Source organism: Oncorhynchus gorbuscha, linkage group LG15, assembly GCF_021184085.1.
Source record: "Oncorhynchus gorbuscha isolate QuinsamMale2020 ecotype Even-year linkage group LG15, OgorEven_v1.0, whole genome shotgun sequence".
Taxonomy (NCBI): Eukaryota; Metazoa; Chordata; class Actinopteri; order Salmoniformes; family Salmonidae; genus Oncorhynchus; species Oncorhynchus gorbuscha.
This window is the reverse complement of record NC_060187.1, coordinates 77,511,100-77,655,278: the sequence shown is the minus strand read 5'-3', so window position 1 is coordinate 77,655,278 and position 144,179 is coordinate 77,511,100. Positions and strand designations below refer to the sequence as shown.

The window sequence follows — 144,179 nt, the reverse complement described above, 5'->3', positions numbered from 1 at the left end:
CCTTACCAAACACTACCCTAACAGTACCCTGGCCATACCAAACACTACCCTGACAGTACACTAACCCTACCAAACACTACCCTGACCGTACCAAACACTACCCTGTCAGTACCCTGACCTTACCTAAAAGTACTCTGGCCATACCAAACACTACCCTGTCAGTACCCTGACCCTACCAGACACTACCCTGACACTACCCTGACAGTACCCTGACCCTACCAAACAGTACCCTGACAGTACCCTAACACTACCCTGACCCCAACAAACAGTGCCCTGACAGTACACTGACCATACCAAACACTAGCCTGACAGTACCAAACAGTACCCTGACACTACCCTGACCGTACCAAACACTACTCTGACAGTACCCTGACAGTACCCTGACCCTACCAAACACTACCCTGACAGTACCAAACACTACCCTGACAGTATTCTGACACTACCCTGACCCGAACAAACAGTGCCCTGACAGTACCCTGACCCTACCAAACACTACCCTGACAGTACCAAACACTACCCTGTCAGTACCATGAACCTACAAAACAGTACTCTGACAGTACCCTGACAGTACCCTGACCGTACCAAACACTACCCTGACAGTACCCTGACAGTACCCTGACCATACCCTGACCCTACCAAACACTACGCTGACACTACCCTGACACTACCATGACCCTAACAAACAGTGCCCTGACAGTACCCTGACCCTACCAAACACTACCGTGACAGTACCAAACACTACCCTGATACTACCCTGACCGTACCAAACACTACCCTGACAGTACCCTGACCGTACCAAACACTACCCTGACCGTACCAAACACTACCCTGACTGTACCAAACACTACCCCGACCGTACCAAACACTACCCTGTCAGTACCCTGACCTTACCTAACACTACCCTGACAGTACCCTGACCCTACCAAACAGTACCCTAACCCTACCAAACACTACCCTGGCCGTTCCAAACACTACCCTGACCCTAACAAACAGTGCCCTGACAGTACCCTGACCCTAACAAACACTACCCTGACAGTACCAAACACTAGCCTGACAGTACCCTGACCCTAACAAACACTACCCTGACAGTACCAAACACTACCCTGACACTACCCTGACCCTAACAAACAGTGCCCTGACAGTACCAAACACTACCCTGGCATTACCCTGACCCTACCAAACACTACCCTGACAGTACCAAACACTACCCTGACACTACCCTGACCCTACCAAACAGTACCCTGACAGTACGCTGACCATACCAAACACTACCTTGACAATACCCTGACACTACCCTGACCCTACCAAACATTACCCTGACAGTACCAAACACTAGCCTGACAGTACCAAACACTACCCTGACCCTACCAAACAGTACTCTGACAGTACCCTGACCATACCAAACACTACCCTGACAGTACCCTGACCGTACCCTGACCCTACCAAACACTATGCTGACACTATCCTGACACTACCCTGACCCTAACAAACAGTGCCCTGACAGTACCCTGCCCCTACCAAACACTACCCTGACTGTACCAAACACTACCCTGACACTACCCTGACCGTACCAAACACTACCCTGTCAGTACCCTGACCTTACCTAACAGTACCCTGACACTACCCTGACAGTACCCTGACCCTACCAAACAGTACCCTGACCCTACCAAACAGTACCCTGGCCGTTCCAAACACTACCCTGACCCTAACAAACAGTGCCCTGACAGTACCCTGACCGTACCAAACACTACCCTGACAGTACCCCGACCTTACCTAACACTACCCTAACAGTACTCTGGCCATACCAAACACTACCCTAACGGTACCCTGACCCTACCAAACACTACCCTGACAGTACCCTGACAGTACCCTGACCCTACCAAACACTACCCAGACACTACCCTGACAGTAGCCTGACCCTACCAAACAGTACCCTGACAGTACCCTGACCGTACCAAACACTACCCTGACAGTACCCTGACCGTACCCTGCCCCTACCAAACATTACTCTGACAGTACCAAACACTAGCCTGACAGTACCAAACACTACCCTGACAGTACCCTGACCCTACCAAACAGTACTCTGACAGTACCCTGACCGTACCAAACACTACCCTGACAGTACTCTGACACTACCCTGACCCGAACAAACAGTGCCCTGACCGTACCCTGACCCTACCAAACACTATGCTGACACTACCCTGACACTAACAAACAGTGCCCTGACAGTACCCTGACCGTACCAAACACTACCCTGACAGTACCAAACACTAGCCTGACAGTACCCTGACCCTACCAAACACTACCCTGACCCGAACAAACAGTACCCTGACCGTACCCTGACCCTACCAAACACTATGCTGACACTACCCTGACACTAACAAACAGTGCCCTGACAGTACCCTGACCGTACCAAACACTACCCTGACAGTACCAAACACTAGCCTGACAGTACCCTGACTGTACCAAACACTACCCTGACTGTACCAAACACTACCCTGACCATACCAAACATTACCCTGACTGTACCTGACACTACCCTGACCGTACCAAACACTACCCTGTCAGTACCCTGACCTTACCTAACAGTACCCTGACACTACCCTGACAGTACCCTGACCCTACCAAACAGTACCCTGACAGTACCCTGACCCTACCAAACACTACCCTGGCCATTCCAAACACTACCCTGACCCTAATAAACAGTGCCCTGACAGTACCCTGACCCTAACAAACAGTGCCCTGACAGTACCCTAACCCAACCAAACACTTCCCTGACACTACCATGACCGTACCAAATACTACCCTGACAGTACCCTGACCATACCATCACTACCCCACAACAGGTGGGCCTAGCTTAGGAGATAAACACTCAGTAGTGGTGACAGTGACACATTTCATACCGTACATAGCCAGCTCAGAGCTCTCCAGTGAATTCTGGATTGTAAGCTTACCCACACCACAGTGGATTGTGAGCTTACCCACACCATACTGGATTGTGAGCTTACCCACACCATACTGGATTGTGAGCTTACCACGCCATACTGGAATGTGAGCTTACCTACACCATACTGGAATGTGAACTTACCTACACCATACTGGAATGTGAGCTTACCTACACCATACTGGAATGTGAGTTTACCTACACCATACTGGAATGTGAGCTTACCTACACCATACTGGATTGTGAGCTTACCTACACCATACTGGATTGTGAGTTTACCTACACCATACTGGAATGTGAGCTTACCTACACCATACTGGATTGTGAGCTTACCCACACCATACTGGATTGTGAGCTTACCCACACCATACTGGATTGTGAGCTTACCTACACCATACTGGATTGTGAGTTTACCTACACCATACTGGATTGTGAGCTTACCTACACCATACTGGATTGTGAGCTTACCCACACCATACTGGATTGTGAGCTTACCCACACCATACTGGATTGTGAGCTTACCTACACCATACTGGATTGTGAGCTTACCTACACCATACTGGATTGTGAGCTTACTTACACCATACTGGATTGTGAGCTTACCTACACCATACTGGATTGTGAGCTTACCTACACCATACTGGATTGTGAGTTTACCTACACCATACTGGATTGTGAGTTTACCTACACCATACTGGATTGTGAGTTTACCTACACCATACTGGATTGTGAGTTTACCTACACCATACTGGATTGTGAGTTTACCTACACCATAATGGATTGTGAGCTTACCTACACCATACTGGATTGTGAGCTTACCTACATGTTTGAGTGGCCGTAGCCTTGGCCAGGCAGGCACGAGAGGCCAGCGGGGAAGACGTTCTACTGTACTGTAATTAGATAAATGGATGAACCAACCAACAGTTTTTCCAACACAACGTAGGGCAGTGAGCTACCCGTGTCAAGCCAGTGCCAGACTCACACTGTGGTGTATTATACTGTACTAGAGACGGGTTACACTGTGGTGTATTATACTGTACTAGAGACTGGTTACACTGTGGTGTATTATACTGTACTAGAGACGGGTTACACTGTGGTGTATTATACTGTACTAGAGACTGGTTACACTGTGGTGTATTATACTGTACTAGAGACGGGTTACACTGTGGTGTATTATACTGTACTAGAGACTGGTTACACTGTGGTGTATTATACTGTACTAGAGACTGGTTACACTGTGGTGTATTATACTGTACTAGAGACGGGTTACACTGTGGTGTATTATACTGTACTAGAGACGGGTTACACTGTGGTGTATTATACTGTACTAGAGACTGGTTACACTGTGGTGTATTATACTGTACTAGAGACGGGTTACACTGTGGTGTATTATACTGTACTAGAGACGGGTTACACTGTGGTGTATTATACTGTACTAGAGACGGGTTACACTGTGGTGTATTATACTGTACTAGAGACAGGGGTTACACTGTGGTGTATTATACTGTACTAGAGACGGGTTACACTGTGGTGTATTATACTGTACTAGAGACGGGTTACACTGTGGTGTATTATACTGTACTAGAGACGGGTTATACTGTGGTGTATTATACTGTACTAGAGACGGGTTACACTGTGGTGTATTATACTGTACTAGAGACGGGTTACACTGTGGTGTATTATACTGTACTAGAGACGGGTTACACTGTGGTGTATTATACTGTACTAGAGACGGGTTACACTGTGGTGTATTATACTGTACTAGAGAGAGGGGTTACACTGTGGTGTATTATACTGTACTAGAGACGGGTTACACTGTGGTGTATTATACTGTACTAGAGACGGGTTACACTGTGGTGTATTATACTGTACTAGAGACAGGGGTTACACTGTGGTGTATTATACTGTACTAGAGACGGGTTACACTGTGGTGTATTATACTGTACTAGAGACGGGTTATACTGTGGTGTATTATACTGTACTAGAGACGGGTTATACTGTGGTGTATTATACTGTACTAGAGATACTGGGTTATTATACTGTACTACTGTGGTGTATTATACTGTACTAGAGACGGGTTACACTGTGGTGTATTATACTGTACTAGAGACGGGTTACACTGTGGTGTATTATACTGTACTAGAGACAGGGGTTACACTGTGGTGTATTATACTGTACTAGAGACGGGTTACACTGTGGTGTATTATACTGTACTAGAGACAGGTTACACTGTGGTGTATTATACTGTACTAGAGACAGGGGTTACACTGTGGTGTATTATACTGTACTAGAGACGGGTTACACTGTGGTGTATTATACTGTACTAGAGACGGGTTACACTGTGGTGTATTATACTGTACTAGAGACGGGTTACACTGTGGTGTATTATACTGTACTAGAGACGGGTTACACTGTGGTGTATTATACTGTACTTACACTGTGGTGTATTATACTGTACTAGAGGTTACACTGTGGTGTATTATACTGTACTAGAGACGGGTTACACTGTGGTGTATTATACTGTACTAGAGACGGGTTACACTGTGGTGTATTATACTGTACTAGAGACGGGTTACACTGTGGTGTATTATACTGTACTAGAGACGGGTTACACTGTGGTGTATTATACTGTACTAGAGACGGGTTACACTGTGGTGTATTATACTGTACTAGAGACGGGTTACACTGTGGTGTATTATACTGTACTAGAGACGGGTTACACTGTGGTGTATTATACTGTACTAGAGACGGGTTACACTGTGGTGTATTATACTGTACTAGAGACGGGTTACACTGTGGTGTATTATACTGTACTAGAGACAGGGGTTACACTGTGGTGTATTATACTGTACTAGAGACGGGTTACACTGTGGTGTATTATACTGTACTAGAGACAGGGGTTACACTGTGGTGTATTATACTGTACTAGAGACGGGTTACACTGTGGTGTATTATACTGTACTAGAGACGGGTTACACTGTGGTGTATTATACTGTACTAGAGACGGGTTACACTGTGGTGTATTATACTGTACTAGAGACGGGTTACACTGTGGTGTATTATACTGTACTAGAGACAGGGGTTACACTGTGGTGTATTATACTGTACTAGAGACAGGGGTTTGATTATACATGAGGTGGGTGCCTCGGGGGCTCATTCATTACTAGGGCCCGGAGTCTTTCCTGACCATGTCATCTGACCAGGAAGAACTCTGATCCCAATAGCCAGCTGTATAACCAGGGTGATCCCTACAGCCAGCTGTATAAGCAGGGTGAACCTTGCTGTATAACCAGGGTGATCCCTATAGCCAGCTGTATAACCAGGGTGAACCGTGCTGTATTACCAGGGTGGTCCCTATAGCCCGCTGTATAACCTGGGTGATCCCTAGAGCCAGCTGTATAACCAGGGTGAACCGTGCTGTATAACCAGGGTGATCCCTATAGGCAGCCGTATAACTAGGGTGAACTGTGCTGTATTACCAGGGTGATCCCTATAGGCAGTTGTATAACTAGGGTGAACTGTGCTGTATTACCAGGGTGATCTCTATAGGCAGCTGTATAATCAGGATGATCCCTATAGCCAGCTATATAACCAGGGTGAACCGTGCTGTATAACCAGGGTGATCCCTATAGGCAGCTGTATAACTAGGGTGAACTATGCTGCATTACCAGGGTAATCCCTAAAGGCAGCTGTATAACTAGGGTGAACTGTGCTGTATTACCAGGGTGATCCCTATAGGCAGTTGTATAACTAGGGTGAACTGTGCTGTATTACCAGGGTGATCTCCATAGGCAGCTGTATAATCAGGATGATCCCTATAGCCAGCTGTATAACCAGGGTGATCCCTATAGCCAGCTGTATAACCAGAGTGATCCCTATAGCCAGCTGTATAACCAGGGTGAACTGTGCTGTATTACCAGGGTGATCCCTATAGCCAGCTGTATAACTAGGGTGAACTGTGCTGTATTACCAAGGTGATCCCTATAGCCAGCTGTATAACCAGGGTAATCCCTATAGCCAGCTGTATAACCAGGGTGATCCCTATAGCCAGCTGTATACCCAGGGTGATCCCTATAGCCAGCTGTATAACCAGGGTGATCCCTATAGCCAGCTGTATACCCAGGGTGATCCCTATAGCCAGCTGTATAACCAGGGTGAACTGTGCTGTATTACCAAGGTGATCCCTATAGCCAGCTGTATACCCAGGGTAATCCCTATAGCCAGCTGTATACCCAGGGTGATCCCTATAGCCAGCTGTATAACCAGGGTGATCCCTATAGCCAGCTGTATACCCAGGGTGATCCCTATAGCCAGCTGTATAACCAGGGTGATCCCTATAGCCAGCTGTATAACCAGGGTGATCCCTATAGCCAGCTGTATAACCAGGGTGATCCCTATAGCCAGCTGTATACCCAGGGTGATCCCTATAGCCAGCTGTATAACCAGGGTGAACTGTGCTGTATTACCAGGGTGATCCCTATAGCCAGCTGTATAACCAGGGTGAACTGTGCTGTATTACCAGGGTGATCCCAATAGCCAGCTGTATAACCAGGGTGAACTGTGCTGTATTACCAGGGTGATCCCTATAGCCAGCTGTATTACCAGGGTGATCCCTATAGCCAGCTGTATACCCAGGGTGACCCCTATAGCCAGCTGTATACCCAGGGTGATCCCTATAGCCAGCTGTATAACCAGGGTGAACTGTGCTGTATTACCAGGGTGATCCCTATAACCAGCTGTATAACCAGGGTGAACTGTGCTGTATTACCAGGGTGATCCCTATAGGCAGCTGTATAACCAGGGTGAACTGTGCTGTATACCCAGGGTGATCCCTATAACCAGCTGTATAACCAGGGTGAACTGTGCTGTATTACCAGGGTGATCCCTATAGCCAGCTGTATAACCAGGGTGAACTGTGCTGTATTACCAGGGTGATCCCTATAGCCAGCTGTATTACCAGGGTGATCCCTATAGCCAGCTGTATACCCAGGGTGATCCCTATAGCCAGCTGTATAACCAGGGTGAACTGTGCTGTATTACCAGGGTGATCCCTATAGGCAGCTGTATAACCAGGGTGAACTGTGCTGTATTACCAGGGTGATCCCTATAGCCAGCTGTATAACCAGGGTGAACTGTGCTGTATTACCAGGGTGATCCCTATAGGCAGCTGTATAACCAGGGTGAACTGTGCTGTATTACCAGGGTGATCCCTATAGCCAGCTGTATAACCAGGGTGAACTGTGCTGTATTACCAGGGTGATCCCTATAGCCAGCTGTATAACCAGGGTGAACTGTGCTGTATTACTAGGGTGATCCCTATAGGCAGCTGTATAACCAGGGTGAACTGTGCTGTATTACCAGGGTGATCCCTATAGCCAGCTGTATAACCAGGGTGAACTGTGCTGTATTACTAGGGTGATCCCTATAGGCAGCTGTATAACCAGGGTGAACTGTGCTGTATTACCAGGGTGATCCCTATAGCCAGCTGTATAATCAGGGTCCAAAGTGTTTCCTGGTCAAGAAGAACCAGTGTCCCTACATTCTCAGAGCAGTTACACTGCTAACATTTTCTTAACTGTTTTCAGGGCATCCCTGGGAATCAGAGTGTAATTTGAACCCTGAATGGTCTGGTTGATCGAGTGGAAGTTTACAGAGTTTGGTCAGTCCGGACGATCCAAACAGGTCAAGTGATTCCTCCTCTCCTTTGTTGTCCAGTTATTTTTTTCTAATTGGTCCATTCTTTCCAGAGCGAGAGAGTACAGTAGGGCTACCTAGTCAAATGTATCGCCTCCAAAGGTTACACAAACATGCCCAATCAGCTAAATTGGACAACAGAAGGATGGAGAGACACGGGGGACGACGATGATAAACAATGGTCCCATTTTCAATATGGCTTATAGGAGCTAGGCTCATTAGGAGACAGAGGTGAGAAAGTCCACATCCACTCTCTCTCTCTCTCTCTCTCTCTCTCTCTCTCTCTCTCTCTCTCTCTCTCTCTCTCTCTCTCTCTCTCTCTCTCTCTCCCACCGAACCTCTCTCTCTTTTCCGTCTCTCTCTACCTAACCTCTCTCTCTCTCTTCCGTCTCTCTCTACCTAACCTCTCTCTCTCTGTGTGTGTGTCTCTTACACTGTGTAGCCTGCGCCAGAGAACTTTGACCCAATGTGGTTTTGAGGAGAGATGGGAATATGCACGGAACTCCAATGGCATGTGCACAGACACACACTGTACAAACTCACTTGGAGACCTTGCGGCTGGCAGGCTGGTGTTTGAACTGCAAGTTTCCATACTCTGTCTCAGCTCCCTAGAAAGGGGAGAAGAGGACAGTGAGTGCTAGACTCGATGGGTGGTATAAGGTAAGTCAATGTGCAGAGTTAAGTCATAGTCTTATTAACAATTTCCCAGAAATTTAGCAATTTCTGTTAATTTCAACCTCTCACTGTCAGTGTTCATATTTTACAAAGCAGTCTATGATAAGATATCTGTTTGGAGGACAAAAGAACATGCTCAACAACAGTGAAAAGTATATCTTGACATAGATCCCTCTGTGTCAGCTGATATCTGAGTCTCTCTCTGCTGTCTTGTTGTTGTTATTTTCTGGAATGTTGTTTTTCGACACAGTTTGTCAGTAGACACATACTGTAGCCAGTGCACTTGGGAAAGGAGAACAATATACATTTGAATCCATATTACCCATATTCCTCTCTCCCTTCTATTGCAACCTCCCCCCCTCTCCCTCACCTTGTTGTAGGTCTTGGAGGCCTCTATGTACTCAGAGACGGCCAGGTAGATGAACTTGTACTGGGCTTCAGTCTGCACCATGCCTGACCGCTGGTCTCTCACCATCTGGATGCTCTTCTGGATGTCTATGTCACAGTCCAGACCTATGGACAACCAGGAAGTTAGAATCACAATCCACAACAAAAACATTGTCATTCTACAGCGATGACAGGCATTACAAAGATCATGGGACAAAAGAGCCATAATAAGATACAGTATAATATCATGAAGATCTGAAGAAATGCAGGAACTTTGTTAATGAAAGAGACTCACCTTTCGTGTCGATGGTCTCGATGATCATGTCGATCACCACAATGGTGCCAGTTCGGCCTATTCCAGCACTGCACAGAAACACAACACAAACAGAGTGGTTGTAGGGACAACTGTCAGTACAGTACAATGTGATTGGGCTCAATGCAATTCACTAAAAAGAATGAACTGTATTGAAATAATTTCTAGAGCAGTATTGATCATCTAAGTCATTCTGTGATCGGAGGTGTAAAGTGTTCATAGACAAACGGAGAGGGATTTGTCACGTTGTCACACTAACAGATGTCTCAGCCAGGGGATGACCACTTTACACACGCGTGACTGTGACAGTTTGGTTATATTATAAAGACCAGTGGATTGGATAAGAACTTTGTCCTTATGGATGTCTTTCAGTGTAAAGAAGCAAAGGAAATAGCTTTTGTCATTAAACTGTACTGCAACAGCCTTGTAAGCACTCTATACACTATTACGCTGTACTTATGTCTGCTTACATAACAAATAGTCACAGGACCAACAACGTACAAGGATCCTCCCTATCTTTGATATCACAAGGGGAAAATTCCTATAGGATGAACTGTCAGTTGACTTAAAATGCTGAGTACTGCAACTAAGGTTGCACATTTTGGGGAATATTCAGAGGTGGGAACTTTCTGTTGGAATTAACAGGAATATATGGGAATTAACGGAAATATATACAAATTAATATGAATACCATTTAAATGTAGATGTTTTTTGAATTGGATATATTTACCATATCATATAGAGACAAAAACATAAACCTTTTACCTTATAAGCAGACATAATTGCAAATGATTAAATCCTTCCAATAGAAACAAAAAAAGCTATTTAGTTACGAATTGAACTTTAATTCAATGTGTTGGCTTTTCACATGGGATGATTTCACTGAACAACAAAATAAATATATTGAATGATCCCCAATGATCCATCACATCTCCCTAAAATGTTTTCAACATACATCTGTAAAATTATAGTCTAGAAACTAAAGCTTTGGTTGTCTTCCTCTCAGGCTTCCATGTCTTCTCCCTGGACCTCCTCAATGTCCACCTCTTGAACATCAGACTCTGAGGCCTCATCTTCACTGTCACTTTCCAACCTTGTTGAGGATGGCTCATTGTCAGGCTCAAAAAGCATCAAATTTGCTCGGATGACCACCAATTTTTCAACCCTTGTATTGGTCAGCCTGTTGCATACTTTGGTGTGTGTTTTCCCAAAAAAGGACCAGTTGCGCTCTAAGGCGGCTGATGTTGGTGGGATCTGGAGGATGATGGTGTTATGCAGGTGAGTGAGGACCCAAAAGCGATTTAACAGAAACAGAGTCTTTTAATGTCCAAACAGGGAAAACATAAATCCTCAATCTTTACAGGAGATGTCCAAACAGGGAAAACATAAATCCTCTATCTTTACAGGAGAGTCCCCCTTCTAGTAGTAGAGGAGAATTGCAGGGCTAGCGGCAACAGACTGCAGGTCACTTCGGGTAGGCGCGGGCCGTAGAGGACAGAGACACCTGCTCACACGCAGCATCTGATGAAGAGGCAGATTACGACAGGACGGAATAAGGGCAAAGCAAACAAGAATCCGACAAGGACAGAAGCAGAAACAGAGAGAGAAATAGAGACTTAATCAGAGGGCAAAAGAGGGGACAGGTGTGAGAGAGTAAACGAGTTCATTAGGAGAATGAGGAACAGCTGGGAGCAGGAACGGAACGATAGAGAGAGAGAGAGATAGAGAGAGAGAAAGTAACCTAATACGACCAGCAGGGGGAAACGAAGAGAAGAGAAAGCACAGGGACAAGACATGACAATACATGACAGATGGAGGCAACAGGGGGAAAAGCCTCAGATCCACAAAGTCCCTTCCACCAGGTGGCTGATGAGATATGTTGGCATGACTGTCATATCTCCATCCCAAAGCCCTTGCTTGGAAGTGTACTTCGCCACTCTGCCAAGAACTTTGCCCTCATCCAGGCCAAGGTGGCGAGACACAGAAGTGATGACACCATAGGCCTCGTTGATCTCTTCACCAACATGTACGCTGTGGCGTGTATGGGCTTCAGACAGAAGTCTTGATGTATTTCAGAACTGCAGTTTCCTCTGCTTGGAGCAACAGTGAAGTGGGCAGGGCGATACGGATTTCTTCTCTTACATCTGCAAGCAGAGTCTGAACATCAGACAGGATGGCATTGTCTCCCTCAATCCGTGTAATGGCTACTGCTATAGGTTTCAGGAGTTTCAGGCTGCTTACCACTCTCTCCCAAAATACATCATCCGGGAGGATCCTTTTGATGGGGCTGTCCATATCAGCAGACTATGATATGGCCATTTCTTGGAGAGACTCCTTCCCCTCCAGGAGACATCAAACATGATGACAACACCACCCCACCACCCCAACGTGAGTTGCTGGGCAGCATCAATGTGGTGCTCTTATTATTCTTACTTTGGTTGTTGAGGTAGATTGCTGCTATAACTTGAGCCTTCACATACCTAACCATTTCCTTTGCTCTTTTGTAGAGTGTATCCATTGTTTTCAGTGCCATGATGTCCTCGAGGAGCAGATTCAATGCATGAGCAGCACAGCCAATGGGAGTGATGTGAGGATAGGACTCCTCCACTTTAGACCAAGCAGCCTTCATGTTCACAGCATTGTCTGTCACTAGTGCAAATACCTTCTGTGGTCCAAGGTCCTTGATGACTGCCTTCAGCTCATCTGCAATGTAGAGATCAGTGTGTCGGTTGTCCTTTGTGTCTGTGCTCTTATAGAATAATGGTTGAGGGATGGAGATGATGCAGTTAATTATTCCTTGCCCACCAACATTCAACCACCCATCAGAGATGATTGCAATACAGTCTGCTTTCTCAATGATTTGCTTGACCTTCACTTGAACTCTGTTGAACTCTGCATCCAGCAAATTAGTAGATAGAGTCTGGTTGGAGGGGTGTATGCTGGGCGAAGAACATTCAGAAATCTCTTCAAATACACATTGCCTGTGAGCGTCAGAGGTGAACCAGTTGCATACACAGCTCGAGCAAGACATTCATCAGCATTGCTCTGACTACGTTCCTCTATTGAGTAAAAAAAAACGTCTGATTCATTCCAGGAGGACCATGAGCTGTTGCTATCGATAAGGTGTCTGATTCATCATTTTCACCTCGAATAGAAGAGGGACTTTTGTCAGAGGTTGCTTAAGCACTGAGGGAATTTTATGCACTTGGCCAGATGATTTTGCATCTTTGTTGCATTCTTCACATATGAAGGCACAGTATTTGGCACAGTATTTGCAAATGTACACAGCTTTTCCTTCTACATATATCTCCACACATCAGATAGTGGCATTTTCCTGTAAAGATTTGAAAAAAAACAATTCCATGTACAGATAAATATTTAAGCAGCTAGATTAAACAACTCCTTTGTAAGATAAATGTTTTAAAATGAAAACAGGTGAATTAGCAGGCTAAAGCAAGCTAAAAGCCACATGGTAGCAAAAACTAACTAGCAGAAATGGTTAACAAGTTAGAAATTATTTAAACACACTTTCTGTTGGCTACTATTTACTAGTTAACAAAACAATCATGTATGTCCTATGAAAGATATTCACCCCATCCATTATTGTAATCCAAATTTACTAGAAAGCATCTAGTCCTTGGCTCAGACAGTGTGGTAGTGTGGGCTCAATAGCATCTCATTAGTGTGCAATATCTTGAGGATCAGCTGTACATGTGATGGAAGAATACACTGTGCATGCAGAGGGTTGCAATTCCATTGAATTGGGTATAGTTGAACCAAAATATGCCACAAAACCTAGAATTGCCTTATGTGTATCCCACAAAAAAAGGTTCACTGTTATAAACCAACTTCTTTGATGAATTTAAGCAAAATTACCAGGCTAAATTTCCCATGGAAATGTCCGGAAAAATTATGGAAATTTACCGGAAGGTTTCCGACACTTTGCAACCCTAACCGCAGTAATCTTAACAACTACTCTTAATCCTGGAAAAACAACATAATCTGAAATTCTTATAATGTATTCTAGACAATGGAGATTGGATAGAAGTGACACTTATCTTCCTGAACACAGCTGGAATATAGTAAGAATACAGATGGAAGACAGCTAGAATATACCTGCAGTGGATGATCATTGGCCCGGCGTTGGCGAACTCGGCCTGTTTTGTGTTGACCTGAGTGAGGAAGCTGAGCACCCCTCCTGGCTCCTCGGGAACTCCATGGTCGGGCCAGCTCAGGTACTGGTAGTGCCAGATAGTACGGACTGAGTCCGACTGGGACAGACGAGGAGGGGAGAGGAACGAGACAAAGAGGTGAGACATGAGTAATACTGTAAACTCAGCTAATCTGTGACTGCAGTGATGACCGGTGTAACAGTGATGACAGTGACGATAATGATAACAGTGACGACAGAGATGATAATGATAACAGTGATGACAGAGATGACAGTGACGATAATGGTAACAGTGATGCAGTGTTGACAATGGTAACAGTGATGACAGTGATGATAATGGTAACAGTGATGCAGTGTTGACAATGGTAACAATGATGACAGTGGTAACAATGATGACTGTTATCATTATCATCACTGTCTCAGCCTCCAGTATTTATGCTGCAGTAGTTTGTGTCGGGGGGCTAGGGTCAGTTTGTTATATCTGGAGTACTTCCCCTGTCCTATTCAGTGTCCTGTGTGAATCTAAGTGTGCGTTCTCTAATTCTCTCCTTCTTTCTTTCTCTCGGAGGACCTGAGCCCTAGGACCGTGCCCCAGGACTACCTGACATGATGACTCCTTCCTGTCCCCAGTCCACCTGACTGTGCTGCTGCTCCAGTTTCAACTGTTCTGCCTTATTATTATTCGACCATGCTGGTCATTTATGAACATTTGAACATCTTGGCCATGTTCTGTTATAATCTCCACCCGGCACAGCCAGAAGAGGACTGGCCACCCCACACAGCCTGGTTCCTCTCCTGGTTTCTTCCTAGGTTTTGGCCTTTCTAGGGAGTTTTTCCTAGCCACCGTGCTTCTACACCTGCATTGCTTGCTGTTTGGGGTTTTAGGCTGGGTTTCTGTACAGCACTTTGAGATATCAGCTGATGTACGAAGGGCTATATATAATTAAAATCTGATTTGATTTGATTTGATGACAGTGGTAACAGTGATGACAGAGGTAACAATGATGACAGTGGTAACAATGATGACAGAGGTAACAATGATGACAGTGGTAACAGAGGTAAGAGAGGTGATGATGAGCGGAACCAGCAGGTGGTACCTACCTGATCCAGAGGGGAGATCTCCATAACCCTGATCTTGTAGTCAGTGGCATCTCTCTCAGAGACCCAAGTGACCACATACGGCCCCACCTCTTTGGAGCCCTGCATTTCTGGCCAGTATGGCACACATTTATTCTGCATAAAAGAACATGGAGAAATGGTTTGAGGAAAATGAGATGGGTAGTTTATACTATGTCATAATATTAAAATCATACAATGTAAAAGAAAATGCTTTCAAATTCTCAGTAACACTCTTAAAACTTCTTATGGCTGGGGGCAGTATTGAGTAGCTTGGATGAATAAGGTGCCCAGAGGTGCCCAGAGTAAACTGCCTGCTCCTCCGTCCTAGTTGCTAATATATGCATATTATCAGTATATTTGGATAGAAAACACTCTGAAGTTTCTAAAACTGTTTGAATGATGTCTGTGAGTATAACATAACTCATATGGCAGGCAAAAACCTGAGATAAAATCCAACCAGGAAGTGGGAAATCTGAGGTTGGTCGATTTTCAACTCAGCCCCTATTGAAGATACAGTGGGATATTGGTCATCTTGCACTTCCTAAGGCTTCCAATAGATGTCAACCGTCTTTAGAAACTTGTTTGAGACTTCTACTGTAAAGGGGGGCTGAATGAGAGGGGAATGAGTCAGAGGTCTGCCAGCAGTCACAAGCTGGTCACGCGCATTCACATGAGAGGTAGTTCCTGTTCCATTTGCTTTTCTGAAGACAAAGGAATTCTCCGGTTGGAATATTATTGAAGTTTAATGTTAAAAACATCCTAAAGATTGATTCTATACATCATTTGACATGATTCTATGGACTGTAACACAACTTTTTGACTTTTCATCTGCAACTAGTGAACGCGCTTCGTGATTGGTTTACCAAACGCGCTAACAAAAGTAGCTATTTGGACATCATCGAACAAATCAAACATTTATTGTGGAACTGGGATTCCTGGGAGTGCATTCTGATGAAGATCATCAAAGGTAAGTGAATATTTATAATGTTATTTCTGACTTCTGTTGACTGCACAATATGGAGGATATATTTTTGGCTTGATGGTTCTCTGAGCGTCATACTCAGATTATTGCATTGGTTTGCTTTTTTTGTAAAGCTTTTTTGAAATCTGACACAGCGGTTGCATTAAGGAGAAGTTTATCTATATTTCCATGTATAACACTTGTATTTTCATCAACATTTATAATGAGTATTTCTGTAAATTGATGTGGCTCTCTGCAAAATCACCGGATGTTTTTGGAACTACTTGAACATAACGCGCCAATGTATACTGACATTTTAAAAAATATAAATATGAACTTTACAAACCAAACATACATATATTGTGTAACATGAAGTCCTATGAGTGTCATCTGATTAAGATCATCAAAGGTTAGTGATTAATTCTATCTATATTTCTGATTTTTGTGACTACACTCTTTGGCTGGAAAAATGGCTGTGTTTTTCTGTGATATGGCTCTGACCTAACATAACCGTTTGTGGAGCTTTCGCTGTAAAGCCTATTTGAAATCGGACACTTTGGTGGGATTAACAACAAGATTACCTTTAAAATGGTATAAGATAATGTTATGTTTGAGGAATTTCAATTATGAGATTTCTGTTGTTTTCAATTTGGTGCTCTGCACTTTCACTGGCTGTTGTCATATCGATCCCGTTAACGGGATCTCATCCCTAAGAAGTTTTAAGTCACTAACCCGTCCCTTCTCGACCTCCCTGGTTGTCATGACGATGACCCTTGTCCTCTCCTGCCACACCATCTGCCAGAAATCGTTGACAGTTGTTGCAAGGCAGCCCTGACAGGCGATGTACACCTTCTGGTCACTGGGCTCCTGCAGCTTATTCTACAAAGAGATGGAGAAAGTTAGTAAAATATGTAAAATATTGTCTACATGGAGACAAAGCCCATTGCAATTATAGTCTCTGATCATATTAATTAAGACATATTAATGTTTAGACTTGTTATGGATTCCTAACAGTGGTTTATCATTTGATGTTGAGGCTACAAGGTGACATAACATGTACTTACTGTCACATAGTTGCCATTGATGTAATCTGAGCCAATGATATTGGGGTCTCCAGATGACAGAATGACCCTGGTCTCATCAACTGGGAGGAGAATAGGAAGAGTATGGAGATGGAAGGATGAGAGAGAGAGAGATGAGGGGATGTATCAGACAGAGATAATATAAATGGAAGAGAAAATGTAAAGAAAATGGGTAAAAGATAATAGGCTATATCACTGCACTTTAGAAGTAGATGCTCTTACAGGGAAGGATGTTCTTATATCGGTTTTTGCTTTTGTTTTCTGGTCTCATCCCTTCTTCTCTGCTCTTCTTCACCTTTGTCTCCTGCTTTTGAAGGGCCTGAAAAGAACAAGAAAGAGAGAGAAGGATAGTCATTGTAAGCTCAATGCAATTTTAAAAACATCAACATGCATTCAATTACTTAACCAACAGTATAGAGGGGCCTTTAAAAGGGTCACTTCTTGAAAATAAAAATAACCTCTAACAGCCATGACATTTCACAACCATGACAAAAAAAATACAAGAATATCTATGGGCTAAAAACACTCAATTAAAAAACATCTGACATGGGCTAGTTGATCTGGACATTTCTGACCAGTTATAAATAGCTCTCTAAGGTCTGCAATGACTGACACGACAAGAGGAACTGATGATGCGCTACCCAATTTTGAAATTACACCTTGTGCATTCTAGTATTACAACTTTCAAGAGTAAATTTAAAACTGGACTGAGTTCACTTTATATATATGTTTTTTTTAATGCCGACCCCACAGTTTGGGAACCACTGGACTAGAGGAAAGAGTTTTTCCCCATGGAGCTCTTGAATGTACAGGGAATAAAGTCAGTAGAGCTCCCTCTGGTGGAGTACTAGAGGGTGTCTCTAATGTGGCTGAAATAATGCATACATGTATCTGGGGACAGGCTATACAGTTTAGCAGATAAGCCCCATCTTGATCTGGGTGACTTGTTGTTTTTACCTTGAGCCATTTCAGGTCATCAAAGTGAGAGTAATGATCACAGGATGGGAGTTTGAGAGTAATCAGTAATCCTGACTACAGGATGGGAGTTTGAGAGTAATCAGTAATCCTGACTACAGGATGGGAGTTTGAGAGTTATCAGTAATCCTGACTACAGGATGGGAGTTTGAGAGTAATCAGTAATCCTGACTACAGGATGGGAGTTTGAGAGTAATCAGTAATCCTGACTACAGGATGGGAGTTTGAGAGTAACCAGTAATCCTGACTACAGGATGGGAGTTTGAGAGTAATCAGTAATCCTGACTACAGGATGGGAGTTTGAGAGTTATCAGTAATCCTGACTACAGGATGGGAGTTTGACAGGATTGTGTCGAGGTACAGATCTGGGGAAGGGTACGAAAACATTTCTGCAGCATTGAACGTCCCCAAGAACACAGTGCCCGCCATAAAAGAAGAAGTTTGGAACCACCAAAACTCTTCCTAGAACTGGCCACCCTGCAAAACTGAGCAATCAGGGATGAAGAGCCTTGGTCTGGGAGGTGACCAAGAACCAGATAGTCACTCTGACAGAGCTCCAGAGTTCCTATGTGGAGATGGGAGAACCTTCCAGAAGGACAACCATCTCTGCAGCACTCCACCAATCAGGCCTTTATGGTAGAGTGGGCAGACAGAAGCCACTCCTCAGTAAAAGACACATGATAGCCCACTTGGAGTTTGCCAAAAGACACCTAAAGACTCTCAGACTATGAATCTGATGAAAACAAGATTGAACTCTTAGGCCTGAATGCCAAGCGTCACGTCTGAAGGAAACCTGGCACCACCCCTACGGTGAAGATGTGGAGATGTTTTTCAGGGGCAGGGACTGGAGACTAGTCAGGATCGAGGGAAAGATGAACGGAGCAAAGTACAGAGAAATTCTTGATGAAAACCTGCTCCAGAGCACTCAGGACCTCAGACTGTGGTGAAGGTTCACCTTCCAACAGGACCATGACCCTAAGCACACAGCAAAGACAACGCAGAAGTGGCTTCAGGACAAGTCTGAATGTCCTTGAGTGGCCCAGCCAGAACCCTGACTGGAACCTGATCGAACATCTCTGGTGAGACTTGAAAATAGCTGTGCAGCGACGCTCCCCATCCAACCTGACAGGACTTGAGAGGATCTACAGAGAAGAATGGGAGAAACTCCCCAAATACAGGTGTGCCAAGCTTGGAGCATCATACACAAGAAGACTCGAGGCTGTAATCGCTGGCAACGGTACTTCAACAAAGTACTGAGTAAAGGGTCTGAATACTTATGTATATTATACATTTGCAAAAAAAAACTGTTTTTGCTTTGTCATTATGGGGTTTTGTGTGTAGATGAAGTAAATAAAAAATAATTTCATACATTTTAGAATAAGGATGTAACGTGACAAAATGTGGAAAAAGTCAAGGGGTCTGAATACTTTCCAAATGCACTGTATATCTTGTGTTCATCTCTATGTACACATTAGGGGATAGACGTACTTCTTATAGCTAATCCAGCTATACCGTAGTGCCTTACAACCTGTCCTGACCCATGACCCCTGGTGGGAGCTGCTGCTAGTGCTAATCCAGTCCCCTGGTTATGAGGGGAGTTTCAGTGAAGTTCCTCATCAGCCCCTCTCATCCTGCCTTTTAGCCTGTGTCAGCTCAGGTGAACCCTAATTGGTCTGAAGGATTGGGGTTACACATACATCCAGTGTTTACTATTTCACTGGGCTAAAACAAAAGCCTGCATGTGTACTCCAGGACCAGAGTAACCTAACCCCTGGCCTAACCTCACAGTCTTGAGGGAAGGTATTGACTGTAAAAATCCCAGACATAGATTCACTCAACCCAGGTGTGACAACTCAAAATCTTTGCAGGAATACCTTCGGGAGAATGAGTTATTGTTGAAAGACATGCAAATCCCCATTCCCAGTATTTGTGGAATACTGACATACTATATTACTATGAATCCATTCATGAATGCTCTATAAATATGGCATGTTTATTATGTGATCATGGATGTGTTATGTATGCTGTATGAACATACAGATAATGTACATTCGTTACCCATATTTTTCTTTACCATTTGAAAAGTTATTTTTAATGTGTTAAAGCAGTTTAGAATTAGTGTTAGACAATTTCTAATCTCTCATGGCCAGACTATGTAGCATCTGAAGCAATTGCGCAAGCTTTTAGTTGTGGGTTTCTGAGATTAGACAATTTGGGCAATTTGGCCTCTAATAGAAGTACCACCAGTACCACATGGTGGTAGTAAAAAGGTGGTCTATGGTTCTTGCAGTCTACTTCCTATGGCTGTAGTTGTGAGACCTTTAACCATTTGATTCTAGTTTTTACTTGCAACACTCTCACTTTGACTTGTCCAACGGAACATGTTTCAAAATGTTTCACCATGTTGCACAAGAGTAAAGGCACATTACATACATCGTTTATATGACCAACCAAATGGTCAAACACAGACACACTAACATTCTGACAACACCGGGCATGCGCGTGCACCATCGCCACGCATGTTGATTTTGTCCATCAACACCGGAAGCGATCAGGACACTCAGGTTGAATTATCAAAACAAACTCTGAAACAACTATATTAATTTGGTGACAGGTCGAAAACATTAAACATTCATGGCAATTTAGCTTGCTAGCTTGCCGTTGCTAGCTAATTTGTCCGAGTACATAAACATTTGGTTGTTGTTTTACCTGTAATGCACACGGTCCTCTACTCCGACAATTAATCCACAGATAAAATGGTAAACTGAGTTAGTTTCTAGTAATCTCTCCTCCTTCAGGGTTCTTCTTCTTCTTTGGACTTTAAATGGCGGTTAGCAACCAACTTGAAGGTGCATTACCACCACCAATGGACTGGAGTATGGACCTCAATTAATCTGTCAATCACCTACATGGGTATATGCTCCTAAAAACCAATGAGGAGATGGGAGAGCCGGGACTTGCAGCGCATCAAGCGTCACAAATATAACCAAGTTCTATTTTAGCGCCTGGCTACGGAGACGCTCGTTGACTCGAGCGAGCAGTTTGGATGCAATGATGTATGTGTACATTTATTTTGCAATGCTGGTGTGGTCAGCATGTAAGAAATTAGTCCTCAGCTAACCTATAGTAGAGTAAAGCATCCTGGTCTCATAGACTAGAGATAACATGGTACATTTAAATCCGAGACAATAAAATTAGTATGATATTACGTTTGGTATGGTAACATAGGATAGATGGTTACTGAAGGCAAAACAAAGTAGGTTGGTTGTTCGGGGTGGATGCATGGGTGTATAACGCTAACATCTAGCAACCCAAAGGTTGCATCTAGTTTGAATCTCATTACGGACAACTTTAGCATTTTAGCTACTTTTAAAATACTTACTACCTTTTCGCACGTTAGCTAACCCTTCCCCTAACCTTAACCCATTAACCTAACTCCTAAACTTTACCCTAACCCTAACCCCTAGACTAGCTCAAATTAACCAAGTAGTTAACGTTAGCCACCTTGCTAGAATTTGTTACATATCATACGTTTGAAAAATTCATAACATGTAGTACGTTTTGCAAATTCGTAACATATAATAATAATTGCAATTCATAATATTTCATATAAAATGGGTGATGATCATCCACAAATTAATACATACCATAAGAAACTTAGAATCTCATACTAAATGGAGTGTCTCGAATTTACATACATAATAATAGGAAATGTTCTGAGACCAGGTTGAGTAAAGAGAAGAAGAGGTTAAGAAGGGTTGTTCAAAACATCACATCTTCCTTCCATCAAAAACGTAATCGACTTACATCAAACTCCTCCCAGAATCCTGCTTTGCTCTTCTTGTCTCCCTCGTTCTCTCTCTCGGCCATCTGGTCCAGCAGCCTCACTCTGCTGTCAATGTCTGCTGCATTCACTCTGGTGGAGAAGTAGGGCTGAAGGAGAGAAGGACAGGAAAGAGAAGAAAAGGAGAAGAAGTCCAGATTTGTTCGGATATGGCTCTATCTTGTCAGTCAGGTGATCTTTAACCCATTATAAGATACAGTATCTCCGACCTGTGTAAGGTTGTAACTTGACTGCAACACTCACGGTGACCTGTATGGGGTTACAACTGTAAGTCCTGTAAGTCTTTACCTGTTTGAGGTGCACCCAGGTTCCAGACATCTCCTCGATGCCTTTGCGTTTGTAGTGCTCCATCAGGTCAGCCAGGGTGTCAAACATCTCTGTGCCTCCCACCGTGTACCGGTCATTCTATTTATATAAATATATGACGACATGGGTCCCATTATGCCTGGCGAAAACCAAACACTGCATTCCACAGTAAGAACCCTATACCAACGGTCAAGCATGGTCGTGGCAGTGTGATGGTTTGGGGATACTTTGCTGACTCAGGACCTGGACGACTTGCCTTATTAGTAGAAGGAACCATGAATTCTGCTCTGTATCGGAGAGTTCTACTGGAGAATGTCAGGCCATATGTCTGTGAGCTGAAGCACAGCTGGGTCATGCAGCAAGACAATGATCCAATACAAACAATCAAGGCATGAAAATGGCTAAAAAGCAAGAAATTTGAAGTTTTGGAATGGCCTTCTCAAAGTACAGACCTAATCTCAATTGGAATGTTGTGGCAGACCTTGAAATGAGCAGTTCATCCTTGAAAACCCACATGTTATGCGGGTGAATGAGGACCCAAAAGCGACTTGGCGAAAACAGAGTTTTTAATCCAGTAAAGTTACTTTACAAAACAAAAGGCATAATACTACTCGTAATGACGAGAACAGACTGGAGACTTGATCAAGAACTGCAGGTTGCCTCGGGAAGGCACTTGAACGTAGCAGACTCAGACACCTGCTCACCACGCAGCATCTGAGGGAAACACGACACGACAGGGCAATACATAGACACAGCACGGTGAATTATAGACAAGGATCCGACAGGGCAGGAACGGAAAACAAGGAGAGAAATAGGGACTCTAATCAGGGAAAAGGATCGGGAACAGGTGTGGGAAGACTAAATGATTGATTAGGGGAATAGGAACAGCTGGGAGCAGGAATGGAACGATAGAGAGAAGAGAGAGCGAGAGAGTGAGAGAGGGAGGGGGAGAGAGAGGGATAGAAAGAGGGAAAGAACCTAATAAGACCAGCAGAGGGAAACGAATAGAAGGGGAAGCACAGGGACAAGACATGATAATCAATGACAAAACATGACAGTACCCCCCACTCACCGAGCGCCTCCTGGCGCACTCGAGGAGGAACCCTGGCGGCAACGGAGGAAATCATCAATAAGCGAACGGTCCAGCACGTCCCGAGACGGAACCCAACTCCTCTCCTCAGGACCGTAACCCTCCCAATCCACTAAGTATTGGTGACCCCGTCCCCGAGAACGCATGTCCATGATCTTACGTACCTTGTAAATAGGTGCGCTCTCGACAAGGACGGGAGGGGGGAGGGAAGACGAACGGGGGTGCGAAGAAAGGGCTTGACACAGGAGACATGGAAGACAGGATGGACGCGACGAAGATGTCGCGGAAGAAGCAGTCGCACAGCGACAGGATTGACGACCTGGGAGACACGGAACGGACCAATGAACCGCGGAGTCAACTTACGAGAAGCTGTCGTAAGAGGAAGGTTGCGAGTGGAAAGCCACACTCTCTGGCCGCAACAATACCTTGGACTCTTAATCCTGCGTTTATTGGCGGCTCTCACAGTCTGTGCCCTGTAACGGCAAAATGCAGACCTCACCCTCCTCCAGGTGCGCTCACAACGTTGGACAAACGCTTGAGCGGAGGGAACGCTGGACTCGGCAAGCTGGGATGAGAACAGAGGAGGCTGGTAACCCAGACTACTCTGAAACGGAGATAACCCGGTAGCAGATGAAGGCAGCGAGTTGTGAGCGTATTCTGCCCAGGGGAGCTGTTCTGCCCAAGACGCAGGGTTTCTGAAAGAAAGGCTGCGTAGTATGCGACCAATCGTCTGATTGGCCCTCTCTGCTTGACCGTTAGACTGGGGATGAAACCCGGAAGAGAGACTGACGGACGCACCAATCAAACGACAGAACTCCCTCCAAAACTGTGACGTGAATTGCGGGCCTCTGTCTGAAACGGCGTCTAACGGGAGGCCATGAATTCTGAACACATTCTCGATGATGATTTGTGCCGTCTCCTTAGCGGAAGGAAGTTTAGCGAGGGGAATGAAATGTGCCGCCTTAGAGAACCTATCGACAACCGTAAGAATCACAGTCTTCCCCGCAGACAAAGGCAGACCGGTAATGAAGTCTAGGGCGATGTGAGACCATGGTCGAGAAGGAATGGGGAGCGGTCTGAGACGACCGGCAGGAGGAGAGTTACCCGACTTAGTCTGCGCGCAGTCCGAACAAGCAGCCACGAAACGGCGCGTGTCACGCTCCTGAGTCGGCCACCAAAAGCGCTGGCGAATAGACGCAAGAGTGCCTCGAACACCGGGATGACCAGCTAACTTGGCAGAGTGAGCCCACTGAAGAACAGCCAGACGAGTGGAAACAGGAACGAAAAGGAGGTTACTAGGACAAGCGCGCGGCGACGCAGTGTGCGTGAGTGCTTGCTTAACCTGTCTTTCAATTCCCCAGACTGTCAACCCGACAACACGCCCATAAGGAAGAATCCCCTCGGGATCAGTAGAAGCCACAGAAGAACTAAACAGACGGGATAAGGCATCAGGCTTGGTGTTTTTGCTACCCGGACGGTAAGAAATCACAAACTCGAAACGAGCGAAAAACAACGCCCAACGAGCTTGACGGGCATTAAGTCGTTTGGCAGAACGGATGTACTCAAGGTTCTTATGGTCTGTCCAAACGACAAAAGGAACGGTCGCCCCCTCCAACCACTGTCGCCATTCGCCTAGGGCTAAGCGGATGGCGAGCAGTTCACGGTTACCCACATCATAGTTGCGCTCAGATGGCGACAGGCGATGAGAAAAATAAGCGCAAGGATGAACCTTATCGTCAGACTGGAAGCGCTGGGATAGAATGGCTCCCACGCCTACCTCTGAAGCGTCAACCTCGACAATGAATTGTCTAGTGACGTCAGGAGTAACGAGGATAGGAGCGGACGTAAAACGTTCCTTTAGAAGATCAAAAGCTCCCTGGGCGGAACCGGACCACTTAAAACACGTCTTGACAGAAGTAAGAGCTGTGAGAGGGGCAGCAACTTGACCGAAATTACGAATGAAACGCCGATAGAAATTAGCGAAACCTAAAAAGCGCTGCAACTCGACACGTGACCTTGGAACGGGCCAATCACTGACAGCTTGGACCTTAGCGGAATCCATCTGAATGCCTTCAGCGGAAATAACGGAACCGAGAAAAGTAACGGAGGAGACATGAAAAGAGCACTTCTCAGCCTTTACGTAGAGACAATTCTCTAAAAGGCGCTGTAGAACACGTCGAACGTGCTGAACATGAATCTCGAGTGACGGTGAAAAAATCAGGATATCGTCAAGATAGACAAAAACAAAGATGTTCAGCATGTCTCTCAGAACATCATTAACTAATGCCTGAAAAACAGCTGGCGCATTGGCGAGACCAAACGGCAGAACCCGGTACTCAAAATGCCCTAACGGAGTGTTAAACGCCGTTTTCCACTCGTCCCCCTCTCTGATGCGCACGAGATGGTAAGCGTTACGAAGGTCCAACTTAGTAAAGCACCTGGCTCCCTGCAGAATCTCGAAGGCTGATGACATAAGGGGAAGCGGATAACGATTCTTAACCGTTATGTAATTCAGCCCTCGATAATCCACGCAGGGGCGCAGAGTACCGTCCTTCTTCTTAACAAAAAAGAACCCCGCCCCGGCCGGAGAGGAAGAAGGCACTATGGTACCGGCGTCAAGAGACACAGATAAATAATCCTCGAGAGCCTTACGTTCGGGAGCCGACAGAGAGTATAGTCTACCCCGAGGAGGAGTGGTCCCCGGAAGGAGATCAATACTACAATCATTGACCGGTGAGGAGGAAGGGAGTTGGCTCGGGACCGACTGAAGACCGTGCGCAGATCATGATATTCCTCCGGCACTCCTGTCAAATCGCCAGGTTCCTCCTGAGAAGTGGGGACAGAAGAAATGGGAGGGATGGCAGACATTAAACACTTCACATGACAAGAAACGTTCCAGGATAGGATAGAATTACTAGACCAATTAATAGAAGGATTATGACATACTAGCCAGGGATGACCCAAAACAACAGGTGTAAAAGGTGAACGAAAAATCAAAAAAGAAATAGTCTCACTGTGGTTACCAGATACTGTGAGAGTTAAAAGTAGTGTCTCAAATCTGATACTGGGAAGATGACTACCATCTAAGGCAAACATGGGCGTAGGCTTGTCTAACTGTCTGAAAGGAATGTCATGTTTCCGAGCCCATGCTTCGTCCATGAAACAACCCTCAGCCCCAGAGTCAATCAAGGCACTGCATGTAGCACCCGAACCGGTCCAGCGTAGATGGACCGACATAGTAGTACAGGATCTAGATGAAGAGACCTGAGTAGTAGCGCTCACCAGTAGCCCTCCGCTTACTGATGAGCTCTGGCCTTTACTGGACATGAATTGACAAAATGTCCATCAAATCCGCAATAGAGGCACAGGCGGTTGGTGATCCTCCGTTCCCTCTCCTTGGTCGAGATGCGAATACCTCCCAGCTGCATGGGCTCAGTCTCTGAGCCAGAGGGGGAGATGGTTGCGATGCGGAGCAGGGAAACACCGTTGACGCGAGCTCTCTTCCACGAGCTTGGTGACGAAGATCTACCCGTCGTTCTATGCGGATGGCGAGAGCAATCAAAGAGTCCACACTGGAAGGAACCTCCCGAGAGAGAATCTCATCTTTGACCACTGCGTGGAGTCCCTCCAGAAAACGAGCGAGCAGCGCCGGCTCGTTCCAGTCACTAGAGGCAGCAAGAGTGCGAAACTCTATAGAGTAATCCGTTATGGATCGATCACCTTGGCATAGGGAAGCCAGGGCCCTAGAAGCCTCCCTACCAAAAACTGAACGGTCAAAAACCTGAATCATCTCCTCTTTAAAGTTCTGGTAATTGTTAGAACAATCAGCCCTTGCCTCCCAGATAGCTGTGCCCCACTCTCGAGCCCGGCCAGTAAGGAGTGAAATGACGTAAGCAACCCGAGCTCTCTCGCTAGAGTATGTGTTGGGTTGGAGAGAGAACACAATATCACACTGGGTGAGAAAGGAGCGGCACTCTGTGGGCTGCCCGGAGTAGCAAGGTGGGTTATTAACCCTAGGTTCCGGAGGCTCGGCAGGCCAGGAAGTAACAGGTGGCACGAGACGAAGACTCTGGAACTGTCCAGAGAGGTCGGAAACCTGAGCGGCCAGGTTCTCCACGGCATGGCGAGCAGCAGACAATTCCTGCTCGTGTCTGCCGAGCATGGCTCCTTGAATCTCGACGGCAGTGTTACGAGAATCTGTAGTCGCTGGGTCCATTTACTGGTCGGATCCTTCTGTTATGCGGGTGAATGAGGACCCAAAAGCGACTTGGCGAAAACAGAGTTTTTAATCCAGTAAAGTTACTTTACAAAACAAAAGGCATAATACTACTCGTAATGACGAGAACAGACTGGAGACTTGATCAAGAACTGCAGGTTGCCTCGGGAAGGCACTTGAACGTAGCAGACTCAGACACCTGCTCACCACGCAGCATCTGAGGGAAACACAACACGACAGGGCAATACATAGACACAGCACGGTGAATTATAGACAAGGATCCGACAGGGCAGGAACGGAAAACAAGGAGAGAAATAGGGACTCTAATCAGGGAAAAGGATCGGGAACAGGTGTGGGAAGACTAAATGATTGATTAGGGGAATAGGAACAGCTGGGAGCAGGAACGGAACGATAGAGAGAAGAGAGAGCGAGAGAGTGAGAGAGGGAGGGGGAGAGAGAGGGATAGAAAGAGGGAAAGAACCTAATAAGACCAGCAGAGGGAAACGAATAGAAGGGGAAGCACAGGGACAAGACATGATAATCAATGACAAAACATGACACCACAAATGTTGTTGAGTTAAAGTAGTTCTGCATGCAAGAGTGGGCCAAAATTCCTCCACAGCGATGTGAGAGACTGATCAACAACTACAGGTAGCATTTGGTTGCTGCCATTGCAGCTAAAGGTGGCACAACCAGTTATTGAGTGATTATGTCAATTAAATAAATACAATAAGTATCCATTTGTTTTCTAATTTGTAAACTCAGGCTTCTTTTGTCTAATATTAGGTTTTGAGAGCCTCCCGGGTGGCGCACAGCTGTACTGCAGTGCCAGCTGTGCCACCGGAGACTCTGGGTTCGCGCCCAGGCTCTGTCGTAACCGGCTGTGCCCAGGAGGTCTGTGGGGTGACGCAAAATTTGCCCAGTGTCGTCCGGGTTAGGGAGGGTTTGGCCGGTAGGGATGTCCTTGTCTCATCGCGCACCAGCGACTCCTGTGGTGGGCTGGGCGCATTGCACACTAACCAATGTTGCCAGGTGCATGGTGTTTCCTCCGACACATTGGTGCGGCTGGCTTCCGGGTTGGATGTGCACTGTGTTAAGAAGCAGTGCGGCTTGGTTGGGTTGTGTATCGGAGGACGCATGACTTTCAACCTTCATCTCTCCCGAGCCCGTAAGGGTGTAGCGATGAGACAAGATAGTAGCTACTAAACAATTGGATACCACGAAATTGGGGAGAAAAAGGGGTAAAATCAAAAATAATAATAATATTAGGTTTTGGTTGAAAATCACACCTGTCACCATCGTCTCACAAACCTGCGCCTCATGACACTTCCATCACCTCCTTGATTATCTTCCCTATATCTGTCACTCCCCTTGGCTCTTTCCTCAGGTGTTATTGACTCTGTTTTCATGACGGTGCATTTGTGTTCCGTGGTCATAGTTGATTTTATGTATTAAAACACTCACTCCCTGAACTTGCTTCCCGACTCTCAGCACACTCGTTACATTTGTACACTCTTGGCATTCTCTCATCCAGCTTCATGAGGAAGTTACCTGGAGTGCATTTCAATTAACAGGTGTGCTTTGTTAAAAGTTAATTTGTGGAATTTATTTTGCTCTTAATGTGCTTGAGCCAATCAGTTGTGTTGTGACATGGTACCGGTGGTATACAGAAGACAGCCCTATTTGGTGAAAGACCAAGTCCATACAAGAACAACCCAAATAAACAAACAAAAATGACAGTCCATTACTTTAAGACATGAAGGTCAGTCAAATCAGGAACATTTCAAGAACTTTGAAAGTTTCTTCAAGTGCAAACGCAAAAACTATCAAGCGCTATGTTGAAACTGCCTCCCATGAGGACCGCCACAGGAAATGAAGACCCAGAGTTACCTCTGCTGCAGAGGATAAGTTCATTAGAGTTACCGGCCTCAGAAATTGCAGCCCAAAATAAAGGCTTCACAGAGTTCGAGTAACGGACGCATCTCAACATCAACTCCTCAGAGGAGACTGCGTGAATCAGGCCTTCATGGTTGAATTTCTGCAAAGAAACCACTACTAAAGAGAATTGCTTAGGCCAAGAAAAATGAGCAATGGACATTAGTCCAAATTTGAGATGTTTAGTTCCAACCACCTTGTCTTTGTGAGACTCAGGTGAATGGATGATCTCCGCATGTGTGGTTCCCACCGTGAAGCACGGAGGAGGAGGTGGATGGTGTGGGGGTGCTTTGCTGGTGACACTGTCTGTGATTTATTTAGAATTCAAGGCACACTTAACCAGCACCAACCAGAACAGCATTCTGCAGCGATACGCCATCCCATCTGGTTTGTGCTTAGTGGGACTATCATTTGTTTTTCAACAGGACAATGACCCAACACACCTCCAGGCTGTGTAAGGGCTATTTGACCAAGAAAGGGAGTGATGGAGTGCTGCATCAGATGACCTGGCCTCCTCAATCACCTGACCTTAACCCAATTGAGATGGTTTGGGGTGAGTTGGACCGCAGAGTGAAGGAAAAGCAGCCAACAAGTGCTCAGCATCTGTGGGAACTCCTTCAAGAGTGTTGGGAAAGAATTCCAGGTGAATCTGGTTGAGAGAATGCCAAAAGTGCGCAAAGCAGTCATCAAGGCAAAGGGTAATGTTCTGTTGGTAACTGTGGTTTTGGGGCTTTGGTTATGTTTAGCACGTGAAAGCAAATTTCCACACAAGAGGGAAATAAATGTTATCTAATATGATCTAATCATGCAGCTGGATGGCCGACTCACCAGACTGAGACTCAGTCATTCATTTATTACAGTCAGTGTACTTCATGGATTTAAAAGGTATGCGCCGGTACTTTGGTGACTAGTAAGTATTTTTTCAACCTCTCGCTTTGGGCTGGATGTATCTGTAGTTCACACTGTACATGCATAGTCTATGAGCAAAATTGCCGTTTTACCTCAATTGGTTACGAATTTTCTAGTTTGAAAGAGACTGTTTTCTGGAAGCTGTGCTGCACCAATTTCCCTACATTTACAACTCACGTGGGCAAACCCCCCAGCAATTCAAGTTTCAGTCAATGAGCTTCAGCCCCTTGCCATTTGAGTGACAGCTAACAAGACTCACATACACATTAGAGAGAGAGAGAGAGCAATGACATGGTGCACATACCTGCCCATTTGCGACATAGTATGCAATTTTCAGGACCACTTTTGGCTCATGGGCGCTACTTTCAGAACCGCTATTTAAAAAGTAAACAAAAGTACCGGAAAATATATTTAATGTGCTTCCTATTATCTATTAAGAAATGCACCTGATGCTTGCTCCTGGTAGGGCCTGTGCCAGGACTCAATGACCTCTGTGATAATCTTCTGAGCCTGAATTCTCCAGACTCTAGCCCTACAATGCTTCTCATTCAAATCCGCCTCATGTCTGCACTGAGATGAACCACAGCTAAAAATAACCTAACCATGATGGTGCTGCTGATAATGTTGAATCTATGAAAAGCAGGTTTGGGGATGAATGCAGTTAGTTACAGTCTAGCTCTGCACTCGGAAATAACTATGCTATTTTTATTTCTAGTGGTAGTTACTACACACGCATGAATATAAAGTATTTAAAAACAATTCTCATGTATTTTATTGGAATCGTATATGCATTTTCACACATCACCTAAGGGTCCAAATGAATACGTAACTAACTAATTAAAACATAACCGCTTGGCAGACTTGTTTTTCAAGTTAAACTTTTGTAACCAGGATGTGGTCAGTGATATCTTTCAAACTCAAACCTCCATGTTCATATTGACTGGACTTTGCATAACTGTTTCTGTGCTGAGACAGTAGTGGTGGTGTGTTTGATGGTTGTCAGGTTTTCTCCTAGATGTTGGAAGCAGGAAGGTCATTCGTTGCATAAGAATAAACATTTTGGGGAAACTGAAAATTGGTCTGGTTTCATAACTAGATGTACTCAGATATGAGAAAAACTATAGCAAAGGTTACAATGTGAATTGCAATAGTGAATGTGAGTGAATTTATGAATGTGAGTTAGAGAGAGAAAAACACAAACACTCTCACATGCTCGTACACACTTATGTGCCCACACACAGGCACACACACCTGGCACATGATCTTGATGTGTGAGACCCTCCTCCCTCCGCTGGATGCCTTGCTCTTCTCCTCAGTCAGAACAGACAGAACAAAGTCTCCAGGTTTGGACAGAGACTCCCGCACCAGGAAGGTGCCCGGCTCGTCCCGTTCCCATAGCAACTTCTCTGCGTTGGGGCCTGACAGGTGTCCATGATACCACCTGTATGGTGTATGACAGAGAAGAGGTCAATGAAGCTCTAATGGAAACATCACTATGCCCTACAACAGGGCTGGCCAACCCTCCTCCTGGAGAGCTGCTGTCAGTACAGGCTTTTGCTCCACATTGGATTCAGCTAATCATGGTTGTAATAAGCAGCTCATAAAGCAGAAGCCAGTGTGTTAGAACAGGGCTGTATAGTACTATACTGTAAAAGTACGGTTTGCAGCTTGTTCAGTGCTACCGGATAGACAGTGAACGCAACTGTAAATATAATGTACTACAACTGTTTTGCGTGGGAATGGAAAGTAGTAGAGTACTTAAATGTTTGAGGACATTTTGGTAACTAATGTGTATTTAAGGCCTGTACAGATGCACTGTATGTGGGTTTATGCAAGGTATTTCTGTCCTGCGAGTATAGTGTATGTGAGTGTGTGTTTGCGTGCATGCGTGTGTGTGTCTGGGAGAGTATACACTCGTTAGTATGGGGATCGTCTCTGAGTGCTGCCTGCTGTTTAAATTTAGGCGCAGTTCTCGATTTCTTCATCTGAACTTCCTGCTTTGCGGTCGGAAAATTCTGATGACAAGATTTCGTGGCTCAAGACAGCATGATATTAATAGCCTGAGCTCCACACAAACTACCCCCCTACCTCACCCCACATCACCACCCCCCTTTCCTCACCCCATATCACCAATCCCTCCCATTCCTCACCCCATATCACCAACCCTCCCTTCATCACCCCATATCACCCCCCATTCCTCACCCCATATCACCAAATCCCCCATTCCTCACCCCATATCACCAAACCCCCCATTCCTCACCCCATATCACCAAATCCCCCATTCCTCACCCCATATACCAAAATCCCCCATTCCTCACCCCATATCATCAAATCCCCCATTCCTCACTCCATATCACCAAATCCCCCCATTCCTCACCCCATATCACCAAATCCCCCATTCCTCACCCCATATCACCAAACCCCCCATTCCTCACCCCATATCACCAAATTCCCCCCATTCCTCACCCCATATCACCAAATCCCCCATTCCTCACCCCATACACCCAAATCCCCCCATTCCTCACCCCATATCACCAAATCCTCCCATTCCTCACCCCATATCACCAAACCCCCCATTCCTCACCCCATATCACCAAATCCCCCATTCCTCACCCCATATCACCAACCCCCCCATTCCTCACCCCATATCACCAAATCCCCCATTCCTCACCCCATATCACCAAATCCCCCCATTCCTCACCCCATATCACCAAATCCCCCCATACCTCACCCCATATCACCAAATCCCCCCATACCTCACCCCATATCACCAAATCCCCCATTCCTCACCCCATATCACCAAATCCCCCCATTCCTCACCCCATATCACCAAATCCCCCATTCCTCACCCCATATCACCAAATCCCCCCATACCTCACCCCATATCACCAAATCCCCCATTCCTCACCCCATATCACCAAATCCCCCATACCTCACCCCATATCACCAAATCCCCCATACCTCACCCCATATCACCAAATCACCCCCATTCCTCACCCCATATCACCAAATCCCCCATACCTCACCCCATATCACCAAATACCCCCATATCACCCCATATCACCAAATCCCCCATTCCTCACCCCATATCACCCCCCCCATACCTCACCCCATATCAAAATCCCCCATTCCTCACCCCATATCACCAAATCCCCCCATTCCTCACCCCATATCACCAAATCCCCCCATACCTCACCCCATATCACCAAATCCCCCATACCTCACCCCATATCACCAAATCCCCCATTCCTCACCCCATATCACCAAATCCCCCATTCCTCACCCCATATCACCAAATCCCCCCATACCTCACCCCATATCACCAAATCCCCCCATACCTCACCCCATATCAAAATCCCCCCATACCTCACCCCATATCACCACATCCCCCCATACCTCACCCCATATCACCAAATCCCCCCATACCTCACGCCATATCACCAAATCCCCCATTCCTCACCCCATATCACCAAATCCCCCCATTCCTCACCCCATATCACCAAATCCCCCATATCACCCCATATCACCAAATCCCCCATACCTCACCCCATATCACCAAATGTTGGATACCTCACCCCATATCACCAAATTGGTTCCTTATCAGATTATTTTGTGGAGTCACTTTTATTCCTCAAATAAAATATAATATCACCAAATCCCCCAACACTTCCCATGCATGAATGTGGATTCTCACCCCATATCACCAAATCATTCCTCAATGGATTATTCCTCACCCCATATCACCAAATCCCCCCATACCTCACCCCATATCACAAATCCCCCATACCTCACCCCATATCACCAAATCCCCCATACCTCACCCCATATCACCAAATCCCCCCATACCTCACCCCATATCACCAAATCCCCCTGCATTAAAATGACCCCATATCACCAAATCCCCCCATACCTCACCCCATATCACCAAATCCCCCATTCCTCACCCCATATCACCAAATCCCCCATACTGAAACAGAGCAAGAGTCCCCCCATACCTCACCCCATATCACCAAATCCCCCCATACCTGACGTCTGGTCACCAAATCCCCCATTCAAATCACCAAATCAAAACCCCATATCACCAAATCCCCCCATTCACCCCATATCACCAAATCCCCCCATAACCCCATATCACCAAATCCCCCCATACCTCACCCCATATCAGATTCCTCAATATCACCAAATCCCCCATTTCTCACCCCATATCACCAAATCCCATACCTCAGAACATATCACCAAATCCCCCATACCTCACCCCATATCACCAAATCCCCCATACCTCACCCCATATCACCAAATCCCCCATTCCTCACCCCATATCACCAAATCCCCCATTCCTCACCCCATATCACCAAATCCCCCATTCCTCACCCCATATCACCAAATCCCCCATTCCTCACCCCATATCACCAAATCACCCATACCTCACCCCATATCACCAAATCCCCCCATTCCTCACCCCATATCACCAAATCCCCCCCATACCTCACCCCATATCACCAAATCCCCCCACCTCACCCCATATCACCAAATCCCCCCCATACCTCACCCCATATCACCAAATCCCCCATACCTCACCCCATATCACCAAATCCCCCATACCTCACCCCATATCACCAAATCCCCCATACCTCACCCCATATCACCAAATCCCCCCCATACCTCACCACAAAGTGCAGAATGTGAGGGTACTTTCATCCATATCGGGTGAACGTTTAGAAATTGCAGCATCTTTTGTACATAGTCCCAACCAATATTTGGCCCCATATTCTTAGCACGCAATGGCTACATCAAGCTTGTGGCACTACTAACTTGTTGGATGCATTTTCAGTTAGTTTTGGTTGTGTTTCAGATTATTTTGTGGAGTCACTTTTATTGTAAATAAGAATATAATATGTTTCTAAACACTTCTGCATGAATGTGGATTCTACCATGATTACGGATAATCATGAATGGATTATGAATAATGATGAGTGAGAAAGTTACAGAGGCATAAATATCATAGCGTGACACCTCTGCATTAAAATGAGACCATAAAGCACACCATCACAGCAGTACCTGTGATATGGGTATCAAGAAAGAGATCAGAAAGACTGAAACAGAGCAAGAGTGAGATGGAAGTTATGAGAGAGGAAGATATTGAGCGTCTGGTCACTGTTTTCAAATGTGTCAAAACCTAAAGTTTCCAACCGCAGCAAGAAAGGGAAGTTAAACTGACAGAGAAAAGAGAGTGGGGAAAGGAGGGGCAGTGAGGGTAGAACATGAGGGATTTACACACACACACACACACACGCCACACGCCACACACACACACACACACCACACGCCACACACACACACACACACGCCACACACACACACACACACGCCACACGCCACACACACACACACACACACACACACACACACACACACACACACACACACACACACACACACACACACACACACACACACACACACACACACACACACACACACACACACGCCACACGCCACACACACACACACATACACACACACACATGCACGCCACACACACGCCACACACACACACACACACGCCACACACACACACACGCCACACACGCCACACACACACGCACACACACACACACACACACACACACACACACACACACACACACACACACACACACACACACACACACACACACACACACACACACACACACACACACACACACACACACACACACACACACACACACGCACAGACATGCCTCAAAGTAAAGGCCATAGAATTACCTTTCCTTCTGAAAGCTTTATGATCCTCAACATTAAGCATTTAGATTAAGAAAGTATGAAATGCCAAAATGGCTGGATGTCTCATGAGTATTTTATATGATCTGCCATTTGATAAATAACATTTGAAATTCAGAGGAACAGTGAAAGCAGAGCACAGGCCTCTGAATGGTGAAGTTCGGGATAGAGATTTCAGGCAAGAGTACACAGACTTGACTGACTGACTCTGGTGGAATTAAGCGTTAGGGGTAAAGGTTAGAGTGCACTGACCTCTCGGTGGTGGGGTCAGAGCAGTTGAAGGGGTATTTGAGCTCGATGATGGTGCCGTCTTTGTCCTGCAGGATCCCGTTCTCTGCAGTGTAGTGCTCCACCAGCTCGGACAGCGTGGCAAACTTCTCCCCTCCATACAGGTCGTAGAAGTCCCCTGTGTTTTGGATACGGATGTGGGTCACCAGCTCACCCACCCTGGGGTCAAAGATCAGGGGAGGGGGGACATTCGTGGGCCAGTCAGTGACAGTAGACAATTCTTCCTAAGATAGTTTTAAGTAAATAAAAACAATGTAAAGTAGCGAAAGAGAGATGCAGTGTATCTGTCCCTAAGAGAGGGCAAGAAAAGGAGAGAGGAAAGGACGAGTGAGGAGAGAGGATATACTATAAATCAAATTTAATAAAATCACATTTTCAAATCAAATGTTATTGGTCACATACACATCGAGCAGATGTTATTGCAGGTGTAGTGAAATGCTGTAGCTTAACATACAGTGCCTTCAGCAAGTATTCACACCTCTTGACTTTTCCCACATTTATTATTGTTAGGTCCTGAAATTCAAATGGATAAAATGTTGATTTTTGGGTCACTGGAATGCACACAATACCCCATAACGTCAAAGTGGAATTATGTTTTTCAAATGTTTGACAAATGAATTACAAATAAATAGCTGAAAGGTCTTGAGTCAATAAGTATTAAACTCCTTTGTTATGACAAGCCTTAATAAGTTAAGGAGTAAAATGTGCTTACCAAGTGACATAATAAGTTGCATGGACTCACTCTGTGTGCAATAATAGTGTTTAACATGATTTTTTGTAACCCACACACACAATTATCTGTAAGGTCCCTCAGTTGAGCAGTGAATTTCAAACACAGATTCAACCACAAAGACCAGGGAGGTTTTTCAATGACTCACAAAGAAGGGCACCTATTGGTAGATGGGTAAAAATAAAAAAGCAGATATTGAATATTCCTTTGAGAACTGTGAAGTTATTAATTACACTTTGGATGGTGTATCAATACCAAGAAAGATACAAGCATTCTTCCTAACTCAGTTGCCAGAGAGGAAGGAAACCGCTCAGGGATTTCACCATGAGGCCAATGGTGACTTTACAACAGTTATAGAGTTTAATGGCTGTGGTAGGAGAAAACGGAGGATGGATCAACAACATTGTAGTTATTTCACAATACTAAACTAATTGGCAGAGCGAAAACAAGGAAGCCTGTACAGAAAAACATGCACCTTGTTTGCAACAAGGCACTAAATAAAGTAACACTGCGAAAAATGTGGCAAAACAATTCACTTTATGTCCTGAAAACAAAGTGTTATGTTTGGGGCAAATCCAATACAACACATTACTGAGTAACTCCTCATATTTTCAAGCATAGTGTTGGCTGCATTATGTTATGGGTATGCTTGTAATCATTAAGGACTGGGGAGTTTTTCAGGATAAAAAAGAAACGGAATGGAGCTAAGCACAGGCACAATTCTAGAGGAATGCCTGGTTCAGTCTGCTTTCTACCAGACACTGGGAGATACATTCAGCTTTCAGAAGTACAATAACCTAAACTACAAGACCAAATCTATACTGAAAAAAAGACAGTGAATGTTCCTGAGTTACAGTTTTGACTTGAATCTGCTAGATTTTGATTTATTTACATTTTTAAATTTAATTTAACATTTATTTAAAGAACAAATTCTTATTTATAATGACAGCCTACCCTGGCCAAACCTGGACAATGCTTGACCAATTGTGTGCCACCCTAAGGGACTCCCAATCACGGCTGGATGTAATTCAGCCAGGATTCAAACCAGGGACTGTAGTAACGCCTCTTGCACTGAGATGCAGTGCCACTCGGGAGCCCAAATCTATGGCAAGACCTGAAAATGGTTGATCAACAGCCAATATGACAGAGTTTGAAGAAATTTGAAAATAATAATGGGCAAATGTTACACAACTACTTATCTAATCAAGTTACAGTATATTTGTTTTTTACTTTTCTTTTTTTCTTATTTTTTGCAAATGTTTTAATTTTTCTTCCACTTTGATATTCCAGATTATTTTGTGTTGAGCATTGACAAAAAATGACAATCCCATTTTGTATCACAACAAAATGTGGAAAAAGTCAACGGATTTGAATACTTTCCGAAGGCGCTGTAGGTTGAGAAAAGGAGAGAGAAGGAGAGACAAAGAAGGAGAGAAAGAGATGGAGTATCTCCATCTGATGGAGAGAAAGGAGGAGAAAGAGATGGAGGTTGTCCTAGCTGATGGAGAGAAAGGGGGAGAAAGAGATGGAGGATGTCCTAGCTGATGGAGAGAAAGGAGGAGAAAGAGATGGAGGATGTCCTAGCTGATGGAGAGAAAGGAGGAGAAAGAGATGGAGGATGTCCTAGCTGATGGAGAGAAAGGAGGAGAAAGAGATGGAGGTTGTCCTAGCTGATGGAGAGAAAGGAGGAGAAAGAGATGGAGTATCTCCATCTGATGGAGAGAAAGGAGGAGAAAGAGATGGAGGTTGTCCTAGCTGATGGAGGGAAAGGAGGAGAAAGAGATGGAGTATCTCCATCTGATGGAGAGAAAGGAGGAGAAAGAGATGGAGGATGTCCTAGCTGATGGAGAGAAAGGAGGGGAAAGAGATGGAGGATGTCCTAGCTGATGGAGAGAAAGGAGGAGAAAGAGATGGAGGATGTCCTAGCTGATGGAGAGAGAGGAGGAGAAAGAGATGGAGGATGTCCTAGCTGATGGAGAGAGAGGAGGAGAAAGAGATGGAATATCTCCATCTGATGGAGAGAGAGGAGGAGAAAGAGATGGAGGATGTCCTAGCTGATGGAGAGAAAGGAGGAGAAAGAGATGGAGGATGTCCTAGCTGATGGAGAGAAAGGAGGAGAAAGAGATGGAGGATGTCCTAGCTGATGGAGAGAGAGGAGGAGAAAGAGATGGAGGATGTCCTAGCTGATGGAGGGAGAGTAATAATATAATAATATATGCCATTTAGCAGACGCTTTTATCCAAAGCGACTTACAGTCATGTGTGCATACATTCTACGTATGGGTGGTCCCGGGGATCGAACCCACTACCCTGGCGTTACAAGCGCCATGCTCTACCAACTGAGCTACACAGGACCAGGAGGAGGAGAAAGAGATGGAATATCTCCATCTGATGGAGAGAGAGGAGGAGAAAGAGATGGAGGATGTCCTAGCTGATGGAGAGAAAGGAGGAGAAAGAGATGGAGGATGTCCTAGCTGATGGAGAGAGAAAGAGATGGAGGATGTCCTAGCTGATGGAGATAGAGAGATAAGGACAAAGAAAGAGATGGGGTGTATTCCTACCTGACAGAGAGAGAGAAGTCTCCCTGGTTCTTCCTGCTGGGTCGGGCCAGGAAGCTGCCATGGACGCCCCGGCTCTTCAAAACAGACTCAGCATCGAAGCCAGAGATATCCCTGTGGAACCACCTGGATACACCGAGAGAAACACATTACATACATACACTACCCATCAAAAGTTTGAGGTCACTTAGAAATGTCTTTATTTTTGAAAGAAAAGCACATTTTTTGTCCATTAAAATAACATCAAATTGATGAAGCTGCCAGTTGATGACTTGTGAGGTGTCTATTTCTCAAACTAGACGCTCTAATTTACTTGTCCTTTTGCTCAGATGTGCACCGGGGCCTCTCACTCCTCTTTGTATTCTGGTTAGAGCAGAGTTCCTCTGTCCAGTCTCTGTGTTCTTTTGCCCATCTTAATCTTTTCTTTTTTATTGGCCAGTCTGAGATATGGCTTTTTCTTTGCAACTCTGCCTAAAAGGCCAGCATCCCGGAGTCAGCTCCTCACTGCTGACGTTGAGACTGGTGTTTTGCGGGTACTATTTAATGAAGCTGCCAGTGAGGTTTCTGTTTCTCAAACTAGACACTCTAATGTACTTGTCCTCTTGCTCAGTTGTGCACCGGGGCCTCCCACTCCTCTTTCTATTCTGGTTAGAGACAGTTTGCGCTGTTCTGTAAAGGGAGTAGTACTCAGTGTTGTACGAGATCAGTTTCTTGACAATTTCTAGCATTAATAGCTTTAATTTCTCAGAATAAGAATAGACGGACGAGTTTCAGAAGAAAGTTATTTGTTTCTGGCCATTTTGAGCCTGTAATCAAACCCACAAATGCTGATGCTCCAGATACTCAACTAGTCTAAAGAAGGCCACTTGTATTGCTTCTTTAATCAAACAACAGTTTGCAAAAGGGTTTTCTAATGATCAATTGGCCTTTTAAAATGATAAACTTGGATTAGCTAACACAACATGCCATTGGAACACAGGAGTAATGGTTGCTGATAATGGGCCTCTGTACGCCTATGTAGATATTCCATAAAAAAATCAGCAGTTTCCAGCTAAAATAGTCATTTACAACATTAACAATGTCTACACTGTATGTCTGATCAATATTATGTTATTTTAGCGGACAAAAAAATGTGCTTTTCTATTAAAAACAAAGACATTTCTAAGTGACCACAAACCTTTGAACGGTAGTGTATAAATACAGTATATACAAACCACACACACACAGATCAGACCACGCACATAAGCACATGCACACACAAATGGTTGTCCTCTGGCCCTGCTGCACCTGTCCACTGAGCCACATCATCTCTTTGATACTCCGTTTCTTCCCTCGGGGGGAAATGATATGAGACGTGGTAATAAAGATGAGTTAAATCACAATGTGTCTGTTAAATCCCATTTCAAAACCCTGCATTCCATTACCAGCTCATAGATTAACACAGTACTAGGTAGAGAGCAGTCTACACAGCATTATTGCAACCTTTTTTAAGTAAACTCTAGTATACAAGTATACAATATTGTTTCAAGAAAAATAACTAGCATAACGTTTGAATGGAAAAGCCTGCATAAGGCCTAAGAGATGACAAACAGACCACAAACCCACCTCACCACAAAGCACCAACTTTTCATTCTATGGATACTATACTAGCCTATTCTACAGAACAACCTGCTGCTAATGATATCTGTTGCCAAGTGTCAGTGTAGTTGTAGCTACACAAGACATGGAAGAGATATTGATAGTCAGAATTGGGCAGAATTGGGGAACATTTCAAGAATGTGAAAAACTACTGCAAAATAGCTGGGAATTCTTACAGAGTTTAAAAACAAATCGTTACGCGTGAACTACAAACACACAAGACAGCAGAAAAGACTAAAGAACAAAGTACTGATGGTAAAGAAACAGAGAGAACAAGTCAAAGAAAGAGAGAAGTTGACATCACGCGTTAGGTAAAGGCAGATCCAGACCAGGGTTGAGCAACTGGGTGTAAGAGTCTTGAGAGGGGGGAGATCAACTCACCGAACCATTTTCACCTTCACTTCTTCTGGGCCCAAAGAGAAGGAGACAGGATAGTGAGGGTACACTTACAAATCATGTTTTACTTCCATTATCATCTCTCTCTCTAACTGCCCTCCTCGACACATTAGTCTGCTGTATTTCTTCCTCCATTTCTCTCATTCAACATCACATACGCAAAGAACACCATTCTAAACAACCTGTCTTTTCTTCCTCTTTTACTCCCACGCTCATCTGTTCATCAAACCCTCTTTCCTCCCTTACCCTTTCTCTTTCTCGATACATCTCACATTAGGTAGATAAGTAAACAATCTTACTGTTCTCAGCTCCTTCTGAAAACAAGCAACACTCTTGCTGACAGGCTCGTGTTTGTCTTACCCTTCTTCCCTCTTATTGATGTTTCTCTCTGTCGTTCTGTGACACTCTCTCTCCTTCCTTCCTTTTTGTGTCTCTTTTCACAAAACAGTGAAAGCAAGAGACAGACAGGAACAAAAAAAACCTGACAGGCCGGAATCTCTTATAGAAAGAGATACTTTATAAATGTCAACGCAATAAAAACGCTTAGAATTCATCTTTAAAATTAAACTATAATTTTTTCTCTCTCCTTGCCTCAATCTAATGTCACATCTCTCTCCTTCAGAAGGATCATAGCACCACTAGTGTTTTGCAAACAGACACAGTCCATTGAGATTACTCTGAATATGTCATACCATACACTGTTCTTCAATGAGATAGTGAACTAGAGAGAGCGAGAGAGAGAGAGGGAGAGAGGGAGAGAGATGGAGAGAGAGGGAGAGAGAGAGAGAGAGAGAGAGAGAGAGAGAGAGAGAGAGAGAGAGAGAGAGAGAGAGAGAGAGAGAGAGAGAGAGAGAGAGAGAGGGGAGTAAGGTAAAGATAAACTAAGGAACTGCACATCTGCACACCATCACTATCAGGAATGAAAAACACACTAGCCCCTTCAGTATATACTGGTTAAACTAATCATACATTTTTCTCTGTCCTTCTCATTATCTATCTTTCCTTCTAACCCACCTGTCCTCCACTCCTCCCCTCTTCTGCCTGAGTGTCTGTTCTCTTCTTTCAGCTGTGTGTGTGCAAGTGTGTGCGTCTAACCTTTGTGTGCCATTTATGTTTGATGCACAAAGGTCATGCTCGTATTACACTTCCTTATTTTCAGAGTGCGACCTTCCCCCCCGTGTGTCGCACTCAAACCATTTACAACTGTGAGGTCATGACAACAAACTTACAACAAGCAACACACACACATAACTACAGTCAGGATAGCAACTACACAACACTGTTCATGTGAGCAGCAATACAAATGACATGTGAGTATGCTACAAGAAGAGGTGGGCTACATGTATACTAAAGGCTTGTCCACAGAAGTGTTAGAGCTTGAAGAAACTGAAACTACTCTTCCCACAATGCAACAGCCAGCTGGTCTGGCTACGAAAGCGACATAGCAACCAACAAAGCAGGGCTGTATGAGTTAACAGCTTGATGTTACAGTGTGACTGCCTGTTCAAGTTAGTGTTACAAATTTCAATAGGACCAACATGCAAGGCAGCAGAGAGTTGGTGAGAGGTGCCATTTAAAGCAGCAGAGAGTTGGTGAGAGGTGCCATTTAAAGCAGCAGAGAGTTGGTGAGAGGTGCCATTTAAAGCAGCAGAGAGTTGGTGAGAGGTGCCATTTAAAGGTAATGATCTGTAGTGGCTGGGGCCGAGAGCACCATGTATCTTGTGTACCACATATGTCTGAAAGCCTGTCTGTGTGTGGTGTGAGTTATATATAATATGCATTATTATCAAATAATACCACGTAAAGGTGAAACACATTTGTTTTTTTGAACACCAAGAGAAGACCCGGAGGAAGTGAGAGACAGAGACAGGCCCACTTTCCTGGGGTTTGGGGGGACTGATTAAATCTGAGACGTAGGAGCTGAGAGAGGAACGTCAGAACCCCATTGTGTTTTTCACTGTTAAATCTACAACCTGAACACTAGAGGTGGAGGCTGATGAACCTGTGAAGTTTGTTACACTGGAAGACAGCTGTGAAATTGTCCATCTTTCTCTCTGCTTTTCAGGCTCTGATGATACATGTTCAGAGCTGAGAGCTGATGGTGAGAATGGCTTTTCCCTGTTCAGTCATGTTGCTGTTGTGTATCATTTCTAACACCCAAAAGTGATGACCACCTTCCACAAAGATTCACACACACTGACTAACACACCCATACCAAGTGATGACATCTCTTGATCCAGTCAGGGTATGTACACACTCTCACACACACTGACTAACACACACATACCAAGTGATGACATCTCTTGATCCAGTCAGGGTACACACTGACTAACACACCCATACCAAGTGATGACATCTCTTGACAGTCAGGGTATGACACACTAACACACTGACTAACACACACATACCAAGTGATGACATCTCTTGATCCAGTCAGGGTATGTACACACTCTCACACACACTGACTAACACACACATACCAAGTGATGACATCTCTTGATCCAGTCAGGGTATGTACACACTCTCACACACACTGACTAACACACACATACCAAGTGATGACATCTCTTGATCCAGTCAGGGTATGTACACACTCTCACACACACTGATTAACACACATACACAAGTGTGTTTTTCTCGCACCCAAAGTCCAAGTGATAAGGATTTAATAAGGATTTGCCTTCAATCAATCGTTTTGACAAAATTGCAATACTAGTTTTGCTATAGTAGGCTGTACTTGCACTAAAACTCCATTATTTTCCCTCCATATCTTGTTCTCCATCTTCTTTTTAAATATGGAACCAATGTGTTTTAAGCACATTTATTTCCATGACTGACCAAAACACGTTTTCTCATGGCTCTCTCTTGTCCCTCTACAGCAGACATTTGGTGAGCAATAAGTTTGGAATATCGAATCTCAATACATATAGAATCGTGAGAATCGTAAGAACCACAATACTAATTATATCGGCACCTAACTATTGTGATAATGTTTTGTACTCAGTGTATATTGAACTGTATTTTTGTCATGTGGGAAAAGTGACATGTATGTAGAAACATATCTGGGGGGGAAATGTGTAAAACAAGGTTGCTTTTGTCCTCTGAAAGGAGGGGTGGGGGACACAGGAGGTTGGTGGCACCATAATTGGGGAGGACAGGCTCGTGGTAATGGCTGGAGCAGAATCGGTGGAATGGTATCAACAACATCAAACACATGGTTTCCAACACATCCGTTCCAGTCATTATTATGAGCCGACCTCCCCTCAGCAGCCTGGCGGGGGATGGGTTTGAAATAAATACTCATAAATGACACCAAAGTAAGAGCCCTGTCTGACAGTAACTATTGTCAAAACAAGAATCTTCCAGGGCGATCACTTTGGCTTGCAAATCGTATCATCTCTCTTGCCTGGACATCTAACAGTGAGATTTAAATGTATGTAAATACACGGAGTATACAAAAGCTTTCTGTGACATAGACTGACCAGGTGAATCCAGGTGAAGCTATGATCCCTTATTGATGTCACCTGTTAATGACAAGACAAAAGATTGAAGTGCCTTTGAACTCGGTATGGTAGTAGGTGTCAGGCGCACCGGTTTGTGTCAAGAACTGCAACGCTGCTGGGTTTTTCACGTTCAACAGTTTCCTGTGTGTATCAAAAATGGTCCACCATCCAACTTGATACAACTGTGGGAAGTCAACATGGGCCAACCTCCCTGTAGAATGCTTTCGACACCTCGTAGAGTTCAAGAGTCCAATTGAGGCTTTTCTTAGGGCAAAAGCAGGTGCAACTCAAAAATAGGAAGTTGTGCACAGAATGATCAGCCGATGAGAACATAATTAGTTCTCCCACATGTGATTTTAACTACATACATTACAAAAGGCTAGAGTGTACATACACAAGCATGCGAGCGAGCACACACGCACACACGCACACACACACGCACACACACACGCACACACACACGCACACACATGCACAGACTAACAGACGTTTGTACTGCAGGTGTTAGAACAATGATTAACACCAGGAATTGCAGACACACAAACATACTGGTTAGTGAAACAAAACGCCTGCAGCAGTTTGAGTTGGGCTCTCTTCCCCTTTCACACCTGTGAGCTTCACATGCTAACTGTGTCTATAGATAGTACTTACCCACAAGACATTGAATGGACTTTTGCTCAGGTGTTCTAGACAGCAGTTCAGTCTCATAGATCCAGTCTTTACAACAGAACGAAGATGAGCTAGAGGTTAGTGCAGTGTGGTCTGTCCACTGTGTCCAGTTAACTAGCGTATACTACACTGTTCCAGCTGCTTCTCTCTTCTGTCCCTCTATCTACCTCTTCTTTCTCACTCATTTCCTCTGTCTCTCCCTGTTGTTCCCCATTTTCCTTCTTGCTCTCTACAATTCCTCTGACTGCCCTCTCTCTATCCCTCCCTATCTCTCTATTCCTCCGTCCCTCTCTCTATCCCTCCCTCCCCCTCTCACTATTCCTCCATCCCTCTCTCTATCCCTCCCTATCTCTCTATTCCTCCGTCCCTCTCTCTATCCCTCCCTCCCCCTCTCACTATTCCTCCATCCCTCTCTCTATCCCTCCCTATCTCTCTATCACTCCCTCCCTATCTCTCTATCCCTCCCTCCCCCTCTCACTATTCCTCCATCCCTCTCTCTGTCCCTCCCTATCTCTCTGTCCCTCCCTCCCTATCTCTCTATCCCTCCCTCTATTCCTCCTTCCCGGTCTCTGTCCTGATAAGTTATCAGCAGGCTCTATTACAACGCAGTATTTTGTCCCGCCCTGTAATTTCCCGCAATTTTCATAATTGCGCTTCTCTGTCTGTCTGGGAAAACAAGTCTGTTCCTGTCTCTCTCTTCTTCTCTCCCTCTAACTGTCCATGTGTTCTCCTTCCCTCTCCTGCAAAAGGAAATGAGCTTTCACCTTTCCCAGCATACATTTACAGCCACACTACCTCCTCTTCCTGTACCTGTGTTCTATGGTTGTATTACTTTATAGATGCAGTATCAGATGATGCCCTTCCACAGACACAGTAGGTCAAATTATGACACGTACCATTGGTCATTTAAGCAATAAGGCCCGAGGAGGTGTGGTATTTGGCCAATATACCATGGCCAAGGGCTGTTTTTAAGCACTATGAAATGTGGAGTGCCTGGACACAACCCTTAGTCGTGGTATATTGGCCATATACCACAAACCCCCGAGGTGCCTTATTTCTATTATAAACTGGTTACCAACGTAATTAGAGCAGTAAAAATACACGTTTTGTCAAACCCGTGGTATACGGTCTGATATACCACAGCTGTCAGCCAATCATCATTCAGGGCTCGACCCCACCCAGTTTATAATACAATGTGATGTATCCAGATAATAATGCCCTCACATAATAAAGGGCAAAGAAACAAGCATCACAAACTGTTACCCTTTTTATTGGAGTTCTCAGAAGAAACTGTAACGATAAAAACAACAAGCTGGTAACCATAATAATATTCCAAAATGTAAAAGAACAAAACATTAGACATTTAATTAATTTAGAGATTGCCATCATTCTCAATGCATTCTCATTCTCAATGCAGCCCTGTGTGTCTACACTAGTGGAGCTATTGCATGTCCTTATTTGGGCAAAAAGGGGGCGAGGCCTCCGGGAACATTTGTGATGCAATCGTTCAGGAATGTAGAGCTGCAGGACGGGGCGTGGCCGAGGAGCGGGGAGAGCCAATAACAGGCTAGTGTTATGGACCACCTGAGTGTACAGGTGAAGGGAGCAGTGAAGAGGGGAGGGGAGGGGCAGGAGTGTAACACAGAACCAATATTATTCTACTAAAGCATCCTCATCAGTTGATAGTTATTAACAGTCTCTCTGTGGGAAGTATAGAGCAGTGTGCCCACCTACACACACAGACACAGACACAGACACAGACACACACACACACACACACACACACACACACACACACACACACACACACACACACACACACACACACACACACACACACACACACACACACACACACACACACACACACACACACACACACACACACACACACACACACACACTGAGAAGAGGTACACACCCAGAAATGGAATGGGCAGAACAGACATAGTTCTAAATTCCACATGATTTCATATATACCAAATTGAATTGTACATGTTGCATATCGAATTCAATTCTGCACACCCATAGAACAACGAGTCCACATATTATAGAACCTTTAGACCATTTGACCCATTCTAATTCTATGGGACAGAGCCAGGTACACCGCTGACTATTTTAGAGACAGGCTTGGGGAAACATACAGTGAAAACAACCTCTGTGTGAAAGTTAGACACATAACAGACAAACACAGAGACAGTGCTGCAGTTCATTAGGTAGATACTGTAGAGAAGGTGTTCCCAGTGGAGAACAGAGACTGTGTTCCTCAAGGTGTCTTTGGGTGAAGAGGAAGCAGAACATTTGTAGTCTGCTGTGTCCAGAGAAGATGTATTGGTGGGTAGAGACCTTACTCTACTGTCCAGAGTGTGAGTTTTGGTTTGGGGACAGGAGAGGTGCAGAGCGGGGTGAGATGAGGGTCACTCTCCAATTCCAAAACAGGGATGGGAGAACGCCTTGAGGAGGACTGGCGGAATTGGTCAGCGTGGCACCTGCATCTGCTGCGTGGTCTGTGATTGGCTCTGGCCGGTGACCTCGGCCCCGCGGCTGGCCAATCGGCTGAGGATGTTCCTCTCCGACATCTGCAGCCTCACGGCGACGGGTGGTATACGGGCGATGGTTGCCGGGAGACGGGTGACGTCGGCCTTCATGTCACTTAGAAGCTCCTCAAGCTGTTTGAGAACTGAAGGAGAGAGACATAGTTACCACCACCAAAGTCCAACTGACAGAGTTTAGGAAACAATGACGAGAGGGAGAGAAAGAAGGAAAAGAGATGATGGAAGTGGGTAAGAACAGCAGAGACAGAAAAGAGACAATGAGAAAGAAAGAGAGCGAGTCTGTGTGTGGTCTACCTTTGTGCAGTACTGCGTTAGCAGGCTTGTTCCCTGACATGGACTCCTTGCTGAGGTGTTGGTGGGACTCAGCCAGACACTCCACCTCACTGAAGCGGGTGTTGAGGGCCATGGAGGGGTGGGCCGGGTCCTCAGACATGTTCAGGTAGGCTGCCCTGCGAAGCTGCTCCTCAATCACCAACGCCTGCTCCAACAACTAGAGACCGAGAGGGGGGGGGGTACAGAGATGAGAGAGGCAGAGAGAGGGAAGAGGTAAACAGAGTGATTAACAGAAAGAAAGAGACAGTGGGAGAGAGGGAAGAGGTAAACAGAGTGATTAACAGAAAGAAAGAGACAGTGGGAGAGAGGGAAGAGGTAAACAGAGTGATTAACAGAAAGAAAGAGACAGTAGGAGAGAGGGAAGAGGTAAACAGAGTGATTAACAGAAAGAAAGAGACAGTAGGAGAGAGGGAAGAGGTAAACAGAGTGATTAACAGAAAGAAAGAGACAGTGGGAGAGAGGGAAGAGGTAAACAGAGTGATTAACAGAAAGAAAGAGACAGTGGGAGAGAGGGAAGAGGTAAACAGAGTGATTAACAGAAAGAAAGAGACAGTGAGAGAGAGGAGAGGGGGAAAACAGAGTGATTAACAGAAAGAAAGAGACAGTGGGAGAGAGGGAAGAGGTAAACAGAGTGATTAACAGAAAGAAAGAGACAGTGGGAGAGAGGGAAGAGGTAAACAGAGTGATTAACAGAAAGAAAGAGACAGTGGGAGAGAGGGAAGAGGTAAACAGAGTGATTAACAGAAAGAAAGAGACAGTGGGAGAGAGGGAAGAGGTAAACAGAGTGATTAACAGAAAGAAAGAGACAGTGGGAGAGAGGGAAGAGGTAAACAGAGTGATTAACAGAAAGAAAGAGACAGTAGGAGAGAGGGAAGAGGTAAACAGAGTGATTAACAGAAAGAAAGAGACAGTGGGAGAGAAGAGGAAGAGGTAAACAGAGTGATTAACAGAAAGAAAGAGACAGTGGGAGAGAGGGAAGAGGTAAACAGAGTGATTAACAGAAAGAAAGAGACAGTAGGAGAGAGAGGAAGAGGTAAACAGAGTGATTAACAGAAAGAAAGAGACAGTGGGAGAGAGGGAAGAGGTAAACAGAGTGATTAACAGAAAGAAAGAGACAGTGGGAGAAGAGGTAAACAGAGTGATTAACAGAAAGAAAGAGACAGTGGGAGAGAGGGAAGAGGTAAACAGAGTGATTAACAGAAAGAAAGAGACAGTGGGAGAGAGGGAAGAGGTAAACAGAGTGATTAACAGAAAGAAAGAGACAGTGGGAGAGAGGGAAGAGGTAAACAGAGTGATTAACAGAAAGAAAGAGACAGTGGGAAAGAGACAGGGAAGAGGTAAACAGAGTGATTAACAGAAAGAAAGAGACAGTGGGAGAGAGGGAAGAGGTAAACAGAGTGATTAACAGAAAGAAAGAGACAGTGGGAGAGAGGGAAGAGGTAAACAGAGTGATTAACAGAAAGAAAGAGACAGTAGGAGAGAGGGAAGAGGTAAACAGAGTGATTAACAGAAAGAAAGAGACAGTAGGAGAGAGGGAAGAGGTAAACAGAGTGATTAACAGAAAGAAGAAAGAGACAGTGGGAGAGAGGGAAGAGGTAAACAGAGTGATTAACAGAAAGAAAGAGACAGTGGGAGAGAGGGAAGAGGTAAACAGAGTGATTAACAGAAAGAAAGAGACAGTGGGAGAGAGGGAAGAGGTAAACAGAGTGATTAACAGAAAGAAAGAGACAGTGGGAGAGAGGGAAGAGGTAAACAGAGTGATTAACAGAAAGAAAGAGACAGTAGGAGAGAGGGAAGAGGTAAACAGAGTGATTAACAGAAAGAAAGAGACAGTGGGAGAGAGGGAAGAGGTAAACAGAGTGATTAACAGAAAGAAAGAGACAGTGGGAGAGAGGGAAGAGGTAAACAGAGTGATTAACAGAAAGAAAGAGACAGTAGGAGAGAGGGAAGAGGTAAACAGAGTGATTAACAGAAAGAAAGAGACAGTGGGAGAGAGGGAAGAGGTAAACAGAGTGATTAACAGAAAGAAAGAGACAGTGGGAGAGAGGGAAGAGGTAAACAGAGTGATTAACAGAACAGAAAGAAAGAGACAGTGGGAGAGAGGGAAGAGGTAAACAGAGTGATTAACAGAAAGAAAGAGACAGTGGGAGAGAGGGAAGAGGTAAACAGAGTGATTAACAGAAAGAAAGAGACAGTGGGAGAGAGGGAAGAGGTAAACAGAGTGATTAACAGAAAGAAAGAGACAGTGGGAGAGAGGGAAGAGGTAAACAGAGTGATTAACAGAAAGAAAGAGACAGTGGGAAGAGGTAAACAGAGTGATTAACAGAAAGAAAGAGACAGTGGGAGAGAGGGAAGAGGTAAACAGAGTGATTAACAGAAAGAAAGAGACAGTGGGAGAGAGGGAAGAGGTAAACAGAGTGATTAACAGAAAGAAAGAGACAGTGGGAGAGAGGGAAGAGGTAAACAGAGTGATTAACAGAAAGAAAGAGACAGTGGGAGAGAGGGAAGAGGTAAACAGAGTGATTAACAGAAAGAAAGAGACAGTGGGAGAGAGGGAAGAGGTAAACAGAGTGATTAACAGAAAGAAAGAGACAGTGGGAGAGAGGGAAGAGGTAAACAGAGTGATTAACAGAAAGAAAGAGACAGTGGGAGAGAGGGAAGAGGTAAACAGAGTGATTAACAGAAAGAAAGAGACAGTGGGAGAAGAGGTAAACAGAGTGATTAACAGAAAGAAAGAGACAGTGGGAGAGAGGGAAGAGGTAAACAGAGTGATTAACAGAAAGAAAGAGACAGTGGGAGAGAGGGAAGAGGTAAACAGAGTGATTAACAGAAAGAAAGAGACAGTGGGAGAGAGGGAAGAGGTAAACAGAGTGATTAACAGAAAGAAAGAGACAGTGGGAGAGAGGGAAGAGGTAAACAGAGTGATTAACAGAAAGAAAGAGACAGTGGGAGAGAGGGAAGAGGTAAACAGAGTGATTAACAGAAAGAAAGAGACAGTGGGAGAGAGGGAAGAGGTAAACAGAGTGATTAACAGAAAGAAAGAGACAGTGGGAGAGAGGAGAGGTGGAAAACAGAGTGATTAACAGAAAGAAAGAGACAGTGGGAAGAGGTAAACAGAGTGATTAACAGAAAGAAAGAGACAGTGGGAGAGAGGGAAGAGGTAAACAGAGTGATTAACAGAAAGAAAGAGACAGTGGGAGAGAGGGAAGAGGTAAACAGAGTGATTAACAGAAAGAAAGAGACAGTGGGAGAGAGGGAAGAGGTAAACAGAGTGATTAACAGAAAGAAAGAGACAGTGGGAAGAGGTAAACAGAGTGATTAACAGAAAGAAAGAGACAGTGGGAGAGAGGGAAGAGGTAAACAGAGTGATTAACAGAAAGAAAGAGACAGTAGGAGAGAGGGAAGAGGTAAACAGAGTGATTAACAGAAAGAAAGAGACAGTGGGAGAGAGAGAAGAGGTAAACAGAGTGATTAACAGAAAGAAAGAGACAGTGGGAGAGAGGGAAGAGGTAAACAGAGTGATTAACAGAAAGAAAGAGACAGTGGGAGAGAGGAAGAGGTAAACAGAGTGATTAACAGAAAGAAAGAGACAGTGGGAGAGAGGGAAGAGGTAAACAGAGTGATTAACAGAAAGAAAGAGACAGTGGGAGAGAGGGAAGAGGTAAACAGAGTGATTAACAGAAAGAAAGAGACAGTGGGAGAGAGGAGAGGGGGAAAACAGAGTGATTAACAGAAAGAAAGAGACAGTAGGAGAGAGGGAAGAGGTAAACAGAGTGATTAACAGAAAGAAAGAGACAGTGGGAGAGAGGGAAGAGGTAAACAGAGTGATTAACAGAAAGAAAGAGACAGTGGGAGAGAGACAGGGAAGAGGTAAACAGAGTGATTAACAGAAAGAAAGAGACAGTGGGAGAGAGGGAAGAGGTAAACAGAGTGATTAACAGAAAGAAAGAGACAGTGGGAGAGAGGGAAGAGGTAAACAGAGTGATTAACAGAAAGAAAGAGACAGTGGGAGAGAGGGAAGAGGTAAACAGAGTGATTAACAGAAAGAAAAAGACAGTGGGAGAGAGGGAAGAGGTAAACAGAGTGATTAACAGAAAGAAAGAGACAGTGGGAGAGAGGGAAGAGGTAAACAGAGTGATTAACAGAAAGTGGGAGAGAGGGAAGAGGTAAACAGAGTGATTAACAGAAAGAAAGAGACAGTGGGAGAGAGGGAAGAGGTAAACAGAGTGATTAACAGAAAGAAAGAGACAGTGGGAGAGAGGGAAGAGGTAAACAGAGTGATTAACAGAAAGAAAGAGACAGTGGGAGAGAGGGAAGAGGTAAACAGAGTGATTAACAGAAAGAAAGAGACAGTGGGAGAGAGGGAAGAGGTAAACAGAGTGATTAACAGAAAGAAAGAGACAGTGGGAGAGAGGGAAGAGGTAAACAGAGTGATTAACAGAAAGAAAGAGACAGTAGGAGAGAGGGAAGAGGTAAACAGAGTGATTAACAGAAAGAAAGAGACAGTGAGGATTAACAGAAAGAAAGAGAGGGGAAGAGGTAAACAGAGTGATTAACAGAAAGAAAGAGACAGTGGGAGAGAGGGAAGAGGTAAACAGAGTGATTAACAGAAAGAAAGAGACAGTGGGAGAGAGGGAAGAGGTAAACAGAGTGATTAACAGAAAGAAAGAGACAGTGGGAGAGAGGGAAGAGGTAAACAGAGTGATTAACAGAAAGAAAGAGACAGTGATTAACAGGAGAGAGGGAAGAGGTAAACAGAGTGATTAACAGAAAGAAAGAGACAGTAAACAGGGAGAGAGGGAAGAGGTAAACAGAGTGATTAACAGAAAGAAAGAGACAGTGGGAGAGAGGGAAGAGGTAAACAGAGTGATTAACAGAAAGAAAGAGACAGTGGGAAGAGGTAAACAGAGTGATTAACAGAAAGAAAGAGACAGTGGGAGAGAGGGAAGAGGTAAACAGAGTGATTAACAGAAAGAAAGAGACAGTGGGAGAGAGGGAAGAGGTAAACAGAGTGATTAACAGAAAGAAAGAGACAGTGGGAGAGAGGGAAGAGGTAAACAGAGTGATTAACAGAAAGAAAGAGACAGTAGGAGAGAGGGAAGAGGTAAACAGAGTGATTAACAGAAAGAAAGAGACAGTGGGAGAGAGGGAAGAGGTAAACAGAGTGATTAACAGAAAGAAAGAGACAGTGGGAGAGACAGTGGAAGAGGTAAACAGAGTGATTAACAGAAAGAAAGAGACAGTGGGAGAGAGGGAAGAGGTAAACAGAGTGATTAACAGAAAGAAAGAGACAGTGGGAGAGAGGGAAGAGGTAAACAGAGTGATTAACAGAAAGAAAGAGACAGTGGGAGAGAGGGAAGAGGTAAACAGAGTGATTAACAGAAAGAAAGAGACAGTAGGAGAGAGGGAAGAGGTAAACAGAGTGATTAACAGAAAGAAAGAGACAGTGGGAGAGAGGGAAGAGGTAAACAGAGTGATTAACAGAAAGAAAGAGACAGTGGGAGAAGAGGTAAACAGAGTGATTAACAGAAAGAAAGAGACAGTGGGAGAGAGGGAAGAGGTAAAACAGAGTGATTAACAGAAAGAAAGAGACAGTGGGAGAGAGGGAAGAGGTAAACAGAGTGATTAACAGAAAGAAAGAGACAGTGGGAAGAGGTAAACAGAGTGATTAATAGAAAGAAAGAGACAGTGGGAGAGAGGTAAACAGAGTGATTAACAGAAAGAAAGAGACAGTGGGAGAGAGGGAAGAGGTAAACAGAGTGATTAACAGAAAGAAAGAGACAGTGGGAGAGAGGGAAGAGGTAAACAGAGTGATTAACAGAAAGAAAGAGACAGTAGGAGAGAGGGAAGAGGTAAACAGAGTGATTAACAGAAAGAAAGAGACAGTGGGAAACAGAGATTAACAGAAAGAAAGAGACAGTGGGAGAGAGGGAAGAGGTAAACAGAGTGATTAACAGAAAGAAAGAGACAGTGGGAGAGAGGGAAGAGGTAAACAGAGTGATTAACAGAAAGAAAGAGACAGTGGGAGAGAGGGAAGAGGTAAACAGAGTGATTAACAGAAAGAAAGAGACAGTGGGAGAGAGGGAAGAGGTAAGAGTAAACAGAGTGATTAACAGAAAGAAAGAGACAGTGGGAGAGAGGGAAGAGGTAAACAGAGTGATTAACAGAAAGAAAGAGACAGTGGGAGAGAGGAGAGGGGGAAAACAGAGTGATTAACAGAAAGAAAGAGACAGTGGGAGAGAGGGAAGAGGTAAACAGAGTGATTAACAGAAAGAAGAGAAGAGGTAAACAGAGTGATTAACAGAAAGAGAGACAGTGGGAAGAGGGAAGAGGTAAACAGAGTGATTAACAGAAAGAAAGAGACAGTTGGAGAGAGGGAAGAGGTAAACAGAGTGATTAACAGAAAGAAAGAGACAGTTGGAGAGAGGGAAGAGGTAAACAGAGTGATTAACAGAAAGAAAGAGACAGTGGGAGAGAGGGAAGAGGTAAACAGAGTGATTAACAGAAAGAAAGAGACAGTGGGAGAGAGGGAAGAGGTAAACAGAGTGATTAACAGAAAGAAAGAGACAGTAGGAGAGAGGGAAGAGGTAAACAGAGTGATTAACAGAAAGAAAGAGACAGTAGGAGAGAGGGAAGAGGTAAACAGAGTGATTAACAGAAAGAAAGAGACAGTGGGAGAGAGGGAAGAGGTAAACAGAGTGATTAACAGAAAGAAAGAGACAGTGGGAGAGAGGGAAGAGGTAAACAGAGTGATTAACAGAAAGAAAGAGACAGTGGGAAGAGGTAAACAGAGTGATTAACAGAAAGAAAGAGACAGTGGGAGAGAGGGAAGAGGTAAACAGAGTGATTAACAGAAAGAAAGAGACAGTAGGAGAGAGGGAAGAGGTAAACAGAGTGATTAACAGAAAGAAAGAGACAGTGGGAGAGAGGGAAGAGGTAAACAGAGTGATTAACAGAAAGAAAGAGACAGTGGGAGAGAGGGAAGAGGTAAACAGAGTGATTAACAGAAAGAAAGAGACAGTGGGAGAGAGGGAAGAGGTAAACAGAGTGATTAACAGAAAGAAAGAGACAGTGGGAAGAGGTAAACAGAGTGATTAACAGAAAGAAAGAGACAGTGGGAGAGAGGGAAGAGGTAAACAGAGTGATTAACAGAAAGAAAGAGACAGTAGGAGAGAGGGAAGAGGTAAACAGAGTGATTAACAGAAAGAAAGAGACAGTAGGAGAGAGGGAAGAGGTAAACAGAGTGATTAACAGAAAGAAAGAGACAGTGGAGAGAGGGAAGAAAACAGAGTGATTAACAGAAAGAAAGAGACAGTAGGAGAGAGGGAAGAGGTAAACAGAGTGATTAACAGAAAGAAAGAGACAGTGATTAACAGGAAAGAGACAGTGGAAGAGAAGGGTAAACAGAGTGATTAACAGAAAGAAAGAGACAGTGGGAGAGGTAAACAGAGTGATTAACAGAAAGAAAGAGACAGTAAACAGAGTGATTAACAGAAAGAAAGAGACAGTAGGAGAGAGGGAAGAGGTAAACAGAGTGATTAACAGAAAGAAAGAGACAGTGGGAGAGAGGGAAGAGGTAAACAGAGTGATTAACAGAAAGAAAGAGACAGTGGGAGAGAGGGAAGAGGTAAACAGAGTGATTAACAGAAAGAAAGAGACAGTAGGAGAGAGGGAAGAGGTAAACAGAGTGATTAACAGAAAGAAAGAGACAGTGGGAGAGAGGGAAGAGGTAAACAGAGTGATTAACAGAAAGAAAGAGACAGTGGGAGAGAGGGAAGAGGTAAACAGAGTGATTAACAGAAAGAAAGAGACAGTGGGAGAGAGGGAAGAGGTAAACAGAGTGATTAACAGAAAGAAAGAGACAGTGGGAGAGAGGGAAGAGGTAAACAGAGTGATTAACAGAAAGAAAGAGACAGTGGAGAGAGGGAAGAGGTAAACAGAGTGATTAACAGAAAGAAAGAGACAGTTGGAGAGAGGGAAGAGGTAAACAGAGTGATTAACAGAAAGAAAGAGACAGTAGGAGAGAGGGAAGAGGTAAACAGAGTGATTAACAGAAAGAAAGAGACAGTGGGAGAGAGGGAAGAGGTAAACAGAGTGATTAACAGAAAGAAAGAGACAGTAGGAGAGAGGGAAGAGGTAAACAGAGTGATTAACAGAAAGAAAGAGACAGTGGGAGAGAGGAGAGGGGGAAAACAGAGTGATTAACAGAAAGAAAGAGACAGTGGGAGAGAGGGAAGAGGTAAACAGAGTGATTAACAGAAAGAAAGAGACAGTGAGAAAGAGAGAGTGGGAGAGGGGTAAACAGAGTGATTAACAGAAAGAAAGAGACAGTGGGAAGAGGTAAACAGAGTGATTAACAGAAAGAGACAGTGGGAGAGAGGGAAGAGGTAAACAGAGTGATTAACAGAAAGAAAGAGACAGTGGGAGAGAGGGAAGAGGTAAACAGAGTGATTAACAGAAAGAAAGAGACAGTGGGAGAGAGGAAGAGGTAAACAGAGTGATTAACAGAAAGAAAGAGACAGTGGGAAGAGGTAAACAGAGTGATTAACAGAAAGAAAGAGACAGTGGGAGAGAGGGAAGAGGTAAACAGAGTGATTAACAGAAAGAAAGAGACAGTGAGGAGAGAGGGAAGAGGTAAACAGAGTGATTAACAGAAAGAAAGAGACAGTGGGAGAGAGGGAAGAGGTAAACAGAGTGATTAACAGAAAGAAAGAGACAGTGGGAGAGATGGAAGAGGTAAACAGAGTGATTAACAGAAAGAAAGAGACAGTGGGAGAGAGGGAAGAGGTAAACAGAGTGATTAACAGAAAGAGACAGTGGGAGAGAGGGAAGAGGTAAACAGAGTGATTAACAGAAAGAAAGAGACAGTGGGAGAGAGGGAAGAGGTAAACAGAGTGATTAACAGAAAGAAAGAGACAGTGGGAGAGAGGGAAGAGGTAAACAGAGTGATTAACAGAAAGAAAGAGAGTGGGAGAGAGGGAAGAGGTAAACAGAGTGATTAACAGAAAGAAAGAGACAGTGGGAGAGAGGGAAGAGAGGGGTAAACAGAGTGATTAACAGAAAGAAAGAGACAGTGGAGAAGAGGTAAACAGAGGTAAACAGAGTGATTAAAACAGAGTGATTACAGAAAGAAAGAGACAGTGGGAGAGAGAAAGAGAAACAGAGTGATTAACAGAAAGAAAGAGACAGTGGGAGAGAGGAAGAGGTAAACAGAGTGATTAACAGAAAGAAAGAGACAGTGGGAGAGAGGGAAGAGGTAAACAGAGTGATTAACAGAAAGAAAGAGACAGTGGGAGAGAGGGAAGAGGTAAACAGAGTGATTAACAGAAAGAAAGAGACAGTAGGAGAGAGGGAAGAGGTAAACAGAGTGATTAACAGAAAGAAAGAGACAGTGGGAGAGAGGGAAGAGGTAAACAGAGTGATTAACAGAAAGAAAGAGACAGGGAGAGAGGGAAGAGGTAAACAGAGTGATTAACAGAAAGAAAGAGACAGTGGGAGAGAGGGAAGAGGTAAACAGAGTGATTAACAGAAAGAAAGAGACAGTTGGAGAGAGGGAAGAGGTAAACAGAGTGATTAACAGAAAGAAAGAGACAGTGGAGAGAGGGAAGAGGTAAACAGAGTGATTAACAGAAAGAAAGACAGTGGGAGAGAGGGAAGAGGTAAACAGAGTGATTAACAGAAAGAAAGAGACAGTGGGAGAGAGGGAAGAGGTAAACAGAGTGATTAACAGAAAGAAAGAGACAGTAGGAGAGAGGGAAGAGGTAAACAGAGTGATTAACAGAAAGAAAGAGACAGTGGGAGAGAGGGAAGAGGTAAACAGAGTGATTAACAGAAAGAAAGAGACAGTGGGAGAGAGGGAAGAGGTAAACAGAGTGATTAACAGAAAGAAAGAGACAGTGGGAGAGAGGGAAGAGGTAAACAGAGTGATTAACAGAAAGAAAGAGACAGTGGGAGAGAGGGAAGAGGTAAACAGAGTGATTAACAGAAAGAAAGAGACAGTGGGAGAAGAGGTAAACAGAGTGATTAATAGAAGGAAAGAGACAGTGGGAGAGAGGGAAGAGGTAAACAGAGTGATTAACAGAAAGAAAGAGACAGTAAACAGGAGAGAAAGAAAGAGAAGAGGTAAACAGAGTGATTAACAGAAAGAAGAAAGAGACAGTGGGAGAGAGGGAAGAGGTAAACAGAGTGATTAACAGAAAGAAAGAGACAGTAAAAGAGACAGGAAGAGGTAAACAGAGTGATTAACAGAAAGAAAGAGACAGTAGGAGAGAGGAAGAGGTAAACAGAGTGATTAACAGAAAGAAAGAGACAGTGGGAGAGAGGGAAGAGGTAAACAGAGTGATTAACAGAAAGAAAGAGACAGTGGGAGAGAGGGAAGAGGTAAACAGAGTGATTAACAGAAAGAAAGAGACAGTGGGAGAGAGGGAAGAGGTAAACAGAGTGATTAACAGAAAGAAAGAGACAGTGGAGAGAGGGAAGAGGTAAACAGAGTGATTAACAGAAAGAAAGAGACAGTGATTAACAGGAGAGAGGAAGAGGTAAACAGAGTGATTAACAGAAAGAAAGAGACAGTTGGGAAGAGGTAAACAGAGTGATTAACAGAAAGAAAGAGACAGTGGGAGAGAGGGAAGAGGTAAACAGAGTGATTAACAGAAAGAAAGAGACAGTGGGAGAGAGGGAAGAGGTAAACAGAGTGATTAACAGAAAGAAAGAGACAGTGGGAAGAGGTAAACAGAGTGATTAACAGAAAGAAAGAGACAGTGGAGAGAGGGAAGAGGTAAACAGAGTGATTAACAGAAAGAAAGAGACAGTGGGAGAGAGGGAAGAGGTAAACAGAGTGATTAACAGAAAGTGGGAGAGAGGGAAGAGGTAAACAGAGTGATTAACAGAAAGAAAGAGACAGTGGGAGAGAGGGAAGAGGTAAACAGAGTGATTAACAGAAAGAAAGAGACAGTGGGAGAGAGGGAAGAGGTAAACAGAGTGATTAACAGAAAGAAAGAGACAGTGGGAGAGAGGGAAGAGGTAAACAGAGTGATTAACAGAAAGAAAGAGACAGTGGAGAGAGGGAAGAGTGATTAACAGGAAAAGAGGGAAGAGGTAAACAGAGTGATTAACAGAAAGAAAGAGACAGTTAAACAGAGTGATTAACAGAAAGAGAGAGGAGAGGGAAACAGAGTGATTAACAGAAAGAAAGAGACAGTGGGAAGGGAAGAGGTAAACAGAGATTAACAGAAAGAAGAGACAGTAAACAGAGTGATTAACAGAAAGAAAGAGACAGTGGGAGAGAGGGAAGAGGTAAACAGAGTGATTAACAGAAAGAAAGAGACAGTGGGAGAGAGGGAAGAGGTAAACAGAGTGATTAACAGAAAGAAAGAGACAGTGGGAGAGAGGGAAGAGGTAAACAGAGTGATTAACAGAAAGAAAGAGACAGTGGGAAGAGGTAAACAGAGTGATTAACAGAAAGAAAGAGACAGTGGGAGAGAGGGAAGAGGTAAACAGAGTGATTAACAGAAAGAAAGAGACAGTGGGAAGAGGTAAACAGAGTGATTAACAGAAAGAAAGAGACAGTGGGAGAGAGGGAAGAGGTAAACAGAGTGATTAACAGAAAGAAAGAGACAGTGGGAGAGAGGGAAGAGGTAAACAGAGTGATTAACAGAAAGAAAGAGACAGTGGGAGAGAGGGAAGAGGTAAACAGAGTGATTAACAGAAAGAAAGAGACAGTGGGAGAGAGGGAAGAGGTAAACAGAGTGATTAACAGAAAGAAAGAGACAGTGGGAGAGAGGGAAGAGGTAAACAGAGTGATTAACAGAAAGAAAGAGACAGTGGGAGAGAGGGAAGAGGTAAACAGAGTGATTAACAGAAAGAAAGAGACAGTGGGAGAGAGGGAAGAGGTAAACAGAGTGATTAACAGAAAGAAAGAGACAGTGGGAGAGAGGGAAGAGGTAAACAGAGTGATTAACAGAAAGAAAGAGACAGTGGGAGAGAGGGAAGAGGTAAACAGAGTGATTAACAGAAAGAAAGAGACAGTGGGAGAGAAACAGGGAAACAGAAAGGTAAACAGAGTGATTAACAGAAAGAAAGAGACAGTGGGAGAGAGGGAAGAGGTAAACAGAGTGATTAACAGAAAGAAAGAGACAGTGATTAACAGAAAGAAAGAGACAGTGGGAAGAGGTAAACAGAGTGATTAACAGAAAGAAAGAGACAGTGGGAGAGAGGGAAGAGGTAAACAGAGTGATTAACAGAAAGAAAGAGACAGTGGGAAGAGGTAAACAGAGTGATTAACAGAAAGAAAGAGACAGTGGGAGAGAGGGAAGAGGTAAACAGAGTGATTAACAGAAAGAAAGAGACAGTGGGAGAGAGGGAAGAGGTAAACAGAGTGATTAACAGAAAGAAAGAGACAGTGGGAGAGAGGGAGAGGTAAACAGAGTGATTAACAGAAAGAAAGAGACAGTGGGAGAGAGGGAAGAGGTAAACAGAGTGATTAACAGAAAGAAAGAGACAGTGGGAGAGAGGGAAGAGGTAAACAGAGTGATTAACAGAAAGAAAGAGACAGTGGGAGAGAGGGAAGAGGTAAACAGAGTGATTAACAGAAAGAAAGAGACAGAGTGATTAACAGAAAGAAAGAGACAGTGGGAGAGAGGGAAGAGGTAAACAGAGTGATTAACAGAAAGAAAGAGACAGTGGGAGAGAGGGAAGAGGTAAACAGAGTGATTAACAGAAAGAAAGAGACAGTGGGAGAGAGGGAAGAGGTAAACAGAGTGATTAACAGAAAGAAAGAGACAGTGGGAGAGAGGGAAGAGGTAAACAGAGTGATTAACAGAAAGAAAGAGACAGTGGGAGAGAGGGAAGAGGTAAACAGAGTGATTAACAGAAAGAAAGAGACAGTGGGAAGAGGTAAACAGAGTGATTAACAGAAAGAAAGAGACAGTGGGAGAGAGGGAAGAGGTAAACAGAGTGATTAACAGAAAGAAAGAGACAGTGGGAGAGAGGGAAGAGGTAAACAGAGTGATTAACAGAAAGAAAGAGACAGTGGGAAGAGGTAAACAGAGTGATTAACAGAAAGAAAGAGACAGTGGGAGAGAGGGAAGAGGTAAACAGAGTGATTAACAGAAAGAAAGAGACAGTGGGAGAGAGGGAAGAGGTAAACAGAGTGATTAACAGAAAGAAAGAGACAGTGGGAGAGAGGGAAGAGGTAAACAGAGTGATTAACAGGGAAGAAACAGAGATTAACAGAGAGAGTGGAAGAGGTAAACAGAGTGATTAACAGAAAGAAAGAGACAGTGAGAGAGAGGAGAGGGGGAAAACAGAGTGATTAACAGAAAGAAAGAGACAGTGGGAGAGAGGGAAGAGGTAAACAGAGTGATTAACAGAAAGAAAGAGACAGTGGGAGAGAGGGAAGAGGTAAACAGAGTGATTAACAGAAAGAAAGAGACAGTGGGAGAGAGGGAAGAGGTAAACAGAGTGATTAACAGAAAGAAAGAGACAGTTGGAGAGAGGGAAGAGGTAAACAGAGTGATTAACAGAAAGAAAGAGACAGTGGGAGAGAGGGAAGAGGTAAACAGAGTGATTAACAGAAAGAAAGAGACAGTGGGAGAGAGGGAAGAGGTAAACAGAGTGATTAACAGAAAGAAAGAGACAGTGGGAGAGAGGGTAAACAGAGTGATAAACAGAGAGAGAGGGAAGAGGTGATTAACAGAAAGAAAGAGACAGTGAGAGAGAGGAGAGGGGGAAAACAGAGTGATTAACAGAAAGAAAGAGACAGTGGGAGAGAGGGAAGAGGTAAACAGAGTGATTAACAGAAAGAAAGAGACAGTGGGAGAGAGGGAAGAGGTAAACAGAGTGATTAACAGAAAGAAAGAGACAGTGGGAGAGAGGGAAGAGGTAAACAGAGTGATTAACAGAAAGAAAGAGACAGTGGGAGAGAAACAGAGGAAGAGGTAAACAGAGTGATTAACAGAAAGAAAGAGACAGTGGGAGAGAGGGAAGAGGTAAACAGAGTGATTAACAGAAAGAAAGAGACAGTGGGAGAGAGGGAAGAGGTAAACAGAGTGATTAACAGAAAGAAAGAGACAGTGGGAGAGAGGGAAGAGGTAAACAGAGTGATTAACAGAAAGAAAGAGACAGTGGGAAGAGGTAAACAGAGTGATTAACAGAAAGTGGGAGAGAGGGAAGAGGTAAACAGAGTGATTAACAGAAAGAAAGAGACAGTGGGAAGAGAGGGAAGAGGTAAACAGAGTGATTAACAGAAGAGGTAAACAGAGTGATTAACAGAAAGAAAGAGACAGTGGGAGAGAGGGAAGAGGTAAACAGAGTGATTAACAGAAAGAAAGAGACAGTGGGAGAGAGGGAAACAGAGGTAAACAGAGTGATTAACAGAAAGAAAGAGACAGTGGGAGAGAGGGAAGAGGTAAACAGAGTGATTAACAGAAAGAAAGAGACAGTGGGAGAGAGGGAAGAGGTAAACAGAGTGATTAACAGAAAGAAAGAGACAGTGGGAGAGAGGGAAGAGGTAAACAGAGTGATTAACAGAAAGAAAGAGACAGTGGGAGAGAGGAGGTAAACAGAGTGATTAACAGAAAGAAAGAGACAGTGGGAAGAGGTAAACAGAGTGATTAACAGAAAGAAAGAGACAGTGGGAGAGAGGGAAGAGGTAAACAGAGTGATTAACAGAAAGAAAGAGACAGTGGGAGAGAGGGAAGAGGTAAACAGAGTGATTAACAGAAAGAAAGAGACAGTGGGAGAGAGGGAAGAGGTAAACAGAGTGATTAACAGAAAGAAAGAGACAGTGGGAGAGAGGGAAGAGGTAAACAGAGTGATTAACAGAAAGAAAGAGACAGTGGGAGAGAGGGAAGAGGTAAACAGAGTGATTAACAGAAAGAAAGAGACAGTGGGAGAGAGGGAAGAGGTAAACAGAGTGATTAACAGAAAGAAAGAGACAGTGGGAGAGATGGAAGAGGTAAACAGAGTGATTAACAGAAAGAAAGAGACAGTGGGAGAGATGGAAGAGGTAAACAGAGTGATTAACAGAAAGAAAGAGACAGTGGGAGAGAGGGAAGAGGTAAACAGAGTGATTAACAGAAAGAAAGAGACAGTGGGAGAGAGGGAAGAGGTAAACAGAGTGATTAACAGAAAGTGGGAGAGAGGGAAGAGAGGATTAACAGAAAGAAGACAGAGGGAAGAGGTAAACAGAGTGATTAACAGAAAGAAAGAGACAGTGGGAGAGAGGGAGAGAGTGATTAACAGAAAGAAAGAGACAGTGGGAGAGGGAAGAGGTAAACAGAGTGATTAACAGAAAGAAAGAGACAGTGGAAGAGAGGGAAGAGGTAAACAGAGTGATTAACAGAAAGAAAGAGACAGTGGGAGAGAGGGAAGAGGTAAACAGAGTGATTAACAGAAAGAAAGAGACAGTGGGAGAGAGGGAAGAGGTAAACAGAGTGATTAACAGAAAGAAAGAGACAGTGGAAGAGAGGGATGGCTCAACAGAACAAAGTGGTTCAATAGACAGAAACAGCCAGAAACATCCCGCCAGCCCAGCGCACCTTAAACCTCCTGGCCAGGAACTTGTTCTTGATCTCCAGGAAGTTTCCTCGGCTCATCTCCCCCTTGAAGGGCTCGTTGAGGATAGCATACTTCACGTCGCTCTGCACGTCCTGCCAGCGAGCGTAACCGTGTCTGAGAGGTGCCACGGTCAAAGGTCATGACATCATGATTCACAGTCCTCCCACCAAACCTCTGACATCCTGCTGACTAGTGCCGTGGTCTCCAACCCTGGTCCTATAGGTTTTAGTTCCAGCCCTGCACTAACGTACCTGATCCAACTAATAACCTACTCCTCCACACTTTGATTAGCAGAGTGAGGTTGGTACAGAGTGAGGTTGGTACAGAGTGAGGTTGGTACAGAGAGACTTTGGTACAGAGAGACTTTGGTACAGAGAGACGCTGGTACAGAGAGACATTGGTACAGAGTGAGGTTGGTACAGAGAGACGTTGGTACAGAGAGACATTGGTACAGAGTGAGGTTGGTACAGAGAGACGTTGGTACAGAGAGACGTTGGTACAGAGAGACATTGGTACAGAGTGAGATTGGTACAGAGTGAGGTTGGTACAGAGAGACATTGGTACAGAGTGACGTTGGTACAGAGAGACGTTGGTACAGAGAGACATTGGTACAGAGTGAGGTTGGTACAGAGTGAGGTTGGTACAGAGTGAGGTTGGTACAGAGTGAGGTTGGTACAGAGTGAGATTGGTACAGAGAGACGCTGGTACAGAGAGACGTTGGTACAGAGAGACGTTGGTACAGAGAGACGTTGGTACAGAGTGAGGTGGGTACAGAGAGACGTTGGTACAGAGAGACGTTGGTACAGAGTGAGGTTGGTACAGAGACGTTGGTACAGAGAGACGGTACAGAGTGAGTTGGTACAGAGAGACGTTGGTACAGAGAGACGTTGGTACAGAGAGACGTTGGTACAGAGAGACGTTGGTACAGAGGTTGACAGAATTGGTACAGAGTGACCTTGATTGGTACAGAGAGACGTTGGTACAGAGAGACGTTGGTACAGAGTTGAGAATGGTACAGAGAGACGTTGGTACAGAGAGACGTTGGTACAGAGTGAGAATGGTACAGAGTGAGATTGGTACAGAGAGACGTTGGTACAGAGAGACGTTGGTAGAGTGAGAATGGTACAGAGAGACGTTGGTACAGAGAGACGTTGGTACAGAGTGACGTTGGTACAGAGAGACGTTGGTACAGAGTGAGAATGGTACAGAGTGAGATTGGTACAGAGAGACGTTGGTACAGAGACGTTGGTACAGAGTGAGAATGGTACAGAGAGACGTTGGTACAGAGAGACGTTGGTACAGAGAGACGTTGGTACAGAGTGAGGTTGGTACGTTGGTACAGAGAGACGTTGGTACAGAGAGACGTTGGTACAGAGTGAGAATGGTACAGAGAGACATTGGTACAGAGTGACCTTGGTACAGAGAGACGTTGGTACAGAGTGAGATTGGTACAGAGAGACGTTGGTACAGAGAGACGCTGGTACAGAGAGACGTTGGTACAGAGAGACGTTGGTACAGAGAGACGTTGGTACAGAGAGACGCTGGTACAGAGTGACGTTGGTACAGAGAGAGGTTGGTACAGAGAGACCTTGGTACAGAGAGACCTTGGTACAGAGAGACGCTGGTACAGAGAGACGCTGGTACAGAGAGACCTTGGTACAGAGAGACGTTGGTACAGAGAGACATGGTACAGAGAGACATTGGTACAGAGTGACGTTGGTACAGAGAGAGGTTGGTACAGAGTGACGTTGGTACAGAGAGAGGTTGGTACAGGGTGAAGATGGTACAGAGTGACATTGGTACAGAGTGAAAGGATACTGTATGATGCCAGCCAGCAGCCAGTAGTCATGGCGACGATGCCAGATCTCAAATGTCTTCTTTGTGACGGTCGCCGCCCTCTCCTCGTTCTGCCACAGAGAGTGGAGCTCTGGAGAGAGAGAGAGATGTTAAGAGAGACTGAAAATGAACAAAGGACAGTTTGCATCCCCCTGCCCCCCAATGGTTACAAGATAAGGTTAGGGCGTTGGGGAGGGTTAGCTGATCCTAGATCTGTGTGTGTACCTGTGAATCCTCCGTCTGCGATGTTGAACATGAACCTCTGCTTGGTAGCCTTCTTCTTCTCCTCACTCACATTCACCGCCATCGCTGCTGCTGCCACTCCTTCTTTACTGTTCTCTCCATTCTGCAGCTTGCCAGACTCCTCGGTCTTCAAACCATCTTTCTCCTCTTTTTGCTCTGAAGGGAGGAAGAATACTGGGTTAGCACCATATGTTTGTTTGTGTGTGTGTGTCCATAAATGTGTGTAACGAACAGAAGAACCTACCTTTCATGTCCTCTGCAAGAGGACTGGTGTCCATCTTCTCCTCTTTGCTCTCCTCCACTATAACAGAGAGAACACAGGTCAGGGGTCACAACCACAGGAGACATGACCTTAATACAGTATCTGTGTCACCCTGACTGTCCCGACTGACCTTTAGGCTTGGCCTCCTGTGACACTGCTGTGGCCTCTGACCCTTCATCTTTGACCTCAGTGGGGGAATCCTTCTCCTTGTCTGCCGTCTCCTTTGGGGTTTCCTTGGTTTCCTTCTCTTCAGTCTCTTTATCCTCCTTCTCTTCTGTGTCTTTGTTCTTTTCTTTGTCGTTCTCTGTGGTGGAGGACTCTCCCTCTGCCTCTTTCCTTTCAGAGCGGTTTTCCATCTCGTCTGGGATTTCAATAATCTGTGAGGAGGAAAAAGGGGTCAGGATTGGGGTAGTGATGGGATGACATCACAATCAGAGCAGTATAATGTAATAAAGAATGTTCACCTCTGGGTCTTCTGTCTTGCTGTGCACCCTGCCGTCCTTTTCTGCCTCTCCCTCCTTCTTTACCTCCGTCTCCTTGCCAGTGTCTTCAGACTTAGTGAGGTCCTCTGTTAGCAGCAGAGAAAGCGTGAGAGAATGATTGAGTATATTTCCATCTTACTGTGTCTGTGTGTCTGTGTGTCTGTCTGTCTGTCTGTCTGTCTGTGTGTGTGTGTGTGTGTCTGTGTGTGTGTCTGTGTGTGTGTGTGTGTGTGTGTGTGTGTGTGTGTGTGTGTGTGTGTGTGTGTGTGTGTGTGTGTGTGTGTGTGTGTGTGTGTGTGTGTGTGTGTGTGTGTGTGTGTGTGTGTGTGTGTGTGTGTGTGTGTGTGTGTGTGTGTGTGTGTGTGTGTGTGCGTACCTGGGGCAGGTGTGTTGGGCTGTGTGTCAGCGGGGGTTCCAGTAGAAGGTGTTTTGACATCCTCTCCAGCAGCGATGGCTGCCAGCCTCCTGTTCTCCTCCAGCTCCATCATCCAGGGCATGGACCACTGGCCGTTCACATGCTCAAACTCCTGCACCTGGACATCAATACAATCAATACATACACCAATTAGATGAAAACAAAACAACAAATGATCAATTGATAACACATTGCTTACTTTCTTCCTGATCAATGACATCACGCCGATGCGAGTAAGGACATGTTGTCGTGACAACCCCTCTCGTGGAACTCCGTCAGCGAAGGTCTCCGCTCCGTCAGCCCCCGGCTCACAGAGATGACGCATGAAGAGAGAGACATACGCCCTGAGAGGGAGAGAGAATACTGTTATACGGACCCCTGGGAACACACACACACATAAAGACTGCACACACACATAAATAGATAGAACTTGGACATTAACCTCTCTAGGGTATTTGGGATGCTAGCGTCTCACCTGGCCAACATCCAGTGAGATTGCAGAGGGCCAAATTCGAATACAGAAAAACTCATTATAAAAATTCAGAAAAGATACAACTATTTTACATTGGTTTAAGGATTAACTTCTTGTGAATCCAACCACGGTATCAGATTTTAAAAATACTTTACGGCAAAAGCATACCTTACAATTACTATTTATAAAGACTGTTGGTATCTAGTGGAAGGCATAGGAACTGCAATTTGAGTCCTAAGTCAATGGATACTGTAATGGCATTGAATAGAAAACTACAAAAACAAAAATCCAACTTCCTGAATGGATTTTTCTCAGATTTTCGCCTGCCAAATCAGTTCTGTTATACTCACAGACATTATTGTAACAGTTTTGGAAACTTTAGAGTGTTTTCTCTCCAAATCTACTAATTATATGCATATCCTATCTTCTGGGCCTGAGTAGAGAGCTGTTTAATTTAGGCATGCTTTTCATCCAAAATTCTAAATGCTGCTCCGTACCCTAGAGAAGTTAACACAGACTCACTTGAACTCTTTCTCAGACTTCCCCCTGAGGTCTCTGACCAGCCACTGGGTGGTGAAGGCATCCTGAGGAGGCATCCCATAGCGCATCACTGCATTCAGGAAAGCCTTTCTCTGGCGCGCATTGAAGCCCAACACCTGTGTGTGTGTGTGTGTGTGTGTGTGTGTGTGTGTGTGTGTGTGTGTGTGTGTGTGTGTGTGTGTGTGTGTGTGTGTGTGTGTGTGTGTGTGTGTGTGTGTGTGTGTGTGTGTGTGTGTGTGTGTGTGTGTGTGTGTGTGTGTGTGTGTGTGTGTGTGTGTGTGTGTGTGTGTGTGTGTGTGTGAGAGAGAGAGAGGGGGGGGGTTAGAGCAACATACACACTGAAAGAGACAAAAGACAAGTGGTAAAGAGAGAGAGGAAAATGTGCAGGCAGAAGTAGACATGGTGAAAGAAAAGACTGGTTGTTGAGGGAGATATGAAGAGTACAATGTCAATTTTTCTTTTGAGTGACAGACGGTGAGAGAGACTGATAGAAGCTGCAGTCTGACCTCAATGTTGCCTCCCACTCTGGCCAACAGGGGGGGCAGTGGTTTGTCCCTTTCGTTCCTCAGCCCCTTGCGGCTTGGCCTGCGGGTGTTGGCTGGTTGGATGGAGAAACACAGGTCATGTCATGTTAGTCTCACACACACACTTCATTCGTGGCTCAAAGTCTTGAGAATGACACAAATATAAATTTTTACAAAGTCTGCTGCCTCAGTGTCTTTAGATATTTTTGTCAGATGTTACTATGGAATACTGAAGTATAATTACAAGCATTTCATAAGTGTCAAAGGCTTTTATTGACAATTACATGAAGTTGATGCAAAGAGTCAATATTTGCAGTGTTGACCCTTCTTTTTCAAGACCTCTGCAATCTGCCCTGGCATACTGTCAATTAACTTCTGGGCCACATCCTGACTGATGGCAGCCCATTCTTGCATAATCAATGCTTGGAGTTTGTCAGAATTTGTGGGGTTTTGTTTGTCCACCCGCCTCTTGAGGATTGACCACAAGTTCTCAATGGGATTAAGGTCTGGGGAGTTTCCTGGCCATGGACCCAAAATGTTGATGTTTTGTTCCCCGAGCCACTTAGTTATCACTTTTGCCTTATGGCAAGGTGCTTCATCATGCTGGAAAAGGCATTGTTCATCACCAAACTGTTCCTGGACGGTTGTGAGAAGTTGCTCTCATAGGATGTGTTGATACCATTCTTTATTCATGGCTGTGTTCTTAGGCAAAATTGTGAGTGAGCCCACTCCCTTGGCAGAGAAGCAACCCCACACACATGAAATGTCTCAGAATGCTCTACTGTTGTCATGACACAGGACTGATGGTAGAGCTCACCTTGTCTTCTCCGGACAAGCTTTTTCCCCGATGCCCCAAACAATCGGAAAGGGGATTCATCAGAGAAAATGGATTTTACCCCAGTCCTCAACAGTCCAATCCCTGTACCTTTTGCAGAATATCCGTCTGTCCCTGATGTTTTACCTGGAGAGAAGTGGCTTCTTTGCTGGCCTTCTTGACACCAGATCATCCTCCAAAAGTCTTCGCTTCACTGTGCATGCAGAAACACTCACACCTGCCTGCTGCCATTCCTGAGCAAGCTCTGTACTGGTGGTGCCCCGATCCCGCAGCTGAATCAACTTTAGGAGATGGTCCTGCCGCTTGCTGGACTTTCTTGGGCGCCCTGAAGCCTTCTTCACAACAATTGAACCGCTCTCCTTGAAGTTCTTGATGATCCAATAAATCGTTGATTTAGATCCAATCTTACTGGCAGCAATATCCTTGCCCGTGAAGCCCTTTCTATGCAAAGCAATGATGACGACATGTGTTTCCTTGCAGGTAACCATGGTTGACAGAGGGAGAACAATGATTCCAAGCACCACCCTCCTTTTGAAGCTTCCAGTCTGTTATTCGAACTCAATCAGCATGACAGAGTGATCTCCAGCCTTGTCCTCGTCAACACTCACACCTGTGTTAACGAGAGAATCACTGACATGTCAACTGGTCCTTTTGTAGCAGGGCTGAAATGCAGTGGAAATGTTTTTTGGGGGATTCAGTTCATTTGGATAACAAATAGGGATTTTGCAATTAATTGCAATTCATCTGATTTATCTTCATAACATTCTGGAGTATATGCAAATTGCCATCATACAAACTGAGGCAGCAGACTGTGAAAATTAATATTTTTGTCATTCTCAAAACTTTTAGCCACGACTGTACACTCACACACAGAAAATACACACATATTAATGTGTACTGACACACACACACAATTCATCCTGCAATAGAGTTGGGGTAAACTCCCTACATCACTATAAGAGATTTTGATTGAATGACCCCTCAAAACAGCATGGAATTGTGTGTTATTTGACCTCTCTAACGGATGTTTTTTTAGCAAGCCTTTGATATTTTTACAACCAATTGCAGATACAAGTTGCAGACAGACCTATTTGAAATAGTGTACCATAGAATATGACGTGATAAAGGATTCAAACCCTGTATTGTCTGAAAGACATATATTGACTGATACATTGTTGCTGCATCATCAGTGAACTTGCTGAAAAAACAAATTGCAAGGAGGCAATGGTGTGTATCATTAGTTCACATCTCAGCAAACAGTTGCAAACGGAAAACGGTTTGCAATGTAGCACAAAAAACAGTTTATATTGAAAATAATCAGGAAGGTACTTCCCCGTTTTGTTCCTAGTGAATACATCCCTGATATTAGCGAAAGTTAGCTAATAGCTAACTTTAATGATTTGCACATCGCTACAACACAGTAAGTAGCCATACTATGACATTTTAAATGTCTCTATTCATTTGGAACTTCTGTGAGTGTCATGTTTACTGTTCATTTTTTATTGTTTATTTCACTTTTGTTTAGTATCTATTTCACTTGCTTTGGCAATGTTAACATATGTTTCTCATGCCAATACAGCCCTTCGAATTGAATTAGTAGCTATCATATTCACAGACGATGCTGCTACTCTTCGATATATCTGATCTTGAAAGAGCACTACTGACTGTAGCAATGGAAACGGGCAGATGATCGAAAGGAACACCTCAATAACGACAAACATAACCGAGAGTAGCTACTGTATCTGTCGCGCTGTAATAAAATCCGCTCTGAATGTTCTGTGATGCGAACGTCAACTGAGGCAAGTGAACATCTTCCGATTCATCTTCTGTAAACGTGTTTACCATTTAGCATGGAAATATTTACGATTATGACAGGATTTAGAGTGGCTCACTCAGGGTGAAATCTGCTGTCATTAGTGTTATCTACCACCATGGAGAAATCCGTAACTCATCTGCCGTTCAATCAATAGATCAATGGTTCGAACCCAGACCACAGCAGGTCACATTTCTGACCAACATTGTATGAATTATTGTTTTCCCACCAAAACGCTTCTTAATATTGTCATATATATTGTCTTTCTTACATAATACATACACACACATACAGTGGGGCAAAAAAAGTATTTAGTCAGCCACCAATTGTGCAAGTTCTCCCACTTAAAAAGATGAGAGAGGCCTGTAATTTTCATCATAGGTACACTTCAAGTATGACAGACAAAATTAGGATAAAAAATCCAGAAAATCACATTGTAGGATTTTTTTATGAATTTATTTGCAAATTATGGTGGAAAATAAGTATTTGGTCAACTACAAACAAGCAAGATTTCTGGCTCTCACAGACCTGTAACTTCTTCTTTAAGAGGCTCCTCTGTCCTCCACTCGTTACCTGTATTAATGGCACCTGTTTGAACTTGTTATCAGTATAAAAGACACCTGTCCACAACCTCAAACAGTCACACTCCAAACTCCACTATGGCCAAGACCAAAGAGCTGTCAAAGGACACCAGAAACAAAATTGTAGACCTGCACCAGGCTGGGAAGACTGAATCTGCAATAGGTAAGCAGCTTGGTTTGAAGAAATCAACTGTGGGAGCAATTATTAGGAAATGGAAGACATACAAGACCACTGATAATCTCCCTCGATCTGGGGCTCCACGCAAGATCTCACCCCATGGGGTCAAAATTATAACAAGAACGGTGAGCAAAAATCCCAGAACCAAACGGGGGGACCTAGTGAATGACCTGCAGAAAGCTGGGACCAAAGTAACAAAGCCTACCATCAGTAACACACTACGCCGCCAGGGACTCAAATCCTGCAGTGCCAGACGTGTCCCCCTGGTTAAGCCAGTACATGTCCAGGCCCATCTGAAGTTTGCTAGAGAGTATTTGGATGATCCAGAAGAAGATTGGGAGAATGTCATATGGTCAGATGAAACCAAAATATAACTTTTTGGTAAAAACTCAACTCGTCGTGTTTGGAGGACAAAGAATGCGGAGTTGCATCCAAAGAACATACCTACTGTGAAGCATGGAGGTGGAAACATCATGCTTTGGGGCTATTTTTCTGGAAAGGGACCAGGACGACTAATCCGTGTAAAGGAAAGAATGAATGGGGCCATGTATCGTGAGATTTTGAGTGAAAACCTCCTTCCATCAGCAAGGGCATTGAAGATGAAACGTATTCTGGGTCTTTCAGCATGACAATGATCCAAAACACACCGCCCGGGCAACGAAGGAGTGGCTTTGTAAGAAGCATTTCAAGGTCCTGGAGTGGCCTAGCCAGTCTCCAGATCTCAACCCCATAGAAAATCTTTGGAGGGAGTTGAAAGTCCGTGTTGCCCAGCAACAGCCCTAAAACATAACTGCTCTAGAGGAGATCTGCATGTGTGTGAAAATCTTGTGAAGACTTATAGAAAACGTTTGACCTCTGTCATTGCCAACAATGGGTATATAACAAAGTATTGAGATAAACTTTTGTTATTGACCAAATACTTATTGTCCACCATAATTTGCTAATAAATTCATTAAAAATCCTACAATGTGATTTTCTGGATTTTTTTTTCTCATTTTGTCTGTCATTGTTGAAGTGTACCTATGATGAAAATTACAGGTCTCTCTCATCTTTTTAAGTGGGAGAACTTGCACAATTGGTGGCAGACTAAATACTTTTTGCCCCACTGTATGTCCTGGATGATTTTTTTGTTAATTTCATCAATGGAAATGTTGTTCCAACAATGTAAATTAAAAGGTATTCTACACCAGACTTTGTACCTGCAACCCTTCCATTTCAAAACACTTGCAGTTTAACCAAATGTCATGTTGACCACATTCATATATTATATTAACAATGATTGGATATCCATAAACTCAAAGAATAGACGTCATCATAGGTGCTTTCAACAGTTTCTTCTAATTCTATGTATGAGCACCACACTATAAACCTCAAAATAAGAATTTGAACAGATCCTCAAAAAGAACATGGATGATTCACTGTACAGAATTGATATATTCTGACCATGTTGCTGCCCTGTCTTACAAGTCGATGCAGGAGTTAGTCTGTTTCTGTATAATCTGTAGGGGCCGTTTGAAAGACGTTAGCATGGGACACAGCTTCGTAACACTCCAGGTAGAACTGACCTTAACCACAGATCTATAATCAGATTATTCTATCCCCAATCCTAAATGAACCATTAGGGGGATGAACAAATATCTAAACCTGTATCAGTAGTTGGGGCTTACCGGCCCATCTAACTTCCGTCGGCCATTAAGTATTTGTTTGTGCTTCTGCTTACTTAGACTTGTAGTGTGGAATAGTTTCGTACTATTATAATTTAATTGGCCTGATATAACTGGCTAACAGAATCAGTTGCTCTCTCTCGCGCTCATTCTCACACACAAGTGATTACACTCTTTCACTTTCTGTCATTTGTAGGAAAACACACAAGCAAACACTAATTCGAACTGGCACATACAGAGATTCATTTATTTTCAGACACAAACACACACTCATACAGTGCATTTGGAAATGTTGCCCTTAATTTTTGTTGCAAAGCATTATCATCATTTTGTGGAAACGTAATTTTGCAACAGTAACTCTTCATCCTCAGGAGGATGAATAAATGTGGCTTTTCACCGAAAACCCCCACAGTTGACAGTGCATGTCAGAGCAAAAACCAAGACATGAGGTCGAAGGAATTGTCCGTAGAGCTCCGAGACAGGATTGTGTCGAGCCACAGATCTGGGGAAGAGTACCAAAATATTTCTGCAGCATTAAAGGTCCCCAAGAACACAGTGGCCTCCATCATTCTTAAATTGAAGAAGTTTGGAACCACCAAGACTCTTCCTAGAGCTGGCCGCCCGGCCAAACTGAGCAAGAACCCGATGGTCACTCTGACAGATCTTCAGAGTTCCTCTGTAGAGATAGGAGAACCTTTCAGAAGGTCAACCATATATCTGCAGCACTCCACCTATTTATTGCCTTACCTCCTCACGCCATTTGCACACACTGTATATAGACTTTCTTTTTCTCTATTGTGTTATTGACTGTAAACGTGTTTATTCCACGTGTAACTCTGTGTTGTTGTATGTGTCGAACTGCTTTGCTTTATCTTGGCCAGGTCGCAGTTGTAAATGAGAACTTAGTCTCAACTAGCTTACCTAGTTAAATAAAGGTGAAATATATACAAATAAATAAAAAATTAGACAGACCAAGATTCTCTGGTCTGATGAAACCAAGATTAAACTCTTTGGCCTGAAAGCCAAGCGTCACATCTGGAAGAAACCAGGTCTGCTCATCACCTGGCCAATACCATCCCTGCGGTAAAGCGTGGTGGTGCAACATCATGTCGTAGGGATGTTTGTCAGCGGCAGGGACTGGGAGACTAGTCAGGATAGAGGGAAAGATGAAAGGAGCAAAGTACAGAGATCCTTGATGAAAACCTGCTCCAGAGCGCTCAGGACCTCAGACTTTCCAACAGGACAACAACACCAAGCACACAGCCAAGACAATGCAGGAGTGGCTTCAGGACAAGTCTCTGAATGTCCTTGAGTGGCCCAGCCAGAGTCCGGACTTGAAGCTGATCAAACATTTCTGGAGAGACCTGAAAATAGCTGAGCAGCGATACTCCCCATCCAACCCGACAGAGCTTGAGAGGATCTGCAGAGAAGAATGGGAGAAACTCCCCAAATACAAGTGTACCAAACCTGGAGCGTCATCGAGGCTGTAATCGCTGCCAAAGGTGCTTCAACAAAGTACTGAGCAAAGGTTTGAATACTTATGTAAATGTGATATCAGTTTTTTTATTTATTTTATAAATAATTTTGCAAAAATTCCTTAAAAACAATTTTTGCTTTGTCATTATGGGGTATTGTGTGTAGATTGATGAGGGGGGGAAACAATTGTAATCAATTTTAGAATAAGGCTGTAATGTAACAAAATGTGAAGGGGTCTGAATACTTTCCAAATCCAAATCATGTCCAATCAAGTGAATTTACCACAGGTGGACTCCAATCAAGTTGTAAAAACATCTCAAGAATGATCAATGGAAACAGGATGCACCTGAGCTCAATTTCGAGTCTCATAGCAAAGGGTCTGAATACTTATGTAAATAATGTATTTCTGCAAAAAAATTGTAAAAAAAAAAAAAACTTTTTTCAATTTGTCATTATGGGTTATTGTGTGTAGATTGATGAGCAACATGTTTTATTTAATACATTTTAGAATTAGGCTGTAACATAAAAAAATGTTGGAAAAGGTGAAGGGGTCTGAATACTTTCCGAATGCACTGTACCCAATATGAATTCATGACAATAGTGTTTGTTACCTTCTGATCGCTCATCAAAGTCCTCATCTCCCTCCTCTGAGGCCACAGAGTAATCTGAGTTGTTGTCAGACTGATCCTCCTGCCAATCTGCTTATAGAATGGAGAGAGAGGTACGGGGAAGAGACAGGATTAGCCAATCAGAGAGTTTTAGGACACAGACCACTCTGTTTTCAGGGGAGAAGGAAGAAAGAGTGAACAACAGATACAATCACAGACATATATTCACTTCAACCAACTTCACAAGAGAACTAAACTTGTCAATACCAAAGTCATTAACACGGTTGGGGTCACTTTATTGTCAATGGGAAATTGTCAAACATGAATTGAATTTCAATTCACTTCCTGAATTGGAATTGACCCCAGTCTTGTTAGAGACAGACAGGAGAGAGTACTGAGACAGTAGGAAGGAAACATCATGCTTAATCCTAGAATACTACTAGAAACACCAAAAAACACAGAGGACAGAGATGGGACATAGACAAACATGTAGTACGAACACAAACCATTAACACACACACACACACTCCAATATAACACAAGATATACACACTCTTATCCCACACACCCTACCTACCACACACATAAACACACGTCCACATCCACACACACAGAGTAGGTAAAAAAGGTTGCATTGTGCAGCGCTGTTCTGTACCCCGTCTACTACCTCGTTCCTCCTGAGAGCCGTCGTTGTAGTTGACAGGCTTGCGGGTCCTCTTGCCCTTTCCCAGGTTACGGGCCAGGTCCTCCTGCTGCTGCTCATAGTGGTGTCTCAGCAGTTTCTCCCAGTAGTCTGGGTCTACTGACTCCTCCTGTTTAATCACCTCACGCTGCACCTCCTCCTCCTGGACACACACACACAGGTTAGCAATGATGGAAGAACTCGTATACTAACTAACACACACACAGCTTAGCCTAGATGGAAGAACTCGTATATACTAACAAACCCACGAAGGTTAGCAATGATGGAAGAACTCGTATACTAACACACCCACACAGATTAGCAATGATGGAAGAACTCGTATACTAACACACCCACACAGATTAGCAGTGATGGAAGAACTCGTATACTAACACACCCACAAAGGTTAGCAATGATGGAAGAACTCGTATACTAACACACCCACGAAGGTTAGCAATGATGGAAGAACTCGTATACTAACACACCCACGAAGGTTAGCAATGATGGAAGAACTCGTATACTAACTAACACACCCACACAGATTAGCAGTGATGGAAGAAATCGTATACTAACACACCCACACATATTAGCAGTGATGGAAGAACTCGTATACTAACACACCCACGAAGGTTAGCAATGATGGAAGAACTTGTATACTAACTAACACACCCACAAAGGTTAGCAATGATGGAAGAACTCGTATACTAATTAACACACCCACACAGGCTAGCAATGATGGAAGAACTTGTATACTAACACACCCACACAGCTTAGCAGTGATGGAAGAACTCGTATACTAACACACCCACACAGGTTAGCAATGATGGAAGAACTCGTATATTAACACACCCACACAGCTTAGCAGTGATGGAAGAACTCGTATACTAACACACCCACACAGGTTAGCAATGATGGAAGAACTCGTATACTAACACACCCACACAGGTTAGCAATGATGGAAGAACTCGTATACTAACACACCCACACAGATTAGCAGTGATGGAAGAACTCGTATACTAACACACCCACGAAGGTTAGCAGTGATGGAAGAACTCGTATACTAACACACCCACGAAGGTTAGCAGTGATGGAAGAACTCGTATACTAACACACCCACGAAGGTTAGCAGTGATGGAAGAACTCGTATACTAACACACCCACACAGATTAGCAGTGATGGAAGAACTCGTATACTAACACACCCACGAAGGTTAGCAGTGATGGAAGAACTCGTATACTAACACACCCACACAGATTAGCAGTGATGGAAGAACTCGTATACTAACACACCCACGAAGGTTAGCAGTGATGGAAGAACTCGTATACTAACACACCCACGAAGGTTAGCAGTGATGGAAGAACTCGTATACTAACACACCCACGAAGGTTAGCAGTGATGGAAGAACTCGTATACTAACACACCCACGAAGGTTAGCAGTGATGGAAGAACTCGTATACTAACACACCCACGAAGGTTAGCAGTGATGGAAGAACTCGTATACTAACACACCCACGAAGGTTAGCAGTGATGGAAGAACTCGTATACTAACACACCCACACAGATTAGCAGTGATGGAAGAACTCGTATACTAACACACCTACACAGGTTAGCAATGATGGAAGAACTCGTATACTAACACACCCACACAGATTAGCAGTGATGGAAGAACTCGTATACTAACACACCCACACAGATTAGCAATGATGGAAGAACTTGTACACACACTCACAATGATGGAAGAACTTGTACACACACACACAATGATGGAAGAACTTGTACACAAACACATTCAAGTGTAATAACACAGACTCAGAAGTATGGTCATCTCTCCTGTTCATCACCTTCCACAGTATCTCTCTCTCTCACACACACACACACACACACACACACACACACACACACACACCTCCTCCTCCTCGTCCTTGACGACATATTGGGCCACTTTGAAGGAGCTGAGGTACTCGTTCATGCTCTGGATCTCTGTGTCCTCAGTGGACTCTGACTCCTGGTTCCTGTCCAGCAGTCTGTCTATGGCCTTGTCATCATAATGGATGACCTGGCTGTCATCCTCCTTGTTGTCCCCTGAGACGGAAAGGGACAAGGAAAGAGAGTGGCATACAATGAAAGACCTGGCTGTCATCCTCCTTGTTGTCCCCTGAGACGGAAAGGGACAAGGAAAGAGAGTGGCATACAATGAAAGACCTGGCTGTCATCCTCCTTGTTGTCCCCTGAGACGGAAAGGGACAAGGAAAGAGAGTGGCATACAATGAAAGAGTGTGTAAGAAAGACTGGAGAGGCCACACACCTAGTTTCCAGGTTGTTAGTTTGAAGGAAAACCAGCAGGCATTACGGCCCCCGACAACGGGAACGACTACCTGTTTGGAGTGGACTGACCTGGTTATGGTTAGTAGTTAGTGACTCACCCTCTCCCAGCTCGTCCTTGAACAGCTCCTCTGTTCCAAACTTGAGGATGTCATCCAGCTCCTGTTTAGACATGGAACCTGTCTTACTGCCCAGCCCAGGACGCACCACCAGGTGGGTCAACATCATCTTCTTCTTAGCCACCTGGAGGAGAGGATGAGAGGAGAATTAGTATCTGTCTTTTACCTACCACTCTGTATGAGTCTGGTAGGCCTTGGTATACTGGGTTTACCTGAGTGATCCGCTCTTCCACAGACGCCTTGGTAACGAAGCGATAGATCATAACCTTCTTATTCTGACCAATCCTGTGAGCTCTGCTGAATGCCTGAGAGAGAGGGGAAGAGATTGGAGGAGGAGAGGTGAGCAGGAGGTGTGCTTCAAGTGTGTGTGTGTGTGTGTGTGTGTGTGTGTGTGTGTGTGTGTGTGTGTGTGTGTGTGTGTGTGTGTGTGTGTGTGTGTGTGTGTGTGTGTGTGTGTGTGTGTGTGTGTGTGTGTGTGTGTGTGTACCTGGATGTCGTTGTGGGGGTTCCAGTCGGAGTCGTAGATGACGACGGTGTCGGCGGTTGCCAGATTGATGCCCAACCCTCCTGCTCTGGTAGAGAGCAGGAAGGCAAACTGAGGGGCGCCAGGAGCTGAGGAGAGAGAGAGAGGAGAAGGGAGAGAAAGAGGGAGGGAGGTGACCAAAGTCAAATAGAAACTTCCAATTCATATTTTTCCCAGTTAAAGTTATTGTTCCAATTGTGCTGTCGTTAGTGTATCCATGAACCCATGTGTGTGTGTCTCACCGTTGAAGCGGTCGATGGCCTCCTGTCTCATGCCCCCCGTTACACTTCCATCAATCCTCTCGTACTTATAACCCTCGTTCTCCAGGAAGTCCTCCAGCAGGTCCAACATCTTAGTCATCTACCAGTAGACAGAGACAGTTAGTGTGTGTGTGTGTGTGTGTGTGTGTGTGTGTGTGTGTGTGTGTGTGTGTGTGTGTGTGTGTGTGTGTGTGTGTGTGTGTGTGTGTGTGTGTGTGTGTGTGTGTGTGTGTGTGTGTGTGTGTGTGTGTGTGTGTGTGTGTGTACCTGAGAGAAGATGAGCACTCTATGTCCTCCCTCCTTGAGTTTAACCATCATCTTTTGCAGCAGAGTCAGTTTCCCAGAAGCCCTTGTGAGGGCACTGCCCTCGTACATTCCGTTTGGAATCTTTGGCGCCTCCTGCAGGAGATCAATCAATCAAACATCAGTCCTTTACTTAATTAAATCTCATCATCAAGCAGACTGCATCCAGATCAAAGCATCTTAACACATTCTGTTTAGTCTGTTAGGTTCAGTTTTGGAAATATAACAAACAAAATCATATACATTCAATACAATATTTACTCGTATACAAACACACAGATTGATGTTCTCCTTCAAGCACCGAATCAATGTTATGGCCCATGTCTCAGAGAATGGGTTGAGATCGTACCATTGCGGCTCCGGGAAAGAGGTAGGGGTGGTTGCAACACTTCTTGAGGTCCATGACCACGTTGAGCAAGGACACTTGGTTTCCTCCTCCGCGGGTGTTCAGGGCATCAAAGTTACGCGTCAAGATGAACTTGTAGTACTTCCTGCATCACACAATTAAATTAATACCAGAAAACAAGAAATAGAAGCCAACATGAGACTTCTGCAAACACTACAATACTGACATTCAATCTTCTATTTCCTTATTTTCTATACTTCTCCGCTCATTAGCATGTGCTGGCACTGATTGTACTGCACTGTTGAGGGAGATAGCAAGTAAGCATTTCGCGTGACGAATCCAATTTGACTTGATTGCTAGCACCATCCTCCCCACCCACCCTCCCCTTCTCATCACTTACTTCTGCATGGGGCTGAGCTCCACTCGTAGGATGAGCTCTGTCTTGGTGGGCATGTGTTTGAAGACGTCGGCCTTCAGTCTCCTGAGCATGTGTGGTCCCAGCATGTCATGCAACTTCTTGATCTGGTCTTCTTTGGCGATGTCAGCAAACTCTTCCAGGAACCCCTCTAGGTTACTGCAGAGCGGAGAGAAGAGGGGGGGACTTTTGTTATTGTTTTGGTTACTGGATTTGTTCAAAAAGAAACATCAGGACTACAAAACACTCAGCAATAGCAGCACTCTTACACACACACACACTCTCTCACACACACACACACACACACGCACACACACACACACACACGCACGCACGCACGCACACACGCACGCACGCACACACACACACACGCACACGCACACGCACACGCACACTCTCTCACTGTAGTGGCTTCCTTTCGTCTTTACCATAGCCACTGCCCAAGCCTGAAGCGGGGTTGTTTGGTACGCATACAGTCCACACTCAAGGTTTTCAAACGGCCAAACATTCAATGACATCCAGGGATATGGTGCAACAAAAATGTTTATTCTTCTTATATCTAACAAATAAATGATTCTTCAATCAACTTAAAGCATAGAATACTTTATATGGAAAATACATATTATGACCTGTCTGTATGTCTGTATGTCTGTATGGTCAAAAAACTATACCGCTCCCGCATCTAGCAAGGACTCCCTCTCCCGAAGGCCCAACTTCCTGCCTTTATCCTAACACACTTACCACAATACAATGAACAGGCAAGAGGGGGGGCCAAATGGATGAGTTACACTAACAACAAATGAATATATATCAATCATAAAGGTACGTACCTAATATTTCATCATTTACATTCATATTTAATATATTTACACAAATATACATGGAGCTCCATATGTTCGGTCTTTTATACAAATATGTCCAAATCGGCTCTAACACGCACGCACGCACGCACGCACGCACGCACGCACGCACGCACGCACGCACACAGTAGTGTAGGCATACTGACTTGAATCTCACTGGGGTGAGGAAGTTGAGCAGGTGGAAGAGTTCCTCCAGGTTGTTCTGTAGAGGTGTACCAGTCAGCAGCAGCTTGTGCTGGAGAGGGTAGTTATTCAGAATCCTAAAGAACTACACAGAGAGAGAGATAGAGACAGCGTTTTATACTTCCGCTGTCCTCTTCACAAAACAGGGTGATTGATCTCTCATATTTGACTGGTTATAACCATAACTATACTAATAAACACCTTATTCAGTATGCAAGGATATGTCATATTATAATGGTTATGGTGCTGGTTAGGACTATAATGGTTATGGTACTGCTTATGACTATAATGGTTATGGTACTGCTTATGACTATAATGGTTATGGTACTGCTTATGACTATAATGGTTATGGTACTGCTTATGACTATAATGGTTATGGTACTGCTTATGACTATAATGGTTTTGGTACTGCTTATGACTATAATGGTTATGGTACTGCTTATGACTATAATGGTTATGGTACTGCTTATGACTATAATGGTTATGGTACTGCTTATGACTATAATGGTTATGGTACTGCTTATGACTATAATGGTTTTGGTACTGGTTATGACTATAATGGTTATGGTACTGCTTATGACTATAATGGTTATGGTACTGCTTATGACTACAATGGTTCTGGTACTGGTTATGACTATAATGGTTATGGTACTGCTTATGACTATAATGGTTTTGGTACTGGTTATGACTATAATGGTTATGGTACTGCTTATGACTATAATGGTTATGGTACTGCTTATGACTATAATGGTTATGGTACTGCTTATGACTATAATGGTTTTGGTACTGCTTATGACTACAATGTTTATGGTACTGCTTATGACTATAATGGTTATGGTACTGCTTATGACTATAATGGTTATGGTACTGCTTATGACTATAATGGTTATGGTACTGCTTATGACTATAATGGTTTTGGTACTGCTTATGACTATAATGGTTATGGTACTGGTTATGACTATAATGGTTATGGTACTGCTTATGACTATAATGGTTATGGTACTGCTTATGACTATAATGGTTATGGTACTGCTTATGACTATAATGGTTTTGGTACTGGTTATGACTATAATGGTTATGGTACTGCTTATGACTATAATGGTTATGGTACTGCTTATGACTATAATGGTTATGGTACTGGTTATGACTATAATGGTTATGGTACTGGTTATGACTATAATGGTTATGGTACTGGTTATGACTATAATGGTTATGGTACTGCTTATGACTATAATGGTTATGGTACTGCTTATGACTATAATGGTTATGGTACTGGTTATGACTATAATGGTTATGGTACTGCTTATGACTATAATGGTTATGGTACTGCTTATGACTATAATGGTTATGGTACTGGTTATGACTATAATGGTTATGGTACTGGTTATGACTATAATGGTTATGGTACTGCTTATGACTATAATGGTTATGGTACTGCTTATGACTATAATGGTTATGGTACTGCTTATGACTATAATGGTTATGGTACTGCTTATGACTATAATGGTTATGGTGCTGGTTATGACTATAATGGTTATGGTACTGGTTATGACTATAATGGTTATGGTACTGCTTATGACTATAATGGTTATGGTACTGCTTATGACTATAATGGTTTTGGTACTGCTTATGACTATAATGGTTTTGGTACTGGTTATGACTATAATGGTTATGGTACTGCTTATGACTATAATGGTTTTGGTACTTCTTATGACTATAATGGTTATGGTAATGGTTATGACTATAATGGTTATGGTGCTGGTTATGACTATAATGGTTATGGTAATGGTTATGACTATAATGGTTATGGTGCTGGTTATGACTATAATGGTTATGGTGCTGGTTATGACTATAATGGTTATGGTACTGCTTATGACTATAATGTTTATGGTACTGCTTATGACTATAATGGTTATGGTACTGCTTATGACTATAATGGTTTTGGTACTGGTTATGACTATAATGGTTATGGTACTGCTTATGACTATAATGGTTTTGGTACTGCTTATGACTATAATGGTTATGGTAATGGTTATGACTATAATGGTTATGGTGCTGGTTATGACTATAATGGTTATGGTAATGGTTATGACTATAATGGTTATGGTGCTGGTTATGACTATAATGGTTATGATGACTATAATGGTTATGGTACTGCTTATGACTATAATGTTTATGGTACTGCTTATGACTATAATGGTTATGGTACTGCTTATGACTATAATGGTTATGGTACTGGTTATGACTATAATGGTTATGGTACTGCTTATGACTATAATGGTTATGGTAATGGTTATGACTATAATGGTTATGGTACTGCTTATGACTATAATGGTTTTGGTACTGCTTATGACTATAATGGTTATGGTACTGGTTATGTCTATAATGGTTATTGTACTGGTTATGTCTATAATGGTTATTGTACTGCTTATGACTATAATGGTTATTGTACTGCTTATGACTATAATGGTTATTGTACTGCTTATGACTATAATGGTTATGATACTGGTTATGACTATAATGGTTATGATACTGGTTATGTCTATAATGGTTATGGTCCTGGTTATGACTATAATGGTTATGATACTGGTTATGTCTATAATGGTTATGGTCCTGGTTATGACTATAATGGTTATTGTACTGGTTATGTCTATAATGGTTATTGTACTGCTTATGACTATAATGTTTATGGTACTGCTTATGACTATAATGGTTATTGTACTGCTTATGACTATAATGGTTATTGTACTGCTTATGACTATAATGTTTATGGTACTGCTTATGACTATAATGGTTATTGTACTGCTTATGACTATAATGGTTTTGGTACTGCTTATGACTATAATGGTTATGGTACTGGTTATGTCTATAATGGTTATTGTACTGGTTATGTCTATAATGGTCATGGTGCTGGTTATGACTATAATGGTTATGGTAATGGTTATGACTATAATGGTTATGGTAATGGTTATGACTATAATGGTTATTTTACATTTACATTTAAGTCATTTAGCAGACGCTCTTATGATACTGGTTATGACTATAATGGTTATGATACTGGTTATGTCTATAATGGTTATGGTCCTGGTTATGACTATAATGGTTATGATACTGGTTATGTCTATAATGGTTATGGTACTGGTTATGACTATAATGGTTATGGTACTGGTTATGGCTATAATGGTTATGAATACTGGTTATTGAATATAATGGTTATGGTACTGGTTATGACTATAATGGTTATGGTACTGGTTATGACTATAATGGTTATGGTACTGGTTATGACTATAATGGTTATGGTACTGGTTATGACTATAATGGTTATGGTACTGGTTATGACTATAATGGTTATGGTACTGGTTATGACTATAATGGTTATGGTACTGGTTATTGAATATAATGGCTATGGTACTGGTTATGACTATAATGGTTATGGTACTGGTTATGACTATAATGGTTATGGTACTGGTTATGACTATAATGGTTATGGTACTGGTTATGACTATAATGGTTATGGTACTGGTTATTGAATATAATGGTTATGGTACTGGTTATGACTATAATGGTTATGGTACTGGTTATGACTATAATGGTTATGGTACTGGTTATGACTATAATGGTTATGGTACTGGTTATGACTATAATGGTTATGGTACTGGTTATGACTATAATGGTTATGGTACTGGTTATGACTATAATGGTTATGGTACTGGTTATGACTATAATAGTTAAGGTACTGGTTATGACTATAATGGTTATTGTACTGGTTATGACTATAATGGTTATGGTACTGGTTATGACTATAATGGTTATGGTACTGGTTATGACTATAATGGTTATGGTACTGGAACAGCAGAGGGAACACCCCCCTATCCACATCGATGGAACAGTAGTGGAGAGGGTAGCTAGTTTTAAGTTCCTCGGCATACACATCACAGACAAACTGAATTGGTCCACTCACACTGACAGCGTCGTGAAGAAGGCGCAGCAGCGCCTATTCAACCTCAGGAGGCTGAAGAAATTCGGCTTGTCACCAAAAGCACTCACAAACTTCTACAGATGCACAATCGAGAGCATCCTGGCGGGCTGTATCACCGCCTGGTACGGCAACTGCTCCGCCCTCAACCGTAAGGCTCTCCAGAGGGTAGTGAGGACTGCACAACGCATCACCGGGGGCAAACTACCTGCCCTCCAGGAAACCTACACCACCCGTTGTTACAGGAAGGCCATAAAGATCATCAAGGACATCAACCACCCGAACCACTGCCTGTTCACCCCGCTATCATCCAGAAGGCGAGGTCAGTACAGGTGCATCAAAGCTGGGACCGAGAGACTGAAAAACAGCTTCTATCTCAAGGCCATCAGACTGTTAAACAGCCACCACTAACACTGAGTGGCTGCTGCCAACACACTGTCATTGACACTGACCCAACTCCAGCCATTTTAATAATGGGAATTGATGGGAAATGATGTAAATATATCACTAGCCACTTTAAACAATGCTACCTTATATAATGTTACTTACCCTACATTATTCATCTCATATGCATATGTATATACTGTACTCTACATCATCGACTGCATCCTTATGTAACACATGTATCACTAGCCACTTTAACTATGCCACTTTGTTTACTTTGTCTACACACTCATCTCATATGTATATACTGTACTCGATACCAGTACTGTATGCTGCTCTGTACCATCACTCATTCATATATCCTTATGTACATGTTCATTATCCCCTTACACTGTGCATAAGACAGTAGTTTTGGAATTGTTAGTTAGATTACTTGTTGGTTATCACTGCATTGTCGGAACTAGAAGCACAAGCATTTCGCTACACTCGCATTAACATCTGCTAACCATGTGTATGTGACAAATAAAATTTGATTTGATTTGATTTGGTTATGACTATAATGGTTATGGTACTGGTTATGACTATAATGGTTATGGTACTGGTTATGACTATAATGGTTATTGTACTGGTTATGACTATAATGGTTATGGTACTGGTTATGACTATAATGGTTATGGTACTGGTTATGACTATAATGGTTATGGTACTGGTTATGACTATAATGGTTATTGTACTGGTGTGTGTCTGACCTTTGACTGGTTGTTCTTCAGCCTGTGTGCCTCATCCACCACCAGACAGGCCCAGTCTATGGAGCCCAGCACAGCCTGGTCTATAGTGATCAGCTCATAGGACGTCAGCAGGACATGGAACTTCACCGATGAGTCTTTCTGCAGGGGGACAGAGCGAGAGGGAGGGGGCAGAGGATTATGGGGTAACAACAAAGATATAATGAACAACAATAACAAACATGACTGCACATTATCAGTCTCCCCATCCTCCCATCCCACTCGTCTCTCACCCTCATCTTAGAGGCCTTCTTGCCCCCCCGGATGGCATTGCCCTCGAAGGAGAACTCGTTTTCTCTGATGACGGCTCTGCTGTCCTTGTCTCCTACGTAGGTCACCACGTACATGTCCGGGGCCCACAACTCAAACTCTCTCTCCCAGTTAATGATGGTGGACAGGGGGGCGCTCACCAGGAACGGGCCCTTTGAATGACCCTGGAGAGGTGGAAGGTCAGGGGTTAATAGGTGAGTGAGTAAAACACTTTAGGTGAATCAGAAAAGAGAAGTGCCTAAGTCCGATTTAGATGCTCTGCCCTTATCCCCTAACATTGGACTGATCATTCACGTCACTAGGTATTTAGCAGTAGAGTAATAACTCAACCTAGCCTTCTGATAAGACTAGCTGGACTTTGCTTGTATTTGTCCCAGCCTGCCTTTAGGACAGAGTCCCTCTTTTTGGACTAGTTCCCTTTGATGGGCGGTTTTATTGTTTGTCCAGGGTTTGGCAGTGAAATTATTGACAAGGGAAGGCAGACTGGACGAGAGACACAAACTTACATACACACAAGATATCTCTCTCACACACACGCTGAAACACATCGCTGTGGAATCAGATGACCACATCCTGTTGCCTATCCAGCACACACAGACCCCAATACAGACCCTACCAACACACCTCTTTGTAGAGTGAGTAGAGGAAGACAGCGGTCTGGACAGTCTTGCCTAGACCCATCTCATCAGCCAGTATAGTGTCAGTAGCCTGAGCCCAGGAGAAACGCAGCCAGTTGAGACCCTCCAGCTGGTAGGGGTGCAGCGTTCCCCCTGTAGTGTCCAGGTAGTCTGGCTGATGGTCAAACTTGATGGTGGGCTGGAGGGGAAGTGGAAGTGGACATCTTCATTTACATTACAGAGCAGAATCATGAATCAATGTGAATAGAAGATTTGGACGATTCACATGAAAAGGAACAAGGAAGTACCCGCACTTACATCCACCACAGGGTTAGCAGGGGGTTTCTCACTCTTCTTCACTTTAGCTATCTTCTTCAGCTTCTTACCAGGCCTGCCCTCATCTCCCAACATCAACTCTCTGAGAGAGAGAGAGAGAGAGAGAGAGAGAGAGAGAGAGAGAGAGAGAGAGAGAGAGAGAGAGAGAGAGAGAGAGAGAGAGAGAGAGAGAGAGAGAGAGAGAGAGAGAGAGAGAGAGAGAGAGAGAGAGAGAGAGAGAGAGAGAGAGAGAGAGAGAAAATATGAAGAGAATTAGATTATTGCGTCAGGTTACTTACTATAGGTTGCTATAGGTTACTATAGTTATCAGAGTTTTGTGTGCATGTATTGTTGAGTGTGTGTGTGTGTGTGTGTGTGTGTGTACCTGTGGTTCCAGTAGGTCTGCTTGTATTGGTCGTACTCTGGGATGTCCATCTCCTCACTCTCCCAGGAGGCCTGGTCGTAGGCCAGATCCCTCCACTTGATCAGGTAGTGCACGTTGTTCCTCTTATCCACACTGGAGAGAGGAGGAGAGGGGAAGGAGAATGATGATATTATGGTTTACATCTGTATTAATACAAATAGGATACAGAGGTGTTAAACAAACTATTACCATTTTTACAACAAATAAACAGCCTTTTCCTTTACAGAACTGACTATGACACACCTGTGTTAGGAGGTAGTATGTTTTCGTCTCTGCGTTAGACCACTCGATTTCGTCTCTGCGTTATATTGGCATCGAACATGTCACTCTCCCTAGGGGAGGGGGTGACCTTGATCATTTATTGTTAAAACGAGAGGCTGCCTGGATCTTTCACTTAAAGACCCTTGCTCCCTTCGGTCTCAACATAGACTTTGATCTGAAGCCATTCTTGTGATTATTGTGACTTTGCCATTGTAATTGTTTGTAAGCTTGTATAGTCAAATTAATTTATGATCGTATGCTATCCATTTGTTGTTTGTATGCTGTTCTTTGTATTCCATTTTAATATTTGATAATTAACCAATGATATTAGGCCACACTTACAGACACCTGTGTCTTTTGACACTATATAAACGAGTCATCCCGCAGTGTTTGTGATTATATCCTGATGAAGACAGCTTGGCTGTCGAAACGTTGGTAATTACATTTTTGCATCTGAGCTCCTAGAGTGTGCGGCTCTCTTTTATTTTCAAGTTTTCTACTCCGCTAGTCAGCACCTCGCCTAAGAAGGTGTGCGTAGTATGGTAGTATGTTACCTATGCTGTGTTGTGTTAGCGTGTGAATCCCAGGTGTGTGTGTTAGTGTGTGTATCCCAGGTGTGTGTGTGTTAGCGTGTGTATCCCAGGTGTGTGTGTGTGTTAGCGTGTGAATCCCAGGTGTGTGTGTGTGTGTTAGCGTGTGTATCCCAGGTGTGTGTGCATGTTAGCGTGTGTACCCCAGGTGTGTGTGTGTGTTAGCATGTGTACCCCAGGTGTGTGTGTTAGCGTGTGTATCCCAGGTGTGTGTGTGTTAGTGTGTGTATCCCAGGTGTGTGTGTATTAGCGTGTGTATTCCAGGTGTGTGCGTGTTAGCGTGTGTATTCCAGGTGTGTGTGTGTTAGCGTGTGTATCCCAGGTGTGTGTGTGTTTGTTAGCGTGTGTATCCCAGGTGTGTGTGTGTTTGTTAGCGTGTGTATTCCAGGTGTGTGTGTGTTGGCGTGTGTATGTTAGCGTGTGTATTCCAGGTGTGTGTGTGTTAGCGTGTGTATCCCAGGTGTGTGTGTGTTTGTTAGCGTGTGTATCCCAGGTATGTGTGTGTTAGCGTGAGCATCCCAGGTGTGTGTGTTAGCGTGTGTATCCAAGGTGCCTGTGTGTGCGCTACCTGTGGTTGAGGATGCGGTGGATCATGAGCCACTCCATCTTGACTCCGTAACGGTAGAACTCCTCCTCCATGTGAACATACAGGGGGTCCTTGTTCTTCCTCTTAGTGCTCTTGTCATCGTCCCCCTCCCCTCCGAAGTCCACCAGCGGGGGCTCGTCCATGTCCGTCTTCCTCTGGTAGTTACGGAACATCACCTGGCAGTTCAGCTCCAACTGGAGGGAGGGAAAATAGTGAAGAGGGAAAAAAGACGAGTCTACTCTCTATTTAGTACATAAGGATGAAGACATTGAGCCTAGAGCTGTTGCGGTGACCGTATTACTGCCACACCGGCAGTCATGGCGGCAGTAAAATTCCATGCTTTGGTAGTACCCAACTTACTACCCAACTACCATCAGTGCCTAATGGCCTGGTACTCTGGGCTCTATTGTCCCTCCATCACGTCCTAACGGCCTCGTACTCAGGGCTCTATTGTCTCTCCATCAGTTCCTATTGGCCTGGTACTCAGGGCTCTATTGTCCCTCAATCATGTCCTAATGGCCTAGTACTCAGCGCTCTATTGTTGCTCCATAAGGTCTAATGGCCTGGTAACTCAGGGCTCTATTGTCTCTCCATCGGTTCCTAATGACCTGGTACTCAGGGCTCTATTGTCCCTCAATCAGGTCCTAATGGTCTGGTACTCAGGGCTCTATTGTCCCTCTAACCACTCTGACATCAAAGCAAAGGCAATGGGAAATCACATCAAACACTTATCATCAAAACAGAAGGCCTATCATACCTTTAAAACTCACCTCACTGTGATTTACAATACATAGCCTAACGCATATTCAATTCAATTCAATTCAATTCAAGGGCTTTATTGGCATGGGAAACATGTGTTAACATTGCCAAAGCAAGTGAGGTAGACAACATACAACATACAACATACAAAGTGAATATATATATTACACATGGCAGAAAAACATAAAACAAAACTGATTTAAGATGTCTGGTACTCATGGCTCTAGCCTAACAAATGTGAGTAATTGCCTTTGAGTGTGGACTGCATTATTATTCTTTTTTAATCTATATTTAATTTAACCTTTATTTAACTAGGCAATTAATTTAAGAACAAATTATTATTTACAATGACAGCCTACTTGGGAACAGTGGGTTAACTGCCTTGTTCAGGTGCCCAACGACAGATTTCTACCTTGTCAACCTTTCGGTTACGGACCCAACACTCTTATATTTCTGTCTCAGCTGCTCATATTAAGCACATGTTCCACTATAAAACCGAAGCAGCCTGATTTCTGAGACATTCTATGGTTTGTATCACTCACAACTAAAGTTGCCAAATAACTATTAAATCTAGCATATAGGACCTGTTTCAAGTGATCACTTTCTCACTCAACATAGCCACTTCATATGCTCCATAAATGGGAAAAATCTCCTTTCTATTTTATTCAGCTATTTTCAATTATATCCTTCTTAAATAAAATAATGGCACGGAACTTATAAACATATTGTCACACCTACTTCAGCTCCCTCACCTCCAGCGCGCGACGTCACCGGTCTACTAACCACCGGAACTAGCTATTATATTACGCACACCTGTTCCTCATCATTACACACACGTGGCCATCATTTTCCCCTTGATTTCGCCCTTTATTTAGCCCTCAGTTATCATCAGTCATTAGGTGGTATTGTTTTCTCTCGTGTTCAGAATGCTTCTCATGTTTGTTCTTTTGTATCGTTTCATGAAGATGGCGCTGACAGAGATGGTTGCCTCGTTTCGAGTCCTTAGGAAACTATGCAGTATTTAATTTTTTATGTATTATTTCTTACATTGTTAGCCCAGAAAATCTTATGTGTTATTACATGCAGTTGGGAAGAACTATTGGATATAAGAGCGACGCTAAGTTACCATCATTACGACCAGGAATATGACTTTCCCGAAGTGGATCCTTTGTTCGGACCACCACCCAGGACAGTAGATCTAATCCCAGACACCGACCAAAAACAACGTCGCCGCAGAAGAGGCAGACGGAGCGGCCCCCTGGTCAGGCTCCGTAGGCGTGCACACCGCCCACTGCTTCCGAGTATACTACTTGCCAATGTCCAGTCTCTTGACAACAAGGTAGACGAAATTAAAAGAAAGGGTTGCCTTCCAGAGAGACATCAGAGATTGTATCATTCTCTGTTTCACGGAAACATGGCTATCTCGGGATACGTTGTCGGAGCTGGTTCAGCCACCGGGCTTCTTCATGCGTTGCGCCGATAGACATAAACACCTCTCTGGGAAGAAGAAGGGCGGGTGTGTATGCTTCATGATTAACGACTCATGGTGTAATCATAATAACATACAGGAACTCAAGTCCTTCTGCTCACCAACCTAGAATTCCTTAGTATCAAATGCCGGCCATAATATCTCCCAAGAGAATTCTCATCAGTTATCATCACAGCTGTGTATATACCCCCTCAAGCAGACACCACGCCGGAACTTTACTGGACTCTATGTAAACTGGAAACCATATATCCCGAGGCTGCATTTATTGTATCTGGGGTTTTTAACAAAGCAAATTTGAGAACAAGGCTACCTAAATTATATCAGCATATTGATTGGAGCACTTGCGCGGGCAATAAACTCGATCACTGCTACTCTAACTTCTGCGATGCATACAAGGCCCTTCCTCGCCCTCCCTTCGGGCAAATCCGACTAAGACTCCATCTAGTTCTGACCGTCTTATAGGCAGAAACTCAAACAGGATGTACCCGTAACTAAAGCCATTCAACACTGATCTGACCAATCGGAATCCACGCTTCAAGATTATTTTGATCACTCGGACTGGGAAATGATCCGGGCTGACTCAAAGATTAACATCGATATATATACGGACTCTGTGAGTGAGTTTATAAGGAAGTGCATTGGAGATGTTGTACCCACTGTGACTATTAAAACCTACCCTAACCAGAACCGTGGATGGATGGTGGCATTCGCGCAAAACTGAAAGAGCGAACCACCGCATTTAACCATGGATAGAGGACTGAGAATATGGCCGAATACAAACAGTGTAGTTGTTCCCTCTGCAAGGCAATCAAACAAGCGAAATGTCGGTATAGGGACAAAGTGAAGTTGCAATTCAATGGCTCAGACATGAGACGTATGTGGCAGGGTCTACAGGAAATTACGGACTACAAAAAGAAAACCAGACACGTCACGGACACCGACATCTCACTTCCAGACAAACTAAACACCTTCTTTGCCCACTTTGAGGATAATATAGTGCCACCCTCTCCTTATCTGTGGCCGACATGAGTAAGACATTTAAAAGTGTTAACCCTCGCAAGGCTGCTGGCCCAGATGGCATCCCTAGCCGTCTCCTCAGAGCATGTGCAAACCAGTTGGCTGGTGTGTTTACAGACATATTCAATCTCTCCCTATCCCAGTCTGCTGTCCCCACATGCTTCAAGATGGCCACCATTGTTCCTGTACCCAAGAAGGCAAAGACAACTTAACTAAATGACTATGTGCTTTGAGAGACTAGTCAAGGACCATATCACCTCCACCTTACCTGCCACCCTAGACCCATTTCAGTTTGCATACTGCCCCAACAGGTCCACAGACGATGCAACCGCCATCACACTGCACACTGCCCTATCCCATCTGGACAAGAGAAATACCTATGTAAGAATACTGTTCATTGACTATAGCTCAGCATTCAACACCATAGTACCATCCAAGCTCATCATTAAGCTGGAGGCCCTGGGTCCCAACCCCGACCTGTGCAATTGGGTCCTGGACTCTCTGATTGGCCGCCCCCAGGTGGTGAAGGTAGGAAACAACATCTCCACTTCTGTGACCCTCAACACTGGGGTCCCACAAGGGTGCATGCTCAGCCCCCTCCTGTACTTCCTGAGTCACTTCAACCTCAGGAGGCTGAAGACATTTGGCTTGTCACCTAAAATCCTCACAAACTTTAACAGATGCACAATCGAGAGCATCCTGTCGGGCCGTATCACCACTTGGTACGGCAACTGCACCGCCCACAACCGTAAGGCTCTCCAGAGGGTGATGAAGTCTGCTCAACGCATCACCGGGGGCAAACTACATGCACTCCAAGACACCTACAGCACCCAAAGTCACAGGAAGGCCAAAAAGATCATCAAGGACAACAACCATCCGAGCTACTGCCTGTTCACCCCGCTACCATCCAGAAGGCGAGGTCAGTACAGGTGCATCAATGCTGGGACCGAGAGACTGAAAAACAGCTTCTATCTCAAGGCCATCAGACTGCTAAACAGCAATCACTAACTCAGAGAGGCTGCTGCCTACATAGACTCAAATCACGGGCCGCTTTAATAAATGGATCACTAGTCAATTTAAACAATGGCACTTTAATAATGTTAACATATCTTACATTACTCATCTCATATGTATATACTGTACCTTAAACCATCTAGTGCACCTTTCCTATGCTGTTCGGCCATCACTCATCCATATATTTATACGTACATATGTCACATCCTGATCTGTTTCACCTGTTCCTGTTATTGTCTCCACCCCCTTCAGCTGTCGCTTATTTTCCCCAGTGTATTTTTCCCTGTGATTCCTGTCTCTCTGTGGCAGTTCGTCTTGTATGTTAGTCAAGTCAACCAGCGTGTTTTTCCCGTACTCCTTTTGCTATTCTTTTTTTCATAATCTTCATGGTTTTGACCCCTGCCTGACTCTGGACTACTTTCCCCTGCCTGATCATCCTGCCTGCCCTGACCTTGATTCTGCCTGCCCTGACCTTGACTCTGCCTGCCCTGACCTTGACTCTGCCTGCCCTGACCTTGACTCTGCCTGCCCTGACCTTGACTCTGCCTGCCCTGACCTTGACTCTGCCTGCCCTTCGGTACCGTTTGGACTCTGAACTGGTTTTGACCCTTTTGCTTGTCCACGACCATTCTCTTGCCTTACCTTATTGGATTAATAAATATTGTAAGACTCCAACCATCTGCCTCCTGTGTCTGCATCTGGGTCTCACCTTGTGTCATGATACATATTCTTATTCCATCTCTTTAGATTTGTGTGTATTAGGTAGTTGGGGAATTGTTACATTACTTGTTAGATATTACTGCACTGTCGGAACTAGAAGCACAAGCATTTTGCTACACTCACATTAACATCTGCTAGCCATGTGTATGTGACCAATAAAATTTGATTTGATTATTAAACTCGCCTTCTACACCTGTTTCCTGACTCCCGGCATATAAGTTACAGAATACCACCTAACAATATGGGAGCAGCAGAAGATAAAAACTTTCTTCTAGTCAGTCAATGAACCGGGTCATCTACTCCACCAACACCACAACCAACTGGCACAACTGGGTACAACCATGAGGGAAGTCCTCCGTGTTGTCCACCGCCTCGACACCACCAGCGAGGTTCTCCATACCCCTATCAGAGGGCCTCCTACCATGGGTCATCACAGTGAGCCAGTCCCCCAGCACACCCAGCCGATGCCTGACTATCCCTTCCAGAGAAGTATGACGGAACTCCATCGAAATGCCGTGGCTTCCTACTCAAGTGCTCCCTCTACTTCCCCTATCAGATGGGAACCCCCATCATCGAGAGGTCCAAGGTTGTCACGGTCCACATGGGAGGAGGAAGTGGGTTACTATGAGAGGTTCATGGCTCTGTTCAGGGCGGTCTTCGACCAACCTCCAGAGGGCAGAGAGGGAGGTGAGCAACTGTTCCAACTCCAGCAGGGTGCCCAGACCACTGCGGAGTGCGCCCTCACCTTTCAGAATGTGGCAGCCTCCAGTAGATGGAATGAGCTGGCGCTCCGTACTCTATTCCGCAGTGGACTGCGCACGGAGTTCCAGACACAGTAGGCATGTCGGAATGACAACATATCCTTGGACGCTCTCGTGTGAATGGCCATCCGTCTGGATAACCTTCTTCGGGAGCACAGGTGTCCACCTCGCCACTCGCCTCCCTCCTTTGGCTGTCCTTTTTTTGTATCCCCCATATATATAACATTCTATTGGTTGCAAGAATTTTGTATAATAATTTAAATTGAAAAATGTGAAGTTTTGAATCCGTTGTCGTTTTGCATGTCAATTCATAAACCATGTGCCATGGAATCGGTACAGTGCTTTGCAAAAGTATTAATCTCATTCGGCATCTTTCCTATTTTGTTGCATTACAACCTATAATTTAAATGGATTTTTATTTGGATTTCATGTAATGGACATACACTAAATAGTCCAAATAAATTAAGTGACATTTTTAAAAATGACTTGTTTCAAAAAGTGCAAAAAAATATAAATACGGAAAAGTGGTGCGTGCATATGTATTCACCCCCTTTGCTATGAAGCCCCTAAATAATGTCTGGTGCAACCAATTACCTTCAGAAGTCACATAATTAGTTAAATAAAGTCCACCTGTGTGCAGTCTAAGTGTCACATGATCTGTCACATGATCTCAGTATATACACTGCTCAAAATATAAAGGGAACACTTAACCCCCAATAAAGGAGTGGTTCTGCAGGTGGGGACCACAGACCACTTCTCAGTTCCTATGCTTCCTGGCTGATGTTTTGGTCACTTTTGAATGCTGGCGGTGCTTTCACTCTAGCGGTAGCATGAGACGGAGTCTACAACCCACACAAGTGGCTCAGGTAGTACACCTCATCCAGGATGGAACATCAATGCGAGCTGTGGCAAGAAGGTTTGCTGTGTCTCTCAGCGTAGTGTTCAGAGCATGGAGGCGCTACCAGGAGACAGGCCAGTACATCAGGAGACGTGGAGGAGGCCGTAGGAGGGCAACAACCCAACAGCAGGACTGCTACCTCCGCCTTTGTGCAAGGAGGAGCACTGCCTGAGCCCTGCAAAATGACCTCCAGCAGGCCACAAATGTGCATGTGTCTGCTCAAACGGTCAGAAACAGACTCCATGAGGGTGGTATGAGGGCCTGACGTCCACAGGTGGGGGGTTGTGCTTACAGCCCAACACCGTGCAGGACGTTTGGCATTTGCCAGAAAACACCAAGATTGGCAAATTCGCCACTGGCACCCTGTGCTCTTCACAGATGAAAGCAGGTTCACACTGAGCACGTGACAGACGTGACAGAGTCTGGAGACGCCGTGGAGAACGTTCTGCTGCCTGCAACATCCTCCAGCATGAACGGTTTGGCGGTGGGTCAGTCATGGTGTGGGGTGGCATTTCTTTGGGGGGCCGCCATGTGCTCGCCAGAGGTAGCCTGACTGCCATTAGGTACTGAGAAGAGATCCTCAGACTCCTTGTGAGACCATATGCTGGTGCGGTTGGCCCCGGATTCCTCCTAATGCAAGACAATGCTAGACCTCATGCGGCTAGAGTGTGCCAGCAGTTCCTGCAAGAGGAAGGCATTGATGCTATGGACTGGCCGGCCCGTTCCCCCAGACCTGAATCCAATTGAGCACATCTGGGACATCATGTCTCGCTCCATCCACCAACGCCACGTTGCACCACAGACTGTCCAGGAGTTGATGGATGCTTTAATCCAGGTCTGGGAAGAGATCCCTCAGGAGACCATCCACTAACTCATCAGGAGCATGCCCAGGCATTGTAGGGAGGTCATACGGGCATGTGGAAGCCACACACACTACTGAGCCTCATTTTGACTTGTTTTAAGGACATTAAATCAAAGTTGGATCAGCCTGTAGTGTGGTTTTCCACTTTAATTTTGAGTGTGACTCCAAATCCAGACCTCCGTGGGTTGATAAATTTGATTTCCATTGATCATTTTTGTGTGATTTTGTTGTCAGCACATTTAACTATGTAAAGAAAAAAGTATCTAATAAGAATATTTCATTCATTCTATGATCTAGGATCTAGGATGTGTTATTTTAGTGTTCCCTTTATTTTTGCTGCGATTACAGCTGTAAGTCGCTTGGGGTATGTCTCTATCAGTTTTGCACATCGAGAGACTGAAATTTTTTCCCATTCCTCCTTGCAAAACCGCTCGAGCTCAGTGAGGTTGGATGGAGAGCATTTGTGAACAGCAGTTTTCAGTTCTTTCCACAGATTCTCGATTGGATTCAGGTCTGGACTTTGACTTGGCCATTCTAACACCTGGATATGTTTATTTTTGAACCATTCCATTGTAGATTTTGCTTTATGTTTTAGATAATTGTCTTGTTGGAATACACATCTCCGTCCCAGTCTCAGGTCTTTTGCAGACTCCATCAGGTTTTCTTCCAGAATGGTCCTGTATTTGGCTCCATCCATCTTCCCATCAATTTTAACCATCTTCCATGTCCCTGCTGAAGAAAAGCAGGCCCAAACCATGATGCTGCCACCACCATGTTTGACAGTGGGGATGGTGTGTTCAGGGTGATGAGCTGTGTTGCTTTTACGCCAAACATAACGTTTTGCATTGTTGCCAAAAAGTTCAATTTTGGTTTCATCTGACCAGAGCACCTTCTTCCACATGTTTGGTGTGTCTCCCAGGTGGCTTGTGGCAAACTTTAAACAACACTTTTTATGGATATCTTTAAGAAATGGCTTTCTTCTTGCCACTCTTCCATAAAGGCCAGATTTGTGCAATATACGACTGATTGTTGTCCTATGGACAGAGTCTCCCACCTCAGCTGTAGATCTCTGCAGTTCATCCAGAGTGATCATGGGCCTCTTGGCTGCATCTCTGATCAGTCTTCTCCTTGTATGAGCTATGAGCTGAAAGTTTAGAGGGATGGACAGGTCTTGGTAGATTTGCAGTGGTCTGATACTCCTTCCATTTCAATATTATCGCTTGCACAGTGCTCCTTGGGATGTTTAAAGCTTGGGAAATCTTTTTGTATCCAAATCCGGCTTTAAACTTCTTCACAACAGTATCTCGGACCTGCCTGGTGTGTTCCTTGTTCTTCATGATGCTCTCTGCGCATTTAACGGACCTCTGAGACTATCACAGTGCAGGTGCATTTATACGGAGACTTGATTACACACAGGTGGATTGTATTTATCATCATTAGTCATTTAGGTCAACATTGGATCATTCAGAGATCCTCACTGAACTTCTGGAGAGAGTTTGCTGCACTGAAAGTAAAGGGGCTGAATAATTTTGCACGCCCAATTTTTAAGTTTTTGATTTGTTAAAAAAGTTTGAAATATCCAATAAATGTCGTTCCACTTCATGATTGTGTCCCACTTGTTGTTGATTCTTCACAAAAAAATACAGTTTTATATCTTTATGTTTGAAGCCTGAAATGTGGTAAAAGGTCGCAAAGTTCAAGGGGGCCGAATACTTTCGCAAGGCACTGTAAATGATATCACTGAAGCCATTGACAAAAAACAGCACTCTGTCTCACGTTTTATTGATCTCTCTAAGGCTTTTGATACAGTTGATCATGTTATACTAAGGCAGAGATTGTCGAGTGTAGGTCTTTCGGAGCATGCAGTTGCATGGTTTGCTAACTATCTGTCTGATAGAACTCAGTGCACTCAATTTGATGGGCTCATGTCTGTTAAATTGTCTGTCTTGAATGGTGTGCCCCAAGGCTCTGTACTTGGTCCTCTCTTATTCACTATTTATATAAATGATTTAGACAAAAATGTCCAAAATGCATAACTTCATTTTTATGCTGATGATACTGTTATTTACTGTTGTGCCTCATCTCTTACAAAAGCTTTCCAGAATATGCAAACTGCTTTTTATACTGTTCTTGTGTCATATGAAGCTTATCCTCAATACTGACAAAACTAAACTAAGGGTGTTTTCTAATGCAATAAATAGACCTCTGAACCTTTCACCTATTACTACCTGTCGGGGCAAGGAGATTGAGGTTGTAACCTCATATAAATATCTTGGAATTTTAATTGATGACGGCCTCTTTTAAATTGCATATTCAACAACAACAACAAAATTGCATATTCAACAAAGATTTTATTTTAGGAATAAGGCCTGTTTTCCTGGTTTTTACTAGATTACTTGTGGTTTATCATGTTGTCTGTCTATATTTTTTTATAATGACTTGGTGCTGGCCAGGGCGCTCTTGAAAAAGAGATTTTAATCTCAATGAGCCCTTCCTGGTTAAATAAAATAAATAAAAATGTCCATTTGTTTTGTCTTATTTTCCCACACACCTGGTTTACATTTCCCTCATTACTTGCCGTGTATTTAACCCTCTGTTCCCACGTCTGTGTGGGGTATTGTTTATTGTTAAGGTTGGCACGCTTCCGGCTGGTTTGCGCCGGGTTTTGTTTTATTACCTGTGCTTTGTGGCAGCCGGTACTTTGTACTTGGGTTTTTGTACTTCGTGATGCCTCTCTTGTTCATTAGGCATTTGTTTTGTGACGCGGATGCGTTCTGTGCAAATGATTGCCTTAGTAAAGTGCTTTTTCCACTCATCTCTGCTCTCCTGCGCCTGACTTCCATGCACCAGCTACACTCACCCCTTGACAGGACAACCTTGTTTTACTCCGGAACAGTTTGAAACTTTCTGAGATGTAGCCATTATTTACTATTTTACACCTAGGGTTACGATACATAACTTTAACATATTTTATAAGATATTCTCCAAAATTGAAATATTCCAGGCATCTATATATAAACTCCAGTCGTTGTTTATCAAAAGCATTTTCAATGTCAGCTATGACAACCAGGCCTGGTTTCCCAGATATTTCATAGTATTCTATTGTTTCCAGTACTTGTCTTTTATTATCTCCAATGCATCGTCCATGTAAAAAAAACTGTCTGATTAGGATGAATAATATCTGACAAAACCGTTTTAATTCTATGCACCAGGCATTTAGCTAGAATTTTTGCATCACAACACTGAAGTGTAAGAGGCCTTCAATTACATTTTTTAAATGGACTGGATCTCTATATATACCACTTGGATCCTGTTTCAGTAATAATGATATCATACCCTCTTGTTGCATGTCCGATAATCTACCATTCATATAGGAGTGGTTAAAACATGCACCTAATGGTCCTCTGAGTATATAAAAACAAGTTTGGTATACTTCCACTGGTATACCATCCAGCCCTGGAGTTTTCACGGACTTAAAGGCTTTAATTGCATTAAGAAGTTCCTCCTCTGTAATTTGGCCTTCACATGAGTCTTTCTGTACAGATGTTAATTTAGATTATTAAAAATCTAAAAATCCATACAATTAGCTTCGGTTAGTGGAGATGGAGGAGACAAACGAAAACATATTCTTAAATTACATTACTCCTCTTTCAAAATATAGTTCAAATCAAATCAAATTGTATTAGTCGCGTGCGCCGAATACAACCTTACAGTGAAATGCTTACTTACGAGCCCATAACCAACAATGCAGTTTAAAAAATAATACAGATAAGAATAAGAGATAAAAGTAATACGTAATTAAAGAGCAGCAGTAAAATAACAATAGTGAGACTATATACAGGGGGGTACCGATACAGACTCAATGTGCGGGGGCACCGGTTAGTTGAGGTAGTATGCACATGTAGGTAGAGTTATTAAAGTGACTACGCATAGATAACAACAGAGAGTAGCAGTGGTGTAAAGAGGGGGAGGGGTAGCAGAGAGAACAGTCGGTAGCAGAGAGCAGAGAGAACAGTCTATGACTGGAGTGGCTGAATTCTTTGGCAAATTTTAGGGCATTCCTCTGACACCATCTGGTATAGAGGTCCCGGATGGCAGGAAGCTTGGCCCCAGTAATATACTGGGAAGTTCGCACTACCCTCTGTAGTGCCTTGCGGTCGGAGGCTGAGCAGTTGCCATACCAGGTAGTGATGCAACCAGTCAGGATGCTCTCGATGGTGCAGCTGTAGAACCTTTTGAGGATCTGAGGACCCATGACAAATCTTTTCAGTCTCCTGAGGGTGAATAGGTTTGTAGGTTTAGCTTATTGATGAGCTTTGAGGGCACTTTGGTGTTGAACGCTGAGCTGTAGTCAATGAATAGCATTCTCACATAGGTGTACCTTTTGTCCAGGTGGGAACGGGCAGTGTGGAGTGCAATAGAGATTGCATCATCTGTGGATCTGTTGGGGCGGTATGCAAATTGGAGCGGGTCTAGGGTTTCTGGGATGATCATGTGAGCCATGACCAGCATGTCAAAGCACTTAAATGGCTACAGAGGTGAGTGATACGGGTTGGTAGTCATTTAGGCAGGTTACCTTAGTGTTCTTGGGAACAGGCACTATGGTGATTTGCTTAAAACATGTTGGTATTACAAACACAGATAGGGAGAGGTTGAAAATGTCAGTGAAGACACTTGCCAGTTGGTCAGCGCATGCTCGCAGTACACGTCCTGGTAATCCATCTGGCCCTGCGGCCTTGTGAATGTTGACCTTTTTAAAGGTCTTACTCACATCGGCTGTGATCGCACAAGTCTTCCAAAACAGCTGGTGCTCTCGTGCATGTTTCAGTGTTATTTGCCTCGAAGCGAGCATAGAAGTACTTTAGCTCGTCTGGTAGGCTCGTGGCACTGGGCAGCTCTCGGCTGTGCTTCCCTTTGTAGTCTGTAATGGTTTGCAGGCCCTGCCACATCCGACGAGCTTCAGAGCCGGTGTAGTACAACTTGATCATAGTCCTGTATTGATGCTTTGCCTGTTTGATGGTTCGTCAGAGGGCATAGTGGGATTTCGTATAAGCTTCCCGGTTAGAGTCCCGCTCCTTGAAAGCGGCAGCTCTAGCCTTTAGCTCAGTTCGGATGCTGCCTATAATCCATGGCTTCTGGTTGGAGTATGTACGTACAATCACTGTGGGGACAACATCATCGATACACTTATTGATGAAGCCAAAGACAGATGTGGTGTACTCCTCAATGCCATCGGAGAAATCCCAGAACATATTCCAGTCTGTGCTAGCAAAACAGTCATGTAGCTTAGCATCTGCTTCATCTGACCACTTTTTATTGATCTAGTCACTGGTGCTTCCTGCTTTAATTTTTGCTTGTAAGCAGGAATCAGGAGAATAGAATTATGGTCAGATTTGCCAAATGGAGGGCAAGGGAGAGTTTTGTATGTGGCACTGTGTGTGGAGTAAAGGTGTTCCAGAGTTATTTTTCCTCTGGTTGCACATTTAACATGCTGATAGAAATTTGGTGAAAACGGATTTAAGTTTCCCTGCATTAAAGTCCCCGGCTACGAGGAGCGCCGCCTCTGGGTGAGTGTTTTCTTGTTTACTTATGGCGGAATACAGCTCATTCAATGCTGTCTTAGTGCCAGCCTCTGACTGTGGTGGTATGTAAACAGCTGCGAAGAATACAGATGAAAACACTCTCGGTAGGTAGTGTGGTCTACAGCTTATCATGAGATGCTCTACCTCAGACGATACTCTACCTCTACCTGAAATGAGCAATTGCTCGAGACTTTCTTAGATATCGTGCACCAGCTCATGATTTCAGTGAATCATGAGTGACTCAATCATTTGTAACATTTTTTTCTTCAAAACAAACTAAAAATAATTTGGTGCATTTTCCCCATATTCCATCCAGTTCGCTTTATTTTTATAATATATTACACTGGATCTTTCTAGAATAAGTTCCTCCATTTCTTTTTGTTTTTCCTTATTCTGTGCCTCTATGGTACAGTTTTTATTGCTATCTATCTGTACTGTAAGTCCTTCAATTTCCTTTGTTAATTAATATGTACTCTTTTGACCTAAATTGCTTTTGTTTTATCGATGAGTACTAAATTGCATGGCCTCTAAAGGCACATTTAAAAGTGTCCCATACAATAAGGGCATTTGATGTACCTATGTTATGTTGAAAAAAGTAAGTTATAAATTCTTCTGTCCTAGTTAATCATCCAGTAGGCTTTGATTAAATTTCCCGATATCCTCGCCCATGTGGAAATTCTGTAAGAGTAATATATATACCAATTATGTGATAGTCCGACCGCATTCTGTCCCCTAATGTGTTTATATTAATTTATGGTCAATTACCATGAGACCGGCAGACCTTTGCATGACAATAACAGTCTGACAAAATGTAATGGCCACCACAGCCCTAATTGATCCTGCATATTACAGTGGCATATTGCTGGTTGTGCATGTTACCTGTAGCTCTTGAACCCAGGAGCAGTGCCAGTAAGACATGTTGCACCATTTGACAAAGAACTGCCTCTCTGGTCGGCCGGCCAATGGGACAGGGTCTGGGGCCTCGGCTGGGAGGTCCAGGGGGCGGGGCACAGGTGTAGGGGGCGGAGGTTCACCCCACTTCCAGGTCAGAACCTTCTGGACTTTACCCTTCATGCCCGGGCACTAAGGGAAATTCAGGAACAATCAGATATACATTCACAAAGAAATATCTTGTGTAAAAAATACCTACTTTGTCAATCATGTCAACACTACATATTGCATTTCTATCTGCAATCTTTCGTCATTATACATTTTAAAAACAACGCCAGCGTATACGAGGAGAGATCGGAAATGAGAGTGAAATGGCAGCTGTATAGCTGACTCAACTCAAATCAAGAATTCCATATGAAGCCACCAACACAAGTATAATAGAACATGTTCCCCTTAATAATAATGTACATCCAACACCCATAAGTTCAGATTCATTCTCTCTCTCTCTCACAGACGTACACAGGGTGGCAGGGCTCACCATGCAGCGTGGGCAGATCCATTCCCCGTTGGGTATCTCGGGGAGGGGGGGGTTGAGACAGTGGATGTGGTAGGAGGAGGTACAAGTGTCACAGCACAGCAGCTCTCCTCCATCCTTACACACCCTGCAGAACTCTATGTGATGGTCATCCTCCTCCTCTACCCATCCCTCATCCCTCCCCACCTCCTCGTCCTCCCCCTCTCCCTCAGACAGCTCCTCTCTGGCCTCCCACTGGATCCCCTCTTTCTCCTGCAGGGAGGGAGGAACGACAAGAGAGTGGGAGGAGAGAGCATGAGGGGGAGGGGGGACAAGAATGCGGGAGGGGTGCGGCGGAGGGGGTAGTGAGAGTGCAGGAAGGGGAGTGAGGAGGGAGAGGGAAGAAAGGTGTTGAGAGGAAATGAGAAGAGAGGGGAGTGGAATGATGGAGGGGAAGCGAGAGTGGGTGAAAGGGGGCAGAACCAGAGAGGGGAGGTGAGAGTAGGGGAGGAAGGGGGGGGGGTGATGAAGGACAAAGGGAAGGAGAGTGAAAGATAGGAGGAGTGAAAGAGAGAAGGACCAGGATAGAAAAAGGTCAATATCAGAAATAGGATATCACACCAATCTCCAGTCATTAAAGAGAAAATACATACAGTGTATACAAGCAATATGGTGTAAACTCTACCTAACCATGGGTTGGACTATGGGCCAACTTCAGACTGGGTACATTGTGTACTTACACAGTGGGGGCAGCTCCACTTGCCCTCAGGGGCCTTCTCCATGTCGGGGTCCAGACAGACCATGTGGTAGGCCCTGGGACAGGTGTCACACAGGATGATCTCCCCTCCCTGCTGGCACACCTCACAGTAGTCCTGGTGGTCTGTCTCATAGCCGTCACCCTCCTCCTCAACTGGGATGGGAAGAGAAGGAGTTAGGGAGGGGGAAGAGTTAGGAGGGAGGGGTGGTACATGATGATGGTCCTGTCAAAAACATTTAATATTATCAAAGGATTGGCTGAGAGCCAGGTCCTTGGTTCCTCTAATCCTCTGATTCCTCTAATCACATGATCATCAACAACACAATTAGTTGAATCAAGTGCGTTAGTGCTGGAATGGAAGAAAAGCCTGAACCCCCTATAGCTCTCCTGATCTAAGGTATGTGACTGACCACTAGTCTACATGCTATAGCCCCAGGCTATAGCATGTAGACACCTCCATTGCATGGAATGAAAGGTCAAGAGATGACAGTTGGGTTTCCATGCCAACCTTTCTTCTTCTTCTTGGCGGTCTTGGCCTTCTTCTTGGAGCGGCTGCTGTGGCTGTTGGAGCCGTCCGACACTTCAAAGGTCCCGTCGTCAAAGTCACTTTCCACGTCAAGCTCATCCTCCTCACTCTGACAACAACACAGGGAGAGAAACAGAGACAAAGATACAATGATAGAATTATGGGACAGAAGTATGGCAAGGCTTACTGCATACCAGTTGATTCTCAGGCAAGTTAGTTTTCTTACCGAGGATCTCTTCCTCTTGCTGCTGAAGCCTCCCAGTTTGATCTTGAGCGGAGCCACCTTCTTGGCTTTGGGCTTGGGGACGGGCTTAGGGTTGGGTTTGGACCTCCTGCGAGCATTGGGGCCTGCAGAGGGAGATGGAGTTCAATTATTCCCTTATTCTACAACGAATCCCCAACAATAACATTATACATGCTCCCTCCATCAGCATTCCTTTAACTTGTTCCTCACCTTTGCCCTCTTTGGTCTTGGCCTTGCGGAGTGGGGGTGCGGGTACAGCTACAGGTACGGAAGCGGGTGTAGCTGGAGGGGAGTCTTTAGCAGCACTACCCCCCACCCCTGTATCCCCTCCTGCCTCTGTCCCTGCCACCACCATGCTTTCCACGGCCGCAGCCACGTTGGCAGCTGCCAGGGCTGCGTTGGCACTGGCACAGCCCTACAGAGGGTTAGACAAGGCAGGATGGTAATCAAGACCTTTGCTATAAAGAACATTCAATCATTGTCAAAATACATTTGTAAGGTATTGTAATAGCAATGTAATGTCATGTTATAGCAATGTAATGTGATGTTATAGCAATGTAATGTGATGTTATAGCAATGTAATGTGATGTTATAGCAATGTAATGTCATGTAATAGCAATGTAATGTCATGTAATAGCAATGTAATGTCATGTTATAGCAATGTAATGTGATGTTATAGCAATGTAATGTCATGTAATAGCAATGTAATGTCATGTAATAGCAATGTAATGTGATGTTATAGCAATGTAATGTGATGTTATAGCAATGTAATGTGATGTTATAGCAATGTAATGTCATGTAATAGCAATGTAATGTCATGTTATAGCAATGCCTTGTATTGGGTTGTGTTACCTTCAGAGGGTTATTGGTGCTGAACTCCCTCCACTTGGCCATCATCAGAGTCATCATCCTGGACACAGCGATCTTGGGGTTCTTGGCTGCGATGAGGGGTCTGGGGAAGTGAGGGCAAAGGAGAGGCAGAGGTTACGTTTGGGGCACTCTATGGGAGAAAGTGGATGTTTGCGGTTTTCATGGATACAGTATTTTCAACATAACTTCCATTTGCTCTGAAAAACAGATGTGGGGACTCCTTTCAAGTGTCTTTTTACGCCTGCTATGTTAGTTTCAGTTCGGGGTAGAAGTAGGGGCAGTTTCAGACTGGTCGTAAGCTAGCTCAGTCACACACAGATATGAAGTAACTTTCTCCCCCAATCCACAAAAGCTGAGCTATCCAGGTGAAGTGGTACTGAAACCTGCTACAGTGGAAACAGAAGGAGAAAGTAGAAAACATGAGACGTGAGAGAGGTGTGTTAACCTGACAAACTGGCTGAAGGCCTTGTAGTTGGTGATGGTGGTGTAGTCCTTCTGAGTGAAGACATGGTCGATGTCTTTCATGCCCCAGTCCTCCAGCAGCTGAGTCGAGCTCTTGGGCTCCTGGAGAGGGGGCGGAGTTAGGTATCATTACATTCAGGGTCACTGAGCCAACAGGGTCATTAAGTGCATTGCAGGGGCTGCTTCAAATCCAAACAGAGAACAGCTCCAACGTCTCCCTTGTTCACCCCACCTGCACCACCCACATCCTCGTAGCCTTCATCCTCACCTGGCTATCTTCATCATCATCCTCCTCATCATCCTCATCTTTCTCTAGTTCTGGTTCTTTGCGTTTACTCTTGGAGCTGGATGAGCCTCCTCCTCCTTTCTCCTTCTCTCCACTCGTCCCTCCTCCCTTCTTCTTGTCTTTGGAGGAGCTGGAGCGCTTCTTCTTCTTCCCCCTCGGGGCGTAATCACTTCCCTCGCTTTCTGACCTGGCCCTACCTCCTCCTCCCTCTTCTTCCTCCCTCGCTGCTTGCTCTACTGCTATGAAGGGTTCTGGTGAGCTGACTGGCACCTCCTGAGAGGAAACAAAATGAGTCAACATAGAAGCAAATATGAAGAAGACAAAAATCTCACAAATGATGAAAATCTATACTAAGGCCAGGGCAAAAAGGTCAAAGGCTAGGGGTCATCCGTATTGTTATTATTATTCCTCAAAATGCATTCTTCCCTCCCAACTTCCTTGGAGAAATGCCTGATATCAGTGACTAGGATACTTCATGTAAGGAAGGATGATGCCCATCCTACCTCTCTGACAGGTCTTGGTCTCTTGCTGATCCTGCTCTCACGGCTCTTCTTGGCTTTCTTCTTCTTCTTTGACTTGGTGGGGACCTCGACGTCAGACACAGCCTCTTCTGGTTCCTCCTCATCTGCCGATGGAAAGGGCACAGGAATTGATTGAATATAATGCATACTTGATTGAGACAATATTATATATATATATATATATATATTATATATATATTAATTTAAAACAATATTCATAGAATACCGAGGGATTTGTATAAAATTCTAAAACTGTCAACTCCAGACAAGCTTTATTGACAGTGTTTTGGATACATTTTGATATAAAGATATGCACTGCACGCCAGCTGCCAGTTCAGCACCAAACAGAGGCATGACTCGTGTGACTGCCTGCAAATGGTCGTGGACGTAACTTCTAACAACAACACGCATGCATTGACAGTGCAAATATTTACGCACTCTCTATTGGTAACTAGCTAGCGTGCTATCAAGTTTGCCAGCTAGTGTAGAAGAAACACATTCGGCAAGGTAGCAAACTGGGCTGCCTAATGTAAAGTGTCACTACTAGCACCAGACTAGCAAATCAGCTAGCTAACTAGCTAACGTAACGTTAACTAACGTTACCAACCTGCAAGCTTGAAAAAAATAGATCGCTGACGATGTCTTACCATGTGCAAGTGCCGTAGGTTCCAAGTCTTCCCTCTCGTCCTCGCTTCCCGACATATTTCAATAATAATGAATTTAAATTTAAAGCGAGCTAATCCCTCCACCGAACCCTGTCCGATCTTGTGAGGGAGGAGGGCAAATGACGTGTGGGTGGTGGAGAATGGAACGGGGGTGTCCTGGGGAGGGAGGGTCGCTGTAAGAAGAAAAAAAACATTTGCTTGAATTAGCAATCCTATTGGTATTTCTCGAATAATAATAAGTATTTATTACAGTGACAGGTCACGGTGTGACATGTTAACTATCTTTTTACATCGAAAAACATTTGTTTTCAATTGGCATGCCTCTGTCCACACCGCACAGGAAGCTGTAGCAATGGACACCCGTCAATCATCGTGTATTGAATAGAAAGGTGCATTATAGTACTCTCTGCAATACTGCCCCACTCGCGATACAAACTCAATTTAGGCAAACTTACAGTTACAGTCAGGGTTCAAGTGAAACCCCTAAGACTTTTGAGAAACTTACTGTAGTCCCTGTTAGATATGGGTTTCCTTCGTGTAATAATTGTCTCTCAGCAATGGTATTAGTCTTTAATATAAATTCATGAGCAACAATATCCAGTAAAATATGTCGTTAATGACCCCGTAAAACACGTTTCACACTCCGTCCCCCTTCTCTCCCCCAGCCTCAGTGGCTAGCAGAGCTTAGCTAACATCCTCACAAACACACAAAGGGGGCAGACATCCCAGAATAATCCCCCCTCCCTGTAACACTCACACAACTCTGCATAGTTACCTCGCAACGGACAGACCATAATACTCAGCCTTCACGCACCTCCCCCCTCTACACACACGCACTCATACACATACTCTTCTACTGCACACACACCCTTCCCCTTCAGTCCCAGCCCCTTAGCAACCCCGTTGTCATGGAGACACTCCTCCTCCCGCCCTCTCTCTGGCAGACCATAATAATCCAGCCACCAACATCCCATAATAAACACAACTCCTAAAAAGACAGGAGAAAAAATACCAGTCACATGGTCTCCAGGGAAACTCTAGGCCACTGGTGACAGACCATAATATTCACAGACTGTCCTCCTGGCATGTCTACCACTGCACCCAGAAGACCTATGGAAGCCCACACGTAGGCTAGGCTACCACTGTGCGTACTTACAGACTGCACTCACAGTATAGGACTGCTTTATAACACTTGCATGGGAATAACTCTAGGCCAACTGTACTGAAGTACATGGTACACATGGCATAGTCTTAAATACACACCACAACACAATAGGTTTGCCACACACATGTGATTGTTCGGGACCCACAGGGATACCAGAAACATGTACTGCTTGTGTCAATGATGGACTGCTGTGTCACATGTTAGGCATCTGTCTCTGGACTCAACAGAACAACTTATGGGATGGCACAGTACAGTTGGGGTCTATTGTCCCCATAGCCCTCACAGCATGCAGTGCTGTGGACAGGGTAGAGAAAACTAGAATGTGAAACAGGGTCAACATTGCATTGACAGCCACAGAGAATTCAGCCATATAGAAGAGCATCTAAAGCAATGGTTCCCAACCAGGGGTACTAGGACTCCTGAGGGTACCTGGCCTATCCACAGGGGGTGCTCATCAGCCCAAGAGCTTGACTCAGCTGTTGGGGGACTCGGACATGAAAGACATCGACCATGTCTTCACTCAGAAGATTCCTCAGACCATAGGCCTACTGGAAAAATGCACATGATGGGGTACTCCGGGCAGAGCAAAATACAGCTAGTGGTACAGTAACTGAAACAGGTTGGATACCACAGATCTAAAGTATACACAGATGCATTCAGACTTGAATTGTGCAACAGATGGTCAGTAGATTGCATTGACCAGGGATGTTAATGTTTTGATGACGTGTTTACAAACACACTACCTGACAGCATCAGCATGTTTCTTTTGTATTTTATTCAACCTTTATTTAACTAGGCAAGTCAGTTAAGAACAAATTCTTATTTACAATGACGGCCTCCCCCGGCCAAACGCTAACCCGCTGGCTACGCTGGGCCAATTGTGTGCAGCCCTATGGGACTCCCAATCACCGGTTGTAATACAGCCTGGAATCTAACCAGGTTCTGTAGTGATGCCTCTAGCACTGAGATGCAGTGCCTTAGACTGCTGCGCCACTCAGGAGCCCTGTAGACAGAAACATTTAAAACACCTTGTGACAACTGCAGATGTATAAAAAAAAATGCTTTCTCAATTAGATTTGATCGATTGATTGATTTATACCCTAATGTGTTAGGACTGAATCAGTGATAAGAATCAAGTCATCTGGGATATGTGTGATGGAATCATTGTGTTTACATGGATGGACTGTGGACTGTCATGCATCACTCTGAATGGTCGGACTCTGTCCTTATGGGGTGGCATTTTCTAGATGACAGACAATATAATGGTATCATGTTGTAGTGTGTGTGTGTGTGTGTGGGTGAATTTCTTACCTCCCTCTCTCACCATCCTCGTCAGGTCTCTGCAAGTACATTTTTCCTGGCCCAGGGTTCCTGAAACCAAACACGGTTCATTTTGTGACTTTGTTACTGTATCGCTGATATTGATTTATCAGTAGTACATTATCAGTATATCAACCAGGCTTTTGCACCACTGTAAAGTTTATATCCTGCTTTTTCTTCCAGAGGAAATAAGTAGACAAAGAAAATACAATTGTTGCTATTTACACTTGTATATTTTGGTTCTACCTTTCATGTTTTATTCCCCTGATAATAACAGGTGAAAATGCTTTGGAAATCAGTTCCTAAAAGCTACTGAGCCAAACCCACAGAATAAACTCACTCTCTCACCTTCTTTCTCTCCTGTGCTCTGTCACTATGGAGATTGAGGAGGGGTGGGGGGGACCCTGTATCAACCAATCACAATTTGGTTAGTGGGGGGGTAAACCTTCCTCTGTCCTTCCCCCTCCATATTCCCCACCCCTTCTGAATCACAGCGCACAACATCCCATAATACTATGTCTCTGTAATAGGAGCCTGCTGACCATAAAAGGGAACATGTAAATAGTCTAGTGTGCCTTCTAGTCTGTCTTCTTTCCTTGATCTGCATTGATGTGCAAGAAATGGACAGGTGAGAGAAACTCCTTAGTATGCACCTACAGTACATTGCTTTCACCCATCCTGTGTTTTCAGGTCAGTGCAGAGATTAGGAGAGGAGACCTTTATAGACTATTGAGATGCACCTATGTATAGTAGGCCTCTGAGCCAACCCCTGGAGATGAAGGTTGGGGAGCGATTGGGGGCAAAGGAGGCGGTCTGAAGTCAGACATGTAGACAGACAAGTGATGACAGCTGGGATAATGAAGGAACACACTGCTAGACAGGGGGGGGGTTAGACACACCCACGGCACACGCGCAACACACACACACACACACACACACACACACACACACACACACACACACACACACACATGGCACACACACACATAAGCATACAGACAAAAAATGTCCAGGTAAGACGGACAGACGGACGGACGGACGGACGGACTGACTGACTGACTGACGGACGGACGGACGGACGGACGGACGGACGGACGGACGGACGGACGGACGGACGGACGGACGGACGGACGGACAGACAGACAGACAGACAGACAGACAGACAGACAGACAGACAGACAGACAGACAGACAGACAGGCAAACAGACAGGCAAACAGACAGGCAAACAGACAGGCAAACAGACAGGCAAACAGACAGGCAAACAGACAGGCAAACAGACAGGCCGGCAGACAGAAAGATCCTTAAAAACGTAGAACAAACACCTGTCCAGTAGATATGTCTTCTGCTGCTATACTAAATAGCCTGGGATCCTACTCCCTCTACAGGTCAAGTGCACTGACTGTGCCCTGGAAGCAAGAGGCCCTACACCAGAATGATCTCTGCCTGGGTGGGATTTAATTAGGTATGTTTCTACTGGGGTAATGGTCATTTGAAATTCACATTGTTTTTATTGTTGAGCTGTAAAGTGTATGTCTTCCAGGTATGACTGTTATTGTTCAAAAGGAGTTGCCACACCAAACCTGGAGGGAACGCAATGTCTCTCTACACCTGTCTGCCAGTGTGTCCAGCCCAGGTGTAGTGAGCCGTTACTCTCTCTGCCTTTCTGACTGCACACCTCATAACATTTCCCCTCGCCTTGACCCCAAGCCCCAATGTCTGCGATTGGATGTTCTGTTACCCCCCCAAAACCACACACCCCACCTTCCATTTCATAACACCTGAATAGCACCCTACACACACACACACACACACACATTCCACTCTTATCCCCCTCTTATACCCGCACAACCCACACACTCTCCCCTAGCTTCCCTCTCTCAGGCCTCTGCCTGTCAACCTCTCTATCCCATAATACTCACAATACCCCTCCCTTTCTTTCACAGCCACCGCCACCCCACCCCACCCACACACCCACCGCCTAACAACGCATCTATCCCATAATATTCAGACATCTGCTGCTCACCCCCCCACCCCTCTAACACATCCATCCCATAATATTCACAGCTCCCTTCACCACCGCCCATGCACAGAAACACGTTATGAGCGCAAGCACACTTTCTTATGGTAGTATATTCAGCAGTACTAATTTACTATTCAGCCCCTGTCCTTACAATGGAAATGGGTAGCTTCAGAAGAAACCTCTCTCTCCGGTGGGTGTGCCTTTACAGTAAATGGTAGCGTCTAAGTCAGATATGACTGCTTTGTTCATACTCAGGCTGAGAAAACAGCTAGCATTTCCCTGGGGGGGGAGGGAGAGAGGGAGAGAGAGGAGAGAGAGAGGGAGAGAGAGAGAGAGAGAGAGAGAGAGAGAGAGAGAGAGAGAGAGAGAGAGAGAGAGAGAGAGAGAGAGAGAGAGAGAGAGAGAGAGAGAGAGAGAGAGAGAGAGAGAGAGAGAGAGAGAGAGAGAGAGAGAGAGAGAGAGAGAGAGAGAGAGAGAGAGAGAGAGAGAGAGAGAGAGAGAGAGAGAGAGAGAGAGAGAGAGAGAGAGAGAGAGAGAGAGAGAGAGAGAGAGAGAGAGAGAGAGAGAGAGAGAGAGAGAGAGAGAGAGAGAGAGAGAGAGAGAGAGAGAGAGAGAGAGAGAGAGAGAGAGAGAGAGAGAGAGAGAGAGAGAGAGAGAGAGAGAGAGAGAGAGAGAGAGAGAGAGAGAGAGAGAGAGAGAGAGAGAGAGAGAGAGAGAGAGAGAGAGAGAGAGAGAGAGAGAGAGAGAGAGAGAGAGAGAGAGAGAGAGAGAGAGAGAGACAGAGAGAGAGAGAGAGAGAGAGAGAGGAGAGAGAGAGAGAGAGAGAGAGTGAGAGACAGAGAGAGAGAGAGAGAGAGAGAAAGACAGAAACAAAGACAGAGACAGAGACACAAGGAGAAAGAGTTACCACCAGAAAGGGTTGAAAAAAGGAGGGATCACATTTCCATCCCATAATAATCTAAGAGAAGGCTTTACGATAGAGTTCATGGTTACCAGGGGGATTGAGGTCAGCTGGCCATCCAGTAATAATCAGCACACTATGAGATAACAATACAGTACAGATATCTGGATGGAGTGGCAGCACAGCCCTACCTGTTATACAAGCTACATCATAATGCTATAGGGCTGAATTTATATAGAACTTTTTCAATGCTCAAAGCACTGGAAATCACACCAATATCCACCACCAATGTGTACTCGTTCCCCATCAGTTGTATTTCTTTGTAGAATGAAAGTATCCAAGATAAAGTTTTTCATACACAGAATTATTTCAAAGATATTGAATTTGGCCACAGTTGCCCCTTTGAGGTGCGCTGTGCATAACACCTCTGACTACACCACCCACCTGCATGTTAGGAAACCTCTAAGAAGTTACACAAACTACTAAATAGGCACAGGTGTTGAGGTAGCTAGTTCACACCTGCAATGTGACTATAGACAATCAGAGTGTGAGGCCATCTATGATGATAAAAAGGGCTCCAACGGGAGGAAAGACAGATCAAAAAGAGGGGATGTTATTTATGAGAGAGGGGTGAAGGGACGGAGGGATGAGCACAACGGAGGCGCCGGACGTGACAGTGGCGAGCCCATCGCCATGGCATTGCTGGGGGATACAGCGGAAGACGTCACTGAGAGAAATGGACAGACACAAAGGAGGAATACGACATGGAGTAGAGTTTAAAAAAGGAGGGAGGGGGGAAACAGAGAGAGGGACTGTTCAAACGGCGAGAGAGGGAGAGGTTTGAGGAGGTGGGAGGGGAGAAGTTGAGCCAACCCAGAATTAGGTTATTTATTTGTTTGTTTGGAGAGGACCTCGTGTCATTGGGTTCAGGTAGACTATGGTATGCCATGCCATCATTATAGGTCGTAGGGCAGGGGTCAGATGGGCAACAAGGGCCTCATACAACTCTTTCAACGAGTTAACCAAACACTGTTCAGTACTATTAGATTAATTAGATAGGTGTATAAGTGATGGGCATATGCTACCAATCCCATCCCTGGACAGCCAAAGTGTGCAGGTTTTTGTTACTACCTAGCACTAAAACAACAAAATCAACTACTGGAGATCTAACACGGAATACACCCCAGCAGCAGGGGTATCCCTGCGCACGCACACACAGAGTGCTGTAAAGGACCATAAGGGAGCACCAACCCCTCTCCCTGAACTCTAATATCAGAGTTTCCCTCTATTCTACATCCCTGAATGTTCCTTTCGACCCCCTTTCCCTTTACCCCTTAACCTCAGTTTAACACCCCAGTAGTTTCTCTTCATCTCTCACTCCCTCCCTCCCCTCCACTTTCGTGATTTATTTGCCTCAGTTCCAATATTTGTCGCCAGTGTGCTTTCTTCCCCTTGTCTAAATGTCACCCCTTCTTCTAAGACGATATAGAGAGGCAGAGAAAGACCGAAGGAGAGGGTAAGTACGGGGGAGATAGAGGAGGGGTGTGGGGAACTCGTAAAAAGAGCAACAAAGTTTGGGAAGATTAAACATTAGGTAAGACACTTTCTCACATACATATATACACAAAAACGCTTAGTGTCGCAATTCCTGGACGAGGGGTGGGTGTAGTCATGTCTATATCAAATCAAATTTTATTTGTCACATGCGCCGAATACAGCAGGTGTATTACAGTGAAATGCTTACTTACAAGCCCTTAACCAATGCAGTTTGAAGAAAATACCCCCCAAAAAGAAAGAGATAAGAATAACAAATAATTAAAGAGCAGCAGTTAATAACAATAGTGGGGCTATATACAGGGGGTACAGAGTCAATGTGTCAATGTGCGGGGGCACCAGTGTCGAGGTAACTTATTGACATGTAGGTAGAGTTATTAAAGTGGCTATGCATAGATAATAACAGAGAGTAGCAGCAAAGTAAGGGGGGGGGGAGCAATGCAAATAGTCTGGGTAGCCATTTGATTAGCTGTTCAGGGGTCTTATGGCTTGGGGGTAGAAGCTGTTAAGAAGCCTCTTGGACCTAGACTTGGCGCTCCGGTACCGCTTGCCATCCAGTAGCCGAGAGAACAATCTATGAAGTCGCTCTGGATAAGAGCGTCTGCTAAATGACTTAAATGTAAATGTAAATGTATGACTACAGTGGCTGGAGTCTTTGACCATTTTTAGGGCCTTCCTCTGACACCGCCTGGTATAGGTGTCCTGGATGGCAGGAATCTTGGCCACGGTGATGTACTGGGCCATACGCACTACCCTCTGTAGTGCCTTGCGGACGGTGGCTGAGCAGTTGCCATACCAGGCAGTGACGCAACCCAGATTAGGATGCGCTCAATGGTGCAGCTGTAAAATCTTTTTAGTCTCCTGAGGGGGAATAGGTTTTGTCGTGCCCTCTTCACGACTGTCTTTGTTTGCTTGGACCATGTTAGTTTGTTGGTGATGTGGACGCCAAGGAACTTGAAGCTCTCAACCTGTTCCACTACAGCCCTGTCGGGAATGGGGCGTGCTCGGCCCTCCTTTTGCTGTAGTCCACAATCATCTCCTTTGTCTTGATCACGTTGAGGGAGCGGTTGTTGTCCTTGCACCACACGATCAGGTCTCTGACCTCCTCCATATAGGCTGTCTCATCGTTGTCGGTGATCAGGCCTACCACTGTTGTGCCATCAGCAAACTTAATGATGATGTTGGAGTCGTGCCTGGCCGTGCATTCATGAGTGAACAGGGAGCCTGAACTCATGGGACTGAACTCAGGGGACTGAACACGTACCCCTGAGGAGCCCCCGTGTTGAGGATCATCGTGGCGGATGTGTTAATTCCTACGATTACCACCTGGGGGCGGCCCGTCAGGAAGTCCAGTTGCAGAGGGAGGTGTTTAGTCCCAGGATCCTTCATCTTCTGCTGGGTATTTCATACAGGCCACTGTAACCACTGCACGCTTCAGTCAAACACACAATGTGGCATCACTGAGAACCTGTAGCTAGGGCCACTGAATGAACAGACATATCCTGACAGGTGCTTTTAAAGTTGTTGGAAACTAGTGGGTATACACGGACGAACACATGCACGAACGTACGTGCACGCACACACACACGTCCGGGTCACATATTATGTCTTGTGCTTAACATGCACAGTGGAGCCCATGCCATTCATCTGTGTCAATGTTAATGTACTGTAGTGTAACCATTACACAGTGTCCCCTCCCTCTGACTGCCACCCTACATCTCTTCTCTCTCTCTCTCCCTGCCTCCCTCACTCTCTCCCTCCTTTATAACCCATCACTCCCATCTCACCATTCTCACTCTTTCTTTCAGTCTTTTACGGGACTGGACACACATTCGTTTTCTTAACGAGGGGAAGCAACCAAGGGACAAACAGCAGAGAGGAAAAATGCTTTTTTACATATTTACCTATCGAAATCTTAGGGGCTTTTTTGGATGTTGACTTTCCCTCACTTTTGTTCTTTGTGTTATAATATCAGTCTCTTTCTCTCTCTCAAACATTTTCTAGAGAGAGAGAGAGAGAGAAACAGTGAGATAGAGAGAGAGAGAGAGAGAGAGAGAGAGAGAGAGAGAGAGAGAGAGAGAGAGAGAGAGAGAGAGAGAGAGAGAGAGAGAGAGAGAGAGAGAGAGAGAGAGAGAAAGAGATAGAGAGAGAGAGAGAGAGAGAGAGAGAGAGAGAGAGAGAGAGAGAGAGAGATAGAGAGAGAGAGAGAGAGAGATAGAGAGAGAGATAGAGAGAGAGAGAGAGAAGAGAGAGAGAAAGAGAGAGAGAGAGAGACGGGAAACAGACAAAAAAAAGTGTCGTCATTTTTATCAGTCTGCCAAATCATTGTAAAAAGTCATCTTATTTGGTCAAGAACCATACTATTTGGATATGACCTTTTTATTTTCTAATTGAGTTGTTTTTAGACGTGTACCTGGATAACTTTACATGACAATACCTTCCTATAGGCATGTTTCTGCAATCACAGAGGTGGAAATTGTTCATCTATAACATTGATACCGTTCACTGAGAAATTTGATTTGATTTTCAATCTGGTCAGACACATTTCCAAAGAGAAAAACTACTGGACAGTGCTGGACATGAACTGGTAAGAACCCACGTTTATTACTAAGCTGTACTCATCCAGAGAACTTGTTATGTATTATACATAGCATTTTTCAAAGAAAATGAAATAGCACCCTCATCTACAGTCTAGATCACAGACCTGATGGTTGTGAATAAGTTGTAAGACGGAGAGATGAGCTTCTCCGACAAAACACATTACTTAACTAACCAGGTCGACCTTCTCCTATCTGCAGATATGAGGGGATCATCCCCAAGCTCGGAACCAGAAACATAGAACTAACTGACACACTGACGGACAACGAAGCTTAACCGTGGAAACGGGCAGACTGCCGCCCAAGGACACTCACTGACCCACGGAGAAGGACAGACAGACAGTCTGATGCCAACTGTCTCCGCTGTCAATCTCACAGCACAACTCCTCCTGCTGTTGCTATGGGCAACCCACCCGACCATGGCAACCAACTGGCTGTAAGTCTGGCGTTCCGGGAGGGAGAGAAAAAGAGAGTTTGTTTGTCATGCTATAACTTTTAAAAGATGGTGACGTGCCTCTAAATCTCTTTCTGTCGCTCCCCTTTTTCTCTTTGTCTCTCCCTTGCTGACCATTTCTCTCTTGTCCTCTCTCTCCCTCCCTTCACTGTGTCTTCTCTGTCCCTTTGGTCTACTGGTCTTTCTCTTGTCCTCCCTCCCTCCCTTCACTGTGTCTTCTCTGTCCCTTTGGTCTACTGGTCTTTCTCTTGTCCTCCCTCCCTCCCTTCACTGTGTCTTCTCTGTCCCTTTGGTCTACTGGTCTTTCTCTTGTCCTCCCTCCCTTCACTGTGTCTTCTCTGTCCCTTTGGTCTACTGGTCTTTCTCTTGTCCTCCCTTCCTTCACTGTGTCTTCTCTGTCCCTTTGGTCTACTGGTCTTTCTCTTGTCCTCTCTCCCTTCACTGTGTCTTCTCTGTCCCTTTGGTCTACTGGTCTTTCTCTTGTCCTCTCTCCCTTCACTGTGTCTTCTCTGTCCCTTTGGTCTACTGGTCTTTCTCTTGTCCTCTCTCCCTTCACTGTGTCTTCTCTGTCCCTTTGGTCTACTGGTCTTTCTCTTGTCCTCTCTCCCTTCACTGTGTCTTCTCTGTCCCTTTGGTCTACTGGTCTTTCTCTTGTCCTCTCTCCCTTCACTGTGTCTTCTCTGTCCCTTTGGTCTACTGGTCTTTCTCTTGTCCTCTCTCCCTTCACTGTGTCTTCTCTGTCCCTTTGGTCTACTGGTCTTTCTCTTGTCCTCTCTCCCTTCACTGTGTCTTCTCTGTCCCTTTGGTCTACTGGTCTTTCTCTTGTCCTCCCTCCCTTCCTTCACTGTGTCTTCTCTGTCCCTTTGGTCTACTGGTCTTTCTCTTGTCCTCTCTCCCTTCACTGTGTCTTCTCTGTCCCTTTGGTCTACTGGTCTTTCTCTTGTCCTCCCTCCCTTCCTTCACTGTGTCTTCTCTGTCCCTTTGGTCTACTGGTCTTTCTCTTGGCCTCTCTCCCTCCCTCCCTTCACTGTGTCTTCTCTGTCCCTTTGGTCTACTGGTCTTTCTCTTGTCCTCCCTCCCTTCACTGTGTCTTCTCTGTCCCTTTGGTAAACTGGTCTTTCTCTTGTCCTCTCTCTCCCTCCCTTCACTGTGTCTTCTCTGTCCCTTTGGTCTACTGGTCTTTCTCTTGTCCTCTCTCCCTTCACTGTGTCTTCTCTGTCCCTTTGGTCTGCTGGTGTTTCTCTTGTCCTCTCTCCCTTCACTGTGTCTTCTCTGTCCCTTTGGTATACTGGTCTTTATCTTGTCCTCTCTCCATTCACTGTGTCTTCTCTGTCCCTTTGTTCTACTGGTCTTTCTCTTGTCCTCCCTCCCTTCACGGTGTCTTCTCTGTCCCTTTGGTCTACTGGTCTTTCTCTTGTCCTCCCTCTCTTCCTTCACTGTGTCTTCTCTGTCCCTTTGGTCTACTGGTCTTTCTCTTGTCCTCCCTCCCTTCCTTCACTGTGTCTTCTCTGTCCCTTTGGTCTACTGGTCTTTCTCTTGTCCTCCCTTCCTTCCTTCACTGTGTCTTCTCTGTCCCTTTGGTCTACTGGTCTTTCTCTTGTCCTCCCTTCCTTCCTTCACTGTGTCTTCTCTGTCCCTTTTGTCTGCTGGTCTTTCTCTTGTCCTCTCCCTCCCTCCCTTCACTGTGTCTTCTCTGTCCCTTTGGTCTACTGGTCTTTCTCTTGTCCTCTCTCCCTTCATTGTGTCTTCTCTGTCCCTTTGGTCTGCTGGTCTTTCTCTTGTCCTCTCCCTCCCTCCCTTCACTGTGTCTTCTCTGTCCCTTTGGTCTACTGGTCTTTCTCTTGTCCTGTCTCCCTTCACTGTGTCTTCTCCGTCCCTTTGGTCTGCTGGTCTTTCTCTTGTCCTCTCTCCCTTCACTGTGTCTTCTCTGTCCCTTTGGTCTGCTGGTCTTTCTCTTGTCCTCTCCCTCCCTCCCTTCACGGTGTCTTCTCTGTCCCTTTGGTCTACTGGTCTTTCTCTTGTCCTCTCTCCCTTCACTGTGTCTTCTCTGTCCCTTTGGTCTACTGGTCTTTCTCTTGTCCTCCCTCCCTTCACTGTGTCTTCTCCGTCCTTCTCTTTCTCTTTCTGAAACCCTGTCCCCTGTGTTCACTCCTCTTTCACCCATCATTGGCTCTTTCGCCCATTCTCTGCCTATCCCTCTATCCTTATACTCTATCTCACCCCTTCTCGCCATTTACCCCCTCGCTCTCCCTCAATCCTCATCTCCCCAACTTTCTCTTCCTCTATCTCACCCCTTCTCGCCATTTACCTCCTCGCTCTCCCTCAATCCCCATCTCCCCCGCTTTCTCTTCCTCTATCTCACCATTTACCCCCTCGCTCTCCCTCAATCCCCAACTCCCCCACTTTCTCTTCCTCTATCTCACCATTTACCCCATCGCTCTCCATCTCCCCCACTTTCTCTTCCTCTATCTCACCATTTACCTCCTCGCTCTCCCTCAATCCCCATCTCTCCAACTTTCTCTATCTCACCATTTACCCCCTCGCTCTCCCTCAATCCCCATCTCCCCAACTTTCTCTTCCTCTATCTCACCATTTACCTCCTCGCTCTCCCTCAATCCCCATCTCCCCAACTTGCTCTTCCTCTATCTCCCCCTCTGCCCCTCCCCTGCATCTTCTCCTCTCCCTCTCTTTATCTCTCTCAGCTCCTTGGCGAGGATGCCGCGCTCGCGGCCCGTGTCGGGTGCTGCCCTCTGTGGGCGGCTGAGGGGACTGTCCGTGGGGCAGGTGGGGGTGTGCAGGGCGCGGGGAGAGGTCATGGAGTCTGTGCGCAAGGCAGCCGAGATGGTCATAGAGGAGGTATGAGCCTGGGGCAGAACTGTCATCGGTTGTGTTACAAAAGTAGTAAAGTCTATGGGGAAGAGTTTTTTAAGATCAGGCATTTGTATTTATTATTATAATTATGGATCATCTTCTTCCACTTTATCCAGCATCATTAACATCTCCCTCATCTGTACTCAGTAAAGTATTAAACAATTGCACCAGTTTGACCAAAGTTCACTCTCCTCAGCACCTATGTAAAATGTCCTATCTGCCTGTCTATATGAACCCCGAACCCTTGGTCCCATTGGCTTGGCTGTTGGTCTGATCAGTGCCAGCACCAGTTTCGTAATCGCCGTTGGAACTGCTCCACCACCCCACGTGGAGTCAACGTGTTCGGTAGAGTCATGAGCCAAGGTGAGGACAGCAGGGCCTCTCTAGTTACCACTGGAAATCTGTGGTTGTACCACAGTCATTAACATGCTGGTAACAGAGAAGCCGTTCATTTCACAAGGCTGAAATCAGAAGAACTAAGGACAGGTGTTGACATGGTAAATTAGTCCATTGCTGTCTTGAACTCTTCTAAAAACCAGGCACGCGTGAGGCAGCCTTTGTGCACGCCCTTTCCTCTGCGGCGGTGGCGGTTGCAGTGACACGAGGCTGCAGCCGGGGAGAGCTAGAGCGGTGTGGCTGCGACAGGAAGGTCAGAGGGGTCAGTCCCGAGGGTGAGTCTGCGGTGTGGACCTCTGATCCTCTGTCTACGCTTGTGTCTAGACATCGGTCTATAGGTCTGTCTCTCTTGCTGTCTGTCAGTTAAACTTTGTCTCTATTGTCTTGAAATACATAGCTGTAAAATGTGCAGATGCTATCAACATCTTTCTGTCTGTCCTGCAGGTTTCCAGTGGTCTGGGTGCAGTGATAACCTGTCATATGGTGTGGCCTTCTCCCAGACCTTCGTGGATGAGACGGAGCGTGCCAAGGGGATGTCGGCAGGGCGACCCCTCATGAATGTCCATAACAACGAGGCTGGACGGAAGGTTGGTGGCGGTGTGGCACTCTGATGACATCATCAATCTTCACTTCTATTATATTTTTTCCTCGTTTCCTTTGACTTCCTTATTGTTCTTTTATATTCCTCCATCCCCAGGCTATCCTCCATAACATGCAGGTGGAGTGTAAGTGTCATGGTGTCTCGGGATCCTGTGAGCTGAGGACCTGCTGGAAAGTCATGCCCCCATTTCGGCGCGTCGGCGCCGTGCTGAAGGAACGCTTTGATGGAGCCACAGAGGTACAGCCATATATTTGGGATATCATCTTCATTATTGATTTAATAGGTGACAAACCGTTTGGAAATTAGAGTTTTTTACTGCTTCCAGTCTTTTCAAAATCTCGAACATTCAACAAATACCCCCACTCACCCAGGTGCGTCTGTCTCGTATCGGCTCCAGAACAGCCCTGCTGCCCCGGGACCCCCAGGTCAAACCTCCCGCCGCCAGGGACCTGGTGTACCTCGCTGTCTCGCCAGACTTCTGCCGTCTCGACCCCGACAATGGGATCCCCGGGACAGCCGGCCGACGCTGTAACGGTGAGATACAGTCACATCAGCAGCACTGGGATAAAGCATTTACGTTTTATTAGGTGATCAGGCTGTTTTGTATGTTCACATCCTTATTTCCTTTCCTCTACCTCGTCTACATCCTCCCCTCCCAGGCACCTCCCGGCTGGCCCCAGATGGCTGTGAGCTGGTGTGTTGTGGGCCAGGGTACCGGGCAGGCCGGGCTGAGGTGGTGCAGCGCTGCTCCTGTAAGTTCTCCTGGTGCTGCTCGGTCCGCTGCCAGCAGTGCAAGAACACAGTGATGATCCACACCTGCCGAGAGTGAACCCAGTCTATGCAGAACCCAGAGCACTGAGAAGACACGCAAGAACCTTACACCTGTCCAGACACTCTAGAACACTACCCAGACACAACACTGTCCAGACACTCTAGAACACAACAGTACCCGGACACTCTAGAACACAACACTACCCAGACATTCTGGAACACTGCAAAGACCAGACCAGTGGAGGCTGCTGAGGGGAGGACGGTTCATAATAATGGCTGGACCGAAGTAAATGGAACGGCATGTGTTTGATGTATTTTATACTAGTCCACTAATTCCACTCCAGCCATTATCACGAGCATGTCTTCCCCAATTCAGGTGCCACCAACCTCCTGTGGACCAGACACTCTAGAATCAGGGTTCCCAACCTAGGAGGCGCCAATGTTTCTTTGGGGGTGGGAGACAGGACCTCCCTTGACATAAGGGGTATTTTTTAAATTTATTGTTTACACCTTAAACAACGCATAAATCTGTGATGCTTTAAGCTATAAACAAGTGGTAAAATTCCCAAGGAAGATGCGACTCTGAGAATATCTTTGGTTTGTCTCTATGACATTCAGAATCTGAGTTATGACCTAAAGTCAAGGAGTCAAAGAAATTGCACTTTTCTTGGGAAGTAATCTTATACAATGTGTGACTCTGTCGCTATCAATTGATCTATTCACTTTCTGTAAATGAGAATAGCTATAATTAAATTGAGGTTCATATACATTTTTTTTTAAACATATTTGTTCGCGGAATAACATTTTGGGAAATCGGGTCAAGACTTTATTTTCCTTATCCATTATTATTATAACCATTAAAAGAGCCTACCTAAAATCCTAGGTCCCTGAAATTAAACAAAGTTACATTTTTCAAATGTGAAAAGTGGGACCCTGAGGGAAAAGGTTGTAGAACACTGTTCAGACATTGTTTCGGGGTGGCAGCGAAGCCTAGTGGTTAGAGCATTGGACTAGTAACCAAAAGGTTCCAAGTTCAAATCGCCGAGCTGACAAGGTACAAATCTGTTGTACTGCCCCTGAACAAGGCAGAACTTTGTTCCTAGGCTATCATAAAAAAAAACATTGTTCTTAACTGCCTTTCCTAGTTAAATTTAAACAATTATAGAACACTGATGACATGTTCTACAAAGTTGACCGGACTCTGGCCGTGTCGATAGTATAAGCCAGTGCATTATGAGAGTGAGGACCTACGCATGACAGAAACCTCTGCGTGGGAAGGGTGGAATGACCTCTCCCATTACCTCTAACGCCAGAAAGTAGAGATACTAACAAGCATGGAGAAAGGAACCTCACTGCATAGAGCAATATTAACACCACACTACCATTGAACATACACTCATGATGTACTCTTTCAACCTAAAAGGATGCAGCATTGCAAGTCAGTGTCCTACACTGACTTGTCTAGATCATAATGGCACACAGCCTACAGCGAGCACACACACAATTAACTTCAACTGACAAAGCCGAAATTAACCACTAACAGGGAAATTATTACAGCCCTTTTCTTAAATCGGTTTGATTTCAGTGTAGTAGGTAGTTGCAGTCTTTAGACATTTACTGTATTTATGAGTCTTTTGCCACTATTCTTTTATTTATTTGTACATCAATCATCCTGCGGCCCCTCCTACCCCTCAGATTCCACCAGTAAGGATACCTGTCCCATCCGCCCAGTCCATCTACATCCACGTTGCTTTAGTCCAACGCTGCTGTGAAACAATTGTGATGCATGTTGTGTTCTGCAGTCGACTTGATCAAATAAACTTGTTACGACTACAGTTTCTTCTGTGATGTGTGATGCTGTATACGACACGTGAAACATATATACAAAAATAAGAATTACACACTAACTCAATGACTAACTGTGTCAGTTCAACTATTTTATTACAAACATTCTGCAATTACAAACATCCAGAAGTTGACTAGGAAAAGGTTATCATCTCACCATCATTGTTTTTATCAAGATTAAGTTCAGCTATTCAAAATACTATAGTTGAATTTGTTATACTATCAACCAATCACAATCAAGTTGGTAGTCAAGCAAAAAACTGTTTTTTATTACGCAACAAAAAAGATAATATACGCTAAGAATTTCCCCAAAGAAAATCATAAAATGAATACATCATACATGACACAAAGACATAAAAAATAATATAAATTCAGTTCTCTGTGTCGCCTGCAGAATACAGTCAAATCTGAGGCGAAAATGCACTTGGTGTGTCCCAAAAGGAAAAGTGACCATTCCAACATGCTAGCCTGGTCGGGAGTGGAAATAAATATTGTGTTCTCTCCCTCCCTCCTCAAAGTAGCAACAAAAGGAAACTATGTCAATGAAGTGTTTCCCCAAGGTATTTATTTCATTTAAGCGAGGCACAAAGGCAACATGACGGGCGGGTAGGAGAGCCCGCCCCACAGAAGTAATGTTAGGGTAAACACTTCAGATGTCTAAAGTGTATCTGGAGAAGGAGACGAGATGAAAGTTCTGTTGATTCCTTCCCCTCTTGTATTCTTTACTTGAAAGACCAAATCGCTCTCCACTCCTTTTTTCAATACATATTAAGAAGGCACAGTGCATGAATGTATTGGAGTTTCGATGCCATTTCATCTCCTTCCTTTTCACTCTTTTTTGTCCTTTTCAAGCTGTTGATCTGCTTCTCTTATTTGTTACCAACTCGCCTATTCTTAACCCTGCCCCTCTACCGCTCCTTCTCTCCTCCTCCCTTTATAACAGGACACAGCGTTTCTTGGATTTAGTCTCAGGAGGTTCCAAAGCTGCCAGGATGGCCTCGTCAAACACGTTCTTCAGCCCCCTCTGAAAAAGAGAGGAAAGAGGGAGAGTTTGCATTAACTTTTCATGGTTTATAAATGTATTCTAACCGATTTTGTGAAGTACAGCAATGTTTCAGCCATCATAGGTCCTTATCAGCCCTTTTCCCCTCTAACCATGTAACATTATCCTTGGTTTCTTACCTGCGTGAGGGCGGAGCACTCTACATATTTGACAGCCCGGAGGTCCCGGGCCAGCTTGTCTCCGCTCTCAGGGGACAGGGGCCGCTGTTTGTTCTTGGCCAGCTTCTCCACAGTGTTGCTGTCGTCCCTCAGATCCACCTGGGTGCCCACCAACAGGAAGGGTGTACGAGGACAGTGATGGGAGATCTCTGGAACCCACTACAGGGGTCGAAGGATACACAGAGGTCAGAGTGTGTACAGAATCAGTTCATATGCTCAATTCAAAATATTTTTTACATGTTAGTCATTCAGCAGACACTCTTATCCAGAGCGACTTACAGTTAGTGCATTCATCTTAAGATAGCAAGGTGAGACAACTACATACCCCAGTTGTAGGAAGTACATTTTTCAGCAAAGTGAGTGCTAGTAGTGCATGGTCTTTTTCCCCCTTGAGCTAGCCCCTAGCCATTCTGTTTGCAGATATCAACAGTGATCGATGTAAGCCAGGAATGGGCAACTGGAGGGCCGCGGATCAATTTCTCAAAATGTGTTTAAAAAACAAAACAATTTGGAACTCAGTCGGGGTCTCAACTTACTGTTGAGAGTTACAATAGTATAATACAATTTGCCACTTTTAAATGTGGTTGTGAATCAGGAGTTTCTTGTGTTATCTTAGTCACTGACAGTCACTCAATTAGCCATGTCAGCTAAGATGTTTTAGATTGGTAAGTTAGTCTAGTCATCTAAACTTGTAGTAATCACGGTCGACCGGGAGGCCCCCATTAATTTTGCTAACATTTCTCTCTACACTACGGCAGTGTGTAGAATTTAAGAACCTTTGCTGTAAAACTACACATTTCCCTCCGCCCTATGGCAAAATTTGTAGAATTGCATGAAATGTTCTCAAATTGTAAAATCTTCTCTCCGCCCCATGGCAAAATGTATAGAATTGAAGCAAACTTACTTTAAACTGCAACATTTTCTCTACACTCCATCGCAAAATGTGTAGAATTGCAGGAACTTAACTAAAACTTCAATGTTTTGCAGCCGCCACTGCGGCCCCATCAAAGTTACCCATTCCTGATGTAAGCAATATGAGGATGACTTTACATAGCCTTCCAATGGGCTTTGGGAGATCTTCTGCCATAACAGAAGGTGAAGTGGCTAAGGAAAGGGTTCAGATCCATCATCTAGAAGTTTCTCTATGGGTAATAATACAAGGTAAAAAGTTGAGGTGTGGCGACTCAGAGACCAACACCGACCTTCTCTCGGACATTCTCAAAGGATGAGGGTGAGACGCAGGAGAAACAGACGAGGAAGACGTCAGTCTGTGGGTAGCTGAGAGGTCGCAGCCTATCGTAATCCTCCTGACCTGAGACGACCAACCAGAGGAAGAGAACGCGGTGGCAATGAAACTAATGTGATATTGAACGATTCAACTGGTTGAGTTGCAATTACAAGACATGATATGTTCTCAAGAATGAACCAAGTCAGACTAGGATTTAGTTGTAGCACACAGACTGCTTAAAAGGAAATACAAACAAAATAATAAATTGACAGAGACAGATTACCCGCGGTGTCGAAAAGCCCAAGTGTGTAGGGTTCCCCTCCGATCATCACCGTCACTGCATAATTATCAAACACCTGCACACATGAGACACACAAAAGAATGAGTAAAAGTTCAAGGGATGTTACTCATCTAAAATTATTTGATGAAGCAAATGTAAATCAATAAGCTAAATGTAAAAAAATATATATAAAAAAAAAAGTTCATAAAAAGGTTCAAATGACCCCAACTGGCAGGCTGGTTATGGTGTTAAAGCCCATTCTACCCTCCCACTCAGCTCTCTGGACATCACCCCACTGACCTCCACAGTGTTTAGGGTGTGACTTGTCTGCCCCTACTTACACCCTCCCCTGCCCACTTCTTACCGTAGGCACGTATTCTGAGGGGAACTTGTTGGTTGTGTAGGAGATAAGTAGACAGGTCTTTCCTACAGCTCCGTCCCCCACCACTACACACTTTATTGTCTGCATCTACTCATAGAGAGAGAAAGAAAGACATAACAAAGTAGAGTTACTATCTCATGAAGGACATATTTGAGACCTTGCTTGTGACTCCACAAACTAAAAACAACATAACAGCAGCACCCCGATTAGCAATAACACTGTCTGCCTGGCCTGCAGCCTATTGATGTACCCTCAGGTGATGTTCATGGTGTGTTAGGCTAATGCTCAAAACAAGGGCATCTATTGATCATCAAACCACAAACGACTCTTGACCGCATTGGAAACATGTTGATTGTTACAAATGGATCCTTTATGGGGGGGAAGAACTTCTACTAGTCAACGGAAGGAGGTAGAGACAGACAGGTAAACAGACAGGGGTCCAGACAAATCTAAATATGCCTGGACTACCCCAAAAAACGTGTCTCTGTGACACACTTGGTGTTATGTAATAAAAAGTTATTTCCAGTTACCGCTAGACAACGTTAACTTCCGCATACTTGCATAGCAAAGACATTACAGGGAAAGGGAAGCTGTCATGACTACTTGTTGCGTTTTGCCTGATTTAAGATTCTAATTTCAAATCGTTACTTCTGCTTAATAATTAGATTAACACATTAGTAAAAGCAACTCTGTACTTATCTGCTTTTAGCAAAGCTAGTATTCCACACTTGTGACGCTAGGAATTATCTTGCAAAAAAAAGCGATATTCCACCGGAGGTTAAATAACGTTATATTTAAACTTACTCTGCCGATTGTCCTTAGGGTTAGTCCCTATGCGGGGGAAATTGAGAAAAAAACATCCACTAGAACATAAATTAAAACATACTTTCCAAACGTGGGTCAATTGTAGGCCCACTTTCTCTCTGCTTACTTCATGTCAAGAGTCATGCACGTGTGCCATACATGCACAAAAAAAGCAAGATCTTGTTGGAGATTTTTATTTTGACATGTAAGCAGAGAGGAACTGACCTCGCTGAAGAACTACATGGGTCTACAACAGACCCACGTTTGGAAATGCTGGTTAATTGTACGTTACAATATGTTTGTTTCTTCTCTTAATTCAACCCTGCATAAGGACCATGCCTACAGACAATCGATAGAGTAAATTGTAATTAACTGTATAACTTCTGGCGAACTCGGCGGGTTTTTTTTACAAGCTAATTCCCAGCAACGCTAGTGTGTAAATGCTAGCGTTGCTAAAAGCAGCTAGTCTATACCTAAACATGTGAAAAGGAAATGGCATCTCTTATGAATAAACAATCGACTCTACCGTTATGGCTTAACTAACTTCGGCAGACAGCAGGTGAACTGGACAGCAGGGCACCGGACATAGGCTTCGTTTAGACTGGTTGACTAATTCTGATCTTTAGACCAATCAGATCAGCAATAAAAAATAAAACAATTCTGATGTGATTGGTCAAACGACCAATTAGTGGAGGAAAAATTGGACCTGCTTGTCTAAATGCACCCATAATTCCCAGGAAAAAAATGCAAGGACCGCAAGCATGCCATTGCATAGCTACAGATTGTTACACCAAATAATGTGATTTAACCATAGATATTGGGGATCCGTTACTGGGAGTTAGTTACAGGTTAGGTACTGTTTGGCGTAGCACAGAGAATTTTCGACCAACCTTAATTTGGCAACACATTAAGATGGCGCCGTACACATTCATAACTGAGCATTTTCTGAATTCAAACGCACTACCTGCAACTGGACACAGACATTTTACAATATACATGTTTGACCGAATTGACAACGAAGTTTGTAAAGATTATATCACTAAGGTTGGTCAAATTCTCTGTGCAATGGATACCAACAATATTTGGTTTCACGCATTATCTGGTGTAACAATCTGTAGCTAGCCTTTAAAGCCTCAGTCTAAAAATGAAAGTTAAACCTTACAATTTGTTCTACACTGTATGAAGTGTCAGGCAAAATTGAACAATACTTTCATACCAAACGTTAGCTACCGGCTACTCGGGAGACATTAACGCATATAACTAGCAAGATCATTTGGGGTAAAGTTAGATTGTCATAAAACATTTCCGACAGTTGGTATTTTGTACAGTCCGCATATCATGAAAGATTTCAAAGTTATGACAATGTGGATTGGCTGGCAGGCATTGCCCCTCGGTTAGCCTGTGATTACTAATTTCCTAAAAAGTCGCTTATGGTCGTTAACAATTCAACGTTTCTACGTGAGTAGGCACCTATACATAACGATGGCTTAATCTATACTACAACTGTCTTCACATTTATTCAAATAAAACAAATTCATTATGCCCGTTTTGAGAAAAGTACTCACCGTTTTCTCCGGCAATTAGGCGTTGGTTACATCCGGGTTTGACAAGACCACTTCTGCGCAGCTGCGAGCGAGGATTTTTTTTCTTCGCCCCCCCCCCCCCCCCCGTGTGACAGTACTGCCACCTACCGACAATAAATACAATGAAATCTAATTGTATGTTCGCATACACATATTCAGCAGATGTTATTGCGGGTGTAGAGAAATGCTTGTGTTCCTAGCTCCAACAGTGCAGTAGTATCCAGCAATTCACAACAATACACACAATCTAAAAGTAAAATAATGCAATTATATAAATAGTAGGACGAGCAATGTCAGAGTGACATTGACTAGAATACAGTACAATACAATATATACATATGAAATGAGTAGAACAATATTCTAAATATTAATCAAGTGTAATGTGTTCCATTATTACAGTGGCCAGGGATTCCATGTCTCTAAGGTGCAGGATTGAGTGACCGGGTGGTAGCTGGCATCTAGCCAGTAGTATGTATGACAGTGACTTGTAAACAAAATATCAACAACAAATAAATCAACTTCATAAACGTGACTTAATCCAATGGGTGGAATGGACTGGAGTGAAAACTGAACCCCATGAGGTTAGCAGTACAGTGGAAATGCACACCATCTAAAATCCTTTAAAAAAGTACTATGGATGTCATAAGGTGAACGCACCAATTTGTAAGTCGCTCTGGATAAGAGCGTCTGCTAAATGACTTAAATGTAAATGTAAATGTACTACAGCTGCACCATTGAGAGCATCTCGACTAGCTGCATCACTGCTTGGTATGGCAACAGCACCACCCTCAATCGCATGGCGGTTCAGTACATCACTGGGGCCGAGCTCCTTGCTATACAGGACCTCTATAACAGCCGGTGTGAAAGGAAGGGCCATGAAATTGTTAGACTTGAGCCACCTAAGCTGTAGACCTTTCTCTCTGCTTCCACACGGTAAGAGGTACCAGTGCATCATGTCTGACACCAACAGGCTCCTAAACAGCTTCCATCTCCGAGCCATAAGTCTGCTAAATACAGTTGAAGTCAGAAGTTTACATACACTTAGGATGTAGTCATTTAAACTCGCTTTTCAACCACTCCACAAATTTCTTGTTAACAAACTATAGTTTTGGCAAGTCGGTTAGGACATCTACTTTGTGCATGACACAAGTATTTTTTACAACATTTGTTTACAGACAGATTATTTCACTTATAATTCACTGTATCACAATTCCAGTGGGTCAGAAGTGTACATACATTAAGTTGACTGCGCCTTTAAACAGCTTGGACAATTCCAGAAAATTATGTCATGGCTTTAGAAGATTCTGAAAGGCTAATTGACATCATTTGAGTATATTGGAGGTTTACCTGTGGATGTATTGCAAGGCCTACCTTCAAACTCAGTGTCTCTTTGCTTGACATCATGGGAAAATCAAAAGAAATCAGCCAAGACCTCAGAAAAAAAATTGTAGACCTCCACAAGTCTGGTTCATCCTTGGGAGCAATTTCCAAATGCCTGAATGTACCACGTTCATCTGTACAAACAATAGTACGCAAGTATAAACACCATGGGACCACGTAGCCGTCATACCGCTCTGGTAGGAGACCCGTTCTGTCTCTAAGAGATGAACGTACCTTGTTGCGAAAAGTGCAAATCAACCCCAGAACAACAGCAAAGTACCTTGTGAAGATGCTGGAGGAAACATGTACAAAATTATCTATATCCACAGTGAAACGAGTCCTATATCGACATAACATGAAAGGCCGCTCAGTAAGGAAGAAGCCACTGCTCCAAAACCGCCATAAAAAAGACATACTACGGTTTGCAACTGCACATGTGGACAAAGATCGTACTATTTGGAGAAATGTCCTCTGGTCTGATGAAACAAAAATAGAACTGTTCGGCCATAATGACCATTGTTATGTTTGGAGGAAAAGGAGGAGGCTTGCAAAGCCGAAGAACACCATCCTAACCGTGAAGCATGGGGGTGGCAGCATCATGTGTGGGGGTGCTTTGCTGTAGGAGGGACTGATGCACTTCCCAAAATAGTTGACATCATGAGGAAGGAAATGTATGTGGATATATTGAAGCAACATCTCAAATCAAATGAATTTATAAAGCCCTTCTAACATCAGCTGATATCTCAGTGCTATACAGAAACCCAGCCTAAAAACCCAAACAGCAAGCAATGCAGGTGTAGAAGCCCGGTGACTAGGAAAAACTCCCTGGAAAGGCCTGAACCTAGGAAGAAACTTAGAGAGGACCCAGGCTATGAGGAGTAGCCAGTCCTCTTCTGGCTGTGCCAGGTAGAGATTATAACAGAACATGGCCAAGATGTTCAAATGTTCATAGATGACCAACAGGGTCAAATAATAATAATCACAGTGGTTGTCGAGGGTGCAACAGGTCAGCACCTCAGGAGTAAATGTCAGTTGGCTTTTTGTAGCCAATCACATTCAGAGTATCTCTACTGCTCCTTCTGTCTCTAGAGAGTTGAAAACACCAGGTCTGGGACAGGTAGCACGTCCGGTGAACAGGTCAGGGTTCCATAGCCGCAGGCAGAACAGTTGAAACTGGAGCAGCAGCACGGCCAGGTGGACTGGGGACAGCAAGGAGTCATCAGGCCAGGTAATCCTGAGGCATGGTCCTAGTGCTCAGGTCCTCAGAGAGAGAGTGAAAAAGAAATGAGAGAATTAGAGAGAGCATACTTAAATTCATACAGGACACCGGATAAGACAGGAGAAATACTCCAGATATAACAGACTGACTCTAGCCCCCCGACACAAACTACTGCAGCATAAACTAAGACATCAGTCAGGAAGTTAAAGCTTGGTCGCAAATGGGTCTTCCAAATGGACAATGACCCCAAGCATACTTCCAAGTTGTGGCAAAATGGCTTAAGGACAACAAAGTCAAGGTATTGGTGTGGCCATCACAAAGCCCTGACTTCAATCCTGTAGAATATTTGTGGGCAGAACTGAAAAAGTGTGTGCGAGCAAGGAGGCCTATACACCTGACTCAGTTACACCAGCTCTGTCAGGAGGAATGGGCCAAAATTCACACAACTTATTGTGGGAAGCTTGTGGAAGGATACACGAACCGTTTGACCCAAGTTCAACAATTTAAAGGCAATGCAACCAAATACTAATTACTAATTGAGTGTATGTAAACTTCTGACCCACTGGGAATGTGATGCAAGAAATAAAAGCTGAGATAAATCATTCTCTCTACTATTATTCTGACAAAGTGGTGATCCTAACTGACCTAAAACAGGGAATGTTTACTCGGATTAAATGTCAGGAATTGTGAAAAACTGAGTTTAAATGTATTTGGCTAAACTGTAGCTAACAGAATGGCTGCACGGACTATCTGAGTTGACCCTTGAATTAAAAAAAAATAGTTTTGCACAGTCACAGTATTCTACACACCCAGTGACACTCCAACACACACATACTGTAACACGCACACACATTTATACTGACTTTAGACAGTCTTGATGCCAATTCGCCTTACCCCTATACATACAGTCCATTCTGAAAGTATTCAGACCCCTTCACTTGTCCAGATTTTGTTACGTTACAGTCTTATTATAAAATTGATAAATAAATAAATACATAAATAAATAAAATATGTTCCTCATCAAAGCTGACACTATACCCCATAATGAAAAAGCGAAAATAGTTTTTGATGAAAAATTGAAAAAAACAGAAATACATTATTTACATAAGTATTCAGACACTTTGCTATGAGACTCAAAATTGAGCTCAGGTGCACCCTGTTTCCATTGATCATCTTTGAGATGCTTCTACAAATTGTAGTAAATTCAGTTTATTGGACATTACATTTTTTTAAAGGCACACACCTGTCTATATAAGTTCCCACAGTTGACAGTGCATGTCAGAGCAAAAACCAAGCCATGAGGTCGAAGGAATTGTCCGTAGAGCTTTAAGACAGGATTGTGTCGAGGCTCAGATCTGGGGAAGGGTACCAAACCATTTTGGCAGCATTGAAGATCCCCAAGAAGACGGTGGCCTCCATCATTCTTAAATGGAAGAAGTTTGGAACCACCAAGACTCATCCTAGAGGTGGCTGCCCAGAAAAACAGAGCAATCGGGGATAAGGGCATTGGTCTTGGTGGTGACCGAGAACCCGATGGTCACTCTGACAGAGCTCCACAATTCCTCTGATGAAACCAAGATTGAACTCTTTGGCCTGAATGGCAAGCGCCACGTCTGGAGGAAACCTGGCACCATCCCTACGGTGAAGCATGCTGGTGGCAGCATCATGCTGTGTGGATGTTTGTCAGCTGCAGGGACTGGGAGACTAGTCAGGATAGAGGGAAAGATGAAAGGAGCAAAGTACAGAGATCCTTGATGAAAACCTGCTCCAGAGCACTCAGGACCTCAGACTTTCCAACAGGACAATGATCCTAAGCACACAGCCAAGACAATGCAGGAGTGGCTTCAGGACAAGTCTCTGAATGTCCTTGAGTGTCCCAGCCAGAGCCTGGACTTGAACCTGATCAAACATCTCTGGAGAGACCTGAAAGTACACGATGCAAATAGTCCGGGTAGCCATTTGACGACCTGTTCAGGAGTTTTATGGTTTGGGGGTAATAATCCACCATAATTTGCAAATAAATTCATTAAAATTCCTACAATGTGATTTTCTGGATTTTTTTCTCTCATTTTGTCTGTCATAGTTGAAGTGTACCTATGATGAAAATTACAGGCCTCTCATCTTTTTAAGTGGGAGAACTTGCACAATTGGTGGCTGACTAAATACTTTTTTGCCCCACTGTACATGCATGCAACTACAGTTTAATCCTCAAAAGCAAGGCCTGTAGAGAGCAGTGTTCTCACATTTCTGTCACTTATGGCAATATTTTGATTCCTAAAGTTGTTTCTGAGTCTTGTTTTAAAATATTCTGAATTTACAGTCATATCAAGACTATGCTTTAGAAAAAAAAGATAGTTGATGATGATTTTAAGCTCTACATGTCACCCAGTGACATAATGACACCCTGCCACCAGCTCTTTTACTGACATTCAATAAAATAAATATTAAAAATGTAAATAGATACCAAAGAAGTGACATTGGTTGACAGATATTACACATTAGCAAGGGCATGTTGGGCTTTTTGCATTCTATCCTCATTTGCGACGAGGCTGCGTCATTTCCGGATGTTGCCTCCCCCTTTTTTTTATTGACATTTCGCTTAACTCTAGCTTGCGGGCTACAGGCGTTTTGCAGGGTCATTTGTTTTTTATTCGGTGACATTTAGCACCACGGCTTCTGAACGGATAGGTGCATGGTTTGCACAAAAGCGAGGCGTTTGTAGGTGTCAGGTTGTTGGAAAATTGTAGAGACAACATCTTTCTTCCATTGGATTCCTGACGTTTTGGCTTCCTTTGTCAGCTTGACTTCCGTTTTCATGTGCAATCAACAGTGGAAAAATAGCTAGCTATCTTGCTAGGAAAACCCTAGCCAATGTATTAAGTTGTACTTAGGCATGAGCAATATACGACTTTCTATCGGCAAATAAGTCTGCTTTAAGGGGCTCCTTTCCAACGTTGGTTTGTAAGCTAGTTTTCAGGCTAGGTGGCTAGCAAGGATAGCTAACTTGCTAACAATACTGCTGCACATTTCTCACTATTGTCCGTCGGTACGCTGTTCTAGAAGTGTCGAAATATTTGAATGAGAGGTCGTACATTTACTGTCCTCTTACATTATTTTTTGTACTGAGGCCCGAAGAAACTACGTTTTTAGCTAGCCCCAGCTAGCTTAATTAGCTAAGCAAAACACCATGTTTCGATATTTAAATGACGTGGATGACAACCCTTACATGATGTGAGTATCGTATTGCCTTTTATCCAAGCGAACTGCATGTTTTGCTTTTATACCCATTTGAATGAATCAACCCAGTCGTTGTCGTTTGTTCTGAGATTTAAAGGCCTAATCTCCTGCCACCATGTGTAGGCAGGCAGCCAGAATATATTAGGTAACTACATACACCACATAGTTAACTATATCACGGCTGGGATGGATCATGGTTATGTCTAACTTATTATTTTTTACATGAGAATGTGTTTACCCCTTATATTCTCATTCCATGATGAGTAACCATGGTCAAGAGTACACCTGGAAACAGGTGGATTTCTCACCTGAGTTTTCATAATGTCAGCAATCCCTTACCTTATTCACTGCTGTGTGCTTTTTCATGGTCTGTATCCTCAGTGAGATAAATGATTTATGTTTTGAAGGGATCCATTCGCAGCCCAGAGGCAACAGATGAGGAGTCTGTTTGGGTCGTTTGGCTACGAACCTTTCCCCCTCAGCCCTCAGATTCAGCCTCCCCGTGCACCCCACCTTCAGGTGTGTGTGAGCGAGAGTGTCAATACTCTGAGTATCTCTAGTAAGTGTGTGTGATGTTGGGTTCAATTCCATTTCAAATTTAGGAAGTACACTACAATTCAAATTCAAATTTAGGAAGTACACTACAATTCAAATTATCTTCAATGGGTAAACATTGGAATTTGATTTGGACTTAGGATAACTTTTTGAATTGACTGTAATTAAAATGGAATCGACCCAACCCTGGTAGGTATACACCATAGCTGTTTCCCCTTTGATTATATGTAGTGTAGTCTAATTTTATATTACTTCATGCCACACTGCATTGCTACTGCATATTTGTTGTCTGCTGTTAAATAACCTCCTACTGCTTTTCAGGCTGGAGCCCTGCAGCCGTTTGGAATGATGGGAATGGTGAGTCCTTGTCCCTGCGTGTTAAGATGTTATCTCTGCCTCTTAGAGCCCAGAATGCACCGTTACAATATGTTCAAAACGAATTCTCAATTTCAAAATCGGATAACTGACTCCCTCATGTGTTCCTTCCCCAGGGGGGAGGCTTCATGGACATGTTTGGAATGATGGGAGGAATGATGGAAAACATGGTGAGTATTTTCAGAGATTCCTGGTATTCCCTCACCTGCTTTCCCAGATTCAGATCAGGCATATTCCTGGGCTATAAAACACCCTCAATGGAGATTCTCTGCGTCCAGAAAAAACACATTTTAGAGTTAACGTTTTGTGACCCAGCAACAACTCTGTCTAAAGCAAAGACCCAACATGAGTTCAGTGGTTGAAACTTAAACATAATCCAGCTGGACAAGATGTGTTATCTTCTTTCCCTTTAGGACAGAATGTCTGGTTCGCCAAACTGTCAGACGTTCTCTTCCTCCACAGTCATCTCCTACTCATCCTCAGACATGGGAGCCCCTAAAGTCTACCAGCAGACCAGCGAACTGAGGACTGCACCTGGAGGGGTAAGAGAGCAGGCCAAATTACATTTACTGCTGTGATTGCATGTACATTGTTCAGTAGGGGTTTACAACGCCAATCCTCCAGAGATATTGGCCTCTACTACCAGCTCCCTGCTGAACACTACCTCCTGCCCTCAGATTCGTGAGACGCGGCAATCGATGCGTGACAGCGAGAGTGGCTTGGAGCGCCTGGCCATTGGCCACCACATCTGGGACCGCGGTCACGTGATGGAGCGCTCCCGAAACCGGCACACCGGCGACCGCGAAGAACGGCAGGACTACATAAACCTGGAGGAGAGTAAGTCACGGAGCTACATGTGCTACTCACTGCGGTTCTCCAGAGTCACGTTTCTAACCCCTAAGTAATAATAAATTATTTGCCTTGGGTAAAAAAAGCATATGGATGCTAAATGGCTGTATTTGCAACGGTTTGTTTCCATTGCTAGACTTGCCTGTTTAGAGTTACGTCTGGCCAGGTTTCTGACCCCAACCCCCCTCTCCCCTGTCTCTCAGGTGAGGCTGCTGCCTTCGATGAGGAGTGGAGGAGCACAGCCGGAAGGTACCCTCCCCCAAATGCACGGGGGATAGATTACGGCCGGGACAGGAGGGCAGGTGGGCAACAGCTGGCCCTCGCCGCCCCACCCAGCTCCTCGTCTCCGCCCGCCCCCCGCCATGAGTCTCCCAGACACCTCCCACCCGCAACTCGCCCCCGCTACGACTGGTGAGAGGTAGGAGGAGCATGACCTGTATGTCTGTGTGTGTTTGTAAAAGTGTGTGTACTGTGGACAGCACTGCACTGCACAGTCCCAAATCAATTATTGTACCCTTTGTTGATCTGAAAGTAGTGGATAGGTATCAACCCTGATAAGGGTCTTTGCTTACGCCAATCCTGTTCCAGTCTTTTCAAATCCACTAGGTGAGTCAATAAGGTCCAGGGAACAGATAAGATCACTCTGGGACCTGGGCCTGTCCCAGTTGTTGGCCTGTCTGTGGTCAATGGGTATATCTTGCTGTTTGGGGTTTTAGGCTGGGTTTCTGTACAGCACTTTGTGACATCGCCTGATGTAAAAAGGGCTTTATTAATACATTTTATTGATTGATCTCAATAGTCTACAGTGGTTTATGTTACACCACTCGTCCATCTGCTCTGACATTAAACAAGTGGACAGACAAAACCTCAGTCCCATTAAGAATCCTCCATATTGCTTTTGACATAGCCAATGTTTTCAGATTAGTGTAGGAGAGGAGATAAGAAGCCACTATGACATTTGAGGTTCACATCACCCACTGATGATGTCATGTGTTTTCTCCTGCCAGGGGTCAAGGGTGAAAGGTGAGCAGAAGGATGGAGGAGAGGATACCGAGGGGATCTGCCTGATGCTGTGAACGAAGGGAGGAGAGGGTCACGACTGACCGTGAAGATATTTGATATGATGGGACTGTCTATATATAAACTATACATTTAACACACACACACACACACACACACACACATCAGAACCCAATACACTCAATACCTGCAATTATGGTTCAACCTCTCTGCTGTTACCGTTCACATACACATGTGTGGACACACATGTACACACATGATTACACACACTCAAGTTGTATATAGAGCCACCCTCCAACTTTACATGCGTTAATTGCCCACCTCACTATATAAATATATATACATTGCCACACTACATACTACACATGTGCTGTACAGTCCATATATGTTTGTGTAGACACTAGTGTGTCTGTGAATTGTATACTGTTGACTAATTAAACTAATTAATGAAAACAAACATTAAACATTGTTAGATAATTGCACACTGTGTTGTGGTTTGTCATGGAATAGTGAGTGGATAGGTTATGTTTTTAGAACAGGTTTTGACCTGACAAGGACTGACATAACTAAAGGTGGTACAGGAGCAATGGAGTTTGCTGGTGTTTTTCTGTCTTTATACAGTCTTTGTCTGAAAATCCCATTTCCATGTAGGAAGTAAACTGACATTCCAATACACATTTTTGTTGTTGTAAACCCATGAGAATTGGAATTTCAGTTTACTTCCTGATTTGGCACAATTGAAGTGGTATTGATCCCAACCCTGGTGCATGTGAAAAATGTTACTTGGTTGTATTTTATTTTCGCTGTTGAATCTGTTCAATAATTCAGCATGCTTTTCTATCCCAACGCTTTGTTAATATTATAAATGCCACAGTAAATAGTGTCCTATGGCACAGTCCATCCCTTCATACATACTCCCTCACAAATAAACACATTCACATCCCTACACACTCACTCTCTCGTGTGTGTAAACTCGTGCTCTCACTATCTAGTGTCAGAATAGCTGCAGATGGTCATATGACATCCAGCTGGAACACACCAGAGAAGAAGCCAATCAAAATCCTCCCTGCCCTCTGCCCATTCCTGTGGCACATTCCCTCTGGATATCTCCCCCCTCTCTCTTCCATAATTGTCACCTTCATTGCTGAGGTTCCCTCTGTATTTTATAGCTGCCTTGTGTGATTTATTGTTCGTTCTCTATCTTTCATCTCTCCATGTCTGTATTTTGTTAAGTGCTACCCATCACTAGTTACTGGCCCTCTATTACCCGCCTTCATTCACATACAGTGCCTTGCAAAATTATTCAGACCTTTTGGATTGCTTCACATTTTATTGTTACAAAGTGGAATTAGAATTGATTGATTTAATTGTATTTTTTTTGTCAATTTACTCTGTAATGTCAAAGTGGAAGAAAAATTCAAACATTTTTTTTAAAGATTAATAAAAGTGTGATAACTAAAATATGTCCATTGCATAAGTATTCAGCCTATTTGTTTATGCAAGCCTAAATTAGTTCAGGAGTACAATGTTGCTTAATAAATCACATAAGTTTCATGGACTCACACTGTGAAATAGTAGGGGTTGACATTTTTTTAATGACTAACCCTTCTGTCCACCATGCATAAAATATCTGTAAGGTCCCTCAGTCAAATATTGAATTACAAGCACAGATTTAACTACAGAGACCAGGGATCTTTTTGATAGCCTAAAATAAGGATAGTGATTGGTTGATGGATAATAATAACAAATCAGACATTGAATATCTTCTTAAGCATAGTCAAGTTAATAATTATGCTGTGGATTATGTATTAAACCACCCAGACACATCAAGATCGACATCCTTCTGAACTGAGGTGCAGGACAGGAATCAAACTGCTCTCAGATGTTACCATGAGGCCATTGGTGATTTTAAAGCAGTCACAGGGTTCAATGGATGTGATGGGAGAAAACTGAGCATGGATCAACAACATTGTAGTGACTCCACACCAATGACTTTAAGTGAAAAGAAGAATACAAATATACAGAATAAAAATATTCCAAAACACCCATCTTGTATGCAACAAGGCACTAAAGTAATACACTTTCTGTTTGGGGAAAATCCAACATAACACTTCACTGAGTAACTGCCTACTTATTTTCATGCATGGTGGTGGCTGCATCAAGGTATGGGTATGCTTTACATCTGCAAATACTTTGGAGTTTTTCAGGATAAAAAGAAACAGGATGGAGGCAAAAGGAAAACATGGTTCAGTCTATTTTCCAACAGACACAGGGAGAGTAATTCACCTTTCAGCAGGACAATAACCTACAACACAAGGTCAAATCTACACGGGAGTTGCTTACCAATAACACAGTGAATTTTTCTGAGTGGCCAAGTCAACGCTTTGACTGAAATCTGCTTGTAAATGTTTGGCAAGACTTGAAATTTGCTGTCTAGCCATGACCCCTAACATCTTGACAAAGCTTGAAGAATTATGAAATTCGATTCGATATTGCACAATCCAGGTGTGTAAAGCCTGAGACTTACCCAAGAATGCTCACAGGTATAATCAATGCCAAATGTGTTTCTAACATATATTGACTCAGGGAGCTGAATACTTATGCAACAACTAAAATATTTAATTTCACATTTTTTAAAATTTGTATTATTCTTCCATTTTGACATTACAGAGTATTTTGTGTAGATTGTTGACATTTTTTTAACAATAAAATCCAGTTTACTTTGTAGCACAATAAAATGTGAAGAAATCCAAGGGGTATGAATACATTTACATTTAAGTCATTTAGCAGACGCTCTTATCCAAAGCGACTTACAAATTGGTGCGTTCACCTAATGACATCCAGTGGAGCAGCCACTTTACAATAGTGCATCTAAATCTTTTAAGGGGGGGGGGGGTGAGTGAGAAGGATTACTTTATCCTATACTTTTGCAAGGCACTGTATCTATTCCATATGGCCATCTAACCTGGACTACAGGGAGTTCAATGTCTCCCCTCCTATACTGTGCATGCAAAGGCTAAGCCAAATACAACCTACAGTTTGGTCACAACAGTCTATACAAGGCCAATCCACATAGTATCTATACAAAGCTGATAGCCATACTAACAGATTTCTGCAGTATGTCTTAGAAGATGAATGCTAATGCTAACTAAGTGAATGCATCCTCCAGTATGTTCTAGCTAGCAGATACACACAGCAAGCTAAGCCCATGCATCCCACAGTATGTCCCAGCATACACTCCTGCCAACCCTACCGTCTGTTTCTGCCTGTTCTCTGTGTTTGTGAGCTTATCAGGGCTTACATCACTACTGACTAGTACTCACGACATCTGCGGAAATATTGTTCCAGCAAATGTATGCATAAATGAATGTGTAATTGTCTTGTTTGCCAACATACCGAGCGTCTGTGCCTAGGGCTGTAGCTCTGTTGCTGTGGCGCAGTGTGTTGACTGTCATCATGGGATGGGACAGGGGGGTTGTGGGGGATTGTGTTTTGTATTCCATGTTGTATTCTCTCCTATTCTATTTTGTGACATTTCTCTGGGCTCAAGCCAAACACAGAACACACACAACCCCTCTTTTTCGGTGCCTACTGCTGCTTTGCTGAATCCTTCTCTCCTCTCCTCTTTCTGTCCCCAGTCTCGCTCCCTCCCCTTTCCTCTGCATCTTCCAATAACTTGCGCGTTCCCCCTCCCCCGTCTGTCACACGTTCTCACCGCCTCCCCTTTTCTACCTCCTCCCTGTGCCCCTCTCTCACTCTCCTTCTCTCTCATTTGCTCACATTCTCCCACTTTCCCTACCAGGCTTCACACACACTGCAGGTAATGGAAAACAATATACATCTATTCCTTCCTTCCTCTTATCCTTCTCAGTCTCCTCTCCTCTGTCTCTCTGCTCTCTTCTTTCATCATTTCATCCCTCAGCCAGCTCA

General features: G+C 44.2%; 6 protein-coding genes across 21 annotated transcripts in view; 3 read left to right on the top strand and 3 right to left on the bottom strand.

Annotated features, from left to right (window-relative positions):
- LOC123998095 (tyrosine-protein phosphatase non-receptor type 6-like) overlaps window positions 1–46,474 on the bottom strand; it is a 48,765-nt gene extending 2,291 nt beyond the window's left edge. Inside the window, exons 1-15 of one of the 11 annotated variants that reach the window (XM_046303000.1) lie at window positions 46,169–46,474; window positions 42,000–42,024; window positions 39,984–40,106; window positions 36,658–36,852; window positions 31,831–32,062; window positions 22,454–22,570; window positions 22,129–22,254; window positions 17,569–17,665; window positions 17,329–17,408; window positions 16,997–17,143; window positions 15,286–15,417; window positions 14,130–14,284; window positions 9,996–10,063; window positions 9,684–9,826; window positions 9,182–9,246 (exon numbers count right to left, since the gene is read on the bottom strand). In XM_046303000.1, coding sequence (XP_046158956.1) covers window positions 9,182–9,246; window positions 9,684–9,826; window positions 9,996–10,063; window positions 14,130–14,284; window positions 15,286–15,417; window positions 16,997–17,143; window positions 17,329–17,408; window positions 17,569–17,665; window positions 22,129–22,254; window positions 22,454–22,570; window positions 31,831–32,062; window positions 36,658–36,852; window positions 39,984–40,106; window positions 42,000–42,007 — 1,688 coding nt within the window. In that variant the 5' untranslated portion in view covers window positions 42,008–42,024; window positions 46,169–46,474. Of the gene's footprint in view, window positions 1–9,181; window positions 9,247–9,683; window positions 9,827–9,995; window positions 10,064–14,129; window positions 14,285–15,285; window positions 15,418–16,996; window positions 17,144–17,328; window positions 17,409–17,568; window positions 17,666–22,128; window positions 22,255–22,453; window positions 22,571–31,830; window positions 32,063–36,657; window positions 36,853–39,983; window positions 40,107–41,999; window positions 42,025–42,313; window positions 42,613–43,028; window positions 43,149–46,168 lie in introns of those variants that run through there. The other 10 variants (XM_046303003.1, XM_046302996.1, XM_046303001.1 and 7 more) reach the window with 10 other exon arrangements.
- Window positions 46,475–47,440: 966 nt separating this feature from the next.
- On the bottom strand, window positions 47,441–110,475 carry LOC123998094 (chromodomain-helicase-DNA-binding protein 4-like). 3 transcript variants are annotated; one of them, XM_046302993.1, is made up of 41 exons: window positions 110,396–110,475; window positions 109,603–109,793; window positions 108,938–109,059; window positions 108,417–108,707; window positions 108,132–108,250; window positions 107,669–107,768; window positions 107,027–107,231; window positions 106,799–106,920; window positions 106,555–106,681; window positions 106,030–106,199; window positions 105,314–105,562; window positions 104,764–104,967; window positions 90,765–90,976; window positions 89,307–89,438; window positions 88,925–89,024; window positions 88,614–88,805; window positions 87,953–88,153; window positions 87,684–87,821; window positions 82,538–82,659; window positions 81,517–81,690; window positions 81,120–81,261; window positions 80,735–80,866; window positions 80,450–80,567; window positions 80,172–80,296; window positions 79,897–79,989; window positions 79,667–79,808; window positions 79,150–79,325; window positions 77,217–77,406; window positions 76,565–76,651; window positions 69,389–69,480; window positions 68,865–68,998; window positions 68,070–68,214; window positions 67,832–67,988; window positions 67,438–67,541; window positions 67,104–67,350; window positions 66,956–67,012; window positions 66,694–66,867; window positions 66,451–66,559; window positions 64,614–64,746; window positions 49,036–49,231; window positions 47,441–48,866 (listed from the first exon to the last, which is right to left on the bottom strand). In XM_046302993.1, the coding sequence occupies exons 2-41, from the start codon at window positions 109,655–109,657 to the stop codon at window positions 48,664–48,666; spliced, it is 5,991 nt and encodes a 1,996-aa protein (XP_046158949.1). In that variant the 5' UTR covers window positions 109,658–109,793; window positions 110,396–110,475; the 3' UTR covers window positions 47,441–48,663. The 3 variants fall into 3 exon arrangements, with proteins under 3 accessions (XP_046158949.1, XP_046158947.1, XP_046158950.1); XM_046302991.1 differs by lacking the exon at window positions 110,396–110,475 and adding an exon at window positions 110,126–110,334; XM_046302994.1 differs by lacking the exon at window positions 110,396–110,475 and adding an exon at window positions 110,126–110,334 and having other exon boundaries at window positions 77,229–77,406.
- A 2,869-nt stretch (window positions 110,476–113,344) lies between these two features.
- Window positions 113,345–126,106, top strand: LOC123996348 (protein Wnt-4-like). 3 transcript variants are annotated; one of them, XM_046299720.1, is made up of 11 exons: window positions 113,345–113,568; window positions 113,647–113,739; window positions 119,121–119,168; window positions 119,380–119,614; window positions 122,335–122,488; window positions 122,782–122,866; window positions 123,043–123,174; window positions 123,344–123,486; window positions 123,597–123,737; window positions 123,872–124,034; window positions 124,160–126,106. In XM_046299720.1, exons 4-11 carry the CDS (start codon window positions 119,526–119,528, stop codon window positions 124,327–124,329), a joined length of 1,077 nt encoding a protein of 358 aa, XP_046155676.1. In that variant the 5' UTR covers window positions 113,345–113,568; window positions 113,647–113,739; window positions 119,121–119,168; window positions 119,380–119,525; the 3' UTR covers window positions 124,330–126,106. The 3 variants fall into 3 exon arrangements, with proteins under 3 accessions (XP_046155676.1, XP_046155678.1, XP_046155677.1); XM_046299722.1 differs by having other exon boundaries at window positions 123,898–124,034; window positions 124,160–124,295; XM_046299721.1 differs by lacking the exons at window positions 113,345–113,568; window positions 113,647–113,739 and having other exon boundaries at window positions 118,823–119,168.
- Window positions 126,107–126,187: 81 nt separating this feature from the next.
- On the bottom strand, window positions 126,188–131,651 carry LOC123998093 (cell division control protein 42 homolog). The gene is made up of 6 exons (XM_046302990.1): window positions 131,597–131,651; window positions 129,210–129,314; window positions 128,849–128,921; window positions 128,540–128,649; window positions 127,299–127,496; window positions 126,188–127,140 (listed from the first exon to the last, which is right to left on the bottom strand). Exons 2-6 carry the CDS (start codon window positions 129,312–129,314, stop codon window positions 127,051–127,053), a joined length of 576 nt encoding a protein of 191 aa, XP_046158946.1. The 5' UTR covers window positions 131,597–131,651; the 3' UTR covers window positions 126,188–127,050.
- A 5,125-nt stretch (window positions 131,652–136,776) lies between these two features.
- On the top strand, window positions 136,777–141,716 carry LOC123998091 (myeloid leukemia factor 2-like). 2 transcript variants are annotated; one of them, XM_046302987.1, is made up of 8 exons: window positions 136,777–137,444; window positions 137,858–137,969; window positions 138,327–138,362; window positions 138,497–138,550; window positions 138,794–138,922; window positions 139,058–139,217; window positions 139,433–139,640; window positions 140,237–141,716. In XM_046302987.1, exons 1-8 carry the CDS (start codon window positions 137,401–137,403, stop codon window positions 140,247–140,249), a joined length of 756 nt encoding a protein of 251 aa, XP_046158943.1. In that variant the 5' UTR covers window positions 136,777–137,400; the 3' UTR covers window positions 140,250–141,716. The 2 variants fall into 2 exon arrangements, with proteins under 2 accessions (XP_046158943.1, XP_046158944.1); XM_046302988.1 differs by lacking the exon at window positions 140,237–141,716 and having other exon boundaries at window positions 139,433–139,646.
- A 2,272-nt stretch (window positions 141,717–143,988) lies between these two features.
- LOC123996863 (gamma-enolase-like) overlaps window positions 143,989–144,179 on the top strand; it is a 20,299-nt gene continuing 20,108 nt past the window's right edge. Inside the window, exon 1 of the mRNA XM_046300642.1 lies at window positions 143,989–144,069. The gene's annotated coding sequence lies outside the window, so the exon portion shown is untranslated. The remainder of the gene's footprint in view (window positions 144,070–144,179) is intronic.

Bases quoted from the DNA above. Each gene is read 5' to 3' on its own strand.
- LOC123998094 (XM_046302993.1), bottom strand. From the start codon at position 109,657: ATGTCGGGAAGCGAGGACGAGAGGGAAGACTTGGAACCTACGGCACTT. The intron at 67,989-68,069 runs GTAAGCAATGTG...ATTGATGTCCAG, and splicing joins TGTCATTGATCAGGAAGAAA to GTGCAGGAGTTTGAGCATGT. The intron at 67,542-67,831 runs GTACGCACACAC...TGCTGCTAACAG, and splicing joins GCCCAACACACCTGCCCCAG to AGGACCTCACTAAGTCTGAA.
- LOC123996348 (XM_046299720.1), top strand. From the start codon at position 119,526: ATGCCAACTGTCTCCGCTGTCAATCTCACAGCACAACTCCTCCTGCTG. The intron at 119,615-122,334 runs GTAAGTCTGGCG...TATCTCTCTCAG, and splicing joins ACCATGGCAACCAACTGGCT to CTCCTTGGCGAGGATGCCGC. The intron at 123,738-123,871 runs GTACAGCCATAT...CCACTCACCCAG, and splicing joins GCTTTGATGGAGCCACAGAG to GTGCGTCTGTCTCGTATCGG.
- LOC123998093 (XM_046302990.1), bottom strand. From the start codon at position 129,314: ATGCAGACAATAAAGTGTGTAGTGGTGGGGGACGGAGCTGTAGGAAAG. The intron at 128,922-129,209 runs GTAAGAAGTGGG...TCATGTGTGCAG, and splicing joins CCTCAGAATACGTGCCTACG to GTGTTTGATAATTATGCAGT. The intron at 128,650-128,848 runs GTAATCTGTCTC...TGGTCGTCTCAG, and splicing joins TGGGCTTTTCGACACCGCGG to GTCAGGAGGATTACGATAGG.
- LOC123998091 (XM_046302987.1), top strand. From the start codon at position 137,401: ATGTTTCGATATTTAAATGACGTGGATGACAACCCTTACATGAT. The intron at 137,445-137,857 runs GTGAGTATCGTA...TATGTTTTGAAG, and splicing joins GATGACAACCCTTACATGAT to GGATCCATTCGCAGCCCAGA. The intron at 138,551-138,793 runs GTGAGTATTTTC...CTTTCCCTTTAG, and splicing joins GAGGAATGATGGAAAACATG to GACAGAATGTCTGGTTCGCC.